At 41.1% G+C, this 141,611-nt stretch overlaps 1 protein-coding gene across 3 annotated transcripts; it reads right to left on the minus strand.

Moving 5' to 3' along the window:
* Window positions 1-16,132: 16,132 nt before the first annotated feature.
* LOC148029689 (uncharacterized) lies at window positions 16,133-102,027 on the minus strand. Of its 3 annotated transcripts, none has more exons than XM_087685976.1 (6): window positions 101,878-102,004; window positions 28,880-28,971; window positions 28,469-28,641; window positions 28,327-28,375; window positions 16,991-17,223; window positions 16,133-16,816 (listed from the first exon to the last, which is right to left on the minus strand). In XM_087685976.1, the coding sequence occupies exons 2-6, from the start codon at window positions 28,926-28,928 to the stop codon at window positions 16,523-16,525; spliced, it is 798 nt and encodes a 265-aa protein (XP_087542102.1). In that variant the 5' UTR covers window positions 28,929-28,971; window positions 101,878-102,004; the 3' UTR covers window positions 16,133-16,522. The 3 variants fall into 3 exon arrangements, with proteins under 3 accessions (XP_087542102.1, XP_087542099.1, XP_087542100.1); XM_087685973.1 differs by having other exon boundaries at window positions 28,880-29,009; window positions 101,878-101,991; XM_087685974.1 differs by lacking the exon at window positions 28,880-28,971 and having other exon boundaries at window positions 16,137-16,816; window positions 101,878-102,027.
* Between the last annotated feature and the right edge of the window lie 39,584 nt (window positions 102,028-141,611).

Here is a 141,611-nt window from a genome sequence, read left to right on the forward strand (position 1 = left end):
GGCACGTAGTGTCAAGGAAAGGCATTGCTACTGACTTTTCCAAAGTCAGAGTCATTGTTGACTTACCGCACCCGATAACTACAAGGGAGTTCAGTGCTTCTTGGGACACACTGGATATTATCGACACTTTGTACTAAATTACGCACTAATAGCTAGACCATTGTACAAGCTATTGATAGTGTTTGAGTGGATAGAGGAATGCCAACGCGCATATGAGGAGTTGAAAAAGGCTCTTACGACTGCACCAATCTTACGAGCCCCAGACTCGAACATAACATTTCATGTACACATAGACGCCTCTAAGTTCGCTATTGGAGCCGTGCTATGCCAGCCTGGTGAACATAACTTGGATTACCTGGTGAGTTTTGCCAGTAGGCAGCTCACAAAGATTGAGATGAACTATTCCACAATAGAAAGGGAGGGGTTGGCCATGGTATTTGCGGTAAAGAAATTTAGGCATTACTTGTGTTGGCCACTCCCTTTGTCTTCTTTGTTGACCATCAAGCCTTGCTGTATCTTGTGAACAAGCCTTGTGCTACGGGACGCATAGCTAGATGGTTACTCCTCTTATTGGAGTTTGACTTCTCTGTGGTTGTATGCAAAGGAAAACAGCATTACATGGCTGACCACATGTCCCGCATACCCACAAGAGAAGCCACTGGACAAGGCGTGCCTGACGATTTGCCGGATGCCCATCTCTTTAACCTGTCTAGTGAGAGAGAATTATTCAAAGCTGATATGATGCGGTATTGGGCCGATGACATTGTGCAAGTGCTAGAAAATGGACTACCTGAGTGACCCATTGAGAAGGCCAGGTTGAAAAGACTTATCTTGAAAATTCAGCCATACCAACTGATAGCTGGTCAACTCTACAGGTTGGGACAAGACGGTTTATTGCGCAGGTGCGTGTGTGAGCATGAGATGCACGATGCATTGAATGAAGCACATGGAGGAATCGCTGGAGGACACTTTAGCGGGGACACGACAACCCGAAAAGTGCTACAATCCCAGCTGGTGGCCCACCCTCTTCCGCGATGCAGCTAAATTCGTAAAGCACTGCGATGAGTGCCAAAGGACCAAAGTGCCTATGCGGAAGGACAAGATGGAGTTGACCCCTGTCATAGGCCGACAACCCTTTGAAAAATGGGGCATCGATTTTATTGGACCGATCAGTCCTGCGGCACAATATTCCCAAGCTCGCTACATCATAGTGGCAACGGATTATCTAACAAAGTGGGCATACAAAAAGAACCCTTACAAAGAATACCTACAAAGTCGTGCATTCTTATCACAATGCCTGCGACCACCCCGTGACTAAATAGGTGTCATATACCTTGGCAAATGTACTCTCTCTCTCATTCTTATTCCAAAAAAAAAAATGGAGAGCCTGACAAAAGCAAAACAGCAATGCTGAAAGATGAATTTACTACTAAACAAGTTGACAAGGAGGACACTTCACATGTGCTTGCAGTCTTCCTTCACTATTATTGTGCACCACACTCACTGCATCTAGGGTTCTCTCTAGCCCCTCCCCCACTTCACACTTAGGGCACATCAAGGGCAGGACTTTCAGACCTGTCACCCTAAGTTTTGCACCACACCTCCAACGACGCACGAATTGGGTCCTCAAGAGTGGGACATTACCAAGGGCTTGCCCAAGGTTAGAACCATTTCCCAGTTCCACTGGCATGAGCACCATGCACTACACAGTGAGACAGACACACCCCCTAGGAAGTGCACAACTTTTCTTGCAGGTTATGTTCGTGTTTCCAGAACTGGCTGCTTGGCTGAAGAAGATCGTCCACTACATCCTCCAATGACAAGGAATTTTTCCATCAGTCGGACATGACTCCATTCCCACAACTTTGAAGCTTCACTGCAAAGGTCTAAAGGGCTCCACACACTTTATGTTGCCAAACATCCGTCTACTGATGGCTGTCATGATTGAACCAAATCAAGCAGAAGAAAACCCCAGTGATGGATCTGCCATTGGCATAGATCTTGGAACCTCATCGTCTAACGATCCTTGCCCAACGCCTCAAGATCTACGGATCGCTTATTGATCCCACAAGCCTGAAGACCTTCAACTCAAAACTAAAGACCTTCTACTCAAAGACAAGGATCTTCAACCACAGCCATGGATTTTCAAGGCAAACAGCGTTTGGGGGGTTTTTCCAGAATAAATCCCTCCAATCCTCCTAAGGGATTGCTTATTGCTTCAAGCATTTCAGATACTCAAAGGACAACTGGCTACCTAAAGGAGCGCCACAACAGTGTGAAAGATGCCTAGGATCTTCATGGAGCCTAAAGCACGCCGGAATCTCTCCTAGTCATTGTCATCAAACCCCATCACTTCTCATTCACAAGCATCAGTGTCATCTACTCAACAGTTCCACTTCGCGACAGCATCATCTATCCCACTACCTCCCACCACCGTGCCATGGGACTGGCACTTGGCTAGGAGGGGGGTAATGTTTACCGCAGCACAGAGGAGCGGGAAATGGAAAAAAGAAAAGAAGAAAAAGGCGCCTTAACTGGCAACTAGACCCTGGAAAAAATTAAACGCATGGGCATGATCCTCAAGAAGTCTTAGAGTCGCCCAAGGAGAGTAAAAGAATAAAAAGCACACCATTAAGTGCGAAAATGCTTCCAAAACCTTGTAAGAGAGCGCCAGGCTCACTCCTGTGCAAATTGTATGCATTAGTTGGGGATAGGATAGACTAGAACGGTGGGAAATGAGAAATGGGCCTAGGATAATGGCCGGCCATGTAAAAAAGGGGGATGACCGCCCATGAAAAGTAGGGCATGTATATAAAGTTGAAAAGTGAATGGGAAGCTCATTCTTGTGTGTGGCCAAAGCTTCTTCTTCTTCTTCTCTTGTTTCTTGCCTTCTTGCCTGTGCTTGAGAGAGGGATTGAGAGAGTGTGAGGGAGTGATTGCGTGGGAGTGAGGGATCTTGGAGAAGAAGCTCTCCATCTCCTCTCTTCATCTTCCCCTCCTCTCTTCTCTTCTCTTGTCTCACGTGTGGCTATGGAGGATGAAGCTCATGGGAGAGGGATTGAGGTTGCTTGAGCTTGCCTCAAGGATCGTGGAGCTATCGGTGTGCGAGAAAGAGGAGGGTACTTGATCGAGCAACAAGGTAAGCTCACTACACCCGTAAGGTAGGCATTGCGCGTCGGCTATGTGAGAGGTAGCCATGGCCGCTTGGTTCGAAACACTTGAGCAATGAGTGGTCCGTAGGTCTCGGGGTAGAGCTTGAAGCTCCCCTCCAGTGTTAAAGACCATATTGTAACTATTGCATTGAACAACCATTATTTCTTGATGGCATCACCATTTGGGGCACATGTCAGTAAAGCCTCTAATTTTCTAATCTTGATTTTAATGAGCATTGTCTTTTGGAAATCAAAATAAAATGTTATATAAGATAGGTAGTTGGAGTAGAAGATCAGAATATCTTGATTTGATTCATGGTGATTTGTGTGGACCAATGTCCATGGTTTCATTAGGAGGAGCATTATATACTTTGTCACTTTTATAGATGATGCCATTAGAAAGGTTTGGGCTTATCCTCTTCCACAAGAAGAGTGATCTATTAGATGCACTTCAAAAGTTCTTAGCATTTATAGAAAATTAGTTAGGCAAGAAGCTTAGGTGCTTGAGAACTAATAATTGTGAAGAGGGTAAACCTTGTATGCCTTTACAAACTTGTATGCAAGTCATCGTATCAAGAGAGTCGATAGATCCTAAGAATCATGCTCAAAATGGTGTGGTTGAGAAGATGAACATGATCATTCAAGAAAGGGTTTGTAGTCTGCTATCTAATACTAGGCTCACTAATGGATTTTAAGTTGAGGTTATAAAGAAAACAATGCATTCAATCAATAGATCTCTTAGCAAATTATTGAATGGCAAGATACTAGAGAAGTTATAGTCTTACAAGAGACCTAGTTATGATTACTTAAGTGTTGTTGGGGGGGAGGCATTTATACATATACCTAGGGACAAGGGGAGTGAGCTTTATTATCTTGGTGCTTTATATTGATGATATATTGATTGCTGGGAGAGCTCATGATGAGCTAGATGCTTTGAAGACTTGGCTCAAGAAGAGCTTTGAGATGAAGGAGGTGGGGTGGGCCTCACATATTCTTAGTATGCACATCACACGTAATCACTCTTAGTGCCTCCTTTACCTATTACGTATGATAGCTTGACAATACTTTTGTACTTTTGGCCATAACTTTTGCATACAATATCAAATTCAAGTATTTTATAGCTAAAAACAAAGACTGCGATGAGAGCTACAAATCTAAGCACTCAAAGAGTTGAATTTGTGCAGTTTTCAATTCTTTCATTGTATAGAATAGAATGGTTCTAGTTGTGATTGGTTTATGCTCTACTACTAATGCTTATGGAAAATGTCTACAATGCTTGGATAATGCATTGTTGCTTTAGAAAGGCTTTGGTTATGACTTGATTAGCTTAGTCATTGAAATGTTTATTCATATAATAATAGTTTGAGTAGCAAGCAATACAATAGTGAGCTTCATGCTTTGAATGCCTATTGTACCTATATGCGGTTTGGGTGGTATACTACATGTCTATAGTAATATCAGCATTAATGTATGATCCATTTGATGTACTTGGGGTTTGGTCAGTTTCTTTTAGCTTTTGTGCTTACTCACTTATGGGTATTGAAGCTTCGTTGGACACTTATGCTTTCAAATGTATTTGTAATGCACTTGGGCTTTTCCTAAATGCTTTGACGTATATATCTTGAGCTTTGCTAGGTCACTTTGCATCTCAAATTCTCTTCCAATGGGAGACGCTTGTTCTTGGCAAGGCTTAGTTCTTTGAGATAGTGAGACTCTTGGTTCATGTTATGCTCTCTTGTATGCTATTGGATGTGGTTACCCCCACTTGTGGGCTGATTCGATTTCATATGCTTTGGACACCGACACATACCTCTATGAGCAATTTGTTAGTGATGTATATGCTTATGGTATTTATGGTTTACTCACACTTTGAATTCATAACATTCTTTGGTACCGATGGTTTATGGTTAGTCACTACTAGTTGCATTCTTTGTATTGTGGTTGCTACTTGGATATCCATAGTAGTGGGAGTTTTCTTTCTTGGCTATTTGCCCACTGTTAGATTCATATATATCACTGTCCTTATTTCAACATTGTTGTAAGTATAGTTTTCAATATTATCGTGGAAAGCAAGCATTGTACTTTGGCAGTCTATTGCTTGCAATTGGTGGACCAACTCTATATTTTGGTATTACCTTCTATTGCCCTCGTTTAGGCTAAGTTTTGGAGCTAATTAGAAGTCATTTACAATAGCCCATCTCTTGGAATTTTCATTGGTATATATTACCATTATGCTTGGTTCTTCGAATGATAATCTTATTTTCAATATTGAAAAACTTGATGGCACAATTTTTTCCTATTAGAAGATGCAGATATGGTAGTTACTAGTTCAAAATAAGTAGGTTATTGAAGAGTAAGAATATAAAGCCCGAATGAGTGGATCAAGACGATTGGGATGAGTTGGATGAGCTATGCAAATTCACCCTTATACTGTCAATTGTATAAATAGGTCTACTTCAATGTTGTTGTACCTAAGGATAATGCCTAGCACTTATCAAAAAAGATATGCAATCTTTATGACAAGCAAAGGCATGCATCATAGATGTATTGGTTGAAACAACTTATGGACCTTTGCACAAAGGCATGGACTCATGTGTCCATGCATTTGAATGGATTTCATTCAATTTTCAATCAATTGACTTCACAAGGTACTAAGTTCAAGGATAACCTACCTCCATTGTTCTTGCTTGTGACACTTTTTGAGTTATGGAACACTTTCCATATTTCTCATGCATTGACTATTAAGGGCTGGCATCATGGTAAGAGTGGTAATGACTATTGTAGTAGAGACTCATAGAGGTCTCGGTCTCTTAGGCAATCTTATAGTAAGTCATGTTGTTGCAATTCCTTTATGGCATGTCACCATTGTGAAAAGAAGGGTCATATTAAGCCATGATGCCATAAGATGCATGATGATAAGCACAAAGAGAAAGCAAGGGAAAAGTGCAAGAAAAGTCTAATGATTGCAGCATTGTCTTAAGTAGAAATTGAATGTCTTATCTATCTTTTAGCATTAGCTTGTGCTTGTTGAGAACCAATCTAGGTATGGACTAAAATGCCTAAGGTCTAACAATGGGAGTGAGTATGTTGTAAAGCACTTGAGCAATTTTGTGATGAGAGGGATATCAAGTATCAACTGACTATCCCATACACTCGAGAATGGTATTGCAGAGCGCATGAATAGAATCATTCAGGAACGAGTCTATAGTATGCTTAGCCAAGTAATCCTAGCATAGGATATTTGGGCTAAGGCACTTACTACTACCATACATTTGATAAATAGATCCCCGATCACTACTCTTGGTCATCAGGTTATATAGGAGATATGGTCTGTAAAACATTTGTCGTCATATGCTCATTTACAAGTCTTTGGATGTGAGGCTTTTTGTTATATTCCTAAAGATAAGCGCAATAAGTTGGACCTAAATTCTTTCGAATGCATCTCTCTTGGATATGGGGATGCAAGTGAGATGGGCTATCGTCTTTGGGATCCACAGGCTTGGAAGGTTATCTGTAGCCCATGAAATTTTTTCCATCACGAGAAGATGCATAAGCAACATAAGCAAGTAGTTGAGGTATGCAGGGTGATCTTTTAGGAGAAGCCTCCTATTATCGTAGAGATAGCTAGATTTCCTACAACAGCTAATGTTTCGATGTCCCATAATCATGATGTTGGACAGGATGTACATGCCCCATAGCCCAGTCTACTAGAGATAGATGTCAACTTGATCAATTTATGCCCTCCATAGACTACATTATGGTGATAGATTCTAGTGAACCTCTTACTTATTATGAAGAGGCCTTGCACAAAGATAATAGTCACTCTTGGGAGAGGGCCATGCAATCTGAGTTTGATTCACTATGGAAAAACTGCACATGGAATTTGGTTCCTTTGCCGAGTGGCAAACATGCATTTTCATGTAAGTGGATATACAAGTTGAAGTGTACCCTCAGATGGCCCAAGCCAACATATAAGGCTAGATTGGTTGCTAAGGGTCTTAAGACTTTGATGAATTATTTTGTATTGTACCCAAGATGAATACCCTATGCTTGGTTTTGGCCTCAATTGCATAGTTAGATCTAGACCTTTATTAGATGGGTGTGAAAATCGCTTTTCTACATGAAGACTTAGATAAGGATATCTATATGTAGTAGTCTAAGGGCTTTATGGAATAGGGAAATGAACAACTAGTGTGTAAGTTGAGATAGAGCCTTTATGGCCTTAAGAAAGCACCTAGGGAATACTACCATAAGTTCAATGCTTTTATGCATTTACAAGAATATACTCACAGTGATATGGATTTGTATTATACAAAAAGAAGGCCCGTGATGGTAGCCTTATTATCTTGGTGCTTTATATTGATAAGATGTGGATTGTTAGAAGAGCTTATGAAGAGCTGAATGCTTTGAAGAGTAACCTCAAAAAGATCTTTGAGATGAAGGACATGGGGCAAGCCTCATATATTCTTGGTATGTATATCATATATGATTGCTTTAAGGGAGTCTTTACCTATCATATCAAACATACATTCAAAAGGTTCTTGAGCAATTCCATATGCAGGATGTTAAGCTTATTGGTTGTTCTTTACCTTCCCATGTGAAGGTCAATTAGGAGGATTGTCCCCAGTCAGATAGGCAAAAGGCCAAGATGGATATGATCCCTTATGCATCCACAGTAGGTAGTTTGATGTATGCCATGATAGCCACTCACCCTCCTAACATAGCATTTATGGTTGGAGTTGTGGCATGTTATGTGGCTACACTTGGTCGGTGACATTGTTACACTATAAAGGGTATCATGAGGTACCAAAAAGACGCTACAAATATGTATATTTGCTATAGTGTCCATGATACTACAATCATGGATTACACTAACTCCAACTATGCAAGACATACAAATAGTAGAAAGTCCACCTCTAGGTATATCTTCACTTTTGGTGAAGGCCTTGTTTCTTGGATGTCCAAGGTGCAGAAATGCACCGCCATATCTACTACCTAAGGTAAAGTATGTTATAGCCAATGAGGCTTCCAAGGAGGTCCTATGGTTAGGCTGTCTGGTGGTGGACCTTGATATTATTGTTACTCCTACAATGAATTCAAATTTTATGAGTATTATTCAATTGGCCAAGAATGTAGCCTTCCATGCAAAGACAAAGCACATTGAGGTGTGCTATTACTTTATCAGGGAGATAGTAGAGAACAAGTCTATTGAGCTTATCAAGATCTCGACTAACAAGAATCTTGTACATTTGCTTACTAAAAGTCTCTCAGTGGAAAGTTTTGCCTTTCTTGAGAAGATGATGGATATAGGATGAGATGATGTCTACTCCTCATTTTGCTTTACTTTAAGTGCATTTGTAGTTTGTCACTTTTTTCTTATTCTCTCCTCACTCGAGGTACATTTTTGCTTCAATGAAATGTTGTTGCGGGTAAAGGTGCATGTGCCTACATTGGCCTATATCTACTACATACACCATGACCACACACTTGTACATTGTATGTGGTAGTCACCCATCACTATCACTTTATTCTTATTCTTTCGTTGATTATTGAATAAAGGAGAGTCGATCACATTTTGTGATTGTTGAAGTTCCCACATCTTGTATATGGCTCTCTTGCTCTCTTGCTCCATCTACCATAGCTTGCATCTATCTTTATTTTCCTTGCTCGTGTTTCCACTCAAGCTCCATCTTTCACTATCATCATTAGCCTTCCTAGTATGTATAGAGAGTAGTAAATCTCACTTCTAGTGTATCCCTAATACCTCACAAAGGCATCAAATTTATAATATCATTCACCCCTAAGAGTTTATTTCAAACTTGAACTTGTTCCATATCCTCTTTGGTAATCAATGCAAGTATTGCACGAAGGGTGGTCATCTTGACTACTAATGAGAATATCTCATCAAATTTGATCCTCTTCTCCTACTTGAATCTATTAGTCATTAATCTTACTTTGTACTTAAGTAGTGCATCCAAATGGAGATACCTTCAACTTGAAGATCCATTTGTATGGTAATGCATGTTTACCCTTAGGTGAAGGCACTAACTCCCAAATAACTTTTTTCATTAGAGAGTCCATCTTTGACTACATAGCTCTCTTGCATTTATGACTATCATCCCTAATCATCGCATTAGCATAGCAAAAATGCTCACCACAATCCATAACCATGACATAGTCTAAAGAGGAGTATACTTATTTGACAGTCTAAAAACCATCGTAGATCGCCATCGTAAAACTAGCTCAACAAGAGCCTTTGGTTGTCCCACCTATCTACCCTATAAAACACAATGCTATCCCCTTACTTGTCAAGCTCACACCTCAACATTAGTTGGTTATCCAAACCTTGCATCGTTTGGGATAGGCCGTACATACTACTCATGTGATGGTTGTCCATCCTCTTGGAACACTACTCTACAAATCTCAAAATTTTTAATAGGATACCTATGCATCTTATCCTTACTGAAAATGACATCATGGCTACATGCTATCTTCTTAGACTCAAGACCATGTAAGCAATAGACCATTTCTCTTAACTCCCCATATCTAAGAAAGATAGATTTATTGGGCTTAGAATCAAGCTTACTCTACTTGTCCCTAGATACATGCATAAATGCCAAAGAATGTGGTCATAACTAGGCCTCTTTCCAAACCGTAATGCATCTAGAATTCTACCATCCAATGGCTTACTAGGAGACCTATTGATCGAGTGCACTGCTACCTTTATAGCTTCAACCCAAAACCTATTGGTGAGACTAGCATTAGAAAGCATACTATGGATCCTTTCTTGAGTGGTCCTCTTTATCTTCTCAATCACACCATTTTGAGTAGAATTTTTAGAATCTTTCAACTCTCTTTTGATATCATGGCTAGCATAAAAGTATGTAAAGGCATGAGATGTGTATCCACCACCATTGTCAATTCTTAAACACTTAATATTTTTGTCTAACTCTACAAATGCAAATAACTTTTGAAATACATCTAGAATATCACTCTTCTTGCAAAGAGGGTAAGCCCAAACATTTCATATGGCATCATATATGAAAGTGACACAATATGAAGCTCTATCCAACGAGACCATGGACATAGTCTACACAAATTAGTATGAACTAAAAACAAGCACTTTGATCTTCTAGTACCATCACCTCTCTTATGTAACTAGTTTGTTTACCAAAACGATAATGCTCACAAAAATCAAGATTAGAGAAGTTCAAACATAGGAGATAATTCAAATAGCAAAAGGTTTTGTAGCAATACTTGACATATGCCTTGAATGGTGATGCCATAAAGAAACTGATGGCTATTTAGTGACAACTACAACATGGTCTTGAACCCCAAAAACATACAAATGACAAAAGTATCACATTTAGGTCATTTTCCAACAATAAGAGACCATTTGCAATGTTTCCATACATGATCTCCATAAGTCACCTTATAACCATAGTCATCAAGCTCTCATGACTAATTAGACTCTTAGTCAAGTTTGGAATAAGTTGTACATTCTACAAGACAAAGAAAGACCCATTAAAGCAGTAGTGACAAATGTATATACCCAATATCAACAACGTTGCATACATAGTTATTACCAAGACAAATGCATCCTTGTTTCCTAGTATTATAAGTATTGAACCACTCTCTATGTAGAGTAACATAAACTGATGCTCCAAAATCCGAAATTCAATTCTCTGATGACATGCCATTATCCATGGCAATCAATGATGCATCACAAAAAGAGGATACATACAAAACATCTTCATCATCACTACTACATGCATTAGTCTCCTCTAACTTTGCTTTTCTCTTCTCTTTCTTTTTGCCATCAACTTCATTTTGCTTTTTGCCTTTTTCATGTTCTTCTACTTGTAGTAATCCTTCATTATATGTCCCTTTTTATTATAGAAGAAGCATTTTACATTATTCTTGCTAAGATACTTACTCCTTGACGTGTCTCTCTCACGAGAGTTTCCCTTGGCATTTGACCTTCCTCTCACAATGAGTGCATTAGAGCTCTTTGACCTTGCATTGTTCTTTCTATTCACCTTATCACTAGGGAAATTGTTCTTAACATTAGTACTTATAAGACCACTTGTAGGTGTGGAGTTGCTAACGATTATCTTGAAAGTATCCTAACTCTTAAGCAAAGTGACCAATAAGAACGTAGCCTTAGGTGATCCTCTAGGATGTCAACAAGCTGGACTCATTGAGATGGTTGGACATAGAAGCCCCCTTCTCCATGTGGAAGATTAATGATTTTTTTCAACCAATAAATCTATGAAGTTGCACTTTCTTTTTCATACAGGTCACCAAACTTTTTCCATACACCAAATCCACCACCTTCTATATCTTTTACATTAAAATACATGGAGATGATAGTGGAATGTGTCAACTCATCTATTTTTTCCCATGCATCAATATTCATGCCCTCAAGCTTAACAACCCTACTTGTAATTAGCTTTACATGATTCTTCAAACTTAATACATTACAATTTTGGTTTTTCGATAAGAAAATTTGGTACCATCCAACTTCTCAATATTAAATAATGTATTCTTTGAATTAGATAAAGAGGCCATTATGGCTACAATATGTATTGCAAAACCAATACCCAAGATGTGCAACCACAAGTTTAAAATGACCAACTACAATTTGAGCAGCTTCTTGCAAATTCAAACAATGGCTAAAACAGCATCAATAGGTCAAAATGAGACAAATGCATACCAAGCAACTAGGAAGCATATCAAATCCTACTTGTTGTATTGTTACTATATATGAAAACATCCAAAGTATCACAATTTGTAGCTTCCTTGCTCAACAAGAGCTAAGAGCATGCACTTTATGTATATTGTGTACAATTGGTAAATGATGTTGTTTATTTATACATTTACAAAATTTTCAAATCTGATATAGAAAAACACCCTATTTGTTTATTCTTTGCTAAATAATCATTAAAAAATGCCCTAATCACATCAAATGATTAGGTAATCCATTTGCAACAACCAGATTTTGGGTTATTGCCCAAATTTGTTATCCAAAACTAAAAGAATTATGTTCTATGTAAAACAAAGAATTGAAAACTATATAGAATCAATTCTATGATTATATAGATCTACAACTCTCATTGCGCTCTTTATTTTAAGCTATAGATCACCTCAATTATTTACTTGAAGAAAAAGTTATGGCCAAAATACCAAAGTAATGTCAAACTACCACAACTATCCACGAGTCCTACAGGATGCTCTATATTCACTCAAAATGGATATAATGGCTCCCAAAGTGAATGCTTGAAAGGTCTTCTGACTTTTCCCTCTGCTACACATCATTTGAGAGGAGCGAAGTAGAAGAGAATGTTGATTCCTCTTCTTTTGGAAAGCTTCAATGCTACTAAATCTCTTTGAGTATCCAAAACCAAGTCGTTTGACTTGAAAACTAGCCACCAATGACTACCCAAATGCATCCAAATTGGGCAAAGCCCTCAAAACAAACCTCAATGGATCCTCAAGCTAGAACACATGTTTGACTTAGATGTAGAGCTTAGTATTGAGAATAGTACATTTTTCGAGTTGTGAACAATATGCATGAGTGTTCTAAGAAGAGCTCAAATCCTTGATCTTCGTGCCAAAGCTTCATTCATCACATTCATTGCTCCTAGCACAAGCTCCCACAACCTTTGATCTAATACCAATTGCCAAGAAAGAAATAGTGGGATACGAGTAGAAGCTATGAAGTGCAATAGGGTTGAGAGAGAGAAAAACACATAAGAGACTTTAATAGGTATAATGAATGGTATATTGGTGGTTTTGGAAATGGGTGGCTTGTCTCTATTTATGCAACCTAAACACATATAACACATGGCTTAGTCTTGCCATCCTTATATTGTAGACATTAACTCTAGGTAGCTATCCCTTTGTAGCACTACTTTCTTACAATAGCTCCTCATGCCAAGAGGAGGCACATGATGCTTGCATGCATGCTTATATGTGGTTGAGAGACCATGGGCTCCATATGCATGCATTACCACTGTTATAGTACAACCCAAACACACATACCATGCAACCCATAGACATTGAGGTAAACCAATTGAGATCCCTCCACACCATAACCCTATGATGTATTTGATAGGCTGATGTAGTCCCAAAGTTTATGATCCTTCAATGCCCTAAAGTCCTCTTGGAAGAAGAGAGAGTGGAAAAGGTGATGCTCTATGATACCCTCATTTTCTCTATCTCTATCCTCAATTGTACAAATTTGGCCAAATATAAGGCCACATGAGATAATCATGTAGGCTAGGTATGTGATAAAACCATCCTTTATGAGATGCAAGAAGTCTATTTCATATTGAGTCATCTTCGTCTCTAGATGCCATGTAGGACTCACCCATGTCTTCTCCATATCCGATCTCACGATGTCCATTTTCATCACTTGGAGGAAAATTGAGCTCGAAGGAAGGGCAATCAAGGTTGTAGTCAAATGGAGGGAGCCTATCAATCCTCATCTCGTGTAATTCAACTAGCTACATATCGAGGGTACTAGTAGGGGTGTCACTAATTGCCTGAAAGACATGATTGGTGCCAAGTTACATATCTCTATTATCGACATAGCATCTAAAAGAAACTCGCTCACTTGAAGAGAGACTATGTGGTTGAAAGTCTCATACCTAGCTCAGTTTATGATGATTTCACAGTGTGTAGACGTCTTCCTCTAGCTCAAATGTGTTATCATCATAACCAATGGCCTCTCCATGGGTATCTCAACCATCATACAACTCACACACACACATACACACACACACACACACACACACTCTCTCTCTCTCTCTCTCTCTCTCTCTCTCTCTCTCTCTCTCTCTCTCTCTCTCTCTCTCTCTCTCTCTCTCGTTCATCATGTCTTGCTAGTGGCTCTCTTCTCATGTAGTGCAAGTTGGGTCCCTAAATATTTGCTCCATAAAGAAGTGTTAATGCTACCAAACTATAAGAAAGGCATAGGAATGTAGCCCTTGGCACTATACACGGTCATAATTTATTTCAAGTGCACCAAGTGCTTGGAGGCCTCATGCAAACTTGCCCTCTACTATCTCTTACACATAGAATTGTGGCCCTTTGAAGGCTATGCCCAAACATACACATGTTTTTATAGTCTCTATGGGTTCTCTACCAATTGCTACCTTGATATGGATAACAAAATATATATTTGGTCTAGGAGCTTCCATGGGGTCCTAACAAAGGTGAATTGTTGATTTGATATTGTTATCCATACATGTAGCCTTTTGAAGATCACAATTGGTAAAGATCCATGGTGTTGATTGTTGAGTATATTATTTCATCAAATAAATTGGCATGGCATATGGATAGAAAGCATGCACACGCACAACTCAAGGCCAAAATGATAGATGATACCAAAGTAATGTGAGTACGACTATCTATTATTTATCTCAATATGGATAAAGAAAGAAGAAAAAATGTAACATTAGTAATGATATCAACACATATAAGACAATAGAGGTTGCTCATAGATTTCACCACAACTACCACCAAAGAGTCATGTTGCCGTAGTAGCTAATCCTTTTCAATCATCGATACACCATACTTATAAGGAGTTTCCCTGCCTTGACCTACTTACAATAGGTGAGGTGCTTATGATACATAGGGAGATAAACTTAACACCCTTATCATTGCCACATCTAAGCCATCATCACCTACCATAGGAGACATTCACCTCAACGCAAGACGTGAATGATCGTGAGCAATAGAGATAGCATTGTACAATAGATTTGATTTACATCATAATGGCAACATGATGGCAATCCTTTGCAAGAGTAGACTTGGCTAGATCTTGCCAAACTTTAGTCAAAACTTCAACCAAATCTAGTTACTAGACATAAGTTGACTTTTCTAAAGCTCTTATTACCCCCATACCCCCCCCCCCTCCCCGACTTGTTTTATCAACCCGCTGACCCATATTCCAATCTCCCTTTTTCTATACCTATACTAAATGACCATACGAAATGGAAGAGTTGAATCCAAGACCTTTTGATCACAACACGTTCAACTTAAACGAACTAAGCTACACTGATTTTGTCCTCCTCTCTCTCTCAAAAAAAACACACACATAAAAGTACTTTCACATTCTTTCATCAAATTCCTCAAGTATCAATTCCTTTTGACCTATCTCCATTAAATTCCCTAATGAAAGGTATGATGTACTTATTTCTTATCTCTTGACATTGTGCACTTCCAAGGTACAATCTCTTGATCTAAGTTGATTATGAAAATAAGGAGTTTAAAATGGTGAAGAATTGGTTAAGCCATGGAATATTTCTTAAGTGTTAAGTGTTAAGCTAAGCACTTATGCTAAAATTGGAAGACTAGAAAGAAACAAGGCTAATATTATTGTCGAGTTACATAACATCGAACACCTCTACTTCCTTTTCATAGTTCAACTTAGGCCACTTGGAGTTTCCTCTCGTAAATGTTGGTATCATTTTTATTCATGTAGCTTCTTCCATATACATTAACTTTATGTGAGCCCATATTTCTACAAAACTCTAAATCTTTAAAACAACAAAGTTTATTAAACAAAATGATGCAATACACACAACAAAGTTCTTGCCTTTAACTCTAATTTTGCACACATTAGACAAATACACAAAGTCACTGAGCTAGCAATATTTCACGAGTTCATTGCATACAACCTCTTGATGGAAAGTTGTCACTCCAATTGTTTAATGTGCCCCCTCACACTCATATCCCCCCCCCCCCCAAAAAAAAAAAAGATCTCAAACCTTTAAAATATTGAGTTTCTATCACCTACCTATTTCTTTGCCCAATTCAACATTACCTCATGAAGCATCAATGGTGTTATATTAGGTTTCTCTTTGAAAGTTCCACCTTTTGACCTATACCTATTAACTTCAATGATGTGTAATTACAATGCTTACATTTTTCCCCCCTCAAAGTAGCTTTCCTTGCACCAGCATCCTACATATAGAGAGAGGCAAAACAAAACGCTTGTTGAAATATGTACTAAACGTTTTACAGAACCAAAAAGGGATGCAAAAGTCCTAGTAAAGAGCATAAGAATTGGAGGTTGAACACCACTCGATGAGCCCACTAGATGAGCAACAACTTACAAGAAAAGTTCAAGGGCAACAACTTTTTGGCTTATCCTCCAACGAGCTATTCTTGTCGGCTGAACGAAACGTGCCAAGGGGACATACCAGCCTTCATATATAATCAAATTGTCGTTTGTTAACATAATCAATGTAAGGATTAATTTTCCGTCTGTTTGGACTTCCTTTTGAGAGCCAGTATATCACAAATTCTTGTCCAAGCCATAATTTGCAACTGCATTACACATGGCATTTACACGTGCTGATCTAATGTGTAGTCAGCAATGAGCTGAAAAATGCATATAGCTGCTCTGCTACAACAGTTTTTACTGCAACTAGCTCTTCTGGTTCATCAACATACTTAGGCATCTGAATTGGGGCATCGTCCAGCTCATTTAGCTCTGGGTATAACTCCAAGATTCTCGATCTTGCCTGAGCCATAGAAATCTGTGCAGCCCTTCCTCTCAAACAGCTCTGCAGTAGGACAGCCGCATTTGCTCTTTCCATCCTTCCCACCAAAAGGGGATCGCATCTTGGAGTAAGTATTCTCCTATGTTTTCCCTGAACAGTTTAAACTAGCATTACAAGAGCTATTCTATGAATGGTGAATGCGGTATAATCCAAGGAATTAAGCATGTCGCAAAGCTCTCTAAGCAAGCAACAAGCAGCAATGCAGTTCTTGCAATTCAATTCAACCGCTGTTCATGATCTTTTGTTCGTCCTTCGGATGTTTACCAGGTATGTTGCATAGAACCTCCGATTTGATTTTGAACTAGGTGCATTCTGAGTTTGCTCGGTCAATGAAGATCGGCTCTCTGCAGTTGCACTGCGCTTCTGTAGTCCTTGAGAAAGCCTAGCAAGCCAGTTGAAACCCAAGGAAGTGGCTTCATCTGTCACATTTTTAGTTGAAGAGAAAAGACTTCCTACTTTTGACTTGAAGGCAACACAAGGATACAGATCTTGCAGACCTGACAGATAATTTGAAAACAAGAACAATATTTGAGACTGTAAATGCGAGTAGCTACTATTTACAATATTGAATAGCTTCGTAGTGTGAAAATGTTCTTATCAAGAAACTATTATCAGATAGAGACACTGGGTCAGGCTGGACTGATTTACCGGTATCCATCAGACACTAAAGCAGAGAGTCAGGGCAATATAACTATAGATTTCTAATACTGATGCTCCTCCGTGATTATATTCTTCTCACAAGATCGTTCAAATGAATTCCTCATATACAAGTTCACACTTAGCTCCATTGTTAGCTTTAGCAAAGTACCAAAATCACAATATGAAATAACTGGTATACACGTTTTGGTTTCTCTTCGAGTACTTACATGTTGGGTTTTGTATTTCAGCTAAGGACTAACATTGCAAGTTTCTACTGGTCTTGATTGGCCTTAAGACATAGCTTATTAATCCATGCCTCGGTGAGTATTGCCTCCACATCCTTGATCAACACATGGAGATGAAGATAGTTTCTTCTCTTCCAAGATCAATTCTCGGGCATCATTTCACTTATCATGGCAGCAATCTTTCTGCATTGCTCTTTCAGCTAAAGTATTTTTATTATTTGACATCAATTCCCACTCCACTAGCTCGTATGTTTTCATGTCAAATGGATTGCTACTTTGGTGGTTGTGCCTTTGCATTCTTGAATCACACAAGAACCATCTCCCAAGGTCAGGTTCAGGCATGCCTGTAACACTTGGTCAACATTAGAGCCATCTCTTGAGATCAAGAACGAGCACATCCCATGCCTGGGTGGCTAATTCTCCCTGCAGCTCTATCAGCAACAGGGGAGTGCCATGCCTTCCTTTTTCATCCATTGGGTTCATTTTCAAGGTGGACTACTATCTTGGTGATTCTTGATTTGCATAGGATCCATCTCTCAAGATCAAGTTTCAGACTTGCCTATGCCACTTGGTCGGCACAGGAGCCATTTGGGCATGTTCCAAGTGCCCAAATAGCTGATTCTCCTTCCAACTCTTCTAGCTGACTAGTGTTAGATGCTACCATAGGCTTTATCATTTCATTAGGTTCTCAATACCACAAAAACAACATCAATATCTCCTCTATCTCTGAAACCGGCCTTCCTCCTCGGATAGGGAAGTAAATAACCTAATTTAACACTAATTACAGCAAGCATTAAATTCACATAAACCGAATATGCATACTTTATCACTTTAATCTTGGACATCGGACAACCTGTTGGTCCCAAAATTGGTGTCCCTCGTGGTATTTCTTTATCTTATATTGCAAATGGAGGAGTACAACTGAGATCCTCTAATCTCCTCCGCTATTCCAAGTACCTCTTGCTATCAAAACTAATCGGCAAGCCTCCAAACCAATTTGCCACTTGGTTTGCTTAGGGATTGGCATTCACCTGCTCCTTGAAAGACAAATTAGGTCCGAAATGTGATATTGGCTAGCTAGCCTCTTCAATCTCCTTGAAATTTCTCAATTTGAGCTATTGGAATTCAAGTTCTAGACCCTCAATTTTGACCATGCATCCCGAGGCAACTATCAAAACTCTAATTTCTATTGTAAATTGGGATTTACAGCAAAGATTGATTCAAATCTCTTTCTCAGATGGTTCAAAACTATTGGAATATGTTTACGTAACTTGAGAGATGGTTGGAGGATAAGAGAGAATGTTATAGAGAGAGAGAGAAATTTTAGAGTTTCATCACGAGAAACAATGAAAATTTTCTATTGCCCTACTCAAATAGCCATAGAAGCTATCACCTACAACTTAAAACCACCAAACAGACTACTGTCCCATCCTATTTACTACATCCGTACCAAAAGGACCTTGGATTGTTGTCACCTACTCTTTGAGGACTCCAAACTGCTATCACATGCTATAGGACTAATCCCCTGGTGGTTGCAAATCACATCAGCAACCTCTCCTTGCTCTCTAACAATCTTCTTTCTCTCACAATGGTTAGAATAGACTTTCACCAGCCCCTAAAAACGTTCTTCCTACTTGCATGGGCAAGTTTTGCTAAGTAGTAGCTTTCTAATTCCATTTTTTAACATTATCCAACTTATTAAATTAATTTTTAGAATATTAATTATAAAAATTAATTTAATAATAACTTTAGTACTCAAAAAACTAATTTCACCAACCAATAATTAAATTGGCTATCCCAATTTGTCTTCCAAGAATCCCTAAGCAGTTATTAGCCCTTAGATCGGTATTAATTAATTAATTAATGCCTAGTCTCTAATGCAACCACTGACATTAGTGGCCAATAAATTGGTCTACGTCAAAACCTGACACCAAGTACCACCTAGTTCTTGTTAGGCATAACTTTTACCTTTGACACCCACTGCATCCTCGAGATCCTTAGTCTGTTACCATGAAATAACTGTTGTCATGTGCATCACATGTGCTAAACAACCTTGCACATTTGATTAGTAACTTGATCAAATGTTATCGGCAATATTAAAGCATCTTAAAATTTTACATCCTCATGACAATCTCTAACATTGATATTCTATGGTTTGAGAGAGAGTTGCATACTCAGCATGGTACAAGCAGCTTTCGATTTGTCATCTTTAACTATTGTTACGTATTGATCCTTATGAAAGGGTGCGTACAGATGTACAGGTGTTTGGATACACAGATGCAGATTGGGCTGGTAGTATGTCTGATAGAATATCATAGACAATTGAACAACCCATATAAGGACACTATTTAAGAGGCACCTTGTTACAGAAGCATGTCCCTTAATATCTTACTTCTTTGCATGAGCATTGTGTGCATATGTTAAGCACTTGGCGTAGATAAAAACGTATGAAATTAAGCATCCGTCTGATGGGAAATCCCTATGCATTGTGTAGCATGATCCCTCTTAACTCTTCGAGTGGAGCATATGTGAGCACTCGATTGCTTCCTAGGATCTTGGATTAACTACCACATATCACATTTATCCTTTTCCTCTTCTATACTGCTACAATGATACCCTCGATTGTGAGTTGTATATCATGGGTCTTACTTTTGTATGAACTAAGGAGTCAATAAAAATTTGAATTCACTTGGGGTGACCCAAAAGAAGATATCCATCGCTTTTGTGATCATGGTAGGTCCTTGGATAGTCTAGAGTCACACAATTGGCCAGATGCCTCGACCTCTTTGGGATGGGACCTTTGGGTTAGGAATGAGCTGTCTCCTTTCTCTGGAGTCTCTTTGGTCTACTTCTTTGGGCTTGAGAGGGGGTGTTGAGCAACCAAAACTTGCCTCCAATTTATCCTATTGTCCTAGCCTTTTTTGGCTCATTAAAACTTCCCCACAAAGGCATTTTAGCCAACAGACAGATGTACAATACCCTAGACTTCTAAACACCATCCTAAGGTGCTGCCCTTGCTGCCAGCCATCTACATCAACACTTGGCTGCTATCAGCATGTTTGTGGACACTCTCCTTGCTGTTGCCAACTGCCACATGGGATTCATCTAATGCGTTTGATTGTTGCCAACTTCCTCAACACCACCTAATGCAGTTGGAAGGCTCTACAACCCTATTGCAACCACCATGACCTCATCTACAGCATCGTCTACTTCTTAGACAGCAGGTGGCCTGATTCCCAGCCTTGCTGACCTGTTTCCTACCTTGACGGCCTGATTTTCAGCTGCGCAACCATTTTTTGAACTGTGTTTTTGGCTGGAGTTGCTGTGTTTGCTGTCTACACCACTCCCAGCTCTACGTTTTGCTGATTCCAGTAGTCCATGATCAGATTTTGTATCTTCTTCAGATTTTCAGTTATATTTCTCACCCACTCATCCTTGGCTGCTGCATGACATCACCCTTCAGATTTGGTGGTATGGCTGCACTCAGGATCCATTCTTGGAGGACAACACTATGTGGTACTCTCCCTTGGTCCACTCCCACAAGAGATAATGACTATTGGACATCTCTGCTCCTTGAGCTCCATTTATATCATATTCTCTCCATTCATTCATCCATTCGTTCATTCTTGTTCCTTTTTTTGTGTTCTTGCCTATGTGCACTCTATTTTAGTCATGTTCGTATGATTGTTGGTGTTTTCTCTGTGCAAACCTTAGCATATCTTCATAGGCCTACCAACAAACTATGGCTCCTACAGGTGGCTTCAAGAAGCACATGTCAAGAGTGCCCATCTCTTGAGGGACCAAGGACACATAATAGGCCTAAGGACCAAAGTGCAAAGAAGGTCTAGCAAACCATTCACTCTGCTTTTTGGCATCCTAAAAGGTGTTGGCTCAAGAGGTTGACCATGTACCATATTTCTAGTGGGCCTCTAGCATTGTGAATTTGGGCAACAGGAGGAAAAGATAGGGTAGGACAATGTGTAGGGGAAAAAACTTCTCTCGGCTGCCGAGGAGGATTAGCCTTGCTGCAGCATAGTGTGCTCAAGATCTAGTCAATAGTGGAATTTGAGTTACCAAATGATTGCCTTTGTACAAAATTCATCATCAACATGGTTGGACTTCTAGCAACGCATGCAAAATCTATTCTTTATGGATGTAATGCCAAATAGAACCAGAAGAAATTGTAATTGTGAGTGAAGCTCAAGCATAATGCCCTACATTGAATCAACATTTTTCGTAGCATTGCAATGTTTGTGATTTTTAGACTAACTCAGGATGGGTCTGAACAAGATCATGCTATGGCTCTAATCCTTAGACAAGTTACTCAACACCTTAAGACTATAGTACTTGCTACATAAGATTTGACCAGTGGTGGCAAGACACATTGAAGCAAGTCATATCACAAAATGCATTCTTGGCTCTAGCAATTGGAATATGAGAGCTAGGTGAAGGATAAGATGGGGAAATGAAGTACATTAGGGGATTGACCTCAAACTGCCCAGCATGTGAAAGAGGGATTCCTTAAACATTGGATCCATGTGTAATGGAAAGGGAAGGATGACAAATAGGAGTGCTGCATGAACAAATGTAAATAAATCTCTGCGAGATGTAATATGCCTAGAAGCACCACTGTCAAAAAACCAAATGCCTGCATCCTCAGTAGAGCTGAATGCTCAATTTGCCCAAGAGGTGTCATAACTGCATGTGTAAAAACAATAGTCCCTATCTGCAACAAAGGACATGGACCCAGTAGCAATGGAAGGAGCATCAGAAACAGACCTTCCTAACTCCTTTTTCTTCTCTTTGGCAATGCACTTTCTGCACTCAGTGATGTAGTGGCCTGGCTTCTTGCAATAATGGCATTTGCCATTTTTGGATTGCATGCCCCCTTGTTTTTTGTTTGCCTGTGATGTGCCGGAAGTTCCAGAACTCTGCGGAGCATTCTTCACTTGGCTGCCTTTGCCCTTTTGTCTAGCCATAAAAGCCTGCTCAGAGGCTATAGCATCCACACCACTATTCCTCCGTGTTTGCTCCTCCTCTAGAAGCAAACTGACTAACTGAAGAAAAGTGATTGGCTTCTCGTGAAGAAGCTGTTGAACGAATGTGGGGGATGATTGATCGCTGAACTACCAATGCAATCAGCGACGAAGCCTGTGCATCCCATGCATCCCATGCTTTTTGAGCTACTGTTCTTTAGGGAAGTGGCTGAAGTGGAGCAGGCTGAGGTGCCCGTGGTGCACGTCCTCCTGGAGGAGGAGTAGCTAGAGCCACAACTCTAGGTCGAGCTTCTTCTCCATTGACATAATCCCAAAGATTTTTGGCCATAAGTACATTCTTCATCATGAAGGACCAAAGTGAATAGTTATTTCCATCCAATCTGTCCTCCTTGGATACATAGGTGAAAACATCTCCTCCCTGATTTGCCATGATTTTCAATTACCAAAAAATGCAAAAGAGCAATGTCAAAGCAGGACTATACTGGAAATCTGAACATTTCTAGAAATTGCAAGAAATAACTTTCTGCAATTAGCGTACAGAGGTGCACTCTGTCAAAACTGTCTGTTATGGACGCAGTCCAACGTGCAATCAGTGTTCAGCAACACTGTACCAGCAAAATCCCCAAAATTTCTTGCCTTGGGGTTTGTCAAAACAGTCTGTCAGTGACTTTAACTGCAGTGCGTATGCCAATGTTCCCAGAAAACATAAAAGCCTCAAAAAAATTTTATGAATGTGTCCCAAACACGTTTTCTGAATTCTGTGGTTGTGGCATGGGAACCCTTGCTTCCAGAAATTTATGCTGGAATTAAAATTTTAATTATAAAAAACCAAAAAAATTACGGGTTGACTGGCGGCAGGTGTCAAGCAGGTTGACTGGTGCTTCAAATGGGCTGTCTGCTGACGTGGCGAGGCAGTTTGACAGGCAGCCGTGTCAGCCAGATGTCAGGCGGCGTGACTGATGGGCGGAGCGTGCAGCAGCTGGCAGGACGTCGGGCAAGCGGACGAGCAGGGACGAAACAGCGCAAGGCAAAGGCACAGACGACGGGCGAACAGGAGGCGTCAGGTGGGGGCGCCTGTGGCAGAGTCCAAGCGGGTGGGCGCTGGTCCAGGCGAGGTGACTGCTGACGGGACAGCTATTGATTGTTGACAAGCGCAGTGATTGACGTACGTCTGACGAGTGGGGGGCAGATTGAACTATTGTGGCAGATGGCGAACAGACGGCTCAGGGGCTGTGTTTGCCACAAACGCAGGCAGCTGAAGATTGTTGGGGCACTGGTCAAGCTGCTGCAGGTCGTGCTGAAAGAGCCAGAAGCTCCCAGAGGCTGAGCAGAACCAAGCCTCAGCTGAACAGAGCCAATGCAGAGTTGGACTGTGCAAGAAGCTCCCGGAGGCTGAGCGGAGCTGGGCAGAACCTGAGCTGAGCAGAGCAGAGCCAATGCTCTGATACCAAATGTGAGGGAGGATAGGATCGAAGCCCAACATAGAAAACCACTAGACATTAGAGAGTGAAGCACAACACCCAATGGAATAGACTGAATGAGTGTAAACTGAAAGTACAAGGTAACCCTTAAACCTTAGGGTTTTAGGGGGGTGTTCACACCTAAACACTGTAAGTGCCCGTAAGTGTGTGTCATAAGCACACACGAAATAATACCATAAGTCTGGGGGAAAAAAACCTCTCCTACCGAGAGTAAAAAGTGCCCCAGTGTCCTGCTGATCATCAACACTCCTATGTGAGCGTAGGCATAAGTGAGGCGTGAGTGAAATACCCAACACATATCTACTGTCTCAAGATTGTTGAGTGACTCTAGTACACTTAGCACTAGTTCACTCATCTATATTCTATGTGCACGCGTGTGTGTGCGTACATACACACACGTACAAACACGTATACACATACACAATATCTCTGTATATCATTATATTTTCCAAAACTCCATTTCCACAAAATTTTCGGATGGCCAAAGCTCTGTTTCTTCCTGTTTCCGAAACTTCCATTTTCCAAGGCTCATGGAAGCTAAGATTGCATTCCAGGGTTTTGCCACAACTGCAATAAATCCATCGATGACTACATTTACTGCTGGAAACAGCAGAAATGGCTGCATTTAATCCAGGAAACAGCAGTGAATTTATCAAGATCATCTGGGACAGTGCACAGTCATTCAGCACTGAAAACCTGTCCAGTAAATTAGCAATCATGTCCTCCAGTATAGCAGCAGTCACCTCACCGTTTCTGGTCTCAGCAGTCATGAGATAGCAATGATTTTCTTTTGAAGCAAACCAGCAAAGAAATTGGACAAACTTGGACAAACTTATAATACAACCAGTAGCGAACAGTAGCAAAAGTTTATTTCAGCAAAGCATCAACAAAGGAGATCAATCTATGTGGCCTTTGTTGGGGAACAAACCAGCCAGCTAAATTCAGATTTCCAGCAACAATAAATCAGGGAAGTATGTCTTTGTGCATTCATTGGTCACCTTTGAATATATTCTGTCTTTCTTTTTTTTCGTTTAGTGAGTTATGATTAGAAGAAAGATAATATGCAAGGAAGTGCACACATTGAGTGTAACACAGAGAGTGATCAGCCTATGGCTAATAATGAATTGGGAATGGGAGAGGCTGAATTTAATTGGGAGGATGAACTAGCTAACTGTGTGCGGACAGTTTGCTCTTAATTTTGGTAGCAAGCTACCTTCCTGATGTGAGCTGTCAGCTGCTTCTCAGCATTCTGTTCTCTCTTATTTTAGATAAATTTCAATTTCAACAGCTGCTGTAAATGCAATGATAGAGATTACACATGATGATAAATACACCTACCTTGTGTCTTTCAAACTGTGTCATTTCAATGATGCTGTCCCAAAATTGAGTCCAAAGCAGTCTAACAGGTGCCAAAATGCAACACAAAACAGCACACCTCTACCAGTGATTGCATGACCTGTAGATCCAGCATCCTTGATGCTATTCTCAAATGAACCTCCCGTCCAAAATACATACAAATAATTTACGATTGGTTATTCAAGCTTCAGATTTGATGAATGCTACTGGCTCCCATGTCTTCTCTAAAAATCCAAATAGCATTTCTCCCAAGTCTCCTTATAAACCCTCAATACACAGCTCAACTCAAGTCTTCTCTGACAATCCAAAAAGCATTTCCCCCAAAGACAAATGGCATTCCCCCAAATCTCCCTGCAAACCCTAAATACACAGCTGCAGACAAGTCACTCCTCTTACCCCAAATTCACTGAGCAAGCTAATACCGATCAGTCCAAATTTGTCTTAATGCATTTATCCATTATTGCTCTCACCAATGGTGACTCTCTTTGTGACAAACTAACCCGATTGCACTCTTAACATGTGCACACATATATCACAATGATGTCCTCAGACCAAGCAGTGAGTGCATGTCCAAGAAACAGTGCATGCATGCCCAGTTACTGCTGTGAATCAACAAGCGATGTCAATTTCTGCATACATCAGCAAAAACCCTAACAATTCTGATCAAAAACCCTAATTAGCACTAATCAACAAGTTTGATGACCAAGAAGAAAGAATTCCACCCTTGATCTGACACAAGACATCGAAAACACATGCCACCATGGGCTCCAAATACAAGCACTGCTAGAGTTAACAGCCAACGCAGTGATCCAACCCCTCCCACTGTCAAAAGTGACCTCTCTTCGACGATTTAAAAAATCGGACTTTTCTCAGCAGTCATGGGTTCTCCCAAGCTTGCATGCCCAAAATGAGAGAAATGAGCAGAGAAAATGGCAAGTTTTTCTTGCCCAAAAGCCATACAAATCATCCACATTTTTCAAAATTAAATTAAATAATAATGACCCTACCCAATGTTCCAAAAAGGCTGCTCAAAATTAAAATTTAACTGGCCCTCCCAAAATTTAAAATTTAAGTGGTCCTCTCCAAACATTGGCCCAATTCTAAATTTTTTACATGGATATACTTAACTTTGATTACCAAAACCCGATGTCGTAGGTTCGAATCCTACAGGGTTGGAAAGACCAATTTCCATAACCTTTCAAATTAAGGTTAAAAACCACTCCTTTTGGCCTTTAATTCTTGAAAGTTTGACATTTAAGCTTAGGAAATTCACAATTTTCAAGATCATGCCCTTGTTCAGCACTAATGCAAATGTCCATTATTGGCCAGGGCTGAGAGTAACTCTGCATGACACCTCCCATTTATTGCCATTAACAAGGCTCTAGCATAGAATAGGTGGTGGAGAGCTATGCTAGAGGAGATTGATTTCACTAATCAAAATCAAATTTATGAGCAGACTCAGTAAGGGGAGCTAGTTCCTAGCCCTCTATGTAGGCAGGTCAATGAAGTGAGATGGGTCTCTTAAGTCCAAGTAGTAAGGCTGATGGGACTTTAATCACAAAGCCATGCTTGTTGCCAAGGGTTCTGTCCAGAATATTGGGCTAGGCTATGCACAACTGAGTGCCCCTTGATCAGAAAAGTGTTAGTACTTGCCAATGACAGTTGGTTAACTAATTTATGATGCTGGCTTATAGTTTAGTTTTTCATGTAGCGGATGCAAGACGTAATCCTGCATGCTGGTGACACCATAGAACAGCCTTACAAAACGCACACTCATCATTGCCAAGGAAATTGCAGCAAAATAGGAACTTGAGTTCTCCACTGCTTAAACCATTAGCAGAAAACAGGCATAGCTGTAGCTGTATGACTCTTAAACAGAAATTAGCATGCTCAAACAGGGGCTGTTGAACGCAGAGTTTATATACCACAGTCATTATGATATTAACACCAGATAAACAGGTGCACTTAGAACAAAATATGTGGTATCAGATGTCTCAATCTATACAATCTGAGCCTACTTTGTTGGTGACATGACTGAAATGCAGCATATGAAAGACAAATAGACGCTTGAATTACTTCCTATAATAATAGAACTGCTTGTATCGCTATATGTACAATCTTAGAAAAGCTGACAAGATGGACACACTTGGCAAGACAGCTGTGGTTAGACACAAGCAAAGTCCATCAGGATAAAGACTCAAAAGCCAGAAATTGCATCACAGTTACCCTAAAGGAACACTCTCCCAACAATCTTGTCTGACACTTAAATTAAGACAGAAAAATGTTTATCATACTTTGAATTTCCTTTTGCCTGAAATTTGGCCCAAACAGCATCACGAAAAAACTTAGAATTTGTGAATTTTCAAACACAAACTTTGTTGACCAAAAATATCTATATGATCCAAAATTTTGGTGTTTGAACTCCTAGATAAGAGAAAAGTGGAGAAAAGGCGCTATCTTTAAAGGTCACAAGTTTGCTTTTGACATGCAAGAACATCCTGCACAGTACACACTTTCAGTGCTCCACTTGACCTGATTTTCAAAACCTCAAATGAAGCAATGGCTGGAAATTTAAGGGTGTGAGGATTTTAAAAATGGACTTCAACTTGGACTAATGCTTAATGGGGCATGTTTGTGCAGATGTTTTCAACATTTGCAATCAAAGTAAACAACCGAGATGTATGTGCTGTTTTTGCCCAGAAAAAAGTTAATAAAATGAAAAAATGGCATGCATAAGTAAGCTAGCGTCACACATACAGACTAAAAGCTCTAACAATACAGATCACTTTCTCTGTTATCTAAACTACAAAGTTTTTCACTTTTGAGGTTTACATATTTCAATTACAAATGGATAGGATTTCTTATGAGTAGATCCAACATACCATCCAAAGATAATGATATGAAAGGTTCCAGAACCATGTGATGCTTGTCCTGGAAAAACCAACATCCCATGTAGTCTCAATACATAGGTTTTAAGTTCTCAATTCTTTTTGTTTGGTTTCATTTTGTCCATTAAGTTATTACCAAAAATTCACTGGTGAGAATGTCTGGATCTTTGCCGGTTGTTGAATGTATGAAAGATGCCATCTTAACAGAAACTTTTTCCTTTCCTCTTGCAAATAAAAGGTCTGGCACATATCTTTGGGTCTGTTCTGGTGCCACTGTATCATCTTTCTCATTGAAACCTACAACACAGCCTAGAGACAAACAAAAACACATTGTCAGAGCCTTGTGCAGAGATCGTTGCCTCCTCCCATGCCCTCCCTCAACTCTCCTCTCTACAACACACCCCCCCCCCCCCCAAAAAGCACCCACTGGGGGTATGCACACGACTGGGTCCCTTTATCCTTTCTTCAATTAATTAATGTAGCAAGGCAAAGCTAAACAATAAATCACACACCATAAATTGATTGAAAACTTCTCAGATATTCTCACCATAAGCAGGTTGCACAACTTCTTTTATTTTGTCAGAGCATGGTTGCATTCTCTCAAATTGTCTGTCAGCGCTCCTCTCAACCCCCCCCTTCCTGCACACGTGCAGGACAGGGTCCCTTTCTCCAATTAACTAACATTGAAGAATATATCTGTGTTATTAGAACCAAAAAGCAACATAAAGCTAAGGAATAGATTACAGACCATAGAATTGACTGAACACCTCTCAGGTGTCCTTCCAACTCCTCACAATAAGCAGGTTGCACAGCATGGTGCAAGCTTAAACCAAAAAGCCAAGAAAATTAAGTGTTGGGCACTAGACCGATGGAAGATGGGATCATGGCAATATTACTAAACATACGATTTGCATCCCAATTTCCAAACTTAGATAGATTGGGCCTTGCATACACATGCATAGGTGGCTACATACCAAGTACATTTGGTCCTTGCATCCCCATGGTTGAAGCATTACCAGATATTGCTTGGAAAACCAAACCACCACCAAAGTACCCCAGGACCTACATTAGCATACATACCTTGCTGTTCAAAAAACATTGGATTGGCACTTCCAAGTTGGCCTTGCATATGCATCAAATGCCCCACTGGCATCATTTTCTTATCACATTTGGAACATCATGCTTCTGCATTAGCCCTTCGTTTGGTACACATTGCTGTCCCAAAGCTCTTGAAGATGATTTCCTCTTCTTGCTTTTACTGCCCTCCTTTCAAGAGTTCAAATAGTGCAGCCAATTGCGCAAACATTTAATCATTGTCCTCTGTTGATCCTTAAACTAGTCATCAAATTCCTCGTCCTCTTCTTGGTCATCAACTTCAAGAGGCCTAGAAGGAACCGCATTCTGGTCTAAACGAACATTAACTGCTCGCTGCCCATGCTGAGTGCCTTGTCCAAGATTAGGCATTGCATTTCCCCCAATGCTTTGTGAATTTTCAGACTAAGTGGCATCATCACTACTTGATCCCATCTCATTATATGAAGACATTCTTGCTGTAATGCTCAAATGATTACAATTCCAGTACTAAAGCAATGCTTCTAGCTTCCAATTAGGTGCCACAAGGGTGTTGATGGTGTCTTGACAATTGAACCATGAAACCAGACTTTTTTTTCAAAAGGGTGGTAAATGACCTAATTAAGCACTAATTACCGCAAGCATGCTAGAGTGAAACAACTGTTGCCATTGCGTTGCCTGCTACCCCTGCCTCCGGATTGTTCCCTCATGCCCGCCCCTGCCCATCGCCTTCGGACGCCGGTGCATTCTGCGAGCGCCCCCCAGTCAAACACCTTGCACATCATCCTCTCTGAGGAAGAGCTCTTAGCCGTCCGTGCTACAGAGCTGGAGTTGAAAAAAACAGCAATCTTTGGTCAGGTCCTTGGACACTCCTCATCGAGGGCCCAGCTACGGGACTGGGTCCTCTCCACGTTGCGCATTGGCATAGCACAGATCACGGAGGCAGTCCTCATGGGCCAAGGAATATTCATGGTTTGACTCACCTCTGTGGATGCAACTCATGAGCTAGTGGAGAGCACACCCTATGCCTCCACGAAGGGGGTCATTTACATGGTTCCTTGGTATAGCGGCTTCACGGTGGAGACATTTGTGCTCCATAACAGATTTCTCAAACATCCAGTCACCTTACTTTTCCCCAGACTAGCGGTAGAGTACCACCAATTAGTGGAGGACTTTGGACAGCTCTTCGGCACAGTTCTTCCTGCCTCCTTCACGGATGCAGTGGCAACTGCAGGAGTCCCAAAGGTACAAGTGGCCGTGAAAGACACAAAGAGCATACCAAAGTTCCTAGAGATTGAGGCAAGAGGTCACTCCTTTAGGCAGCAGGTCATTGTGACTAGGCAACCAGGGCAGTGCCTGGGCCTTATGCTGCCACAACTTTGGGCATCAGGCAACAGATTATATGCGTTTCGGAGCCAAGGTGGCTTCGCCGATAGGCCCACAGGTGGACACTGACAGCTTCACACGTGTCCAAAGACGACAAAGAGGGAGACGGCAGGGGGGGCCACGGCCAGCTCCTTAGACGCAGCCTCAACAGCAAGGAGCAGGAGGGCGAGCGATGCCCCCTCGGCAGAGCACTCTACAGCTCCACCTGGCAGGACCACAGTCCCCCACATCCACCACCCGCGCCACAAACTACCTCACTTGAGATCCCATAGCCCCCACATCCACTTCCCCCATCCCATGCCCCCCCCACTAACCCTAGCCCACACGTCCCCCCCCTTCCAGGGCCACCAGCCCCGCCCCACACATGCTACGTACCTCTGTCCATCCCACCATCCCTCAATCCTCTTCCCCCCCACCACCTCCCTTGCCAAGCACCACCCCCCCTAATCCGCACCCGGTTTAGGTGATCCCCCCCAGACCCACCCCCCCTCCTCCCATAGAAGGTGATGAGCCACACATGCCTACATCCTCCTCGCACCAACAGTCTTCCCCCTCCCACACAGCCACCAGCTCATCTGCCCCTGCCGCCCATCACACTTTCCCAAGATAGGCACAGTTGTTGCCACAGGAGTTCTTCCGCAGTGGCCCATGGTCCTACCTGAGAGTTGCGGAGCGCGGAGAGTTCCCACTATCTCTAGAGGTGGGGATCTTCATGGTTCGTAAGTCAAGGAGCGGCAAGGTCTATCTACTAGCACCACCAAATGGACCAAACTATGCTTTTTTCTTTCAATCCTCTCACTCAGGGGATTAGACGACAACACAGATAGAGGAGGAGTTGAAGAGTCAGGTGGCGGACCACACCTCCCAGTGGATGAGAGAAGGACTAGCACTGTTTACACAACAGTGGCCTGGTCGCATGATGAACATTAACTGGTGGGTTGGTGCCGAGGTCCCACACTTGAGCATTATCTTTCTTTCAAGCCCCTCAATGGAGAGCTCCGAAGAATGTGATCGAGTGGCTCCTGGCACAAGCAGCCCGTTTCTACCAATGTATAGAGTCATGACTCTCAGCATGGCTAATAAATGCATTAATAGTACCACCTAGAGCATCTATCATCCCTATGGTCCAGCCGAGGGCCACCATGGGGGACTGGAGTTCGCCGTCCAGACCTGCGGCAAAGTGTACTTGCATGCCCCATAGTTTTTCCTCCTCATCAACAGCCTCCACACCGAAAAAATGCCTGTTCGGTCACTCACAGGTTTTCCCATGAGCTTACACCTTGCATCTTGGAATGCGAATATTGTCCACTACAGTGGGGCACGTGGTTCCAAGAAGTCGATTGTTCGGTAGGAGCAGCAGCTTGCCCTTGCCAAATGGATCGGCATCTTACTTCTACAGGAGCACAAGCTCGCTACCACCCAGGTCCAACAAGTAGGGAAGGTACTCGCGAGCAGCTCGGACACTTATTGGGAGCACGCCATAGGTGCCCACGGCAGGAGTGGAGGCGTATGCATCTCTATTGGCCCGAGTCTCACCGCCTGTGTACGAGACCATGGGACAATAGTGGCAAGGAGGGTTCTATGGATCAAATTGAATATTGGGGCCTCGTGCCTTGGAGTCTTCAATGTCTATGCCCCTATAGAGGTTAGGACACGCAGCAGGTTCTGGGTGGAGATCGCGGATGGACTCCTAGAGGTGGACTCCTCGATTGTTGGAGGAGACTTCAAAAACCTGGAGGCTTTGGAGGACCAGCAGGGTAGAGGCAGAAACTATGAGGGCATAGCTGGGGAGGAGTAGGAGGCATAGGAGATCTTTCTACTAGCAGTAGGAGCACGCAATGCTTGGAGAGACCCTACCTTCCACAGGAAGGAGAGGTCGTTGGACTTCTCTTGGGAATACAGGCGGCTAGGTGGAGTCCTGGAAGAGCGGTTGGACAGGTTTTATGTGGGAGAGTGGAGAAGCTCTCATGGAGGCCAGATGGGCACCACGTTGCCCAGTTCTCCTGACACTTCATCCCCCAGCATCTATCCTAGACACATGATCCTATCGGATCCCTAACTCGATCTATAGGAGGGAGGAGGTGACAAGACAGATAGAGCAGATCTAAACCAGGGAGTGGGGCAGGAGAGACCGGATCGAAAAGGAGGTTGCAAAGGTCCTAGCCGAGTCGAGCAGTATGTGCATAGAGACAGCCATACAAGCCAAGTAGCAGAGCTGGGAGGAGAGAGCACTCCAGCGAGACCTTGCAGCCACGCAAAGATTATTACAGGAGGCATCAAGGGATCCCACCCTCCACACACAGAAAGTGCACGCATGAGCAGTCATCGCCTGCCTAGAGGACAAGCATTCGGAGTCCTCATTCCGCACCTTGGCAACCTTCTGGGCGCAGAAGGGGGACACAATGTGCAGGGAGTTCTTTCAGGCACACCATCCCCACACCTCAGGAGAGCAAATACGTAGCCTTCGCGATCAGTATGGGAGGATTTGCTCTAGCCCAGACTAGGTGATGGAGATTACCACTGACTATTACAGACGCCTTTTCCAGCAGGAGACAGCCTCAGCCATAGGACAGCATTGCACACAATAGGTCTGGGATCACATCTCATCCCTCGTCACAAAGGATGGGATGCTCCCTCCTAGTCCCCCTTCACAGGGAAGGAACTGGAGGAGGCTTTCCATACATAGGATGGGCAGAAATGCTCGAGAGAGGATGGCCTCTCTAAGGCCTTCTTCACTACCTACAGGAAAATGGTGAAGGACCCCCTACTGATGGCCTTTCAGGAGATTTTCACTTCAAGACAGATGCCAAGGAGTCTTTCAACAGGCCTTATCAGTCTTCTCCCCAAAGGGGGAGACCGATTGGAGCTTTCCCAGTGGAGACCGATCACCTTACTGTCAGTGGCCTATGAGGCACTTGCAAAGATGATTGGTAGGAGACTATGCCCCGTGCTTCTAGACATCATCCATGACACACACAGACAAGCTTTGTCTAGGATAGGAGCATCCTAGACAATGTATTCACCTTCTTTGAGGTGACAGAATGGGCTCAGCACAGTGGGCAGAGATTGGTTGTACTTCTCTTGGATTTTGAGAAAGCTTATGACAGGGTGGACTGGGATTTCCTAGAGGGCACCATGGTGAGGTTGGGTTTCCCCCAGGCTTGGATTCGCAGGGTCTCCCCACTTTATAGATCGGCCACCAGCAGGATTCTCATAGGTGGTAGGCGAGGGGAGGAGTTTCGGCTGGAGAGATCAGTCTGGCAAGGCTGCCCCCTGGCCCCGTACCTGTTCCTACTCTTTGCAAAGGCGATGTCTCACTTCCTCACGTCACGTATGAGCGGATTACGCGGCCTCCAGCTTCCAATGAGAGAGGAGTCTGAGTTGTTAGACTTAGAGTATGCAAATGATACAACACTCTACATAGAGGACGATGAGTTGATGTTGCAAAGAGTGAGGCTGGCTCTTGAGGTGTTTTGTTCTGCAGCGGGAGCGAAAATCCACTAGCGAAAGTCGGTTGGTTTTCTCACAGACCCGGACTTTAGTACGGAGTAGGGCATTTACCTGGGATTTAGATGGGTGAGCAGAGGGCAAACCGTCCGGTACCTAGGGTTCTAGGTGGGACTCGACATCATTCCCGCCCAGCAGTTTCTTTCAGTCCTCGATTCTATTAGGAGGAAGTTGACCTACTGGAGTGCCTCTCACTAGCCGGTTGAGCCCTGGTGGTTAACCAAGTCCTCCTAGCGACGGCCTAGTACATCGCCTCGTATTGGTGCTTCTCCTCATCCTGTGTAGTGCAGCTTCGTCACGTAGTGCCGAATTTCTTTGGTCCAGGTCAGATGGCTCCAGGGATTCCAGGGCCAAGGTGGCGTGGGCGACCATCATACAGCATCCGTCAAAGGGAGGACTTGGGATCAGACCCAGAGTATCAGAGTATGGCCCTCTTGGGCAAGCTAGTTGTCTGCGGCCTCACACCGGGAGGACGGACCTAGAAGGTCCTATTGCAGGAGGGTCTTTAGGATTGTAGACCGAGGCTTGGCGGTGAGTGGATGCCATCCTTGAGATGGATCTTCACGTCAACCCAGATCATCCCCCCCCAGATCACCTTTCCTAAGAAGCTTACTCCGCGTGTGGTAGGGCCTCCATAAGGCCCTAATCCAAAGCCCCCCAGGTTGGCAGGAGGAGATAGACCGTCAACCGGTGATTTGGAACCCCCAGGTCAGAGATCAAAAAGGGGCACAGAATGGCGAGCGCCCCCACATCTAATGGGCTGGTTGGGAGGCTCGCCCAGCTTGTACCATCAGGACATGGCAGGAGGTGTACAGGATGGTGGATAAGGAGGTGCTGCAGCGAGGATTAGGCTGCCAGAGAGGAGTGGAGTTAAGGAGAAGGGAGATAGACGCAATAGTACCTCAAGAGTGGCTTGCTCCATCGATATGAGAGCCGATAGAGCCCGAAGAGGTATGGACCGCTAGGTTTTCACAAGCAGGCATTCCCTTATAGGTGGCAGGTAGAGTGGGCGGCGCTCCACCTAGGACTTTCTTCACCGTACAGGAGGGGGGGGGGGGGCGTTTGGCTCTTGACGGAGGGCAGTAGGATGAGGGGATAGCTGTCCTTTCATGGAAGAGGATCTGGGTGAATGGCCTTCAGGGGAAGACATGGCGGCTGGACCCTTTTGTCTTTTGGCAAGAGATCAAGGAGTGGCACCTTTGGATCTGGGAGGATAGGCCACTTGATGAGCTGGAGTGGGATCCAGGAGAGTGGATATGGCCCGCCACTATGGTTGCCAAGAAGCCACCAAGGTTCCTGGAGTACACTGCTAGGATTGGCAGACACGTATTGATGCAAGAGGATATGGAATGGGCGTCGTCACATAACAGGTACTAGGCGGAGCACAGCATCACAGAGCCTTTCCAATGGACCTTCTCGCAGCACCTATGGGATAGTTGGAGGCCAGGGAGGGTATTGTATTTTTCATGGCTGGTGGCACATGGAGACTTGGCGGTGGGAAGCTGGCTTGCCCAGATGCAAGAGGAGGGAAGTTACAAATGCTGCACACAGCAGTCTCTGGAAACCCCAAAGCACTACCTTTGGTCGTGTGAGGCAACGCAGCTTCTGTGGAAAGGAGCATGCCACATCCTTCGCCGTATAGCACCCCAGTCTTGGATGTATCTCATGGGGAGCTTTCTGCTAGCAGGCGGTCAGCCAAGGCCGTCAACTTCTGTATGAGGCCGGGATACAGAACACAATATTCATTGAGGCAGGGTCATGCGCAATGGTCAGTTTGGAGGCTCTAGCCATCCACCAGGTACTGGAGCCCACAACAGACCACTCTAAGGTATGGGAGATCATAGGGAGTCTTACTTGTTGGCATATCTGGAAGGTGCGGTGTCAAGAGGCTTTCGGCGGAGAGAGACTTTCAGTACAGGCGACCTTAACAGAGCTCTGGACCTGCATCATCCACTCCCTCTGCGGTCTATGGGATCAGGTGCAGGGCGAGTCCAGGGCTCATCAGGAGCTCCGATGTCATTTCATGCGCACTTGGGGCGGTCAGGACCTGTTTTTCATGATGCAAGCAAGCGATGGCAATACACCCCCCCCTCCATGGCTTTTTGCCCCCATCCCCCCCATACCACCTTGAGAGGCTTGTATACATGATGTATTTGTGACCTTCATCAGCTCCAGCATGTCTGTTGAGCATGAGTACGCCGTTGTAATCAGTTTTTTTGAGCAATATAATCAGCCACATTTTACTTGCAAAACAAAAAAATTACCACAAGCATTAAACTCACATAAACTGAAAATACAAATAGTGCCAATTAATCTTGGATAGTAGACTTCCGGTTGGCCCTAGAACTGGCACCCCTCGTGGTATTTCTTTAGCTTCTAATACCTCTTGTTGTCAACAATGACCAGCAAGCCTTCAGTCTACTTTGCCCCTTGATCTAATAGGGAATTGGCCTCCAATTGACCTTTGATTGGTCAAAATGAGTCTCAAATCCAATTGAGATGGCTAGCCTCCTGAAATCTCTGACAATCCCTCAAATTCCAACTGTTGATTTAAAGTACAAAGCCTTTCATTTCCTGTCATAGGAGCCAAGGTGGCTGGTAAACCCTAATCTCTATTGTATATTAGCATTTACGGCAGCAAAAACAGAGCTGCCCTTCACCACGGCTTGAAAATAGCTGAAAACTACCAAGGGATATCTTGTAGAGAAGCGAGAAAGATGAGAAGAGAAATTTTCTGATTTTTGTCGCAAGAAAGTGCCAAATCAGCTGTAGCCTAATTCTTGACAGCAAAAAACATTGTCACCATCAGCTGCTCCAATTTACAAGTGCTTTTTGAGGAGATTATCCAAAAGTTGAAGCTTTCACAATGAATATTGAAACTAGTCTTCATTGTCAAAGTGGGTGGTAATGTCTTGATTAATCAACAATTACAACAAGCATAAATTTCATATAGACTAAAAGTGCGTAGTTTACCACTTTAATCTTGGACAATGAACATGTTGATCCCAAAACTAGTGCCCATTGTGATATTTCTTTAGCTTTTATTGCAAATAGATGGAGTACAACTGAGATTCTCTTATCTCCTCCACTAATCCAAGTGCCTCTTGCCATCAAACCTAACCAACAAGCCTTCAAACCCATTTGCCCCTTAGTTTGCATAGGGATTATTCTTTACCCTACTCCTTAAAAGAAAAAATAAGCCCCAAATCTGATATAGAATGGCCGGCCTCTTAAATCTCCCTAAATTTCTTTAATTTCAGTTACTAGAATTCAAAGTCCTAGACTCTCAATTCTAAGCACACATCCGAATGTAGTTGTCAAATTCTAAGTTTTGTTGTGAATTAGGATTTACAACAAAGATTTTCCAATATCTTCACCTATGATGACTCAAATGGCTGGTTTTTGCTTGAGAGATGACTATAGACAAGAGAGAATGCTATAGAGAGAGAAATTTCAAAGTTTCATCGCGAGAAAGGCTAAAAAACTACTACTGCCTTGCTCAAATATGCATTAATTAATTAATTAATGCCTAGTCTCTAATATCACTACGAACATTAGTGGCTTATTAATTAGTCTAGGCCCAAAATCTAACACTGGATACCACCTAGTACCTATCAAGCATAACTTATTACAACTTTTGCATCTGGTATCAACTAATATTTCCAAGTCCTAGGTCCCACATGATGTCATAATTAGCTTACATCTCGCATTTACAAGTCACATTACCGCATTTGATTAGCTTTTAATTAAATACTATGCAAAGCAATAAAATTTCACGTCCTTATGACGTTAAGAAGCATTTCTATTTGCATACTTTGGACTATTGCAATGTGATTGTCTATGGAAATTTGCATACTCTCAACCACACCAAGATCATTTTCTCATACATTGCCTGCATTAATAGCTGCATTTCCTTCATGACGAACACTATACGGATCATTTGCATGACCAGTATTAATACCATGATTCCCAAACACAATGGGTGCATATATGCATTGCCAAACTTGGCACTATGTACTACAGCATCATGGCGACATTGCTATACACGGGGTTATGCATATTACTAGCCATACCGAGATATATAGGGCCTTGCACATCATGCATTGGTTGTTCCATACCATAAGGAGTTATGCTATACATCCCCATATGCTATCCTTAACCCACCATAGCATGGAAACTAGTGCCATCACCAAAGTACCCTAGTTGCACCATCATTGCATGCATGTCCTACTATCCAAAAAGCATTGGCTTGGTACTTCAAAATTGGTCTTGCATATGCATCAATTGCCCCACTAGCATCATTTGCTTATGCTCATTACCCACATTTAGATCATTCCAGTTTGCAAGCTTTGATGATTTAAAGGATGAGTATTCTCATCGTCCCTCTGAAAGACGGCGAGATTATCGCGATGATTCTCATGAAGACCGAGAAGAACAGAGGTCACCAAGTCCATTTGTACAGCAGCCCTCTCCCACTCCCCCTCCCCCCTCCTCCATGTTTCCCAAAACACCCATCACCATGGTCTTAAGGTGCCTCCTATGGCACCCTCTGTGCAAGTACCCATACTTCCTTTTTTGCCCAAGAAGGGCCGCTTGGGCGGTTCCAACTATTCATTGTGGTCATATAAGGTGAAGTATATTCTCGACACCTTCAATCTTTGGGAGTTTGTTTCCCATCCTGTATCCCATCTCATGGAGCATCCCAGAGTGGGATCAACAATGGACTATGCTGCCCTATGAGATTGGCACAACTCTCGAGCTAGATCTTTTCTTTTCATGACCTTAACGGATTATGTCCTAATGCATGTTCACAAGTCGAAGAATGCCATGGAGATATGGAAGAAGCTAGTGTCTCTCTATCATGAGAAGACGTTTGCCCACCGCATATCCCTTGAGAAGAAGTTTGGATACTCAATGTTGATGATTCTTCTTCCATGAAGGACCACATCAACAAATTGGAGGACATAAGAGATGAGCTTGCATCTCTTGGATGGACTATATCTTCCAAGGGCATGGCCATGATTCTTTTAACACAACTGTCATCTCCGAAGTTCGATATATTCTATACCAGTCTTTTAACTTCAAGGACCCGAGATACTCTTCTTTGGGAGGACCTTGCCCCACTAGTCTTGGAGCATGACAAGTGGCTCAGAGATATAGGTACTAGTGGATCCAACTCCATGAAGACTTTTACAGCAAATTCGAAGGAGGGAAGAAGAAGAGGAAGCCCAAAGCCAAGAAAGAAGGGGACAAAAAGGATGATTCAAAGGATTCTAAGAAGAAGCCTAAGTGTCCCCATTGCGGCAAGGACACTCACCCAAAGGAGAAGTATTGCCAAAAGTACCCCCATTTGAAGACCAAGGAGGGTCTAAGGATTCAAAGGCTACACACACTACCACTGAGTCTACCCTCGTATACTTGTTCAAGGTGGCGGATATAGCACTTGCTTCTTCTTCTTCTGAGAAGCCTTGGTTTGATGAATAGTGGACCTCTTCCCACATGACTTACCACCAAGATTGGCTTCAAGACATGAGATCCAAAGAAAGATCCGTCACCAAGGCTGACAACTCTTTAATCCTCCTTTGAGGAGTGGGGACCATTCCCCTATTGCCAAATCGGCATACTTCCTCGGCCAAAGTCCTTTATGTATTAGATTTGAGCTTTAACCTCTTGTTTGTTTATGGTCTTACACAACTAGTCTTATAGAATCCGAGATACACGCTCGACTTTCTTATATGCTTAAAATATATAAGGCGAATATTATGTTGGCACAAAGAGAGAATAGATGAGAGAAAAGAAAGATGTAGAGAGAGAGGTAAAGAAATTGGCAACACACTAGGAACTGGAAGATGGGCCCGTCCCCCCCCCTTGTGGAGTTATATTATTGACAAGGAGCAAGCTCCTCCGTTACACATAAGCTAGTTCTTACTTGTAGATTTTGGAAACAAGATCACGGTTCCTTGCACAGTATACAACCGGCTAACACTTGCACAACTTGGAAGTTGGCACCTTTTGATTCTTCTTGAGTCTCCTTCTCTCCTACACAATATATGTAGGGCTCTCCTCTTGGCGCTTGATTTCAGCAAAGCTTCCGCAGCACTTGTACCTTCTCTTCTCCTCTTGGAACTTGATTTTAGCAGGGCTTCCGCAGCACTTGATTTCAGCAGCTTTCAGCAAAGCTTCCGCAGCACTTGCACCTTCTCTTCTCCTCTTGGATACATGCAAAGTGATGCTTCCTTCATCTCTCTCTTACACCCAAGGAGAGTGATACGATGGGTAGAAATGAAAACAAGCTTAGTTAGATTCGACTTCACTCAGTGAGAACATCTCACGAGTCGAACTTGAAGACAGAGGCACGAGACTCGTTTCTCCTCCCAACCTTGCCTAGATAGTTGTTGGCAACTCCCATTGTGATCCAATTGCCAGCCGTCAACTCTTGGTGAGTCCTACTATTCTTGGACTCTCTTTCATTCTAGGCTCCCGTAAACCCCGTTCGGGTGCCCAAGGTCCCCGGACGGTCGTCCCTTGCGCCTATTTCCCGTAATTTACCTTATTAATGTAACATTTCCTTCCCCTTAAGAATCGGTTTCGTCCTCGAAAACGATACTTGGAAGGTCTAACTGTAAATTGGGAAATATTTTCCTTAAGGTACTTACTCGCTCCCATGTTGAGCTTTCTTCTGAACAATCTTTCCATTTGACCAAACATTCTTGATAAATAGTATTCCTTGTTCGTCTATTTTACGAACATTTAATATTCATTCTGGTTCATGTGGATTAGATTGGTCGTCTAATAGCTCCTCAATGTTATCATTTAAGATTAGATTATCCAAATCACCTAGCTTCTTCCTTAGCTTACTCACATGAAAAATTGGATGTATTTTACTACCAGCAGGTAGTTGGAGCTTATAAGCCTGTTCTCCCACCTTTTTAAGTATTGTGAAAGGACCACAATACCTGGGTGAAAGCTTTGGACATTGTCCCGTTTTCATGGTTTTAGTTTGTTCAGGCACTTTAAGATAGACCAATTCTCCTTTTTCAAAGGAGATGTCTCTTCGGTGAGGATCTGCATAAGCTCTAGCTCGATTTTGAGCTTTCTTAATATTTTCTTGAGCAAATTTTAACATACTATTCATATCCTCCAAAAAATCCTTGGCTGCCTGAACCTTTTCCTTATGCAGTCCTACTGCATGAGAAGCTCTGGGCTGAAACCCATACATTAACATAAATGGACTATATCCAGTGGAAGAGTGCTTGGCACTATTATATGCAAACTCTGCTATCGGTAGATACTCTTCCCAATTAGTTTGCCTTTTACTTACATATGCCCTGAGCATATCTTTAAGGATTTGGTTAACCCTTTCAGTTTGCCCATCTGTTTGCGGGTGGTCCACCGTACTCATGCTAAGTTTAGTATCCAACTTCCTAAATACCGCACACCAAAATTGACTATCAAATTTTCTATCCCGATCAGAAACTATATTTGCCGGAAGGCCATACAATCGGTATATGTTCTCTACGAACAATCTAGCCAATTCTGGTGTTTTTACATCAGTTGAAGTTGGAATAAACCTAGCCATTTTGGTTAACCTATCCACAATTACCCACACAGAGTCGTGCCCCCTCTGTGTTCTGGGTAATGCAACAATAAAATCCATGGAGATACTCTCTCATTTTCCAGAAGGAATCTCTAATGGATGGAGAAGTCCTCCCACTTTCAATCGTTTAGCTTTATTAACCTGGAATTTATTACATTTGACCACATAGTCAAGGACGTCCTTATTCATTCCAGGCCAATAGAACTGCCTTTTAATAAGACTATAAGTCTTATTAACTCTTGGATGTCCCGCGCTAGGGATATCATGATACTCAAAGAGTATCTGGCACCTTATTTCTTTATCTACCCTACCCTTGTAGAGTAAATAACCATTATCAATGTTAAAATTCTTCCACTTGCATCCGGTTTGAGCAACCCTTGTTGCTCCATTTCCTTGTTGAACATCCTCAGATATTCCTTCCTCAGTGAAGGCCCTTCCATTTGGATCCCCCATTTTCTATTGCTTCCCATATGTTGGAATATGCCGGATCAACCTAGCATTTCTCTTTTAAGGATTCAAGAAAATCGGAAGTGAACTAAGTAAAACTAAATTCATTTATGATGGGCATTCTGCTGCGTGCATCAGCCACTATATTATACTTTCCTTTTCTATACCTTATCTCATAGTCGAATTCTTGGAGGAGTTCGGCCCATTTGGCTTTACGCCCTTGTAGATCCGGCTAGTCATTAAGCCACTTAATACTTTCATGATCCAACAAGATCAAAAGTTTGGCATTGTACAGATAGTGCCTCCATTTCTTCATTGCATGTACTATTGCATACAGCTCCCTCTCATAAACAGAATAATTCTGTTTTGCACGGTCTAATTTCTTGCTTTCAAAAGCAACCGGTCGACCTTCTTGTAATAAGACCACGCCTATCGCCTTATCACTGGTATCGGCTTCAACCACAAATGGTTTATTGGGATCCACAATTAATAGTACTGGAGCTGTAGCAATAGCTACCTTAAGTTTTTGAAAACTTTCATTTTGGTCTGTTCCCCAATTAAATCTCTTCCCTTTCCCTTTAAGTTGGTCTGTCATTGGAACAACTATTTTGGCATAATCTCGAATGAATCTACGATAAAATCCAGATAAACCTAGGAAGACCTACAGCTCTTCCAAGTTCCTTGGAGATGGCCATTCAATAATTGCCCTTACTTTTTCTGGATCCATCTTAATTCCCTCTTTCGAGATAATATGCTCCAAATATTTGACCTCTTGTGAGAAGAATTCACATTTACTTTTCTTCGCATAGAGGGAATGTATTCTTAACAGTTGGAATACCAGTTGTAAGTGTTCCAAATGTTCTTATCTCGATTTACTAAAGATCAAGATATCATCCAAGAAGACCACTACAAAATGTCCTAGATAGGGCCGTAACACACTATTCATTAGCTTCATAAACGTAGCTGGTGCATTAATGAGACCAAAAGGCATCACCAAAAAATCATAATACCCGTATCTAGTACGAAATGCTATCTTAGGAACATTTTGTGCCTTAATTCTTACTTGGTGATAGCCTGATCTTAAATCTATCTTTGTGAAGAATTTTGCCCCTTGTAATTGATCAAAAAGATCTTCCATTCTGGGCATAGGAAATTTATTCTTCACCGTTATCTTATTAAGTGCTCTATAATTAACACAAAGTCGCATAGAACCATCTTTTTTCTTTACTAATAAAATTGGCGAAGCCCAAGGTGAATTACTAGGTTGTATAAATCCTTTATCAAGGTAATCCTTAATTTGTCTTTCAACTTCTTGGTGCTGTGTTTCACTTAACTTATACGGTGGTTTAGAAATAGGGTGTGTATCCTTATTTGTGTCAATTGGGTGATTTATATCACCCCTATCTGGTGGAAGGCCACTAGGTAAATCAGAAGGAAACACATCTTTAAATTCATCTAACAAACTACTTAATTCATTATTTACATTCAACTCACAAACATAAGAAAATTGTTGCTTTATATTACAGAAAGTAAAAGTGTTTTGTACAGGAAGAGACCATAACATGTATACCTCACAAACTTCCTTCTTTATCAGCTTCTGAACCTCAATGGAACACAACAAAGGATTATCAGATACTTCATGTTTACCTTGAATGACAAAAGTCTTACCATCCCTTTCAAATTTCAATGTATTATGATGATAACTACGTTTTAAGGATGGTTCCAATCCCCATAGCCACTCCCTTCCTAGAGCAATATCGGCTCTTTCCATGTTCATAATTTGAAAATCAAGTTTATCTTTATATCCTTGAATCTCAATTTCCAAATTGGATACCATTGTATCCCATATTTTATTATCTTGACCTTGCATCATACGAACAACATATTGATGCCCACTCTTTTGTTGGGGAAGTTTCAATTTTTCGACAAGTGCATAATTTATAAAATTATGTGTAGCAAAGTCATCAATCATGACTCTAACCCTCTTTCCAGCTATCAATCCATGCACTCTAACTAAATCATGTGGGCTAAAGGTAGGCTGTCACATAGAAGTTGTCATACAACACTTGTGTTGTACATCCATGTGCAAGACCTCTAAAGATTTATACCTTTCATGCCCCTTTAATTCTAAGGTCTGCACTACATGGATTTGTTTTTCTTTTCCCTTGCCCTTGTCCTTATCCTTTCCTTTGTCTTCCCCCTTTTTCCTTTGAGGGAAATTCCAAGCAGCATGGTTAGGGGATAGGCAATTGAAACACAACTTTTCTTTTTTGGCCTTATCAAAGTCGTCTGAACTTAACTTTGGCCTTACATATTGTTTCTTTTCAAAAGGTTGTTTCTTGCCCTTAAAAAATGGCATTTTCCTTTTAAATTTGCCTACAAATTTTGAGGTTTCCAATTCCTTAGTCTTGGACTTCGTATCAGTGAGACTAGTGAGTGTACCTGGATGCGTACTATCTTCATTGATTAATGCAAATTTAATTGCCTCTTCAAGCGTCTTAGGTGAACTCCTTTTTACTTCCTTTTTACAGGCCTTATCTAGTCCCCTAATGAATCCTCTTGTCTTTTGAAATTCATCTATTCCTTCCAATTTGAGGATTATCTCACGATATTCCTCCAGATATGTCAGCAGGGGTCTTTCCTTTTGTCTGACATAATCCCAATCTTCCCAATTTTGGAGAAAATTAAAGATAGTGTCTTTATTTCTGTCTTTTTTCTCCCCGTGAAACTGAGGGGGTTTCATATCTTTTAAAACTAGATTATCCCTCAACTTGTGGTGGGGTTCCTTAGGATCTCGCATAGTCACATCCAAATCTTTCGATGAAGATGGGATATCCGAGGTTTCTATCTTATTTTTATCCCTTTCTAGTAATAAAGTTAATTGAGATTTTATTCCGGTGAGTGTTTGAGTTAAAAATTCCATTTGAACCTCGTGTGCCTAGACACGAGCAGTTAGATCATCAAATTGTTCTCCTGTGGCAAAAAATTCTTCCCACTGTTCTTCTTGTATCTCCGTTTCATGGGGATCTACCATAGGGTGGTCCCTAGAACTAGAACCCTCAATTACTCCCTCTTTCCCTTTCTCTTCCATTAATACACTGGAATTGGAAAGCAAATATAAGAAATTTGTGTACAAAGTAAAGTACTTCCCTGGTTATAGTGATAGGGCAACTATTGCTGGCTTTTAATAATAACCCTGAAGAGTGAGGAATAATTTGTCTTTCCCGAACTGAGCCGGTCACACTGGAAATAAAGCTTATTGGCAGAAACAACTAGTAAGGAGGGGACTAAATACACCCCTTCCTAATGGTCACGTGAACCATCTGTACACCTTCTACATGTGAAACTGGTCCGACTGGCTTCGTCCGGCTGGTGACGCCTTCCCGGAATTCGTACCCTGCCAATCTGTACTTGTCACACGGCTAATTTGGAATCATCAGACAGTAGCCTGCAGCCGGAGTTGGTCATAGAAGCGCCAGACGATATAGTGCCGTTTTTTAATTATTGCGCCTCACAAAGTCAATCGTGTCCAGGACACAGGCCAATGTGACGTAAAGCGTGTGGGGCACCATCTTCACGCTGTATGACTCACTGCAGCCAATATGACAGATGACGAGTGACATATCGGGTATCGTCTTCATGCCAGATCCATATGACGTGTCGTATAGGCGCTGGAAAAAGAACTTCGCGCGAAAACAAACGAAAGCGGGACCCGATGGCTCTGAAGGAGGACCCAACAGCTCTGAAGGAGGACCCGACGCCTGCTCTGATACCAGTGATACGATGGGCAGAAATGAAAACAAGCTCAGTTAGATTCGACATCACTCAGTGAGAACGTCTCACGAGTCGAACTTCAAGATAGAGGCACGAGACTCGTTTCTCCTTCCAACCTTGCCTAGATAGTTGCTGACAACTCCCATCATGATCCAATTGCCAGCCGTCAACTCTTGGTGAGTCCTACTATTCTTAGACTCTCTTTCATTCTAGGCTCCCCTAAACCCCGTTCGAGTGCCCAAGGTCCCCGGACGGTCGTCCCTTGCGCCTGTTTCCCGTAATTTACCTAATATAACAAGCTCAGTTAGATTCGACTTCACTCAGTGAGAACATCTCACGAGTCGAACTTAAAGACAGAGGCACGAGACTCATTTCTCCTCCCAACCTTGCCTAGATAGTTGCTGGCAACTCCCATCATGATCCAATTGCCAGCTGTCAACTCTTAGTCAGTCCTACTATTCTTGGACTCTCTTTCATTCTGGGCTCCCCTAAATCCCGTTCGGGTGCCCAAGGTCCCCGAACGGTCATCCCTCGCGCCTGTTTTCCGTAATTTACCTTATTAATGTAACAAAGAGCCTCCTCTTTTATAGGCTTTCAAGAGCTTCTCTTCTTGGAGAGAGAATTGAGTTGATCTTCGCGCAAGATGTGGTTGTTCCACTCTGCAACACTAATTTCGAGATATCTTTTTGTGCGTTATTTGGATGAAAAAACGTCCAACACAAAAGTTGTAGATCTCGCTATTTCCGATAACCCACGCGGCCCGTTTTTAGAGATCATTTTTCTATTGCTAGATATTTTCAAAATGGATTTTCCAAAAAAACAGCTTTTTAAACTGTACTCTTAACTTGTGGTCCATGCAACCACCTTGGGTCATAGATAAGGAGAGTTCATTAGATTGCCTTGGGCCTCAACCTTAAGATTGAATTCCACACAAAAGCTTGTGTCATTTTAGACCTTAGAAAGAGAAAATCATTTCTCTCCTCACTTCCAGAGGATTACGTCTCTTGTCTTTCTTAGTGAGAGAACTCCATCTCTCGTCTTTCTTAATGAAAGAAAAGACCTTAAACCTTGACTTGTAGGGGAGAGGATAACCCCAAATGAATGCAATGCTCATTACACACAAGTAAACATTCCCAGGCATCCCTGGATGCACACATAAATACATATACACAATGCTAATGCATTTTCTCCTCTTAGAACTCAATCCATCTTCATTTATGTGTAACTCCTTGGTTCTTGTGTACACTCTTATACTTGGTAGACACTTTTTTTCCCCTTCATAACTTGTACTGCATGTACGAGATATCCCTATCACAGTGCTCTAATCACCCCATTAAGTGATGCACTAGAAATGCTGGTCTCTAAATGGCCTCATGGCCATGCTAGATCATCATCAACACTTAAAGAAAAGTGGGTCATTAATTTATTGATATGTTTACTTGTGTGTAATGAGCATTGCATTCATTTGGGGTCATCCTCTCCCCTCTAAGTCAAGGTTTAAAGTTTTTTCTTTCATTAAGAAAGACGAGAGAGGGAATTCTCTCACTAAGAAAGACGAGAGGCGTGATCCTCTAGAAGTGAGGAGAGAAGTGATTTTCTCTTTCTAAGGTCTAAAATGACACAAGCTTTTGTAAGAAATTCAATCTTAAGGTTGAGGCCCAAGGCAATCTAATGAACTCTCATTATCTATGACTCAAGGTGGTTGCATGGACCACAAGTTAAAAGTACATTTTAAAAAGCTTTTTTTTTTGAAAATCCATTTTCAAAATATCTCGCAATAGAAAAAGGATCTCTAAAAAGAGCCGCGAGGATTATCGGAAACAGCAAGATCTACAACTTTCGTGTTGAATGTTTTTTTACCCAAATAAGGCACAAAGAGATATCTCGAAATTAGTGCTGCAGAGTGAAACAACCACATCTTGCATGAAGATCAACTCAACTCTCTCTCCAAGAAGAGAAGCTCTTGAAAGCCTATGAAAGAAAAGGCTCTCCTTGGGTGTAAGAGAGAGGTGAAGGAAGTATCACTTTGTATGTATCCAAGAGAAGAAGAGAAGATGCAAGTGCTGCGGAAGCCCTGCTAAAAGCTACTGAAATCAAGTGATGCGGAAGCCCTGCTGAAATCAAGTGTTACAGAAGCTCTACTGAAATCAAGTTCCAAAGGAGAAGAGAAGATGCAAGTGCTGTGGAAGCTCTGCTAAAATCAAGCGTCAAGAGGAGAGCCCTACACATTGTGTAGGAGAGAAGAAGACTCGAGAAGGATCAAAAGGTGCCAACTTCCAAGTTGTGCAAGTGTTAGCCGGTTGTATATTATGCAAGGAACCGTGATCTTGTTTCCAAGATCTACAAGTAAGAACTGGCTTATATGTAACGGAGGAGCTTGCTCCTTGTCAATAATATAACTCCACAAGGGAGGGGACGGGCCCATCTTCCAATCCCTAGTGTGTTACGAATTTCTCTACCTCTCTCTCTACATCTTTCTTTTCTCTCATCTATTCTCTCTCTGTGCCAACATAATATTTACCATATATATTTTAAGTATATAAGAAAGTCGAGCGTGTATCTCAGATTCTATAGCAGTGGTATCAAAGCAAGTCTCTTTGCTTTTCTCAAAGGAAAGGCAATCCTTGCAAGAAGAAGGTAAAGATGGCAACCGATGAAGCACCTACAAGTGAGCAATTATAGCCTCAATTGACAGAGTATCGTAGCTTGTTGAAGATTCCCGAAGTACGTCAATTGATTGACAGCTTAAGGACAAGGAAAGAAGCTACTTATGAAGGACCAAATCCTCCAAAAGATAGTGATACTAGAGGAGACACCATTGCACCAATTGATGGCGAAGATGCAAAGCATCCAATTGTTGAGAAGCTTCCTAGAAGGAAGAAGGATTCTCGGGTCAAGAAAAGTAAAAAGACCTCACCTCGAGTGAGGCAGATAAGGAGGGAGTCATCCCCCTCAGCAACCAGCTACTCCCCTAATTACTCAAGTTCCTCTTCCTCCAACTCATCTTCTAGTTTCTACTCTCTTGATTCTAAGTCTCGTGCAATCCGCAAACGGACAAAGAGGAACCATAAGAGGAGCAAGTTTAAGAAAACTAAGACTTTCAAGTCTAGGGATAAGGATATAAAGTTTGACTCACTCTCCGGTAAGAGAGATCCTACTAAGGCGTTAGCCTTTGTCAGGCAATTTAAAGTTGCTTTTTCCGATGGTAATTTCTCAGAAAAGTCCAAGCAAAGGCATGTAAGCACGCACTTAAAAGACACTACTAGCAATTGGTGGTTGACTCTCATTTTGGGGGGAAGGAAACCTACAACTTGGGAAAAGTTCAAGAAGAAGTTTTATGCTCAGTTCTTACCTCCTAATTTTGAGAATGATATCAAGAAGGAGTGGGATTGGCTAGGCCAGAAAGAGCATGAAAAGATCACTAGTTATGTGGACAAGTTTTGGTCTACTCTTCTCAAGGTTACTCCTTTCATGGAGATCAGCGATGAAGAGAAGAAAAGGAAGTTTGAAGCTGGCCTACTGCCTCTTTTACACAGAACCATGAAGGTGTATCCACATGAAACCTTATCTCGCATGATGGAGTCTGCCATCATAGCTGAAAGTTTGCATACACCTGGTACATCTCGAAAGTTGGAGATGAGTTCTTATAGAGCTAGACAAGAGCAGCTCTATGATCAACCAAGAGACAGGACTAATCGAAGAAGACCTACCTTTACCCATGACCAATATTCAAAGCCAGAGGTAAACAAGAAGAAGCGCAAGTATCTCTCACCCTCTGAGATACAAAAGTACAAAGAGGAAGGAAGGTGCTTTCTTTGTGGTGAGTTAGGACATATAAAGCTTGATTGTCCTCACAAAAGGAAAGAAGCAAATGTGGTTAAAGATCCTCCTCCGCCATCCTCAAATTCTGTTCCGGATGTGCAAGCTAACACTCATTCAAATGAGAAGAAAAGACAACTCTTAAAGGGTTGGGGGACACTCAACAATCAACGAGTTTTGATACTCTTTGATCCAGCGTCCACATATAATTTTGTATCAGCAAATACTGTTGAAAGGCTACAAATTCCACCGGATCGATTGGGAACACCAATTGGATCAGGTTCGGCATTTGAAGGACTTACAACCAATTCTACTCCTATTCAAGGGAAGTTGAATCTTAAAATTGGGGATTACTGCGACCAAGAATCTTTTCTACTTGCACCCATAGGTAACTGTGATGTTATCTTAAGCATGCCTTGGCATTACAAAATTAGACCTCTTCCCGATTTTGTTAAGAAAACCCTTGCATTTCAATTCAAAGGTCGGAACATAGTATACATTGCTGATGCTGGAGATTGGACTGTGCCAATGGTTAGTCACGTTAGCATTTCTAAAGAAATGAAAAAAGCAATTTCTGCGTACATGATTTTTATGAGAGAGTCAAAAGAAGCTAATGACTCAAGGGCACTTGATGCCTCTAATAAACACACAATACCAACTAATGCTTCTGAGTCTCAGACTCTAAAAGAACCCCTCTTTAATTGATCAAGCTAGACATTATTTTGTTAAACAATATGAAGATTGTTTTAGTGATTCACTCCTAGGAGAGTTACCTCCTAAGCACCCGAAAGATCACAAAATTGATCTTATCCCAGGCAGTTCACCACCTAACCAACCGCCTTACCGAGTAAGTGCAAGTCAGCAAGAGGAGATCCTAACACAAGTAAAAGAATTGTTGAAAAAAGGGTTAGTTCAACCTAGCGCTTCTCCATACTGCTCTCCAATCTTACTTGTTCAAAAGAAAAACGGTTCTTTCCGTACGTGCATAGACTACAGATCTTTGAATAAGATCACAATCAAGAATCATTTTCCTATCCCAAGGATAGATGATATCTTAGATAAGTTGCAAGGGGCTAGTATCTTTAGTCGCATTGATCTCAAGAGCAGCTATCACCAGATACGGATAGCACCTGAAGATATTCATAAAACAACTTTTTAAACTATACTCTTAACTTGTGGTCCATGCAACCACCTTGAGTCATAGATAAGGAGAGTTTATTAGATTGCCTTGGGCCTCAATCTTAAGATTGAATTCCACACAAAAGCTTGTGTCATTTTAGACCTTAGAAAGAGAAAATCACTTCTTCCCTCACTTCCAGAGGATCACGTCTCTCGTCTTTCTTAGTGAGAAAATTATCTCTCTCGTCTTTCTTAATGAAAGAAAAGACCTTAAACCTTGACTTGTAGGGGAGAGGATAACCCCAAATGAATGCAATGCTCATTACACACAAGTAAACATTCTCAGGCGTCCCTGGATGCACACATAAATACATATACACAATGCTAATGCATTTCCTCCTCTTAGAACTCAATCCATCTTCATTTATGTGTAACTCCTTGGTTCTTGTGTACACCCTTACACTTGGCAAACACTTCTTTCCCCCTTCATAACTTGTACTGCCTGTACCAGATATCCCCGTCACAGTACTCTGATCACCCCATTAAGTGATGCACTAGGAATACTGGTCTCTAAATGGTCTCATGGCCATGCTAGATCATCATCAACACTTAAAGAAAAGTGAGCCATTAATTTATTGACATGAATTTATTAAATAGAAAATGCATAATAAGCAATCAATTTAGTGACAAGTCATTTTCACCCAAGATGCAGTCACCGTGAAGGACGCATCTATCGGAGTTACTCTTTGGATATGTACACAGGAGGGTGGACTTTACACACTCACAGCTTCTTGATACACGGTCTTCACATGAACTTGGACTACTTTGGTATGCTCGTTATGGGCATTTAAACCTTTATGCTATTAGACAAGCTTCTTGGAAGAAGGTGGTGGAGGGACTCCTAGGTTTCCCTCCCACTCGTATGCTCTGTTCTAACTGCTTGAGGGGCAAGCAGCATAGATAGCCTCATCTATAAGTTGCTACTTGAAGGGATTCGATACTGTTGAGCTAAAACACGCTTTATAGCTGATTAGCATTTTTAAACAGTCCCAAAACACGCTTAATTAATGACAAACGCAAATTTGGTACACGGTTTGAGAGAGTTTTAGTAGTCCCCCAAAACCCTAATTTTTTGAGGCACTTCAACATCTATAAATAGACAATCTACCCACCATTCAACCTCATCCTTTGGTGCAGGTGTCATAAGGACATTTATTTTTGAAACCTCACTTAACATGTGGATTTATTTTTAATCACATGGTTAAGTAAATATTATACATGTGAGGTGCATTTGGGTTTAGAGTAAATTTACAAGCCCGGGACCCGAGAAAATCACGGGATGTCAGGCAAAAGTTGCTATAAGCTATGTTGCGTAGATACTTGGTGGTATCTGGTGCCAATTGTTCGCCTAGGTCATTCATTTGGCCATAAGTGTTAGTTGGTGACAGTAGAGAAGTGGCATTTAATGGTACCTAACACCAATCTAAAAGTCAAAGATGGCACAGAGACACAAGTTGCCTGGCCAGTATAATTATTGGCTAGTCATATTATTTTTATGGGCACTGAAATAATTGTTAGATTAATTTTCAGAATTTAAAGACTAAAAATTAATATTTAATTATGGATAATGCTTCAAAAAACCATTTGCGAAGGCTGCCAGTTAGCAAAAATGCCCATGCAAGACTGAAAAAAGTCTTTAGAGGCTTGAGAGAGCCATTTTAGTACATTCAACCTGCAAGAGAGAGGGAGGAGATGTACTGGTTTGATCTGCAGCCATTGGAGGACCTTCTGAGGCAGCCAGGGTAGGAAAAGACCAATCAACAACAAGTAATAGCATCTACAGGCTATTGAGACAAGACAACAATAGTAAATGACTGATTTTCTTCAATTCTTCGCGAAGAAAGTCTGAATTTTCTCTCTCCTCAGCATCCTCTCTCATCTCCCAGCCTTGCTCCGAAGATTACAGCATTGAGATCAACAAAGGCTGAGAAATTTCAGATTTCTGTGCTGTAAATACTAATATGCAGCAAAAATTGGGGCTTACTAGTAACCTCGAGAAGCGTGACAGAAATTGGAAGCTCCAAGACTTGGATTCAACAGGGCTGAAGCTGTATTCAATCAAATTCAAGTGGAGGGACTAGCAAATCAATGAATTTGGGGCATTTTCCATCATCTCCATCAAAGCGGGTGAAGGTCAATTGACTGCTCAAATCAAGGGGCAAATCAGTTTGAAGACTTGCTGGTCATTTTGGACAGCAAGGAAAGTCGAAACACCCAAAGGGATTGGGAAAATCCTAGTGTACATCAACTTCTTTTTCAATTGAGTTAAAGAAATACCAAAACAAACGTCATTTCTGGAGCCAACAAGGTGTCCATTGTCCAAGATTATGAGTTAATTTGCATTTCTCAATTTTGTAATAAATGTTCCTACTGTAACTAAGTTGTAATCAAGGAATTACCACCCATCCACGAAAGGAAGGTTGAATTCAATAGATTTCTCACCCTACCGTGTAGATTTCAACCATTAGCAACCTACCGTCAGCCATCACCGATTGCAGCCCATCACTATCAAGCCCTAGGCGGCTTGTTTTCAGCCAATCGGCGTGTTGTTTGGAAGTCTCCATCTGCTACATCATCATAGCACATGATCATCCTGCGTTTTCAAGATCTAGTGACAAGCGATAGACTGCTGCCATCTCTCCCATCGCATGACTGCTGCAGTACTTGCGTTTTTGCTGTCCAGCAAGTCATCTATATTAGCAAACACCTCTATTGTGGTTGCCTCAATTCCTTGACAATCTAGTGATCACTGTTTGGTGTTTCCTGCTCTCCAACACTCCAACTAATGGTCACAACACTTAGGATCCATTTCGGATGGATGTCACCTTCCGACACTGCATTGTTCTACCCTTGGGCATTCTATACACTCTTATATTCATTTACAACATACATTCACTTTAGAGTTTCTTCCCTTTGTGTTTGTCTCTGTGTTTGAGTTTTGAGTTTTGCTTGTCTCTATCTAAGTCTTTGTGTTTTAGTATTGGTCGTACATGCTATGTTTCCTCAGAGCAAACCCTAGCATATGTTCGTATGGTATCACAGCCCGTACTCTTTTAAAGAGTATTCTACAGTGATTGTGGATGCTAGTTTTTGTGCAAGACTCACATGCAACTCAATTCTCACTCATAATGTCTCATGCACCTTCTTCTTCAGATCCTATGATGCCCTATCAGGCTTCTCCATCATTGGAGGCACTAAGAAGGCATTATGGTCGCACACACCACTCAATTCTGACTCCTAATGTCTCATGCACCTTCTTCTTCGGATCCTATGATGCCCTATCAGGCTTCTCCATCATTGGAGGCTCTAAAAAGGCATTATGGTCTTGAGGAGGAGGTAGACACACCTTCACCATTACCATCTTCTTCTTCTCATTTTGGTCACCTTACAGATGAAAAGTTTAAGGAGTACTCGTGCATCACATATAGTTTGGTTTACACTCCTCCAATGAGTGCTGCTACTCCATCTCGACCGATTGGTGAGACTGGCCATCTCTCTAATCTTGGAGGGATTATGACATTTGACACATCTGGTAATCCATCTGCCCTTTTGAGTCATATGAGACAAAACTCTCTCCTCTTTCTTCTCTTGTTGTGCAAGATCCGGATGATTTTCAATATGTTCACTTTAATAGAGGAGACTCTCAAAGCAGACGCTGAAACCAGCCTTCCTCCTCGGATAGGGTGGTAAATCTCTGATTGCAACTTAATTACAGCAGCAAACAATAAATGCAAATCTGAAAATACAAATTTACCTACTGATCTTGGACAATGCATATCCGATTGGCCCCAAAATTGGCACCCCTTTCAGTATTTCTTTAGCTTTATTGAAGAAAAAGTTGACTTACAATGGGATTCTCGCAATCACTTTCGGTATTTCAACTCCCTTTGCTGTCCAAAGTGACCAGCAAGTCTTCAATCTATTTTGTCCCTTGATTCGGGTACTCAATTGGCTTTCACCCACTTCATAGACGATGGAAATGCCCCAAATTCAATGGCTGGCTAGTCCTCCATCTGAACTCACCTGAAATTCACCCAGCCCTAGGCGGCTTGTTTTCAGCCAATCGGCATGTTGTTTGGAAGTCTCCATCTGCTACATCATCATAGCACATGATCATCCTGCGTTTTCGAGATCTGGTGACAAGCGACAGGCTGCTGCCATCTCTCCCATCGGGTGACTGCTACACTACTTGCGTTTTTGTTGTCCAGCAAGTCATCTATATCAGCAACACCTCTATTGTTGTCGCCTCAGTTCCTTGTCAATCTGGTGATCACTATCTGGTGTTTCCTGCTCTCCAACAATCCAACTAATGGTCACAACACTTAGGATCCATTTCGGATGGATGTCACCCTCCGACACTGCATCGCTCTACCCTTGGGCTATACACTCTTATATTCATTTACAACATATATTCACTTTAGAGTTTCTTCTCTTTCTGTTTGTCTCTGTGTTTGAGTTTTGAGTTTTGTTTGTCTCTATCTAAGTCTTTGTGTTTTAGTATTGGTCGTACATGCTATGTTTTCTTAGAGCAAACCCTAGCATATGTTCGTATAGTATCATAGTCGGTACTCTTCTAAAGACAATTCTACGGTGATTGTGGATGCTAGTCTTTGTGCGAGACTCACATGCGACTCAATTCTGACTCATAATGTCTCATGCACCTTCTTTTTCAGATCCTATGATGCCTTATCAGGCTTCTCCATCATTGGAGGCACTAAGAAGGCATTATGGTCGCACACACCACTCAATTCTGACTCCTAATGTCTCATGCACCTTCTTCTTCGGATCCTATGATGCCCTATCAGGCTTCTCCATCATTGGAGGCTCTAAGAAGGCATTATGGTCTTGAGGAGGAGGTAGACGCACCTTCACCATTACCATATTCTTCTTCTCATTTTGGTCACCTTATAGATGAAAAGTTTAAGGAGTACTCTTGCATCACATATAGTTCGGTTTACACTCCTCCAATGAGTGCTACTACTCCATCTAGACCGATTGGTGAGACTGGCCATCTCTCTAATCTTGGAGGAATTATGACATTTGGCACATCTGGTAATCCATCTGCCCTTTTGAGTCATATGAGACAAAACTCTCTCCTCTTTCTTTTCTTGTTGTGCAGGATCCGGATAATTTTCAATATGTTCACTTTAATAGAGGAGACTCTCAAAGCAGACACTGAAACCAGCCTTCCTCCTCGGATAGGGTGGTAAATCACTAATTGCAACTTAATTACAACACCAAACAATAAATGCAAATCTGAAAATACAAATTTACCTACTGATCTTGGACAATGCATACCCGATTGGCCCCAAAATTGGCACCACTTTCGGTATTGCTTTAGCTTTATTGAAGAAAAAGTTGACTTACAACGGGATTCTCCCAAACACTTTCGGTATTTCAACTCCCTTTGCTGTCCAAAGTGACCAGCAAGTCTTCAATCTATTTTGCCCCTTGATTAGGATACTCAATTGGCCTTCACCCACTTTATAGGCAATGGAAATGCCCCAAATTCAATGGCTAGCTAGTCCTCCACCTGAACTCACCTGAAATTCACCCAGCCCTAGGCAGCTTGTTTTCAGCCAATCAGCGTGTTGTTTGGAAGTCTCCATCTGCTACATTATCATAGCACATGATCATCCTATGTTTTCAAGATCTAGTGACAAACGATAGACTGCTGCCATCTCTCCCATCGCATGACTGCTGCAGTACTTGCATTTTTGCTGTCCAGCAAGTCATCTATATCAGCAAACACCTCTATTGTTGTCGCCTCAGTTCCTTGTCAATCTGGTGATCACTGTTTGGTGTTTCCTGCTCTCCAACACTCCAACTAATGGTCACAACACTTAGGATCCATTTCGGATGGATGTCACCCTTCGACACTGCATTGCTCTACCCTTGGGCATTCTATACACTCTTATATTCATTTACAACATACATTCACTTTAGAGTTTCTTCTCTTTGTGTTTGTCTCTATGTTTGAGTTTTGAGTTTTGCTTGTCTCTATCTAAGTCTTTGTGTTTTAGTATTGGTCGTACATGCTATGTTTCCTCAGAGCAAACCCTAGCATATGTTCGTATAGTATCATAGCCGGTACTCTTCTAAAGAGTATTCGACGGTGATTGTGGATGCTAGTTTTTGTGCGAGACTCACATGCGACTCAATTCTGACTCATAATGTCTCATGCACCTTCTTCTTCAGATCCTATGATGCCCTATCAGGCTTCTCCATCATTGGAGGCACTAAGAAGGCATTATGGTCGCACACACCACTCAATTCTGACTCCTAATGTCTCATGCACCTTCTTCTTCGGATCCTATGATGCCCTATCAGGCTTCTCCATCATTGGAGGCTCTAAGAAGGCATTATGGTCTTGAGGAGGAGGTAGACACACCTTCACCATTACCATCTTCTTCTTCTCATTTTGGTCACCTTACACGCATCACATATAGTTTGGTTTACACTCCTCCAATGAGTGCTACTACTCCATCTGGACCGATTGGTGAGACTGGCCATCTCTCTAATCTTGGAGGGATTATGACATTTGGCACATCTGGTAATCCATTTACCCTTTTGAGTCATATGAGACAAAACTCTCTCCTCTTTCTTCTCTTGTTGTGCAGGATCCAGATGATTTTCAATATGTTCACTTTAATAGAGGAGACTCTCAAAGCAGACACTGAAACCAGCCTTCCTCCTCGGATAGGGTGGTAAATCCCTGATTGCAACTTAATTACAGCAGCAAACAATAAATGCAAATCTGAAAATACAAATTTACCTACTGATCTTGGACAATGCATACCCGATTGGCCCCAAAATTGGCACCCCTTTCGGCATTTCTTTAGCTTTATTGAAGAAAAAGTTGACTTACAATGGGATTCTCCCAATCACTTTCGGTATTTCAACTCCCTTTGCTGTCCAAAGTGACCAGCAAGTCTTCAATCTATTTTGCCCCTTGATTCGAGTACTCAATTGGCCTTCACCCACTTCATAGACGATGGAAATGCCCCAAATTCAAGGCTGACTAGTCCTCCACCTGAACTCACCTGAAATTCACCCAGCCCTAGGCGCCTTGTTTTCAGCCAATCGGCGTGTTGTTTGGAAGTCTCCATCTGCTACATCATCATAGCACGTGATCATCATGCGTTTTCAAGATCTAGTGACAAGCGCCAGGCTGTTGCCATCTCTCTCATCGGATGACTGCTACAGTACTTGCGTTTTTGTTGTCCAGCAAGTCATCTATATCAGCAAACACCTCTATTGTTGTCGCCTCAGTTCCTTGACAATCTGGTGATCACTGTTTGGTGTTTCCTGCTCTCCAACACTCCAACTAATGGTCACAACACTTAGGACCCATTTCGGATGGATGTCACCCTCCAACACTACATTGCTCTACCCTTGGGCATTCTATACACTCTTATATTCATTTACAACATACATTCACTTTAGAGTTTCTTCTCTTTGTGTTTGTCTCTGTGTTTGAGTTTTGAGTTTTACTTGTCTCTATCTAAGTCTTTGTGTTTTAGTATTGGTCGTACATGCTATGTTTCCTCAGAGCAAACCCTACCATATGTTCGTATAGTATCACAGCCGGTACTCTTCTAAATGGTATTCTACAGTGATTGTGGATGCTAGTCTTTGTGCGAGACTCAAATGCGACTCAATTCTGACTCATAATGTCTCATGCACCTTCTTCTTCAAATCCTATGATGCCCTATCAGGCTTCTCCATCATTGGAGGCACTAAGAAGGCATTATGGTCGCACACACCACTCAATTCTGACTCCTAATGTCTCATGCACCTTCTTCTTCGGATCCTATGATGCCCTATCAGGCTTCTCCATCATTGGAGGCTCTAAAAAGGCATTATGGTCTTGAGAAGGAGATAGACACACCTTCACCATTACCATCTTCTTCTTCTCATTTTGGTCACCTTACAGATGAAAAGTTTAAGGAGTACTCATACATCACATATAGTTCGGTTTACATTCCTCCAATGAGTGCTACTACTCCATCTCGACCGGTTGGTGAGACTGGCCATCTCTCTAATCTTGGAGGGATTATGACATTTGGCACATCTGGTAATCCATCTGCCCTTTTGAGTCATATGAGACAAAACTCTCTCCTCTTTCTTCTCTTGTTGTGCAAGATCCGGATGATTTTCAATATGTTCACTTTAATAGAGGAGACTCTCAAAGCAGACACTGAAACCAGCCTTCCTCCTCGGATAGGGTGGTAAATCTCTGATTGCAACTTAATTACAACACCAAACAATAAATGCAAATCTGAAAATACAAATTTACCTACTGATCTTGGACAATGCATACCCGATTGGCCCCAAAATTGGTGCCCCTTTCGGTATTTCTTTAGCTTTATTGAAGAAAAAGTTGACTTACAATGGGATTCTCGCAATCACTTTCGGTATTTCAACTCCCTTTGCTGTCCAAAGTGACCAGCAAGTCTTCAATCTATTTTGCCCCTTGATTCGGGTACTCAATTGGCCTTCACCCACTTCATAGACGATGGAAATGCCCCAAATTCAATGGCTGGCTAGTCCTCCACCTGAACTCACCTGAAATTCACCCAGCCCTAGGCGGCTTGTTTTCAGCCAATCGGCATGTTGTTTGGAAGTCTCCATCTGCTACATCATCATAGCACATGATCATCCTGCGTTTTCGAGATCTGGTGACAAGCGACAGGCTACTGCCATCTCTCCCATCGGGTGACTGCTGCAGTACTTGCGTTTTTGCTGTCCAGCAAGTCATCTATATCAGCAAACACCTCTATTGTTGTCGCCTCAGTTCCTTGTCAATCTGGTAATTACTGTTTCGTGTTTCTTGCTCTCCAACACTCCAACTAATGGTCACAACGCTTAGGATCCATTTCGGATGGATGTCACCCTCCGACACTGCATTGCTCTACCCTTGGGCATTCTATACACTCTTATATTCATTTACAACATACATTCACTTTAGAGTTTCTTCTCTTTGTGTTTGTCTCTATGTTTGAGTTTTGAGTTTTGCTTGTCTCTATCTAAGTCTTTGTGTTTTAGTATTGGTCGTACATGCTATGTTTCCTCAGAGCAAACCCTAGCATATGTTCGTATAGTATCATAGCCGGTACTCTTCTAAAGAGTATTCGACGGTGATTGTGGATGCTAGTTTTTGTGCGAGACTCACATGCGACTCAATTCTGACTCATAATGTCTCATGCACCTTCTTCTTCAGATCCTATGATGCCCTATCAGGCTTCTCCATCATTGGAGGCACTAAGAAGGCATTATGGTCGCACACACCACTCAATTCTGACTCCTAATGTCTCATGCACCTTCTTCTTCGGATCCTATGATGCCCTATCAGGCTTCTCCATCATTGGAGGCTCTAAGAAGGCATTATGGTCTTGAGGAGGAGGTAGACACACCTTCACCATTACCATCTTCTTCTTCTCATTTTGGTCACCTTACAGATGAAAAGTTTAAGGAGTACTCGTGCATCACATATAGTTTGGTTTACACTCCTCCAATGAGTGCTACTACTCCATCTGGACCGATTGGTGAGACTGTCCATCTCTCTAATCTTGGAGGGATTATGACATTTGGCACATCTGGTAATCCATCTGCCCTTTTGAGTCATATGAGACAAAACTCTCTCCTCTTTCTTCTCTTGTTGTGCAGGATCCGGATGATTTTCAATATGTTCACTTTAATAGAGGAGACTCTCAAAGCAGACACTGAAACCAGCCTTCCTCCTCGGATAGGGTGATAAATCCCTGATTGCAACTTAATTACAGCAGCAAACAATAAATGCAAATCTAAAAATACAAATTTACCTATTGATCTTGGACAATGCGTACTCGATTGGCCCCAAAATTGGCGCCCCTTTCGGTATTTCTTTAGCTTTATTGAAGAAAAAGTTGACTTACAATGGGATTCTCGCAATCAGTTTCGGTATTTCAACTCCCTTTGCTGTCCAAAGTGACCAGCAAGTCTTCAATCTATTTTGCCCCTTGATTCGGGTACTCAATTGGCCTTCACCCACTTCATGGATGATGGAAATGCCCCAAATTCAATGGCTGGCTAGTCCTCCACCTGAACTCACATGAAATTCACCTTTAGCCTTGTTGAATCCAAGTCTTGGAGCTTCCAATTTCTAGCACGCTTCCTAAGATTGCTGCTAAACCCTAATTTCTGCTCTAAATTAGGGTTTACAGCAAAGAAATTTGCAATTTCTCAGCCTCCAAGGGTCCAAATGCTGAGATCTTCAGAGCAAGGCTGTGAAACGGCTGGGGGATGAGAGGGAAAGCTGTAGACAGAGAAAATTCAGAGTTTTGTCACGAAGAATGACTGAAAATTAGTCAAGTGCAGTTGCTACCTTGCATAATAGCATGTAGATGCAAAGAACTGAAGAAAATCAATCATTTACTGCTGCTGCCCTGCCTCAACGTCCTGTAGATGCTGTCTCCTACTGTTGATTGGTCTTCTTTTGCCCCTGGCTGCCTCAAAAGGTCCTCCAATGGCTGCAAATCAAACCAAAAGCCTCCCCGCCCCCCCCCCCCCCCGCCCCCTCTACACTTATGGTCAAATGGATGACCTAGGCCAACAACTGGCACTAGATACCACCAAGTACCCGTGCGGCATAACTGATCTACTCATATCCTCATTCCAAAATCTTGGATTACATTCCACTTTCACTCAAAGCACACTATGGGATGGATCTTCCATCTTCGCTCTTAACACTTTCTCTTTCTCCATCCCACCATCTACCTACCGTCCATTCACTCCACCTCTTGGTACATCGTTAGGGGAAACGACACCCTTCAACATTGAATCTTCCATATATCCCCATTTTACCACATCCTTCTAATCTAGAACAGTTGTGATGGGAATTTCCCTCACTACCCTCGAATACTCACAACCCCCCCACACAACCTTTCAAACATAAGAATATCCATCCTCTGCTTATGGACTGTCGTCACACATCCCTTGGGTCACTTCTATGCAGGGACTTCCATCATCTGCTCCCCCTGTCTCTATTCCTCTACCTTGGGATCCACAAGTGATTACCATGCCTAGTCTGCCCTTGCCCACATTTGGATCCACTATGTACACTTCTCGTGTATATGGTGGGCACTCTAGGATTTCTTTCCAAGTGTACTCCACTCCCCTACCCTATCCCCCCTATTCACCCTACCCCGATTACACACCTTCATCTCCTAGCACTACCACTCCTATTGCAACAGCCAAGAATGCCTTCATAGATAAGACTTGTCTTAACAAATTGAATTTCACCACTTGGTCAAACTTCATGTAACAAGTGCTTGAATCTCACGAACTTTGGGACCTCGTCATTAATATTGAGCCTATGCCGTGCCGCACACCCTTGATTAGCTCACCTTGCTCACATCCATCAATGGAGAGCCCGCATGCCACAACAAATGTTGAGGTAATGCACGGGTTCCTTCCTGAGTTCCACTCTCACTTACAACATTTTTCCCTCGCATCTGAGCATTGGAGTCATCTCATTGACCGCTATGCATCTTGAGATCGCACTCGATGTATCAATCTCCATTTTGAGCTTCAGGAGTTTTCCATTAAGAAAGGGGATAATCTAAAAGTCAAGTTTTCCAAGTATCGGCATTTACTCACCAAGTTTGCCACTACTGGCTCCCCAAGTCAAATGACAATCAGGTTAGGTTCTTCTTGAATAAGTTGCCTGACAAATACTTCAATTTTTATCCAACACATTATCTCACTCCCTAGATTTACAACCTTCTATGAGTTTGAGTACATGTTCTTGCATTACGCGAAGCTACACAATCAAGTCCACACACCCATCCATTCAAAGGAGCGAGGGTTGGTTGCCTCTTCTTCAAGAGGGAAAACCAACAATGGCAAGAACTCACAAGCTGTGAAGGCAAGCCAAAACAAGGGTGACATCACTTCCTCTGATGGAACCAAAGAAACACGACCCCTTTGGCAGCAAATTTCTAAGAAAAATAGATTTTGCACACAATGCCAAAGATCGGGCCATGTGGACAGGGAGCGTTGTACCAAGGCCCAAGGTCTTCCTCCTAGAAAACCACCGCAAGCTACTGCGACTGCCTCCACTTCGGTTGGCCAGTCCAACTGAGCTACACCTCTTGCAACTGCACCATCTGTAACCTATTCCATCTACCCCGGTAGCTACTGGATATGTGGCACATGGATAGTCTCAATAGCCTATCTCATTCACTACTCCTGAAGGATTGGCTGATTGGTCTGCTACTAGCGGCTCACCTATTGCACTTTACACATCCATTCCTAGGACATCCACTGCACCTTCTAGGACTACTACTCCACCTCGCTGTACATGATGGTGGCCACACTGTTAGCCTTTCCCTTGTAGACTTCCACTGTATATTTACATACTCATTGCATTGCAATTGGCTTTGCTTTCTTTTATTTTTAGTTTTTTTTTTGGGAGCATCTCACTACTCACCTTTGTGCTTGCAGATTTTTTTTCTCTTTTGTAGGGTTTTGTCTTTCAATGTAGGGCTAACATGCAGACTTGCACCAGTCCTTCCTGAGCTGGAGACAAGAGATGCACACCATTCCTTTCATGGTTCCATCTACTTGGAGTTTTGCTCTTCTACCAAGATGGAGGCTTACTCTCCCACAACGGATTGTGTAGCATCTCTCTAGATGCTATCATAGCGATGACTTCTATCCTTGCTCTTCCAGTAGGGATGCTTCATCATCTTCATTCACGTGGTTCTCGGCACTATCTAAAGACTAACAACCTCAAGCTCCTCTTCCTTCTTCGGCATTGACATCTAGGTTGAGAGGGGATTTCCTACCCTCCTTTGTATTCTACAGGCACTTATCTTCGATATTGGCCTTTTCCCCCCCTGTTATACTTTCCCCTATGCATTGCATGATTTCATTATCTTTGTATTAGAGCGCTTGGGCAAGTAAACAATTTTCCCACGAGAAACACTGTCCAAGTGGCACCTACTGCATGAGTATTCTTTAGCATGTAGCATACTATGCATCCCATTATACAGAGCACCACTGGACGGGATCCTAAGTTGTTTCCACCAACGGATTACACCACCATCCTTCTTCCCATGATACTTCATCACCTTTTCCTCATCATCGACATCCTCAAGTGGTTAGGTCAACTTATACTGTTTTGTGATACCTTGGGCGTACCATCCCTACTCTTGTTTTTTGGGTCACTATTACTTAAATGGCCGCTACCCCCCTAAAATTGACTTCCTACCAAGATAAAAAAAATTCAATGTGATTCCATCTGCCTTTCTAGGGCTTGGTAGGCCACTCGGCAACCAACAAGCACCCTTTATCTAATGTCTTGCCCTCTTTAGGGTGACTACTTAGACTCCCTAGTAAAATAACCATCGAAGCTTATGCTCAACCACTAAGACCCACGAACTACTTATTATTTCAAGCATTTCAAGCCAAGTGCAATGGTTACCTCTCACATAGCCGTACGCACTCTCACGCCTACAAGTATAGTGAGCTTACATTCATACTCGATCGAGTTGCCTCCTCGCTCAAGCACTCCGGTAGCTCCATGATCCAAGGCGCAAGCTCAAGCAAGCTCGATCCTCGATCTCCAAGCTCCATACTTCATTGCCACGCGCACGAGACAAGAAAAGAGAGAAAAAGAGAGGAGAAAATGGAGAGCTTCTCCATCACGGTCCCTCACCCTTACACACTCACTCCCTCACACTCCCTCTCTCACACACAAGCAGAAGCAAGCAAGAACAAGAAGGAGAAGAAGAAGAAAAGAGCTAGTTTTGGCTAGACACAAGAATGAGATTCTTCATTCACTTGTTGCATTTTATACAAGCCCTAATCCCCTTTAGGCACCCATCCCTTTTTTACATAACTGGCCATTTTAGCCTAGATGCTCTTTTCCTATTTCCTTCCTATTTACATTGTGCCTTCACCCATGCCTGTCTATATTTACAAATTGCACTAAAGGGATCCTGGCACTCTCTTAAAAAATTTAGGGTGTGTTTTTTCTCTTTTGTGCTTGCTTTGAACTTTGTCTTCCAAAAGACTCATGCAAAACACTGGCAAGAGATCAACCCTTAACATCAAGAAGGTCATTGCCTAGCTATCTATCCCTGTACTGATGTCAAAATAGAGGGGTGGCAAACGCTCTTCTTAGGATACAAGTTTTTGTTTTAGTAGGATTTGCAAGAGGCGGAGATAGTTACAAGTGATAAGGAAGGCGGGGTCAAGGCATGCCATGAATTCATCCAAGAAGTGAGTGATGGAGGGTCGGCGATCTTGTGCCCCAATAGTCAGGCATTCTTCAGGATTGGCGGCATTGACGTTGTAGATCAAAGGGAAGTCGTACATGCCATGCTTTTCCCGGTCAAAGTCCACACCATGGCTCCTCGAGTAAGCTATGTAGATGGGGTCATTCCTTTCGTATGGTAGCGCGTTACAAAAAGCCATCCATGCTACAAAATTGTTATCCAAGATCTTTTCGCACCATTTAGGTTGGGATTTATAGCCTTTGACTTTCTTGGCTCTTCCATGGCCTTATTCTCCCAGTTCTTTACAGGTTCTCTTCTCCATCATGTGGAATTTTTAACCCTCTCGTCTAGCCACCGCTTCCCTAGCCTCTTCGAGACTTGGATGGCTCCTTCAACCACTTGTGAAGATAGCACTCGATTTAAGGTAGAAGGGTAGAAGAATCCAAATTCAAATGGCCTACACCCATTCTCCCACTCCTCCCGATGATTCAATTCCAGTGCCCAATTGATAGGCAGTTGTTCCTCATTTTGCGGCATCTAGATATTGGGCACTTCTCATGGTCTAGCATTAAACTTCCTCCTCGTGAATTCAGCCAACTCCCTGCGTTTTCTTTTGGCCTCAATCATTCTTTCTATTGTGGTAGGATCTTTCTCTTCTTGGCCTTCTGCTTCTGTTGATGAAGGTGAGGGCGGGCTTTATTCATCGGGTTGTGCCTCGTTGTCATCAAGTTGCTTAAAATTGGGCCCTTCTTCCCTTGCTAGTTCTACTTGGGCCATTGTGGTTCGCTGCTCTTGGTACTCTTGCTCTCCAATTCTAAGCTGCTCTAACTCTTATAAAGAAAATACCCTAACACAGAAGCATAAACAGAAACCGTACGACAAAGCACAGACTAATAAAAGAACACAGTTAGGGTTAGGGTTAGGGTAACTCAAAGACAATGAACACAGTTAATAGATAAAATGATATGACTACTAATAATACGATGCTCATGCAGCAAACACACTATACAGTGAATGAATACTGAACCTCGAACTCCTGTATCTCAAGGATCAGGGCAAGGGTAATGAGCTGGAGAGTGTGTCGTACTCCGAATGGATCCCGAATCGCAACAAGGCAACCTCCGGATGTCGAACATCAGTTAACGCAGCAATGAGAAGCTGGATCTAATGTAGACAGTAGTGAGGAGAGAGAAAGACTAAAAACGCAAGCAGCAGGTGAGAGAAAGACTAAGAACACAGGCATGACAACCTACAGGAGAGAAAAACTGCAGCAACTGCAACAGGAGAGAGAAAACTGTCAGGGCGGTAGCTGGGGCCTGCAAACGCAGCAGTTTGATAACGTGAACGGATTCCGAATCGCAGCAAGGCAGCCTCTAATTGTCAAACGCCAGCAAACCCAGCAGTGAGAAGCTGAATCTGATACAGATAGCAGTGAGGAGAGAGAGAAAGACTAAAAACGCAAGCAACAGGTGAGAGAAAGACTAAAAACACAGACAGCATGTGAGAGAAAGACTAAAAACACAGACAACATGTGAGAGAAAGACTAAAAACGCAGGCAAGACAGCCTGCAGGTGAGAGAAAGACTAAAAACGCAGGCAGGACAGCCTATACGAGAGAGAAACTATAGCGACTGCAGTAGGGGAGAGAAAACTGTCAAGGTGGCAGCTAGGGCCTGCAAACGCAGCAGTTTGCTGACGTGGCAGGCTGTATGACAGCAGTGCAGATGATCAGCAGTCAGTTGCCAAGCAGAAACAGCAGCAATCAGCGTGTGGAGGGCTGGAAACAGGCGCCAAACTGTAGGGAACAGTGATGGACAGCAAGGGCTGAGATGTCCTCTGCGAACGGGGTGTAGGCAGGAAGTTGATAACCCCTGAAACCTGTAAAAACAAGATTCGAGGGAAGAGTGGAGGGCTGGCTGCCAATTTATAGAAAATTAGGATTCTAGATCCTCTCCCACTTAACTCTCTTGATCTGCTTCTCGTTTTAGGGTTTTGGCTAAAATAAGCCTAAAATAAGCATGTTTTGGAGCTGTTTAAGTAGCTAAGAGCAATTCTTAGCACTGAGGGATATGATATACATTGTCCAGCGAAGCCAGATCCCGACCCTTGTCAGTGGCAAAACTGACGCAACCTTGAGCCTGAATCTTGACCGAGGAGTTGTTTCCTACACGAATGCACCCGCTGTAGAGGCTCGGGTACAGAAAATGTCCTCTATAGAAGTCATGTGATATGTAGCTCCACTGTCCACAATCCAAACTGGAGCTGAAGTGCTCGGCTCTGACGAGTGGGCCTCTGCAGTAACCTCGTCAGGAGACAACTCATAGATATGAACGAGACTCACATCAGATGTCTCTATGGAGACGATGTGGGCCTCTGCAGACCAGTCAGACAAGCCCTCTAGAGTTGAGAACGTTGTCAACTGAGATGGCTGTGCGGTGGCAATGTGAGTGAAAGGCGATTGAGAAGATGAAGAAGAAATCTAGAGGAATACAGTCTGAAACTCAAAGGGCACGAGAGATCCTTTTTTCCTCCTAGCCTTGTCTAGTTATTGCTAGCAACTCTCTTCGTAATCCGATTGCCAGCAGTCATTTGTTGGTGAGTCCTTCTATTCCTGGACTCTTTAATGCTAGGCTCCCCTAAACCCCGTTCAGGCGCCCAAGGCCCTGAACGGTCATGCCTCGTGCCTGTTTCCCGTAATTTATCTTATAAATATAACATTTCCTTCCCCTTAAGAATCGGTTTCATCCTCGAAAACGATACTTGGAAGGTCTAACTGTAAATTGGGAAACCTTTTCTTTAAGGTACTTACTCGCTCCCATGTTGAGCTTTCTTCTGAACAATCTTTCCACTTAACCAAACATTCTTGATAAATAGTATTCCTTGTTCGTCTGTTACGAACATTTAATATTCTTTCTGGTTCATGTGTATTAGATTGGTCATCTAATAGCTCCTCAATGTTATCATTTAAGATTAGATTATCTAAATCACCCAGCTTCTTCCTTAACTTACTTACATGAAAAACTGGATGTATTTTACTACCAGCAGGTAGTTGGAGCTTGTAAGCCAGTTCTCCCACCTTTTGAAGTATTGTGAAAGGACCGCAACACCTGGGTGAAAGCTTTGGACAATGTCCCGTTTTCATGGTTTTGGTTTGTTCAGGCACCTTAAGATAGACCAATTCTCCTTCTTCAAAGGAGATGTCTCTTCGGTGAGTATCTGCATATGCTCTAGCTCGATTTTGAGCCTTTTTAATATTTTCTTGAGCAAATTTTAACATACTATTCATATCCTCCAAAAAATCCTTAGCTGCCTGAACCTTTTCCTGCATAAGGTGCTCTGGGCTGAAACCCATACATTAACATAAATGGACTATATCCAGTGGAAGAGTGCTTGGCACTATTATATGCAAACTCTGCTATCGGTAGATACTCTTCCCAATTAGTTTGCCTTTTACTTACATATGCCCTGAGCATATCTTCAAGGATTTGGTTAACCCTTTCAGTTTGCCCATCTGTTTGCGGATGGTCCACCGTACTCATGCTAAGTTTAGTATCCAACTTCCTAAATACCGCACACCAAAATTGACTATCAAATTTTCTATCCCGATCAGAAACTATATTTGCCGGAAGGCCATACAATCGGCATATGTTCTCTACGAACAATCTAGCCAATTCTGGTGTTTTTACATCAGTTGAAGTTGGAATAAACCTAGCCATTTTGGTTAACCTATCCACAATTACCCACACAGAGTCGTGCCCCCTCTGTGTTCTGGGTAATGCAACAATAAAATCCATGGAGATACTCTCCCATTTTCCCGAAGGAATCTCTAATGGATGAAGAAGTCCTCCCATTTTCAATCTTTCAGCTTTATTAACCTGGCATTTATTACATTTGACCACATAGTCAAGGACGTCCTTATTCATTCCAAGCCAATAGAACTACCTTTTAATAAGACTATAAGTCTTATTAACTCTTGGATGTGCCGTGCTAGGGGTATCATGACACTCAAAGAGTATCTGGTGCCTAATTTCTGTATCTTTCGGGACACATACCCTACCATTGTAGAGTAAATAACCATTATCAATGGTAAAATTCTTCCACTTGAATCCGGTTTGAGCAACCCCTGATGCTCCATTTCCTTGTTGAACATCCTCAGATATTCCTTCCTCTGTAGAAGCACTTTCATTTGGATCCCCATTTCTTATTGCTTCCCATATATTGGAATATGCCAGATGAACCTGGCATTTCCCTTTTAAAGATTCAAGCAAGTCGGAAGAGAACTGAGGTAAACTCAATTCATTTATGATGGGCATTCTGATGAGTGCATCAACTACTATATTATACTTTTCTTTTCTATATCTTATCTCATCTTGGAGGAGTTCGGCCCATCTGGCTTTACGCCCGTGTAAATCCGGTTGATCATTAAGCCACTTAATGCTTTCATGATCCGATAAAATCAAAAGTTTGGCACCGTACAGATAGTGCCTCCATTTCTTCATTGCATGTACTATTGCATACAGCTCCCTCTCATAAACAGAATAATTCTGTTTTGCACGGTCTAATTTCTTGCTTTCAAAAGCAACTGGTCGACCTTCTTGTAATAAGACTGCACCTATCGCCTTATCACTGGCATCGGCTTCAACCACAAATGCTTTATTGGGATCCACTATTAATAATACTGGAGCTGTAGCAATAGCTACTTTAAGTTTTTGAAAACTTTCATTTTGGTCTGTTCCCAAATTAAAGCTCTTTCCTTTTCCTTTAAGTTAGTCTGTCATTGGAACAACTATTTTGGCATAATCTCGAATGAATCTACGATAAAATCCAGATAAACCTAGGAAGATCTGCAGCTCTTCCAAGTTCCTTGGAGATGGCCATTCAATATTTGCCCTAACTTTTTCTGGATCCATCTTGATTTCCTCTTTCGAGATAATATGCCCCAAATATTTGACCTCTTGTGCAAAGAATTCACATTTAGTTTTCTTCGCATAAAGGGAAAGTGTTCTTAACAGTTGGAATATTAATTGTAAGTGTTCCAAATGTTCTTCTCTTGATTTACTAAAGATCAAGATATCATCCAAGAAGACTACTACAAAATGTCCTAGATATGGCCATAAGACACTATTCATCAGCTTCATAAAGGTAGTTGGTGCATTAGTGAGGCCAAAAGGCATCACCAAAAAATTATAATGCCCATATCTAGTACGAAATGCTGTCTTAGGAACATCTTGTGCCTTAATTCTTACTTGGTGATAGCCTGATCTTAAATCTATCTTTGTGAAGAATTTTGCCCCTTGTAATTGATCAAAAAGATCTTCCATTCTGGGCATAGGAAATTTATTCTTCGCCGTTATTTTATTAAGTGCTCTATAATCAACACAAAGTCGCATAGAACCATCTTTTTTCTTTACTAATAAAATTGGCGAAGCCCAAGGTGAATTACTAGGTTGTATAAATCCTTTATCAAGGTAATCCTTAATTTGTCTTTCAACTTCTTGGTGCTGTGTTTCACTTAACTTATACGGTGGTTTAGAAATAGGGTGTGTATCCTTATTTGTGTCAATTGGGTGATTTATATCACCCCTATCTGGTGGAAGGCCACTAGGTAAATCAGAAGGAAACATATCTTTAAATTCATCTAACAAACTACTTAATTCATTATTTACATTCAACTCACAAACATAAGAAAATTGTTGCTTTATATTACAGAAAGTAAAAGTGTTTTGTACAGGAAGAGACCATAACATGTATACCTCACAAACTTCCTTCTTTATCAGCTTCTGAACCTCAATGGAACACAACAAAGGATTATCAGATACTTCATGTTTACCTTGAATGACAAAAGTCTTACCATCCCTTTCAAATTCCAGTGTATTATGATGATAACTACGTTTTAAGGATGGTTCCAATCCCCATAGCCACTCCCTCCCTAGAGCAATATCGGCTCTTTCCATGTTCATAATTTGAAAATCAAGTTTATCTTTATATCCTTGAATCTCAATTTCCAAATTGGATACCATTGTATCCCATATTTTATTATCTTGACCTTGCATCATACGAACAACATATTGATGCCCACTCTTTTGTTGGGGAAGTTTCAATTTTTCGACAAGTGCATAATTTATAAAATTATGTGTAGCAAAGTCATCAATCATGACTCTAACCCTCTTTCCAGCTATCAATCCATGCACTCTAACTAAATCATGTGGGCTAAAGGTAGGCTGCCACATAGAAGTTGTCATACAACACTTGTGTTGTACATCCATGTGCAAGACCTCTAAAGATTTATACCTTTCATGCCCCTTTAATTCTAAGGTCTGCACTACATGGATTTGTTTTTCTTTTCCCTTGCCCTTGTCCTTATCATTTCCTTTGTCTTCCCCCTTTTTCCTTTGAGGGAAATTCCAAGCAGCATGGTTAGGGGATAGGCAATTGAAACACAACTTTTCTTTTTTGGCCTTATCAAAGTCGTCTGAACTTAACTTTGGCCTTACATATTGTTTCTTTTCAAAAGGTTGTTTTTTACCCTTTAAAAATGGCATTTTCCTTTTAAATTTGCTCACAAATTTTGAGGTTTCCAATTCCTTAGACTTGGGCTCCGTATCAGTAGACTAGTGAGTGTACCTGGACGCATACTATCTTCATTAATTAATGCAAATTTAATTGCCTCTTCCAGCGTCTTAGGTGAACTCCTTTTTACTTCCTTTTTACAGGCCTTATCTAGTCCCCTAATGAATCCTCTTGTCTTTTGAAATTCATCTATTCCTTCCAATTTGAGAATTATCTCACGATATTCCTCCAGATATGTCAGCAGGGGTCTTCCCTTTTGTCTGACATAATCCCAATCTTCCCAATTTCTTTCCATTTCATTTTCAGGAATGAATTTTTTCAAAAAGACGGATTCAAATTGAGCCCAAGTTTCAGGTATTTTATTTGCCTCCTTTAAAGTTCGCCACCATTTATACGCTTTGGGCCCCAAAGTTAAACTAGCCTCCAGTGCTTGGAGATGTGGTGGAGTATTTTTAAGTTTATGTAAATCTTCCCATTTTTGGAGAAAATTAAAGATTATATCTTTATTTCTATCTTTTTCCTCCCCGGGAAACTGAAGGGGTTTCATATCTTTTAGAACTGGATTAACCCTCAACTTGTGGTGGGGTTCTTTAGGATCTCGCATAGTCACATCTAAATCTTTCGATGAAGATGGGACATCCGAGGTTTCTATCTTATTTTTATCCCTTTCTAACAATAAAGTTAATTGAGATTTTATTTCAGTGAGTGTTTGAGTTTAAAATTCCATTTGAACCCCCTGAGCCTGCACACGAGCAGTAAGATCATCGAATTGTTCTCGTGTAGCAAAGAATTCTTCCCACTGTTCTTCTTGCATCTCCGTTTCATGGGGATCTACCATAGGGTGGTCCCCAGAACTAGAACTTTCCATTACTCCCTCTTTCCTTTTTTCTGCCATTAATACACTGGAATTGGAAAGCAAAGATAAGAAATTTGCATACAAAGTAAAGTACTTCCCTGGTTATAATGGCAGGTTAACTGTTGCTAGTTTTATTAATAAGCCCGAAGAGTAAGGAACAATTTTTGTCTTCCCGAACTAAACCAGTCACGCTAGAAATAAAGTTCTTCGGCAGAAAACGGGACTATCACCTGAACCACCAATATGTCTTTTATGTGTAGGACGAGTCTGACTGATTTCAGTCAGCTAATAACGGATTTGGCTCCTAACTTCAGTCAGCTGGTGACGAAGCGTTGAATGATTGCTCTTCACTTCCAAGACGATTAGTATGATGTGAGGCACGTGAAACTGCTCTCCCAAGACGTTTGGTGTGACGTGAGGCACGTGAACTCTGTCTCACGCTTTTATCTTCCTGCGGAGTCTCACACGAAGAGACGTCTCCTTGCGGCGTCTCACGCTCCTTGCGGCGTCTCACAGTCCTTGGCACATCTCACGCTTTTCACCTTCCCTTACGGCGTCTCATGCTTTTCTGTCTCCCTTGCGGCCAGTATTAACTTATGACGGGTGACGTGTCTGTGAAATCACCTGGCCTCGTCTGTAATCGCCTGAAAAGACTTCACGAATGACTAAAAAAAACAAGACCTGACGGCTCCAACAAGATACGATGGCTGCTCTGATACCAATGAAAGGCGACTGAGAAGATAAAGAAGAATTCTAGAGGAATACAATCCGAAACTCAAAGGGCACGAGAGATCCTTTTTTCCTCCCAGCCTTGCCTAGTTATTGCTAGCAACTCTTCGTAATCCGATTGCCAGCCGTTATTTGTTGGTGAGTCCTACTATTCCTGGACTCTCTTTAATTCTAGGCTCCCCTAAACCCCGTTCGAGCGCCCAAGGCCCCGGACGGTCATGCCTCGTGCCTGTTTCCCGTAATTTACCTTATAAATATAACAGTGAGTCTGACCTTTAAACTGCCCCTTCCCATCACCTTGCCTTCCCTGCTGGGGATTGCCCGACTGAGAGGCGGGGGTCTGAGACTTAGGTTTTGGTGTTATGCCTCGTGCCTTTGATCAACACTCGTTGTCAAAATGGCCAGCCTTTTGACAATGTTGACAATACCTATTCTTTTTTTGTACATTCTGCCACCCTGGTTTAAGTTGTGACTGGGAGTTTCCTTGAGAATCCCCAGATTGATTTAGCTTTTGAGTTTGATTTTGATTTTAAGTGGAGGTTTGGTTTGGTTTGGTTTGCCCTTCCCTTGTTGCCCTTTCTGAGAATGAGCAAGAAGAGCCCCCTCTGAAGAGGAATTCATATGAAACTAATCGAACAACCATGCATAACGCAACAGTTGATACTCAAATTCATAGAATGTAGGCATGGTAAGCTTTGAAACTATTCCTTATACAAAATTGAAGTATTTATTGGGGAGTTTATTTAGGAACAATGTGACCTGATCGTCAGATGACTTGGGAGTCCCTGTAGTGGAGAATTCAGCAAGGAGACGCTGATACTCTGCCAACTGGACTTTCAAGTCATCCCAGTCAGTGATTTTGAAAAGCTGAAACTCATGGTCTAATACGACGGGTCCTATCCCAAGCCGCATAGCGGTTAGTCAAGTGTGCCCATCGCTCTGACACTAAGTCAAAATACTGAAGCTGAGAATGAAACTCAAGCAATAAGCCCTGCATCAGCTCGACAATAGTGGAGGCATTCCTAGCCTTCCATGAGCGAACAACCTCGTATGGAACAAATGCGGGATCGGGTTGGGGTTCCAACCCCTGCACAAGATCCCATAGGTTCTGTAAGTCAAGGACATGTCTCATCAAATTCGACCAAGTAGTAAAATTTGACCCGTTAAAACAAGTCTTGTCATTAAATGCATTCTTGGCAGAAGATAAGCTAGAGCCATGAGGTGTCGGGTAGGTGGTGTAAGATGATGATGGAAAGATAATGGAGGTGGGTGTATTTGATAAGAGAAAGAGGGAGGGGGAAGAGATGGGTAGACAGAAGTAGGCTGAGTGTCCAATGAGTGCCAATTGATGCGGAGGCACTCGAACATGAATGTTTCCATAAGGTGCCGTATAGGTGGAGACACTGAGACATGGTAGCCTTGTCCAAAGTGAGGCTGGGACACAGCAGGATGACCAAAAGGTCCACTAGGCAATGCCATGGAGGCAAACTATGGAGGCAACCGATCCACACTAAAGAGAGACTGAGTGGGATACCCAGGCTGCAATGATCCTGAAAGTGTGTATGAGGTAGGTGGAACACCACCCGGCTGAGGGAAGAATGAGGTCCTAAAGGATGTGCCTATGTTTCCATAACCGCCCGGTGTGATGTGCGGTGTGACATGAGGTGTCTGAAATAGAAATGTAAATGGTGTAAATGGAAGTGGTGAAACAACGGCAGAATGTGATAGGATGGATGGGTTTTGAAAGTGAGGTGTATGAGATGCTGATTCTTTTTGTTCATTTTTATCATTTAAAGACTGAAAATGAAACTATGAAGATAATGATACACCATGTAATGAAGTGAAAGGAACACCAAATTCATTCTGATTATGTGAAGTAGACGGAAAAAAAGGAAGAGCAGAAGAAGAGTTACCTGGCTTTTTCTTATAATCCCCTCCACGTGTGTTAACATACAAGAATTGATCCTCAAGAAGACCTTTTCCGTAGTCAACAGACTGGACTCTTTCTTCCACATGATCTCTACCAATATATTGCAAAACAGAAGAGGTAAAAGAAGAAGGCACAAAAGACGAATCAAAAGTACCTTGCACCGAAGAGAACGGAAGAGTTTGAAAAAATGGAAAATACTCCGGATCTTGCTCTCCAAGAGGGGGGCTATCCCTGATGGAGGTCTCGACGGCCTTGCAACATCATCAGACTTACGTGCAACATCTGAAGAGTGAAAATCATGCATACCTTCATTCAGAAGCTTTTCTTGAAGGGCAATCCTTCGGTCGAGCTCCTCAATCTTCTTTCGTCGATAGGCTATGATCAATTTATATTCTTCAGAGGTCAGCTTGCCTATCTTTTCTTCCATGTACTCAGATGTGTCTTCCACCATGTCGGAACTTTGTGGAGCAAGCTGATCAGCCCACTCTCGCTCGGTTCTCGACATAAGCTGTTCTAGAGACAGAATCGGTATTGATGTGTTCGAAGTCATTTGAACCTACTATTGTTCTTGCTTCTTGCGAAGAGCTCTTAGATCAAAGGCCTAGGTTTCTTAGAGAGTAACAGACTTTGATACCATGTAAAGAAAATATCCTAACACAAAAGCATAAACAGAAACCGTACGACAAAGCACAGACTAATAAAAGAACACAGTTAGGGTTAGGGCTAGGGTAACTCAGAGACAATGAACACAGTTAATAAATGAAATGATATGACTACTAATAATACGATGCTCATGTAACAAACACACTATGCAGTGAATGAATAGTGAACCTCGAACTCCTGTATCTCAAGGATCAAGACAGGGGTAATGAGCTAGAGAGTGTGTCGTACTCCGAATAGATCCCGAATCGCAGCAAGGCAGCCTTCGGATATGTCAAACACCAGCAAATGCAGTAGTGAGAAGCTGGATCTGATGCAGACAGCAGTGAGGAGAGAGAAAGACTAAAAACGCAGGCAGCAAGTGAAAGAAAGACTAAAAACGCAGACAATACAGCCTGCAAAAGAGAGAAAGACTAAAAACATAGCCTGCAGGAGAGAGAGAAATACTAAAAACGCGGGCAGGACAGCCTGCAAGAGAGAGAAAAACTATAGCAGCTGCAGCAGGAGAGAAAACTGTCAGGGCTGCGGCTAGGGCTTGCAAACGCAACAGTTTGCTGACGTGGCAGGCTGTACGACAGCAATGCAGATGATCAGCAGTCAGTCGCCAAGCACAAACAGCAGCAATTAGTGTGTGGAGGGCTGGAAACAGGCGCCAGACTGTAGGGAACAGTGATGGAGAGCAAGGGCGAGATGTCCTCCGCGAACGGGGTGTGGGCAGCAAGTGGATAACACCTGAAACTTGCAAAAACGAGATTGGGGGAAGAGTGGAGGGTTGGCTGCCAATTTATAGAAAATTAGGGTTCTAGATCCTCTCCCACTTAACTCTCTCGATCCACTCCCTGTTTTAGGATTTTGGCTAAAATAAGCCTAAAATAAGCATATTTTAGGGCTGTTTAAGTGGCTAAGAGCAATTCTTAGCACAACTACTCTTCCTTCGAGAGCCCTCTTTGCATCAGAAGTTGCCTTTGTTCCATCAAGCTTGGGCTAGTGCTAGTTCTAGGGGTCTGCTCTTGGAGCCGATACCTTATGGCTCTCCTTGAGATCTTCAACTACCTCTTTGGCCCTTCCATGGAGTCCTCATCTCCAGTCTGAGTTACATGAAGCACTATGTTCAGGAAGGCATGTTGCTAGACTTCAAGCCCTGCTTCCTCTACTTCGGCCATTGCTTCCGCCATGATTCTCCTGCTCTCTACTAGGACAAGGCATTTGACAAGGTGTCTGACCCTTCCAAGATTCCTCTCTTCCCAAGCCTCGGCCTTCTCCTCCATCTTTCCTTGACTCTAAGTCAGCTCTTGTGATAGTGTTGTCACTACTTCCTCTTGTTCTCTCCAGATTACCAGCATCTTCTCATTGTCTTGTTCGTGACAATTCAGCTCTTCTTTCAATCGTTCTTGCTCTTAGAGAGTCCCAAGGAGTCGGTTTTCCACCTCTAGCAGCTTTTTAGTTGACTCCTTGTCCTTCTATGCCCTAGCCTCTTGCAGTTCCTTCAATAGTCGTCCCTTTTGCCATCTCTCCTTATGGAACTCTGCATGGGCATGTGTCTTCACCCTTTTCAACTCCTCAGTGAGCTCTTCTCCAAGGTTCTTTAGTTGTTCGAATTGCTCTTCCATGTCCTTTTGCCCCTGTATGAGGCTTGAAAAGTCCATTTCCAGTCCCATTTCTCCCTCTACCTTCTCCACTACCTCCATTTTCTTCCTTGCTTCTAGTTCCTTCTTTAGGTCATTCACCTACCTCTGATAGATGGTTATCTACTTTGTCTTCTCTAGCTGGTAGACAATGAACGGATCCTTCTCAATCTCTAACTTTGCCATAGCGGCCTTCCTGTTTTCCTTCATCTTTTTGAGTTGGCCTAGGAGCATTAATTAATTAATTAATACCAACTAAGGGTTAACAAAGGTTGGGGACCACTCCAAGTTACAAATGGCCTAGCCAATTGAATTATGGAAAGGCACATTTAATTTTGGGCGGGTTAAAATTAATTTTTAGGATTATTTAATTCTATAAATTAATTAAATGGCTAGATAATGCTAAAAAATGGGTCTAGAAGATTGCCACTTGGCAAAAATGCCCATGCAAACTAAGAAAACGTTTTTGGAGGCTGGGATCGCAGCCATTCAATTTGTTTTAGAGTCCAAGAGAGAGAGGGAGGGAGCTGCTGGTCAAAGTGCCAAGTAGTAGATGATTGCATTAAATGCAAGCTGGAGCAGGCAGCAGGCAGATTTTAGGGTTTTCTCGTGAAGAAAATCAGATTTCTCTCTCATCTTGGCTCTCTCTCACCTTCTCCAACCCATTCTCAAAAGATTTTAGCATTTCTCAGCCATTTTGAGCAAATCTCAGCCAAATTTGGTGGACAGTAGAGAGGTCTCTACTGTAAATTAAATTTCTACATAAATTAGGGTTTAGCATCCACCTTGGGATCCATGCCAATATGATAAGGCATCGTACACTGAAATCAGCACGTGCAATTTGTTATATTGTTAGGAATTTCAAATGCCCAGCTATCCATTGTAAATTTGGGGGAGCATTTAGCCAGCCGGGGTCCAGTTAGAGCAAGTCTTGGGTGAAAATCAAGGGGCAAATTGCCCAATTTATATACTGATTGCTTGTACAACAAGGGGCTTTTGGATTAGCCAAGGAGATCAGAGAATCTTGGCTTGTAATTGATCCATTGGCAATTAAGTTAAAGAAATACCGAAAGGGGTGCCAATTTTGAGGGCCAATAAGGTGTCTATTATCCAAGATTGTTAAGTAATGTGTGCATTTCAATTTATGCTAAATTATTAATTGATTTAATTAAGTGCTTAATTAGGTTTTACCATTCTATCCGAGAAGGAAGACTGGTTTCACCCACCATCAACCGCAGACCCCCCTCCCTCCCCTCCTTCCTTTCAGGCTACCACTTGGCACCCCTTCTTTGTCTGTGACTCCTTCCCCTACACCCTCCCCTTCCACCCTTGACAACTCCGTCTATCGCTTCGTCATCGAGTATTCCTACCCCTTCTCCATCTCATTAGGTTTCCTACGGGATCCTCCACAGGACAAGGAATGGTGGTAGTAACAAAGGCCCAAAGATCAAACATGTCAAGGATACACTCCACTTGGCATAACCAAAGGGAGTAATTAGAATTATCCAACCGATCTTCTTTTGGTAGGGAAGAGAGAACGTGCACTTGAACAAATGGTGCCATCATAGGCATCCTAGGGCTGAAAGGACAGGCCCTATGTAACACATTGAGAGAGGGGGGAGGAGAAGGCTGTTCTGATCTTCGAGACCTATCAGAAGATGATGCCTATTCAAAACAGACTCTAACTTCCGATCTTCACAGTGATCACAACACCTATATGAGGGAATATGAAGAGACTCCTCATCGGAGTCATCAAACATGTTGAACCAGTGGAACTCATCTCTGTAGACCTGGAAACACACTAAATTTGCTGCATTTTGCTATAGAAGAGCCCAAACGGAGCAAAAGGGCGGTGGTAGATGTTCCACTTTTGTCCAAAGCACCCATGCAATGCAGAAAAACTATGTTTTTTGCAGTAGACAGCAGCCTGAAATCTGTGTTTTTAGCAGCAGTGTGGACTCCTCTGGCTGGATCCTCCGTGACCTCACTTAGGTGATGATACCATGTGCAAGTGTGCAACAAAGCAGAAACACAAACATGGAGAAGAAAGGAAGAGAGAGATAGCAGGAAGAGAAGAGAATGAAGGAATAATCTACATTGGACCTAAACGAATGCTGAATACAATGGAAGGATCATCAATCCCTACATGTAGCCCAATGTGTCAGTGAGGGCATTGGATCAACTCATGACAATGGCAACATTGGAGATAGAGTAGAAGACTGATGTCGGAGTGTGCAACCTACAAGACAGAAAGTGACTGATCTGCCCCAACAGTGAGGTAGCTATATCGCCAACAAATACCAAAACTGTGAGAACAGAGGATCAAGGTACAGCTGGGATTCAGTAGACAGTGTGAGAGTGAGAGACAGAGTTGAAGCACGACACCCAAGAGAATAGACTGCATGAGTGTAATCTGAAAGTACAAAGTACAACCCTTAAACCTTAGGGTTGTAGGGGGGTGTTCACACCCGACACACACTAAGTGCCTAAATATGTGTAACATAAACACATAAGTACATACGATAATAAGACCATAAGTCTGGGGGAAAAAACCTCTCCTACCGAGAGTAAAAAGTGCCCCAATGTCCTACTGATCACCGACACTCCCATATGAGCATAGGCGTAAGTAAGGCGTGAGTAGTAAAATACCCAACAAACCCCCCTGGAGTGAAGAGTGATCAAGAGTACAAGGATCATCCGCCACCAAAGGATATCAAATTTAAAGCATCGCGAAATGCTTCAAATTTGTCACGAGGAAGAGCTTTGGTGAAGATGTCTGCCACATTACTGGTGGTAGGACAATAGACAAGGCTGATATCACCTGCATGTAGCCTCTCTCTGACAAAGTGATAGTGAATCTCAATGTGTTTCGTGCGAGCATGAAACACTGGGTTCCGTGCCACTGCAATGGCACTCTGACTGTCAGTGAACAAAGTAGTAGGCTCAGTAACAAATACATCCAAATCAGCTAGCAAGCGTCTAAGCCATACGCATTCAACTGTGGTGGTGAAAGCTGCCTTGTATTCAGCTTCACATGACGATGTAGCAACAGTGGATTGTTTCTTGCTAAGCCAAGAAATGCAAGAAGTGCCAAGAAAGAAACAATTGCCACTAGTAGAGTGACGTGTATCAAAATCACCAGCCCAATCAGAATCACTGTAAGCATGTAAATGCAGTGGTCCCCCCTTGGCATAAAGCAACCCAAGAGAACGAGTACCCTGCAAGTAGCGGAAAACACGCTTGACAGCTTGCCAATGTGACATACATGGCTGATGCATATACCTACTCAAGGCTGAAACTGCAAACTGTATGTCCGGCCTAGTATTGCATAGATAGATAAGGCATCCAACTGTAGGAGCATATGTATGTATATCAAACAAATCACTGTCATCATGTAATGACAGTTTCAGTCCAGGTTCCATGGGAGTACAAACTGGCTTGCAATCCTGTAAGCCAAATTTCTCATGAAGCTACCCAATATACCTTGACTGTGATAACCCAATACCTCGAGCAGTATGTATGAACCGGATGCCCAAGTAGTAATGCAAAACTCCCAAGTCAGACATGTCAAAAGTTTGCTGCAAATTTTGTTTGAATGCTGAAATCTGATCAGCATGTGTTCCAGTGAGCAAAAGGTCATCAACATAAAGACATAAAATCAGCATAGATCCCCCTTCTTTACATACGTAAAGGGTAGACTCAGATGAACTGTTTAGAAACCCCTGACCAAGCAAGAAAGCATCTATCTTTTCATACCAAGCTCTAGGAGCTTGTTTTAAACCATATAGTGCCTTTTTTAGCTTGCATACCAAATGTTCTGAGCCTTCAACTGCAAAACCAATGGGCTGCTGTACATAAACTTCCTCCTGAAGTTCCCCATGCAAAAATGCAGTCTTGATATCTAGCTGATGAACTGTCCAACCATAATGTGCAGCCAAAGCAATCATAGACCTGATGGTCGTCATACGGGAAGTAGGAGCAAATGTCTCCTCATAATCAATGCCCTTTTTCTGTGCGTAGCCTTTAGCTACCAGCCATGCCTTGTATTTATCTATGGATCCATCTGCTTTTCTTTTCAATTTGTAGACCCATTTTGTTCCAATGGCTTTCTTCCCAAATGGCAAGGACACCAAATCCCAAGTGTGATTCTTAGTAATAGAATCTAATTCAGCTTGCATGGCTGCCTTCCAATGCACACTGTGTTGTGCATCCTCATAACATTCAGGCTCTTCATTATCAAAAGTACTTGCTGCCATAATAAACTCCATAGTATGTGCTGAATCATGCAAACGAGTTTGCCTTCTAGTACGACCAGCTATGGGTGCATCCAAAGGACTATCTTGCATAGTCTGCAAATACCATCTAGGTAGCTGTCTAGCATCCTGGCTGTGTGCAAGCTCTTGCTGAATTTCTGTTTCAGCATTATGCTGAGTATTCCGATCAGCCAATGGCTGAATTTCTGCACTTTCCATAGGAGCAGCTGGCTGAACATTAGGTTCATTTTGTGAACCTCCAGCTGAGTCACCAAAAGTAATGGGCAGCAGCCCTTCAAAAACATCACGGGCAGCCTGATATGTGTCCAAACCAGCCAAGGATAATTCTGATTTTTCATCAAAAACAACATCCCTGCTGACAAAAACCTTCTTAGTAACGGGATCATAGATTCTGTAGCCTTTGCTCTTATTGCTATATCCCATAAAAATGCACTTAACAGCCTTGTTGTCCAATTTTCTTCTAAGTACCTGTGGAATATGGGCATAGGCAAGACACCCAAAGGTACGAAAGTGACCAACAGAAGGTTTACGGCTGTTCCAAGCCTCAAATGGTGTGATGGTCTTCAAGGCTTTGGTAGGGCATCTGTTCAAAATATGGCAAGCACACATGACTGCTTCCATCCAAAAACTATGAGGCAAGCTCTTTGCCTTCAGCATACATCTGGCCATCTCCATGAGTGACCGATTTTTCCTCTCTGCTACCCCATTCTGCTGTGGAGTATAAGCTGTAGTATACTGATGTACTATGCCCTTCTGCTGCAAAAAAGAATTCAGCATAGAGGACATGTATTCCCCCCCTCGGTCCGAACGGAGAGTCTTAATGTGGCATCCAGATTGGTTTTCAACAAGTGCACTGAAAGCCAAAAATGCATCATACACTTCTGACTTCTTTTTCAAACAATAGACCCAGCAAAAACGTGTGAAGTCATCAATGAATGTCACAAAATAATAACAACCACCCAATGACATGGTCTGCATAGGCCCACAAACATCTGAATGCACCAACTCCAATCTGGTTGTTGCTCTGAAAGCAACATCACGAGGAAATGAGAAACGATGCATTTTCCCCAAAATGCATCCCTCGCATAAGTGCTCAGGAGGTCTCTCCAAGAGAGGTAAGCCATCCAGCATCTGAGTACGCTGTAAAAGCATCAAGCTGCCAAAGTTTACATGCCCTAAACGAGCATGCCATAACTCCGCCTGTATCATAGCAGGAGTAAGAGTGGATGTCAAGTATGCTAGACTGATCTACTGAAAGAGCATCCAACTCATATAAACCATGACACAAAGATCCTGTCAAGACCAATGTCATGCATTCTTTTTCTCGAACCATGCAACGGTCATCATCAAAAGTGACCTGCATACCACAACGTGCCAAAGAAGAAATAGAAAGCAAATTCTTCTTTATTCCAGGCACAAACAAAGCATCCTGCAGGCGGAGAATAGAGCCATCAATGGCTGTGAGTTGAATCTCCCCAATACCACGAACAGGGTATGATGCATTATTGGCACACTGTACCGATTTCCCAACGGGAGATGCACTAACTGAAGCAAACATATCTCTGCGAGATGTGATATGTCTAGAAGCACCACTGTCAAAGAACCAAGTGTCAGCATCCTCTGTAGAGCTAAGTGCTCTATCGGCCCAAGAGATATCATAACTGCAAGTGTAAAAACAATAGTCCCTGTCCACAACAAAGGACGCGGACTCACTAGCAGTGGAAGGAGTAGTAGAAACAGACATTCCTGACTCCTTCTTCTTCTCTTTGGCAATGCGCTTTCTGCACTCAGTGATATAGTGGCCGGGCTTCTTACAATAATGACATTTTCCTTTCTTTGCTTGTGTCCCCCCTTGTGACTGATTCTGCGATGTGCCCGAAGTGCCAGAACTCTGTGGAGCATTTTTCACCTTGCTGTTCTTGCCTTTCTGTCTTGCCACAAAAGCCTGCTCAGAGACTATAGCATCCACACCACTATTTTTCCGTGTTTGCTCCTCCTCTAGAAGCAAGCTAACCAGCTGAAAAAAGTGAGTGGGTGCTCAGCAATCCTCATTGTGAGGTTCAATGCAGTATGAAAAGACAAGTACGAAGGAGGTAGGGAATTCAAGGTGGTGGATATCAACTGTGCATCCGAAAAATACTCATCTACATTCATGAGCTGCTCCCTCAAGTCCTGAATCTTGTTTAAGTGATCCTGCATAGAATCACCTTCATGCATCTTCAGAGTTTCCAACTCTTTCTTCAAGAAAGAGATTCGTGTCTCATTTTTTCCTGCAAACATATGCTCCAAAGTCAACCATGCATCTCGTGAAGAAGATGCCGAACGGATATGAGGTATGATGGACCGCTGAACTACCAAAGCAATCAGCGACAAGGCCTGTGCATCACGGGTATCCCAAGCTTTTTGAGCTGCAGTTCTTGGAGGAAGTGGCTGAGGTGGAGCGGGCTGAGGTCCCCGTTGTCCACATGCGCCATGGGGAGGAGGAGTAGCGGGAGCTACAACTCCCGGCCGAGTTTCCTCTCCACTGACATAATCCCATAAATTCTTGGCCACTAATACATTTTTCATCATAAATGACCAAAGGGAATAGTTGTTTCCGTCCAGTCTGTCCTCTTTGGATACATACGTAAAAACATCACCTCCCTGATTTGCCATGATGACAAATTTCCAAAGACAATATGAGCAATGTCAAAGCAGTTTGAACTGGAAATCTGCAAATTTCCAGAAATTGCAGCAAATACTTTTCTGCAATTGATGTGCAAGGGCGTACTCTATCAGAAAACTGTCCTTTACTGCACGCTTCCCAAGGTGCAAACAGTGCAGTGCAACACTGTTATGAATAAATCCCCAAAATTTTTGCCAAAATCTCTGTCAAAAACAGTCGTTCTGTGACTGTATCAGCAGTTTAAATGCATTTGTCCTCCAAATACACAAAAGCCCCAAAATTTCTGACCATTCAGTCCAGAAATTTGCATGAAATTTACTTTTCCAGTAGATCTGTGCCAACCGTGTGTGAACCGCCGCTTCCAGAATTTTATTCTGGGCTGGAATAATAATAATTTTGAAAATTTTACCTGGGCGTGAAGCACGTCACGAGCTGCTGACGTGACGTAGACAGGCGGGCAGGCGGGAGCAGATCGTCAGACGGGCTGACCAGTCGTGATGGGCAGACGGGCTGCGCGTGGACAGGGCAGGTCGCGAATCTGACGCGTGTAGGCGGGCTGCGACTCTGACGCAGGTCGGAGAGCAGTTCGTGGTCACGAGCGCAGGGCTAGCTCGTTTGCAGGAAACCGGCCCTGGCGGATTGCTGGTGCTGTTCGCGAGCTGACGAGCGACTGCTGACTGACGATTGCTGACGTGGACGACTGCTGACGGGCAGGGTACTGGTGGAGGCTGACGACGAGCTGTACTGTGCTGAGGCAGCGCTGAGGAACAGCGCCTGACTGCTGACAGGACTGACAACAGGCTGTACCTGTGCTGACGTGACGTCTGACGCTGGAGCAGGACTGGCGTGTGCTGCAGAAGCTGAGTTCAGAGCTGAGCTCTGATACCAAATGTGAGAACAGAGGATCAAGGTACAGCTGGGATTCAGTAGACAGTGTGAGAGTGAGAGACAGAGTTGAAGCACGACACCCAAGAGAATAGACTGCATGAGTGTAATCTGAAAGTACAAAGTACAACCCTTAAACCTTAGGGTTGTAGGGGGGTGTTCACACCCGACACACACTAAGTGCCTAAATGTGTGTAACATAAGAACATAAGTACATACGATAATAAGACCATAAGTCTGGGGGAAAAAACCTCTCCTACCGAGAGTAAAAAGTGCCCCAGTGTCCTACTGATCACCGACACTCCCATATGAGCGTAGGCGTAAGTAAGGCGTGAGTAGTAAAATACCCAACAAAAACTGGCTGACCTGCAAATAAAGGCCAAATTACTGCAGTCAACCAGTCGAAAACTGGCGGACCAGCCTGTCCTTGAGGTAAAAATACTGACATTGGCATCATAAAATGCCGACCTGATCAAAATCACAAATATGCAGCTGTCTAGCCACTAACAAAGCTGGATAACTAGTTGCATGCACAATGTGAATACACTTGACGCTCACTGAAAAAGAAATGCATACAAAATGAATGATCCATAACAGTCAAAGATCAAATATCTCCATCAAACTCTAACAAAGCTCACAACCAAAAGATAATTGACTAACAAAATGGTAGGCTAACAATTAGATAGGTGATGTCACGAGAACGTGTATTTTAAATGCTTGGTTTTGGCATTATGAAGTTGTCCACATGTGATGTGCAAGTCATTTAAGTCACAATGACGGCCTAAGTAACCCAAGTGAACAATAAGTAACATTGGCAAAAGTTGTACATGCCAAGTATGTACTTGTGGGCACTTGGTGTCAATTTGGGTCTAGGCCATTAATTGGACCATTAAATCTCTAGTGGCGACATTATGGAACTAGGCATTAATTAAAAAATTAATGCTAGTCCAAGGCCAATTAATGCTAGGACCATTTGGAGGCCCATGGGGGTTATCACATTAATTGTGAATGGGCACTAGCCACTTACTGGGTAGGGTCAAACGAATAAATTCATTTCAGATATTAAATTCTAAAAATCAATTAATTAAAGCTTACAATTAGAATTAGAAGACTGCCAAGTGGCAAAACAGGTTGCCATTGTCAAAATTATCCATTCAAAGTTGGTGAGAGCTACTTGGGGGCTAGCTGAGGGTCATTCCAGCCATTCTGAGAAGTGTGTAGGCACACGCACACGACACACATAGAGAATGCATGTGCCACTATGATTGCCTAGAGCCATCTTGCATCTTGTAATCATGTAATCTTGTACTTTTTTGTAACTAATACAATTACCTATTACATAAAAGAAAAAAAAGAATGTGTGTGTTGCTATAGCAAGTGCCAGCAGCCCTAGGGCATTTCCACCTAGTCCAAAGGTAATTCCACCTTGCTACAGTCATCAAGAGGCAAAGGAGCAGCAAGTGACAACTTGATTGGTCTCCCCAATTACTCACAACAACAAGAAAAGCAAGGCAACAGCTATTTGGGGCCCATAGATCAACATGCAATGGTGTCGGAGGGGTTTTTGTCGAAAGGTCGTATCCGTCGAGGATCAAAGGGTAGAAGGAAGTAGAGATAGGAGATGGAAGAGAAGAAAAAGAATAGACGAGGTAAACACGATGAAGACAAAGCACAATGAATTGAATCAATATGTATTGACAAAACCGAAAATCCCTTGTTTGGCACTACTTAGAAGCAATCTCCAAGCATTAGATCTCCTGGAGCTCCCTCGTAGACCAAAAACGTGGATCAAAATAACAGCTTCCTCTCTGCTGCTTGGAACCCAAATCTGATGGCTCCATTGGCTTCGAAAGGGGGGTAAAACCCTACGACACCAAGACACCTGATCCAAGATCTCCCAGTTCACTCCTTCCAATTCAAAGTGTTGTTTTATGGCTGTCAACTGCGATCGTGACGCACGCAATTTCGCCCATCTTTCTTTTTTATGAAAAATCCCATAACTGGCTGGAAAAGCAACTTGCTTTTTGCATGCCACCCTAATCTAGAAGTTTTTCTAGCTTTTTCGGATATTTACAATAAATAATATCCAACATATTTAAAATAGGCTAAAATTGTCCAAAAATCTAGTATTTTTGAACCATCCATGCCACTCACACTAGCACTAATGACTCAAATGTCATTGACTCTCTTGATCAATGAGAAAGTCAAATGATGATGCACTCCAAAGTTTTTTACATCGTGTCCGCATAGTGGCACGACATCCACCCCCTCTGAATCTGCACATCCTCAGGTATGTCCAAAATCCTAGTTGTCATCAAATTTTGAGTCCTCCTCATCCTCTGTAACCATATCCTTTGCTTCTTCATCTTCCATATCTTCCTAGCTATCCCCTATATTATGGCCACTATTTTCTTCCAATTCTGGCAAATCATAGGCATTAGATTCCTCCCTCTTGAATAATTTTATTCTTTTCCCTGCTACCAGAAGTTTTATAGCTGTACCATCCAACTCATTTAATTCATAAGTAGCATTATCAAACACCTGTCTTACCACATAGGGTCCAAACCATCTTTTGGAAACTTTACACATGGCACTATGCTGATTGTCTAAACTGCTATCATAAACCAATACCTAATCCCCATCTTGTATGGTTCTTGGCCTCAATCTATGTCTTTTGTTAAATGTTTCTTGTTCTGTATCCTTGCTGCCCTTAACTTTGCAATTGCTGCCTGTATGTCTTCTGACTTTCTTTCCAACTGTCTAATACGTAAGGCCAACAACTCCTCTTGATTCAACTCCTCCTCCCAAGGTAGCACACTCCATGTGGCTATCATCTCTTCTATCAGCATGATAGATTTTTGACCATACATCAATTCTGTAAGCATATATTCTGTAATAGCACTATGAGTTGTTCTGTCAGCCCACAAGGCATAAGGGAGCAATCGTGGCCACTCTTTTACCTTCTCTCCACATGCTTTGCCAATGACTTCACAATAGATGAATAACCTCTTTCACTTTTGCCATTTCCTTCAGGGTTATAGACTGAAGTTAAAGCAAGCTTTATTTCCAACCGTGCCAAGAAATCATGAGCTTCATTTGCATCTAGCTCACCCCTATCTGCAGTAATTTTTCCCACACAACCATACCGACAAAAAATCTCTTCTATTTTCACAATGTGAGCAACATCTTTATACATACCCTGCCACTTGATTAGTACGTAAAGCTTTATGAACACATTTGATATGTCATACATGTTTTCACAATGTGAGCAACATCTTTATACATACCCTGCCACCAATATCTTTCTTTGATCTTTGTAAAAGTACCCCAAACACCTCTATGGCTAACCCACAAGCTTTCATGAAATTCCTACATAACATTTACTTATCAAGCTCTATCACCCAAAACTCGCAATGGCATACCCTGTTTCTTTTTAGCATGTTTCCATAAGTATCTATCTTTTAAGAAAATCCCATAGGCTTATCTCTTGATCTTCTTAAACTCCTCATCTGACCATTCATCTCTCTTTGTTAATGTACTGAGGTATTGACCAATTCTCAGCCACCTCCTGCATACTTGTCTTCCAGAAACACTTCTACACAAGATGCAAAACATCTAAAGTGTCTTCTCTTTGTTATCCAAGCTTCTATTAATGTTATAGCAACACCTTGCATTGCTAAATTCACTCTTACAATATCATTTTCAGCCGCAAGAAAGTCGTCTTCTTCCTCCTCATCCATCATTCCATCTTCATTCTCATAGCGTGCTCGAGATAACATGTCTGGCACTGGGTTATCTCTTTCTACAATATGCCGAAATTCAGGGTTCAAAGATTTGATATATGCAATCCACCGGAGCATAGCAATGTCCAGGGTAGCACAATTAGTAATCATACCCAATACTGGCAAACAATCGGTCTCAATGACTACACGAGAATCCATAAAATACTCTTTATCACATTTAAGGGCTGTCACAATTCCCCATAATTCTTTTTTTACCTGTGGATACCTTCTCTATCGTTCAGTCAATACTTTGGCACCAAAGCGTATTGCATATCTTTGCCCTTCCTCATCATCTTGCCCAATTGCCCATCCAATTCCAATTGGGCTTGTATCAACAGTAATAATGATAGGCTTTCCATGTGAATAGTCAGCCTTTCTCAATGTAGGAGCAGATTTTAAGAGCTGCTTTAATTTCTTCATTGCTTTCTGATACTTTCTTTCCTAATGAAATCTCTGACCTTTCTTTAGAAGCTGATATAGAGCATCAGCTACATGTGCAAAGTGAGGAATCCATATCAAATAAAACACACATGCACCCAAGAATCTACGCACCTTTGATACGTTCGTGCATACATCTTGCATTCTATCAATCCCATCTATTTTTGTTGGTGATGGTCTTCGCCCATAGGGCCCACACATATATCCAACAATCAAAACCTCTTCAACTCCAAAGACAGACTTTTGTCCAGAAAGTTAAATGCACCTCTTCTAGATACGTTAAAATCCTCTCACAATCCACAATATGGTCTGCAACAAACTGCCTATACCCATGAGCATCCATCTCTTCATTCTTGTCATGATTGGAACATCATCCAAGAAGGGCATTGTCAATTGTGGTATAAAATCCTTGAGTACCCTATTCATAGCATTTGTCATGTGTGCCACTGAGTTTGTTGCACCCTGTGGGAGAGTACACATCCGTACTAACCCCAAGGGATTCTTCATGGTTATGATATCCCTGCTTTCAACTGTAAGCTGAAATTGATCATACCCCTAGTAAATATCACCCAAAGAATAGATCGCTCTGCTTGCAAAAGCCTCTGCAAATTCATCAACCACAGGACCTGCACCCACATTTCTTATGGTCACTTTATTGACCGGTTGCATGTCTTGAATAAATCTCAAAGCCCCATTCCTTTTTGGCACAATAAACCAACCATTTGAGTACAAGGCTGAAGAGGGCTCCAAGATCTTCAAGTAAATCTTTTCATTTAGCAAATCCATCAACTTTAGCAAGCAAGATTTAGGCACTGGAATAGGCCTCAAGTTCCATGGTATATATGGCACAGTAAATATTACCATAGGAGAGACAACATTTAAATCCACACAACCTATTTCAGTTGACTGAAAAGCAAATGTCTTTCCATGCCTAGCCAACATCCGCATAAGACAGTCTCTTTCAGCAAGCAAAAGAAACCCTTTTGCACCAACCTTCAATTCCTATAATGTTTCAGATGTAAACTAATGACCTATATCTTTAGGATCCCGTAAGCTTGGCTACCTTAACACTTTTTCATACAAACCCTCTCTTTCTGGTGGAAGTGGCAAAGCAATTGGTTTCACCTTTTTGTCAACTGCCTTATACTTTGTCTCCACAAGTGCTTCAGTCCATTGTAATCCTTCCTACTGAGTAAACAATGCTATAATATCATACATGTCCAAAGAACATACTGACAACACTCTGTTATCAACCTCATTTTCTGCATGTATAGTTGTTGAAATTTTAGCCATAGTATCATTAATATTCAGCCCATAAAAGATGCCTAAAATGCCTTCATTTTCAGCTAATACTCCCAATGCTCTCAGTTCCTTAGTAGCCCGTTTCATAGATATGCGTTTAGCCTTGCACATAGCTTCCATAGGCTTAAACCAACATGAAGTGTTTACTGTAAACTAAGGATAACCAATAGTAAATACATGCTTCATTCCATTAAGAGACGAGTACATCCTCTAGTCAGCACTACTATAGCCCCGCATTATAGCAGTGCTTAATGAAAATCCAGGTCTTTGAATTCCCTTGCATTTGGAGCCAAAGGAGACTCTCGAAGCCTATCCCGATTTCTAGGATGATTAACACAAATAGTAAGAAATTGGACTACTTTCCTCCCATCCTTGCTTCTGACTCTTGCATAAGCAAAACCATCATCAAGCACCTTTGTTTTCATACGCACTCCTGTAATATAGGGCTATCCCAAAATTACCACATATGAGGAATTATCTTGCACAAAGAAGTATCGCTCTTCTTGTACATCACCAATCGTCACTTTTACATTAGGACATGCAGCATAGAGCTCCCCGAAGAATTATTTGCAGCCCTCATATGCCAACCATGATCAGTGTCCCACAAGCCATGCACCATTTTCACACAATCCGCACTCAATGGCATTTATCTCAGACCCATGGTCAAGTAAATTAACACAAGGAGCTTCAAGTTCCCCTATTTTCACTACCGTTTCAATGGTAGTCCTAGCCCAATGATTTCTTGTGTAATGACTTTGAGAAATAAATCCTAGAGCCTCTTCCCCATATTATTGTTGCATCTGTCTTACTCCACCATGCATATTGCTACAAGACAATGCATTTTCAGCCACTTTCTTCTCTTTTCAACATGCTGTCCACTGATTAGTAACATCCTGTATAGATAATCCAATACTTATTTCATGCTCATATTCAGCCCAAATACCCAACAAACCAGTTTCCTCTTCAAATTGTAGCAATGCACTAGTGGTATCACCAAGAAACTGACGCTTCCTCTTAATTATGTCAATGATCTCATCATGAAATTCTCACTTAGCGATGCCAAGCACCTCTCCCAAGGTGAATTTCACCCGACTGTTTAAGATCCGTTCTTCAAAAACTTTCTTAAGATCTGTGGCTGTCTCAATGTCAGACTGCAACTTATATCCTGGCTGCTTGCCCTTATTTTTGTCTTTTTGTTTGTTATCCTATTTTTGCTCCTGACTAACCTCTTCCATAACATGCTCGAGAGGTGGCTGATTTGTAGCTTTAGGCTGATCCACACTTCTTGTCACTCTTTTAGATATCCCTACATTATCTTCATCTCTCTTTCGTTTCTCTTCCACAAGTACATCCGTGTTTTGTACCTTTGCTAAATATGCATACATTGAATATGCATCTACCGGTGATTCCCAACCAGTTACGTCACGAATATCTTGCCTTGCATGAAACATTTCACTATCAGTAACTTTTTTCTTTTCAACTGCACCCAAAGCATGTGTCCATATTGCAGCCTTTGGACCAACCATCACTTGGCCATGTATTCTATCCAACTGTAGACCAAAAGTAGAAGCATGTACCGTCGCATAAGCATTTCGGACAGCCAAGTCTTCCAACAACTTTTGCATACCTCCCTTTCCAAAATTCAAAGCAAGAGGCAATCCCATTTCTTGTGCATGGATCTTGCCATCTTTCCAAAAGATGAGCTATCATGGCAAGGCCTCTTGATAGGCAACACGATCCTTTCTCTCATATTGCAAACTATCACACAACATACATCTTTTTCCTGGCTTAGGAGCTGCAATCCGTCCCCTTTTCTCTTGTCCTTTTTCATCCAATTTTGCAACCTTCAATTGAAGATCATGCATGCCTTTGACCAATTCATCTAATACATCTTCCCTAACAACAGAAACAGCAGGTACAACCATAGGTTTAGCTACAAAAGTGGGCGGCTTGCTAGATACATCAACTATTTTGTCCGTAACAGTGGCAAGCTAGAGACATGCAATCTTTCTCTTATTCTATGCTTTTTCACAAGTGCAGTAATAGCTTCCTTGACACGTCTCCACTCTATTTTAAGACCTCCCTTTGTAGTGTAGTTTGTAGTGACCGGGAGGCACAAAGATCGAGACAATCAGTGTTTATTTGCAGCAATGAGAAAGAGAGTGAAAAAGAGTAGAGTAGAGAGTATGCACGATTTGTGGGTACAATGACAAGTGTACCACTTTAGGTTTTTAGATAGATATATATATATATGAAAGTACAAGTGCTAAGGGTGTGTTTACACCCGAGCACATTTAAAGGCACGAGAGCCTTTATTCCCAACAACCTCCCACCTAAAGGCAATGTGCCTTGAGAGGAGAAAAGAATCAGCTAAGTCTAGGTATGTACAAAAATAAAATACATATATCTATCCAACTCCCATCATCTGTCAACAATGAGCAAACCGCTCTGTTGGAAGGCCCTTCGTAAGAAGGTCTGCATGATTATCATCTATGTGCACTTTGACAAGCTCAATGCTCTTGCTATCAAGTACATCTCTAATGAAGTGGTACTTCACCTGTATGTGCTTCGTCTTTACATGAAAGATGGGATTCCGTGCTAGCATGATAGCACTCTGACTATCACAATGAAGAACAGGTAACTCTATAATACCAAGCTCTCCCACCAGACGTGAAAGCCATAAAGCCTCCTTGCATGCCTCAGTGGCAGCCACATACTCTGCCTCTGTAGTAGACAATGCAACACACTTTTGTAGCCTCGAGATCCAAGAGACTGCTCCTCTTGTGAAGGTAAACACATACCCAGAAGTGGACTTTATGTAATCTGCATGACCAGCATAGTCTACATCCGTAAAGCCAACAACAGAAGCCTTCTGCTTTGCAAAGCAAATGCACAACTCCTTTGTGCCTTTGAGGTATCTCATAATACCTTTCATTGCTTCCCAATGCTTTTTACCAGGGTTTGCCATGTATCTGCTAACCACTCCCATTGCAAAGGCAATGTTAGGACGTGTAGCAACCATAGCATACATCAAACTGCCAACAACTGAAGCATATGGTATCTTGGCCATTTCAGCCTTCTCATCATCAGATGTAGAGTTGTTCTCTGCACTAAGTTTCACATATGGAGGCAATGAAACCCCAATTGTTTTCCCTCCCTCCATATTGAAACGCTGCAAAACCTTGGAGATATACTCATGTTGAGATAGATAGAGTAATCTTTTTGACCTATCTCTGAGTATTCGCATACCAAGAATATGATTTGCATCGCCAAGATCCTTCATGCCAAAGCTGCCATAAAGACTTTGCTTTAGTGAGCCCAAGGCATGAGTATCCCTGCCAGCAATCAACATGTCATCAACATATAAAACCAAGATAATCAGACTGCCATCTGCTGCCTTTTTGGTGTACAAGCAGTGATCCACTTGACTTCTATGAAAACCTTGAGACTGCATAAATGTATCAAACTTATGATACCATTCTCTCGGTGCTTGTTTCAGCCCATATAAACTCCTTTTTGAGTTTACATACCATCTTCTCTTTCCCTTTTGTCCACAAACCCTTCAGGTTGTTGCATATATATGTCTTCCTAAAGATCACCATGTAAAAATGCAGTCTTTACATCCATCTATATGAGCTCCATATCTTTAGCTGCAACCAAGCCCAAAATAGTTCTCAAGTTAGTCATCTTGACTACAGGAGAGAAGATCTCATCAAAGTCAATTACATATTCCTGCTTGGCCTTCATCTTGTAAACCCATTTATATGGAAGTGTTTTTTGCCCCTTAGACAACTGCACCAAGTCCCAAGTGCTATTTTTCTCAAGAGATTCCATTTCTGACACCATGGCTTTATACCATTTCTTGTTGTCCTGTCTGTCCATTGCTTCCTTGAAGCAAGACGGTTCACCACAGTCTGTCAACGTGACATAATCAGCCACATTGTTTGCACCAAGAACAAATCTATCAGGTTATCTAGTAGCCCTAGACAATCTCCTAACCCAATGATCATTGTTTGATGGCTGTTCCTGCAAATTTCCATTTTCAGCATGCTGTCTTGGCATTCCAGCCAGCAAATCAGTATTAACAGCTTACTGTCCTGGCTGTTCTTGCATATGTAGTGGCTCATTATCATGGGCAATAGCTGGCTGATCATTTCCAGCATTATTTTCTGTATTTACACGTTCATTTACAGCAAGTATTTGCTGCTGAATAGCGGGCACATTTTGCTATCCAAAAGGTATTTCTTCTCGGAATACAACCCTACGGACCTCCGCAATCCTTTCGGGCTGTTTATGCATGCGATCTTCCCGGAAGATAACATCATTGCTACGTACTACTTTCCTTTTCTCGGGATCCCATAATCTATACCCCATTTCACCCTCGTTACCATACTCTAGGAAAATGCATTTACAGGACTTTGGCTCAAGTTTGCTGCATTTTTCTTTACGAATATGCACAAAAGCCTCGTAACCAAGCACTTTCGGGTGAGCATATGAAGGTGGCTTGCCTGACCACGCTTCTTGGGGAACTCTCCCCCCCCCCCTTCCCCAAAGACCTGTTTGGTGACCAATTAAATAAGTGTACGGCTATCATAACAGCCTTTGTTCGAAAACCATGGGGTAATGCAGCATCAGACAACATCGTACGGACCTTATCCTGTATGGTCCGATTCATACGCTCTGCAACTCCATTTTGGGGTGGATTATGAGGGGTAGTGAGCTTCCTCTTTATTCCTTTGCTATCACAAAATGCCTAAAAGGCCTTGGACACATATTTTCCACCATTGTCAGAGCGAAGACACTTAAGTGTCTTATCACTCTGATTTTCAACCAATGCCAAGAATTTTTTAAATTTTTCAAGCACTTCATCCTTGCTACGAATAGGATAAACCCATACCTTTCGTATAGCATCATCGACAAAGGTGACAAAATATTTATTTCCCCCTAAAGATAATCCTAGCATCTGACATACATCTAAATATACTAACTCTAGAGGAGAAGATTTCAACGAAAGAGACTTTTTATGAGACGTCTATGCATGTTTACCATAAACACAATGATCACAATGCTCAAAATCAGCATAACAAAGACAAGGTAAGTAACCCAACCGAGAAAGCACTTTCATTCATGTTTGACTCATGTGTCCCAACCGGCCATACCACAAAGAAACACTTGGCTACTCGGTCACAGCAACAACACGATCACTCACACTAGATATATGGAGAGGATACAAGGTATCACTTTTACAACCTCTCACAATCACTCTAGATCCCTTACAGATCTTCCATTTCCCATCACCAAAGGTGTTATGAAATCTATCATCATCTAGCTCCCCTGTGCTAATCAAGCTCTTTTTGAGCTAAGGTACATGCCATACATACTGAAGCATGAAGATAGAGCCATGCTGAAACTGCAACTGCATACACACTGCCAATACCTACAATGTCACATACATAGTTGTTCCCAAGATGGACAACACCATGTCGACCCCTTGTATAGGCAAAGAACCACGGTGACATGAAAGAAAGCACTTGAATCGAGAATCCAGGTATGCATGTCATCATCTGTATCTGCAAGTAAAGCATGTGCACCAAAGTGTGAAGAGACCAAGAATACGTCATTCCCACTGTCACTGCCATGAGTGACTATATTCACTTCAATTTTGACACTCCTCTACTTAGGTTGACCCTCTTTCTTCTCTTCCTTGCTATCATCTGTCTTCTTGCCCTTTCCTTTCTCTTTCTTCCACTTGTAGCAGTCACGTTTAAAGTGACCCTTATTGCCACAATGATGGCATTCAACATCCTTACTCTGCAATTTACTGCGTCCCTTGCTATCAAATTTGCCTTTCTGTTGTGATCTGTCCCTAGTATGCAAAGCACTAGAAGACTTACTAGATACATTGTTCTGCCGATTCATTTCTTCCATGAGTAGAGCACTCTCTACATCAGCATACAAAAGAATCGAATTAGAATTGCTCATAGAAGTTCTGAATGTATCCCAACTCTCTGGAAGAGTGCAAAGCAAGAACGTAGCCTTAAATTCTTCATCAATCAAGAACTTCAAGGCAACCAGCTGGCTGAAAATGGAGTTAAACTCACTCAAGTGAGGAGACGTTGTTGTACCCTCTTTCATAGGCAAATCCATAAGCTTTATCAGCCAATACACTTTGCTTGCAGCACACTTCTGTGCATACAGTCCTTCCAGTCGAGTCCAAATAGCATATGCAGAATCCAAACCTTCAATGTTAAACAGCAAGGCATCAAAAATTGATAGCTCAATGGTTGAGCGTGCAAGCTCATTTAACTCATCCCAATCTTCCTGTTCCATACCTGCGGGTTTTGCCCCTTTTGTCTTAATCGGCTTTGCCTGCTTCTTTTGCAACAGGATAGCACTATTTTTGTCAAGCTGCAAAGTTATGTGCTCCTTCAAGCTTCTTTATGTACATGAGATTACTGCTGCCAGCCATGATTTTCAGCCCATATGTGACCAAAAAATTCAGCAAATGCAGGCCCAAACTGTCACACAAGTGACCAAGGTACAAACAAGTACCAACCAGCAATAAATGACCACGTAGAAGCAGAAATTTCAGATCTGTAAGTAAATTTTCAAAAGCATCAAACCATGTGCTACAGCATTCCACAACTCATTACAACTATTCCAAGGGCAAATGCATCACATTACAAGAGAAGTCCCAAATGTTAGCTACAATTTCTATTGTACATGTACCCACAGGAATAAAATTTGACACGCACGGTCAAAAGCCCCAAAATTTTTGTGCTCAAAGCATTAACCATACACCTAAACTATCTCTGACATGCATAGAATAGGCCAATTTTGCCAAAATAGAGCAATTTCAGCAAAATCCCCAAATTTTAATGACCGATCTGTCCCAATTGCATTAATACATGTTCCCGAAAGCATAAAACGGGCAATTTTAGCAAAATTTCACAAAAGTTTGCAAAAGCCCTAAATTTCTCAGGTCAAATGTGTACTAATGTCAGCCAATCTGACTCAGCCGAACAAAATTTCACCAATACAGTGAAAGCCCCAAATTTCTGGGCCAATATTGCACAAATCTGACCTTCTTTGCGTGCACGTGCAAAACCCCGTCAAGTAAGAGCGGTAGAAGCCGATTTTCCCTTTTTGTTTTTTTGAAAAAAAAACAGTAACGTGACTAGTCCAGTCATTTCGTTAGCTGCAGTCTCGTCCGGTCGACTGCCACACTTGCGCCTGGTCGTTGTCCACCAACTGGTTGTCACACAGTCCTATCCACCTGGCAACGTGTCAACTGTCTAACCTGTCACGCAAGTCACCCGTTCTCCAGCAGCGACTCTGGCAATCACGACTGTTGCCCCGTCGACCTGCAGCAACTGTCAGTTTGTCGCACTCTCCTACATCTATCGACTATCTCTCCTACACACGAGCCTACCTTTGACTTGTCTCGCCTACCTGCTCGCAACATGGAACTGTCACCTTGGCAGTCGGCTCCTCACCCAACTCACGCCTGGCGTCTTGAGAAGAGTGCAAAACCTGATGGCTCTAATACCAGTTTGTAGTGACCGGAAGACACAAAGATCGAGACAGTCAGTGTTCGTTTGCAGCAACGAGACAGAGGGTGAAAGAGAGCAGAGTAGAGAGTGTGTACGATTTATGGGTACAATGATGAGTGTACCACTTTAGGTTTTTAGATAGATATATATATATAAAAGTACAAGTGCTGAGGGTATGTTCACACCCGAGCACATTTAAAGGCACGAGGGTCTTTATTCCCAACATGTAGTCTGATCCTCTAGCAAATCATCAAGCTTCTCCTAAAGCTCAGAATCAGTTGCTTGTAGAAACAATTCAATTTTCTGACTTGCAAGAGCTTGTTGTTCTGCAAGATCTAACTGCTCAAATCGACTTTCCAATTCTCTTAACAATTCTGTAGCCACAAGACCCTTATTGGGTTGTAAAACCCACTCTTGAAAAGTCTTGCACGTAATCAAAATGGTATCTTAAATGTAAAATTCTTCCCTGAGTGTCTTCTTGAAAGCTACCCAGTCAACATCCTACATATACAATTCAGTAATTCGCGCTTTCAATTCATGTACAATGATCCAAACAAAATATAGGCTTCATGCAAATTCAGCACTCCAAAGAATTCCATCTTTTGAGTATAGGTATGTTCATATGCAGATACATTCCTGCCATTGAACAACTTCATCTCACGCTCAACTGCTTGCAGAGCATTCATCACAATACTTTCTGTTTGAGCAGAAGCATTGCATCACCTGTTGTTGTTATTGTACCTGCATAAGCATATTCATGTTCTGCACCAACTGTTGCAAAACATCACTGGAAATTGTGCTCGAAGGTTCTCCCATCTTGTCTTTCCTTTTGACGATCTTTCACGTCGGGTTCACCAATGTCGAAGGGGTTTTAGTTAAAAGGTCGTATACATCAAGGATCAGAGATAGAAGGAAGTAGAGATTGGAGATGGAAGAGAAAAAAAAAAGAATAGACAAGAGGTAACCATGATAAAGACAAAGCACAATGAATCAAATCAATATATATTGACAGAACTTAAAATCCCTTGTCTGGCACTACTCAGAAGCAATCTCCAAGCGTTAGATCTCTTGAAGCTCCCTCGTAGACAAAAAACGTGGATCAAAATAACAGCTTCCTCTCTGCTGCTCGGAACCTAAATCTGATGGCTCCATTGGCTCTGAAAGGGGGATAAAACCCTAGGACACCTAATCAGGGATCTCCCAGATCAGTCCCTCTTCTTCTTCCAGTTCAAAGTGTTGTTTTCTTACTGTCAACTACGATCGTGACGCGTGCGATTTCGCCAATCTTTCTTTTTTATGAAAAATCCCAAAACTGACTGAAAAAGCCGCTTGCTTTTTATGTGTCATCCTAATCTAAAGCTCTCCTAGCTTTTTAGGATATTTACAACAAATAATATCCAACATATTAAAAATAGACTAAAATTGTCCAAAAATCTAATATTTTTGGACCATCCATGCCACTCACACTAGCACTAATGACTCAGATGACATTGACTCTCTTGATCGATAAGAAAGTCGGATGATGATACACTCCAGAGTTTTTCACACCGTGTCCGCGTAGTGGCATGACAACGGTATCTTTTCTTGTCCCAAATTAGGGCAACAACTGGTATCAACACTTGTTGGTAACAGAATTGTGAAATCTCTCTCTACAGTTTCCTCATCCTTTGATAATCCCTCAATAGTTCTCATCCATTTCTAGTTTGAGGTGAAGAGCAATTGAAGAAATTGCTTCTAAAACCTTGATTTGCAACGGAAATTAGGGTTTCCACAACCACCCTGGGATCCATGCTCAATTACTAAAGGCCTAGGTACTAAGTATAGCAACTAAAGGCACTAATTTGCAGCTGATCCAAGGGCTAGCCCATTCTCAAATTATCATGGCCCATATGCTAGAGATTAGAGACCCAAACTGAGCTCAAATTGTTGTACAATCAAGGGAAAATTTGTACTCAAGCAGAACTGGTCATTTATGACAGCGATTGTATTGAAGATTGAAGAAGATCAACCCATATCTCAATGTACTTCAACCTTATATCAATACAAGATAAAGAAATACCACAAGGGACGCCAATAGTTGGGGCCAATTGCATGTCAATTGTCCATGATTAAGTGGTAAAGTGTCTATATCCAGATTTGTGAATTTAATGCTTGCTGTAATTTGAGTTAAATCAGGTTATCACCACCCTTGCTGAGAAGGAAGGCTGGCTTTAGGCAAGCTCCTATGAAGCCATGAGTAGTCAATAGCCAATGTCTCATGGAGGAACACATTGTAGAGATGAGTGTCCAAAAACCACCAACTCTCAATGGAGTGGACTACAGAGCAGTAATTTGTAGAAGCTATTAAACCTAAAAATAGGTACAGGAAACCTCCATAGCTGGTCGTGTTGGTCTCCAAAAGGGCTTATTGGCTGATGGGGTTTCACGGCCTCCAAGTGCTCCGAAAAAAGGACTCAGCATATATAGTAGGCATCTTATTGCCTTGAGCATGCCTTTACTGAAAATGTCGGCTATTCAGGTTTTGCATACCTTTCTCTCACAGACCCTTGAGATATGAGATTTACATAAATGGATGAATCCAGACAACTAAATACATAAAACAACCCAATCCAACATCCAATTAGGCCTAACTGAATGCTTTGAGGTTTCATTCACAGCATCCTTGCACATGCATCTACACTCGTCCCACAAGCCATGATCTTGTTCGTAGAATAATTAAATAGCACATGCCACACCTATCAATAAAAGATGTCAATCCACGCAGTCACTAGGATTCATATGCTGACATGCTTGATTCCTCGATCTAGACTTATGTAAGTCTACATGTGGCTTTGTCTCCATGTCAGAGTTATTGGCCTAGATATTCAATTAAGTCGAGGTTTGAGACTCTGCATGCTCCTTTATAATTTGCTAAAAGAAGCCAAGTTCCAAAGTCTGCCCATACATTATCCAACTTGACCTTCTCATGCCATGTTGCATTCTTACACAAACACTGGACACCACATAAGGTGCTGTTTGCAGGTCAAAGAACACACACACACACACACACACACACACACACTCTCTCTCTCTCTCTCTCTCTCTCTCTCTCTCTCTCTCTCTCTCTCTGTGGAGAGAGAAGAAAGACACAAAGCACCAAGGAATGAAAAAAGTGAATGTATGAGACAACAGTCAAATTGAAGACAGCGAGTCTGCAAATGTATAGAACGACGCATGTTACAAGGGAGGAATACCATCAAGTATCCAAGGGTTAGGAGTGGCTAATTGCCATGGCTCTGGGACGAGCAAGTCGAAGGAGGATGTCTGAGTCTCGCCGTCTCGATAGTCTGTTTGCGTCTCTACGTCCATCATCGATCCACGTAAATTCCAACCTGAGCGTTACCTTTTATATCTAAACGTGTATAATGATAGTATAAAAGCATAAATAAGGACTATGTCTATCTAACTTGTAGTAATTATTTTCTTTGAATGAAGAAACGCTAATTGTATTAAAAGAAAGGTAAAATTTAGGTCACATATACAGGGGTTAAATATTCAAAGAGACATTGTCTAAGGTGCAAGAGTATCTATGTTTACAATTACCATATCTAAAGCAATTCGGAGAGGCATTAGAGAGCTCAACTTCACGGATGAGTTGGCCTTCATCTCTAGTAGATACCTCATGCTTTATTCATTACTAGTATCAAAATCCATTAGGGGGTTACGATCTTAATTTTGACATGTTGCTTCGTAGCCTTTTCTACCACAACATTAGATTTATCCTTTTGTCCTAATACCTGAAAAAGAAAATTCCAAATTAAGTTTGAAAAAAGATTAGAATATGATTATTGATTTAAAAACTGCCTATTTTATCAAAGATTCCATAGCTATATTCCTTTCAACCAGTTCTAAAGCACAGGTGGGATAGGTTTATCTTATCCAAATAGAAGTTCTTTCCATAATATTTAGTGTGGATGCCATTTATATATGAGTTTGTATAGGAGGTTCCATGTAGGCTTATTGGTTATAGTGTTCATGAAAATATGGGATAGTGTTTCCATATGTTGATTTACATCTTTAGCAAACTCCATTTCTTACGTTTAGCTTAAAAGCTATTTAGTTTGTCCTGAGGCCTTTGTGGAAGATTAGCCAAAGCAAAAATGAGATTTTGGGGAGAATTATTGGAATCCAATATATATATATATATATATATATATCATTAGACACTAGGCTACTAGTTTGTGATTGGGCTTTCCTAGGGTTGACTATGTCTCTCTACTAAGGTGATAATTTAAAGGCTCTATTAAGATCCTCCAAGAACCAACAATTATGTTGTTCCATAAGTCAAATCAACAATTGACAGCTTTTTTGATGATTTGCTTAGCAATGTGATACAAGGTGGGTGGAATATGGGGGAGAAATATGCCTATCTAAATATTTTCCTAATGAACCCAAGGAAGAGTCAACTTTGAGTTCAAAGAGATGGTTAGATGTGATTCGAATTTAGACCATGAACTCCAAAATCCCTAGACAAGTTTGGAACAATTGACACAATTAAATTTACTTTTGGAAACCTTTCCACTTTTTAGATCCAACTAGAGTGAAGTTGAAAGGTTGATTCAATAGGAGTATTAGCAAGAAAAAAGAAGGCTCTAAGGATCCATTTGGCTACCAATTTGTTAGCCATTCCCCAGTTTGGGAGTCCAAGACCTCCCTAATTTTTAGACAAGGTACACTTATATCTTTGGCAAGTTTGTAACAATTGTTGTCCCCACTCCTCCATGAGTAATTTACATAATGAAATCAAGTGCTAATAGCACTTTCAGGGGGGTCTCCAACAAGCCAAGAAGCAGATAGCATAAGCAATTTAGGATGTGTCCAATACTAGTAGATCTACCATCTATATTGAGTAGTAGACTATTTAATATGTCCATTTTAGACTTGAACTTCCCTATTACCCACATCCATATTTGTTTTTAGAGAGAAATTATATCCCATTGGGATATCGAGTAACCTAAACATCTATCCATATGGGATTATTTGGCAACAATGGTCAATTGGCCGTCTAAAAACCTCTTGACTAACACCTATTGACCCTTGATTAGGTGTGATTAACTGGGGAACTGGAGTCTAAACAAAAGTTATTAAGAAAGTCCCAAAAATCCATTAAGCATGAGCCACCATTATTAATGGTGACATTGGTATCATCAACAAATTAGCAAAGGATCCTCCCAAGGCATCCAAAAGGCATGTCCTTGATAATGATATTTTTCATCTCCTTTTTCTTGCATTCAATACACTAATGTGACTCTTTGAAAAGTGGGCTTCTTTTAAGTTGCCTCAAAATTAGAAAATCTAAAATTTATATCTCAATCTAAGAGATATTCCAAAGGTTTTTGTAGTTCACACTCTTTTTGCATACATTTATCTTGTACATCTCATTAGCACCTCTTTTCTAGCCTCATTTCTTGTCAATACCCTTGATTTCTTCCATGATATCTTTTGGGAGAACATTTAACTCCATGTAGGTGTGTGCATGCTACAATACAAGAGAGGATGATATGTGGTATCTCTATGGTATCCAATGACCTACCAACTCCAAGGTTGGATAACAATGCTTCCTTCTTGTAAAGTCCTCATAAGATCATCAAATGGAAAAGATAAATGGTAAGCTTTCCCTCGAAAGGAAGAATTTTAGGGTTTAGGTTGCATGATTAAAAATGATATGCAAATATTCAACATGTGTATCTTGTAAAGGATCTTCACTTAACACCTCCTATGTAGCAATAGTTTCTACCTCACTATAAGGCAAAAAAGTTTTGCCTTTCAAGGAAGTTTCACATTTAATATGTATTGCTATTTAGTTTTTAATATTCCACTAAGTTTGTAGACTAACTTTGAGAACTTTATGCATGTGTTTCCACCATCATCAAGTGTGGAATGGTAGCCACTAGAGTCACTCACAAGTACGTTCACGTTGTGCTTGCATATTGAATTTGGAAACCTTATTACCCTAACCATCCTTCCTCCTTCTTCATTCAAAAGAATTTACATTTTTACTTGCAACTTATACTGTTCTGTCAAATGTGTAGGCATTTGGAAGGTTGGAAGAGTTTCCTGCACTTAATCTCAATTCACTGATAATTTGCAATACTCCAAATATTGGAACTATTTATGACTTCATCTTAAAGTTCATGGAAGACATTGAAAGTTCTATGAAGTTTGGGAGAATATCAAGGAAAGTCAATTTATCATTGTTTATCTCTATTCATGTCTTTGGATCAATCTTTCAAGGAAGTGGTTTGCAAAGAGCAAAAGGGATGTGGTTGGATAAGAAATTATCATCCATCTCACTAGTCAAAATCATTGGATCAAACTAGAAGTCCATGGAGAAAGTACACAAGGGTGATTTCTTTCTCTACAAATATTTAAAGAACCTCATTTGGTAGGAAATTCTCATCCACCACATTAGTTTATATTTGGGTCGGACTGGAAGTCCATGAAGAAAATACCTAAGGGTGATTACTTTCTCTACAAATACTCAAAGGACCTCATTATCTTATCATACAACCTTCCAACACAAACACTATAACTACCTTTCAAGTACAAAATATAAAAGAAGACTAAGGGTACATGGGCACCTTTGGACTTTAAGGAAAGTAATAATCACTTTGCATGACTATCCATTTGGAGGATGAGGATCCATAGTATCTAATATAGTAAATGATAAATAGACATTGGCAAATGTAAGAGAAGCCCTCCAATGTCTATCCACAACCATGGATATAAGATCCTAATTGTATATTAATAGTGAATTGACCACATGAAGGGTAGAAAAAGCTTATAGATGTCATGAGCTACCCCAACAAACATTATAAAATTTTAAAAGCCTTAAACTTACTAGTGTTGTTAATTTTCATGTGCCTTTTTAGTGCCTTAGTTCATTTAATATTAGAATCCTTAGAACAAGATGCTTTCAATTGTACATAACTAATTTCATAACCTAAAAGTGCCTTGTAGAATAGATACAGATATAAGACTTTCAAAACTCACAATTCGCAAGGATATGAGAGAACGAGTGAATAAAATATCTAAAATTATCAAAATTGTATTCATTTTTCTTGAATATAAGTAGTTATGTATACATAAGGACTTCTTTTACATTTTCTTTCCCTCAAACATCCCCAACTAGGATCTTATGTATCCTAGCCTTGGCCTTCTTCCTACATGTCCTTCTAAGGGATACATTGGGTTCTCTCTCCTTTTGAGGGTTTCTTTCTTGGGTCTTATGTGGGATATTTTATTAGGCCTTCTATAATGCCCTTTTTGGGGGCTTTTATGGGGTGTTTTCTAGGGCCTTCCACGTGGTCTTTTCAAGGGCCTTTTGTGAGGTCTTCCTTAGGCTCTACCTTTGGGATTCCCTCTCTGGAGTCTTTTGGGTTTTTCTTTTCTCTCTTGACCTTTAACCTGTGCATGCTTTGAGCCCTCTTCTTCATCTATTTTTCTACTTTTGTTGCCTATAAATAAAATTGCACCCTTCTTTTCTCCCATGGTCCTCTTTCCCTTGCCCTGTTAAGGCCCCTTCTTTGTTTTGGCTGCAGCTAGCTTCTCACCTATACTTGGCTTCTTAGTTGTTGCAGCTAGATTCTTACCTACAACAATAGTTGGTTTCTAACCTATTGCTAGCTTCTTAGCTATAGCTTTCCTTTCAAGTTTTGGAGAATCTGGGTCTAGATGCAAGGAAACGTGCTTGGCAATATGGACTTTGATTGCTTTTTCTAGCCAAACATAGTCTTCTTTGTAGGAATCTTCTATAAGTTGCAAAAATGAGAGTATGGATGTTATTAGAGACAATTGAATATATTTTCTTATGGTAAGAAATTATAAGTCACTTACTATCATTCTCTTGTCTCTTCAAGCATGAACTGTGCCCCCACAAATCTTCAATTATTGGCAATGACCCTCCAACCATAAGAGGAGCTATATAGCTAGTGAGGAACTGTAGGTTGTAAACAAATAAATATTTTTCCCTCTCGAGTGTGAGAGATACTTCTCCTCTAGTGCAGCAAAAACCCTTTTTGGAAATCTATTGGAAAATTTGTCACAAACTACTTCAAGTATACTCCAAACTCTTTCATTAGCTTAGACAAATTTACATTTACAATCTGACACCTCCATGGAGGAATTTATTAGGTAGATTTTCCTAAACCTAAGGTCCAATATGGAGCTACTCTAAGTTATCTACATTATTCAAATTATAGTAATTAACTAGCATATTTCTAACCATTTTCCAATTTTGAACTCTTGGCCTAGCAACAATTGAAAGAGTTTATGTACAAAAAGGATTACATACATGACTTCCTCAAGGCTTCAACCTTTGCAAAATGGCCATAGAATTTGTATTTCCCTTTGTAGATTAGAGGATCCACTACATATACTTTTTTTTTCTTCTCATATGAAAGCATGAGCATAAGATACCTTCAAAAAAAAATTTGCAAGATAAAGTCAAATGGGACTTAAGACATGCAAAATATCATCAAAAATGCATCTTGTTCATTAGTGAAATCCCAGAACTATTGCAAACACAATACAAAGGCATTATGTACACAAAAGAGACCAATAAGGATTTTGAACTCTATGGTGCATAGGGAGGCAATTTGACAATGGGATTGCCTCCCTATGCACTAGAGAGTCTCAAATCTATATTGCACTCTTATATATGCACGTTATACCTTTGCATTGAGTTTGCACTAGTTTTGGGACATGTATGAGTAAAAATGCCACGTAAGGATAACTTGAAATTTTTTTAGCAAGGCATTATTAAGTTACCCACAAGGATAACTTCAAATAGTTTGAGCAAGGCATCACCCTTCAACATAAGTTGAAAATTTTGAGCAAGGCATTACATACAACCCAAAATTTTTGAGCAAGGCATTACTTATAACTTGAAAATTTTTTAGCAAGGCATTATTGAAAACTTACAAATTTTTTACCATAGTATAACTAAATGAATTTGAGCAAGTCACCCCTTAAGAGGACTAAAATCGTTGTGTCATTGATCTCACTATCCTTTCTATAGAGGAATATGGTGTCATATAAAGCTATGTAGAGGTACTGTGACTGGCCCTTAGCCCCAACATCCACCACCCCACCTAACCTAGAATCTCATTAAGATGCTTAGAAGTTTCTTTCTCCAAGTCTCCCACCTATTTTTTAAGTTTCTTATTTCTCTTTAAGCCTTTCATGTTGTCTTTTTTTGGCCTCCTCCTCTTTCATCACACACACACACACACACACACACACACACACACACACACACACACACACACACACACACACACACACACACACACACACACACACACACACACACACACACACACACACACACACACACACACACACACACACACACACACACACACACACACACACACACACACACACACACACACACACACACACACACACACACACACACACACACACACACACACACACACACACACACACACACACACACACACACACACACACACACACACACACACACACACACACACACACACACACACACACACACACACACAAACAAAGAATCATCTTCCTTCTTTTTGCCCTTTGCCCCTATGTCTCTATTAACTTATTGTCTGTTGATTTCTTCAATATGGATTATGGACTGCTTAGACTCCTTTAGCCTTCTCGTAGGATCAAAATTTCATAGGCCTTCTTATTATGTGTGGTGGCATTGAGAAAGTGCATGTCATAGATGTCCTTGACTAGCCTAAGGAAGGGAGCTTTGGATATTAGAAAAGTGGAAGACTTTTGTGCCTTTCTGATCTCCCTAAGGGCATTTAGCCATCTATGATTAACCCTCCTTAGTCATCATCACATAGTCAAGTAAGGTTGAGATAAAAAGAGAAACCACCACAGAAGAGAAACCCTAAATCTACAAGACACCACATCACTATGAGTGGCTACAAGGCCGTCTTATTGATACTTGGCCATTAAGTCATGCCACAAGGGCCATTCAAACACACAAACCACCACTACAAGTGGCTCCAAGGTCACTTGCAAAAGGGGCATAAGACTATCTGCATGCCTCCCCCATCCCATAATCATGAGTACCCATACTCACAAGCTCTCTACCCTCACTTCGTAGCCATAATAGTACCAATTGCAATCAGGTTAGTCACCTCACAAACAACCACAACTTAAAAAGTAACCATGACTTTTGGACCTTTGCATATGCACTACTAGAAGGCACCTTGAAAGAACTTGTGAATTTTTTCCTTACCCTCAAAAGCAACAGTGGTGGACCATGGAGGTTGTGTCTCCTTGATAGCCATATAATGAACCACAACTCCCACTGCAAATGCTATGCTAGCTCTAGTAGCAATCATGGCAAACATAAAGTTGCCCACTATGGATGCATACAGGATCTTGGCCATCTCAGCCCTCTCATCAAAGCATTTTTAGCATGATGATACATAAATAGAGCTTCTTTTTCGTCACCTAAAGCTTCAATGACAATCATACTATTCGCTCTAGCCTTCTCGCGATGCAATTTGCTGCATAGTTGAGCATGTACATCTCCCCACACTTAAATCACAAACCCTTTTTCTTGAAAAGTTTTGTTGCTATGAACTTTTGGTTGCAATAATTTAAAGAAAATTATAGTCTATTTTCAACTTGCTTATTCTTTGAGTTAAGGTTGACTGCTAGCTTGAAATTGATTTATTGCTTGGATATACCAAATGGAGGGTAAGTTGCCACTCTTGGACTACTACTAGGGATATTGAAACCTACAAAATTTGTCCCATATTATCCCTCCTTTAAAAGAGTCTTTTGATATCCATAAGGCTAGTAAAAATTTGTATCCCTTCTATACTTTCTTGTGAGCATATCTCCCAGCAAGCTTAACTACATTGACAAGAGTAGTGGGGTTTTGTGCCATAATATCTTCTAAGAAGCATTAGATCCAAACCATAAATCTATTTGTGGAACTTTGAATCATGACATCCACTTTCCATCTAGATTGTTAGATTCAAAAATTGACTTGTATACTCCCTAACCATGGGACTTCTTCGTTCAAGGCCATACTACTTTCTTTCCAAAATAACTTCCCAATGACTGATACAAAAATATGAATCATTTGTGCTTTGAAGCCTTTCCACCACTTATGGGTTCATTCTCTCTTTTTACATGTCTCCACCAAGTGTGAGTGTAATTGGGTGGACTGCTATCATACTTAGAGTTGACATAGGTGGACATTGGCATCCTACCCTACATTCAATGTTTGAAGTGCAAAAATTGACATAGTCACAACAATGAAAGAACATATGCTAAATGTACTCAACAATTGAATAATATGAATGTATTACTATTTGAAACAATATAACTATCTCAACAAAGATGGAAGTGTTATCGACACAGTATTGGGGACAGTTGATGAGGGATCACAAGACCTTCATGAACTCAACATAACCAATGATTACTAGACAATGTCAATACTACTGTCAGATGTTGTGATTGATGATAGTACAAGTGTCAGCTCGGCTACTACAATATAGCACTCAAGTTGCTAGTCAAAAGACTTGTGGAAGGGACACACAAAAGATCTAACAGTTGAGCATGGGAGCCCTTTACCATTGAATCTTATTTCCCTTGGATACTCGATCACTCGATCTCCTAGACTATGCAACCCTTGATCTCCTTGCTCCCTTCCTTATTTAGCCTATCGCCTACTATGACATTCTCTCCACCCATGTTCCATGCCAAATAGTCTTCACAACTCTTGCACCCATCGGCTCATTAATGTGCCATTGGTAGCTCCTAGCTTTCAAGGCTGCTAACTATCCATGCCTTTAACACTAGTATGCACGATTGACTCATATCCACAAAATTACTCATTAATTTCTCATTCATCCTTTGAGTCGAGTGCATTGTCCTAATAGATGATCTAGTCCAAGGGTAGAGCTAGGGGGATGAGGGCCAAAGATGGGATGGGATGCAATAAGGGGTGAGGAGAGTTGGGGTTTGGTGGAGGCCAGAGGTAGGGTGTTGTGTCGGGCCGAGAGATCGGTGTCGAAGTGGGGGAGTGGATTATATTGGAGGTGGTGATATTGTAGCCAAAGATCCATGCAAGTCAAGAGGGGAGGCTACATGACACTGTGGTAAATGAGCTCAATCAAAAGCTTCTCTAAGTAGGTGGCTCTAAGCCAAATTTGTTGGCTGCAGAGGGGTCTTCGGAGAGTGGATCATCAGGATTGGGATCTCTGCACCTCCCTGATCCTTGCTTAGATCATCAGGATTCAGGGATCCTTCTCCTTGATCTAGGTATAATTCCTTCTTGACTCCAACATTGGGCTGGAGGTAGTGGGCACTTTGGTGGTGCTTTGGTGCAAGGCATGGGTCCCCTGAATCTTGGCTTGAATAGGGAATACTAGCCTTCTTCATATCTCGAGCTACTCTTGCCCCTTGTTCCTCTCAAATGTGCTACAAAGAAGGTCAGATTCTGCCTTCCTAATTCAAGTCTAGCACTGCCTCTTGTAGCACATGGATCCTCTTCTTTGGTTCAACATTCCACTGCTCTAGTGCTTGGCAATGCTCCAACCCATGATCTAGCACTTCAAATCAATGGAATTGGTATTGACAAAAAATCCAATTAAGTTCAAAATCGGGGTTGCAAGGACACATCCTTCTTGCTCAGGGTACTAAAATAGGCTCCTCCATGGTAGCCGATTTGCCTTTGCTGATGGGCAAGGGGCACTTGGTTGTGGTGGCTACTTGTTCCCTAGGTAGCTAGTTTGCAAGGATCTAGAGTGTGGGCAGTCCAATCCAAAGCTAGGGCGAGAAGTTTGAACTTGGTCACGATGCTCAATGCAAAGTGGGAGTGAGAGGGAGTGGAGTTGGTAGGAGCACTTTTACCCTACTATGGTGGATGGGGTGGAATTGTGGTGGATTGAGGGTGGGCAAGTGGAGCAAACTTGGCATTGGAGTCCTACTCATCCAATCTATCAAGTAAAGGTAGGAGATTGGAGCAGAAGTTAGCCATAGCAACCGGAAGTTCTCATTTGAGCTTTTCCCTCAATTGAGAGCCACTATATTTTGTAGTCACCCTAGGGTTTTTCAATTATCTCTAGGTAGAACAGAGTTGCACCATTTGGGTTCTCTACTCAAGCCACGTGCACTTGTAGAAAAACATTTTCGTGCTCCAAATACTAGGCTCTACTCTTGACATCATTGCCAAAGGCTAACTGCACCTATTGGCATGCCTCCAGTCTTTGTCGTTGTTCTCGGAGAGTGACGTCCTTCTATGCGAGAGTTGCTCGGAGAGGGCAGTGTTGACTTGCTTGAGGCGGTCCACTTGGGTAGCGATGTCTTATTGTCGCATGGTCAAGAACCCATTGATGAAGTTCAATGAATGGTGAGTCATCTCCCACCTAAACTCTAGGAGGATTGACACCAATTACATGAACAAGCTTGCAGGGAGGGGCGTGGCAGTAGAGTTGTTTTTGTGATTGGGAAGGATAGGAGAAGTGAGGCCACCGAGGGGGGGGGGGCTGAAGAGCATTGGTAGGTCGACTTCACCATGGTTAGGCAAGCACAACTTCTCTTCCACTCTCTTTGCAAACATGGTATATTTGTAGCTCTAAATGTGGATTATGGAGCTTGTGAGGAGCTACTCCTAGATGGATTGGGTGTTAAGGTGGACTAGGGTAGTGCTCCATGGGAGGTTCACAAAATTGGTGAGCTGCTACAAGGAGATCTATGGTTGAGTCTGCAAGGGACTCAAGGTTTGGGGGGGGGGGGGGAGGGACCTCCTCGGTGGTGAGTTAGAAGGTTGCCATGGTAGCAAGATGAAAGAAGGGCAAGACATATAGAAAGCAATAGAAATGAAAGTATGTTTGTGCACAAGTATTGGGCAACAAATAAGGGTGTTGAAAATGAGAATCTTTCTTAAACAATTGTGCGGTTAATGCAAAAGGCCTATGGCCAATGGATGTGCACCATGTCACCAAAATAGACCATAACATGACATGATTAGAATGGATTTTTTGAGATACCATGGCACCGTCTATCAAAAGACATGGATCTAGAGCATGGCATGAGCTATGGAGGATGGAAGATGTAGACAGAATTCATAGACACAAACAAGATCAACTGTCACAAAAGTGAATTAGGTTCCAAGATTGAGACTTGGACTCATAAAAACAATCTTGTGTGTTTGACAATGACACATACACTTGATTGAAGGACAAAAGTACTATGACATTGCATTGAAAAGTGAACCAAATACAGCATTATATAGTCTCTGACCTTTCTCCACTCTCCTCACTATGCATGTGGGATTCAAGACATCTCTTCCTGGAGGATACATCATTTGTCATTTCTCAACACCCCCCTCAAATGATGAGTTCCTACACTTGCTAGCTTTTGCCCCCCCTACATGATGACATGGCTTGCCGGGAGACTAGCTCATAGGCAACCTAGTCAAGTCAAAGCTTGAAACTTTACATCTTTGGCAAGGGTTTTGTTTTTCAAAGAAAATCCACTAAGGGAAACTAAAATCCACTATGGGAAAGATAATTTCTTCAAAACAATATGTCATAGTTGTTGTTGATGGCGGAAGCATCTTCTTCTTCTTCTCTTTCATTCATGAACTGATTCTAACGATTACCATTCTGTACATGTTGTGCTCTTTTACAGTGAAAACATTCATTGGCTATATGGCTAGTCTTACCACAATAATGACATGTCATCGAATCTTTGTTGTCGGAGTTGAATCCTCGGTATCGGCCTCTTGCTCCAGCAGCTCCTTTGGTGTATAAGAGATATTCCCTAGATGATGGGACAATGTCTTTTGCATTCTTGTTATTCTGTTTATTCTCTTCATCAAGAAGAGTGTGCCCAATATCTTTATGTGACAATTTAGGTACATTGCTACTAAGAGTAGAGAGATAAGATTTTCATAAGGTTCTTGGTTTACACTAGCAAGGAGTATAACAATGGCTTCATCTTCATCTATTGTTTTCTTCAGTGTGGTAGGTTGAGTTTTTAGACTTTTGAATTTGTTAATATTCATAGTCATTGAAGTGTTGTTTTTTATATCAAGCTTATAGAACGACGTTAACAACTTGACCTTAGAGTTTTTGGCTTGACTTCCTAATATCCTGTCAAGCTCATCCCAATCCTTTTTAGCATCTTTGATGTTGGAGATATGGTGCAATACATCATCAGATAGTCCCCACGCAATGATGCCTAGAGCCTTGTTGTTCATATTTTTCCACTCCTTTGTCTTGAGTTGGTCTTCTTCAATGACATGTCTTCATCATCTTCCTTCCTGCTATCTGCATCTCCTGCATCATCCTCAAACAGGTCCCACAAGTCCTTCTGCATAAGGAGGTACATGGTCCTCCTTCCAGGCATGAAAGCCTTCTCCATTGAACTTGGCTATTTGCTCAAGTTCTGCCATGTTGATCAACTTCAAATAGCTAAGATAATACTAGAAAGTGAGTTGCCCAAGAACTCAAGTAGATTAGTGCCAAATAACACTAGTTGAGTATCAATAGATACTATGCTTGAAGATTTGAAGATCTTTATGTTAAGCTTGATGTTGTTGATGATTTCTCCCCTTCTTTTTAATTTGGTGAGAAGGAACTTGCTAAAAACTGAGTGAATCACCAAATCAGAGTTGCAGGAACTTCCTTGAGCTAAGAGAAGTATGAAAATGAAGTGAAAAGAGAGCTTGAGGTGAAATGGGTATGGAGTCTTGGTGTTCTCTTGAATCTTTCTGGATGACTTCTAAGCTTACTTGGGCACTTCCAGATATGTAGTGAGCTCCAAATAGTGTAGCTCAGTGATTAAAATCACTGTTGATAGCTTCAGTGAGAAGAAATAGTGAAAATGTCAAGCTTTCAAGCTTTTGCTATGGCTTCCATAGTTAAGATTGCAAATAGGCGATTGATTTTTCTTCTGGTAGTGCAACTTGTAGGAGAAAAATTTCTTGGAGATATTTTATGGGGAGAGAGCTTATATAGTGAGCTTTCAAAGCCCTATGCTCACAAGATACATCCCGCAGTAGCACAGGAGACGATTTGTCAGTACGAATCAGCAACATGCACAGAATTATAGCAAGCTGAGATTTTTCAAAATGCCGAGTCCTGTAGGGCACAATTGTAGAGGGGTCTCACGCTCAACTGCCAAGACCCACGGACTGCTTATTGCTTCAAGCATTTCAAGCTGAGTACTAATGGCTACCTCTCACATAGCCGCGCAATATCCATCTCTACGGGTGTAGTGAGCTTACCTCCATGGCCAATCGAGTTATCTCCTCTCCCGCACACTCCAGTAGCTCCACGATCCAAGTGTAAGCTTCAAGCAAGATCCATCCTCAAGCTCCATTGTCATGAGCAAGAGAAGAGAAGAGAAGAAGAGAGGAGAAGACTGAGAGCTTCTCCACCTCGGTTCCTCACCCTCACACACTCACTCCCTCACACTCTCACACACCCTCTCTCAAGCACAAGCTCAAGTAAGCAAGAAGAAGAAGAAGAAGAAGAAGAAGAAGAAGAAGAAGAAGAAGAGGCGAGCCACTTTTGGCCACACACAAGAATGAGCTTCTCATTCACTTTTCAAATTTATATACAAAACCCTAAATCCCTTTTTGGGCGATCATCCCCTTATCCCCTTTTTTACATGGCCGACCGTGATCTAGGCCCTTTTTTCCATTGTCCTCCTAGCTTCCTTCCTACAGCCCATCTACCTTTATAAATTGCACGAGTGAGAGCCCGGCACTCTTCAAATAAATGATGGTGTGCCTTTTGTGCTTTTTTACAAAATTATAGACACACTTTTTCGTGTGCGTCTTTTTCCTTGATTTAGGACTTTTTTGCACTTCTTGTGTTTCCAAATTCTTCTTGGCACGCCTTCGTCTTCTGTTTCACTTTTGCCTTGGCCTTGTCGTCTGCTTTAGATTTTATGGCTTTTCCACCTTGTTAGTTTGAGGGTTAACATTACCCCCCTCCTAGAGGAGTGCTAGTCCCATGGCACTCACCATTGTAGGTAGCAGGCTTTAGCATGCATCGAAGACGTGGGTGGCCCGGATGTCTATGGTTGCCTTGGAAGAGTTCTGGTGGTGGGGCAGATGAAGGTCATTGGGGCCATGTTGTTGGCATTGGTGGCTAGTGGTAGGGTGGTTGGAGTTGGGGGTAGGGCTATTCATTGTTGGGAATTGCACTGGGAGCTGGCACATGTGGTGGTTTGTGGGGATTCTGCACTGGACAATTCTTTGGTGGGCTTGCATGATGACAAGAGGTCAAAATTGACTGATGATGAAGAGCTGATGATGCTGTTAATGGAGTCTTCAGTACCTACGACTGAAAACCTCGCATATGTGGTCTCTCCCTAGGGGTAGTGCTAGTCTTTTATTGTGCACAAGACGTAGTTTGATTAGTTTGGGAGACATGTGGAACTCTAAGCAAGCTGAGAGTAATGTCCTATACTTGATGACCCGAACTATGTATAGGTTGTGGTTCAGATATTATCTGTGTGCATGTGCATACTTAGATATTACGTAGTTAGAAGGCTACTGGTTTGGTGCCTCGTAGCAACGTGTGGATGAAGCAAGGATTCAGTTGGGTGGACAAAGTTATGACTTTTGAGGAACATTATACATGAAGGAGTTTGAGACTGTATTTGTGCTATGAAAATACAATGCAGCATGATTGAGCCCATCGACACCTTGCTTTTGGTAGCTGGTAGCTACTTGGTGCTTGACGAGTGTGGGGTACTTTCCATGGCCGTTCGCAAGTTGCTTACCATGAGCGATTGCAATGCGATTGCAATGGTGCTGAGGTGGAGTGCAAAAAAGGAATCGTGCAAATGGATCAGGGTGATAGGTCTAACCATAGGCGAGACAAACTCGCTAGATATGTCATGCCCTTGATGTGCCCTGAACGATTGTGTGTGTAAAAAAAGGCTAGGAGACTAGGGACGACGAAGCCAGTCGACCAAGGTCACTGGACGTATCTTATTTGAGGACCCCAATGTGTTGTGCTCTGATTATGAATGCTTTTTTTCTTCTTCTTCTTTTCTTTCTTTTCTTTTCTCTTCTTTTCTTGTCCAAGTCTACTCGAAACATGTAGTTCCTCCTCAGTGAGAACCTTATCAGACAGAGAGTTCTCTTGGCTAGTTCTGGCTAAGTCCATACCCCAAATAGCAGTTAGTACTGAGAAGGAAGTTGGTGCCATATACGTTGGGTCTCTTTGAGACTGCCATTTGGACAATCGCTCCTCCTAAGACCGTCATAATATGGGCTCCTAGTTCGGCCATTGTAACATGGTTTTCGAACCAAGGTTCTTCAAATTGACTTCGACCCTTTGATTGTTGCTTAAGTTGCTCTATCTCTAAGAGATTTGGTTGGCAAAGCACTTTGTTGAATGTCACAGTTAAGCGTAGTTTGTCGACCTCCTCATTAGAGATGAGTTGCATACGTTCATGTAGGAGGTTGTCATAGTGCTCATTAAGATTTTCCTGCTCTTCCCAAGATAGAGGAAATGGCAAGTATTCCTCAAGCTGCTCCTTAGGGAATGCACCCATGACTACAAGGATGTATACAAGTGCGAATAATTTGAGTTTAGCATCCAAATCAGTTAAGCACTCTCTAACACTTCTATGTTCTATGAAGGCTTTCTCGGTAGCCATCTCTTGCAAGGTTCTAGGGGTTTCTCTAGGCTTTAGCATAGCTAGGGAGTTGGGTCTAGATGACCAAGTTTGGTCAATGCTAGGATTGCTTATGTCCTCGGGGTTTTCATGTTTCTCATGAGGCTTTGTTGCTATTGTGTCATGGTTTCCTTGGATCTGACTGGTGTAGTTCTGTCAACCTGTTGTGATAGTGTTGTATCCACTAGGTCTTACCACTGTTAGGAGAGATGGTCATGGGTTCCTTAGTGAGTGGACTCAATGCTTTATTCCCAAGCCCTTCCGTGCTCTTGGTCTCTGTCTTCTTGGTGTCCCCAACCACTTGTAATTGTCGTTGTTTTCGCGATTTTTTCCTCTTTTTCTTGGTGAATGAAGGTGTATCCCTTAAAGACTCAGGACCTTGAACTAGGAGCTGTTAATATGATTGGCTGGGGCCTCAGCTTTCTCTTTCTCTAGTGTGTAAGCAAGAAAGAACAAGAAGAAGAAGAAGAGGAGGAGGAGAGCCACTTTTGGCCACACACAAGAATGAGCTCCTCATTCACTTTTCAACTTTATATACAAAACCCTAAATCCCTTTTTGGGCGATCATCCCCTTATCCCCTTTTTTACATGGCCGGCCGCGAGGCCAGTTTTCCCATTGTCCTCCTATCTTCCTAGCTTCCTTCCTACTACCCATTTACCTTTACAAATTGCACGGGTGAGAGCCCAACACTCTTAAAATAAATCATGGCGCACCTTGTGCTTCTTTACAAAAGTGTAGACTCATGCTTTTTCTCGTGCGTCTTTTTCCTTGATTTAGGACTTTTCTACACTTCTTGTGTTTCCAAATTCTTCTTAGTGCGGCTTCATCTTTTGTTTCACTTTTGCCTTGGCCTTGTCTTCTCCTTTAGATTTTTCGGCTTTTCCACCTTGTTCGTTTGAGGGTTAACAACAATGTTGAGCTTTGATGTAGCAAGAAGGAGCGCCTCAAGCTGGGAAATGACACTCTCTTGATGAGAGCATGAAGAGATATGCTCTCATTTGAGAGATCCAAGTGCTCAAATAGAGGTGGGTGTAGGCCAGCTATGGCAAACACAAGGTCAAGATAAAGGTGAAGTTGAAAAATGGAGTCATGAGCTCGAGCTGGACAGAGATGACCAAAGGTGAAGAGAGACTAGAGAAACAGTGTATGGAGCTATGCCATGCTTAGGTGATCTCTCATACCATGTCAAAAGACATGGATCTAGAGCATGGCATTAGCTATGGAGGATGGAAGATGTAGACAGAGCTCATAGACACAGACAAGATCAACTGTCATACAAGTGAATTAGGTTCCAAGATTGAGACTTGGACTCATAAACACAATCTTGTGTGTTTGAAAATGACATAGACACTTGATTGAAGGACAAAATTACTATGACATTGCATTGAAAAGTGAACCAAGTACATCATTATATAGTCTCTGACCTTTCTCCACTCTCCTCACTATGCATGTGGGATTCAGGACATCTCTTCCTAGAGCATACATTATTTTTCATTTCTCAACACCATCGAGAGTATGAGCTAATGAGTGGGATTCATAAATGAACGCCACATCAGCAAGACTAGTGACTTCTAGTAGTTAATCAATCTACAAGTGACAACCAATGGGGGACAAAGTCTAGAATTCGATTGCGAGAAAGTGCTAAGGTATTCTGGTTTAATAGGAAATGGACATTGAAAGCCTTCTGTATGTTAGTGATGCAACTGAAATCCATTAATAGGCTTTAGAATAGCAGCTTACCCTATAAATCGATCAAATGGAAGGAATTAGTGGTGGAATAATGAAAGACCCAGAAAGGACCACTCCATTCAATTTTGAGCTTGCTTAAAAGCTTGGCCTTCTGAGTCTCAAAGACTAAGACGAGTTAGTCCTTCCAAAAAAGTGGTTCCTTGGGCAATCTGTCCACTTTATAATGGACCTTGAAGAAATTTGAAGCTTAATGTTAAGCTTTAATTGGCTACCCTATTATTAGGGTCTTAAGAGAGAAGAAAATTACTAAAATATGAAGAAATAGAGCTCAAATACTCAACAATAAGATTACCATGATGAAGTGTCGTAGATGGAGCAATGTCATTTATGAGGATTAGAAGGAGATAAGGAGCAATAATCAACCTTGAAATTTGTGTCAAAAAATGCAAGGTGTTCTCTAGATCACTTTCTAACTAGTAGAAAGGCCATGGAAGCTTTATGCAAGAAGAGAGAAGAAGGAAGAGACTTTGTATTGTGTTGAATGATGAAAAAATGAAGTTTCTTATATCTTATATACCTACACTAGTGTGGCTAGTATATTTCACTTATTTATTAAGATAATATTTTATTTTTCTTTTATTACAAAATTATTTCTTGATTTTTCAAAAATAGAAGTTCCATTACAAAGTTGTTGCTCCTATTGGTATATAGCACTACATCCTAAAAGGCAGATTTGAGACCTCAAAACTCCCCTTATGCAATTTTCCATTAGGGAAAATAGTAACAAGAAGAAAATTAAGAGGTAAATTGTCGCTAAATTAGTCTTTAGAGTGATAATGCAACAACATTAACCCAAGGCAAGCTTGTCATAAATATATTAGTTGCTACATTAACACCAATAAATGAGAAACCAAAAAGCGTGAGCATAGGGGAGCACCTTGACTAGAAGCATAAATCCAAGATAATTGGAATAGTCAAGGATTGGCCAAGGATACCCATGCATGATTCTAGGATCATGATGTTGCATGTAAACATAGTGCTCATGGAGTGTCAAACACATTAACTCATCTAAATGCAATAGGAAGAAGTATCTTTGGGAGATCAATACATTTGATCCACTTAGAGTGGGAGAAGAATTGATGGCAATGTCCTGTAATGGACAAAGTTAAGTTTCTAGGAGAGACAAAAATTATAGCTTCAAAAAGATAAACTCCAAAAATATTACAATTTTGGGTTTGCCAATGTCACAATACCCTTAGCACCACTATAAGCAAAATCCATGAATATGGACAGCCCTTTAGGCTTGGGTAGAAGGACCATAGGAAGTAGCAATAAAAGTTAACTTGCAAGTTCTAAGTCCTAACATACATTTATCTATTTTGACAACTAGCCAAATTCCTAAACTGTGATAATTCTAAGAAAGAGCCAAGAGGCACCTTTTTGCTAGTTCTTGCCTTAAGAGAGAATACAAGAGATAGGCTAGTGTCAACATAGTAAATTTTGGTCTATTTCATGCATGAGAGGGAATCCATGCATCAACAATATATACTCATACAAAGATTTGAAAAGAGTATATTGTGATAAAGATTTTTATAAGGATTTAAAAGCTCTACCATAATGACATAGCAATTGAGATATTATAATATAGTACCTGAGATATTCCTACATAAGAGGGAAATTCGAGCTAGATCATTTGCATCCCCATAGGTGGTTCACCACTTTTCCATCGTATATTCTTGTACATGTACACTTTTTATGCAATATAACAAGAACTTCTTCCATTGAATATATATTTCTCTTACTGTTTTGCATTTTTTATTACACAATCACAACATCATATCAAAGCACTAGCTCTATGGCCATCATCTCACTTGCTTCAACTATAGCTTCTCATCTTCCACTAACCATGTTAGCAAAAGAATATAGCTCTAAAGCTATACTTACACTCTTAGATTTCTCAATTACTCTAAAGTTATTAATCTACAAATCATTAGTTTGTGATTCATTACATCTGCATTCAAGATCATAACCAAATGTTGTCGCTGCAAATGGACTTAAGTTCAAGCGTCTCAAGGCTCAAGAAAAGGATGAAAGAATCTCAATATTGAGTGCATATATCAAGGACTGTTGCAGCACATACAATATTAGAAGATCATGAATCTCATCATCAAGTGCAAGCAATATCAAACTCTACATCGAGTTTATACATTTCAAGTGCTTTCATTTAGTTCAATCAATGCCTAGCAAAGTACACTTGCAAAAGGACATATCTCTACATGATCTCACTATCAAAATAAGGGGGCATTTGTGACAAGACCCATAAACTTTGCAAGTGTCCCTTATGCAATGAACATTAAAAGCATCGAATATACAATATGACTTACTATGCCATAAATGATGTTTTTTGAACATCATTTAAGCGACACTTCTTTTGTGACAAATTCTATGATAGATGCAAACTAAATTTCAATGCTTAAGCAATGTCCATGAAATTGTCCAATAAAGTGACATTTCTGATAACAAATTCCCTACAAACCAAAGGCTTCTCACAAATTCATTTCTCTCTTCATAGGATAGCAAACTCCATCATGTGAAGCAAGCATCATCATCATGAGGAGTGTGGTAGCTAGCAAGAAGTATTTCTCTTTCTTGGATCCCTCATAGCTTGTATGCTTGATTGAGTCGGGGACTTTTGTTTTGATTGGTCTTGCTCTTGACTCAAAGGTTTCACATGGGTTTTGATTTATGTTTTATGTTCTTTACTTATTGTTTACCTAGAATCAATAGAGATAACATCAAGTGTTCTTTCTTAATACAAAGGAAAGGAGGCAAGTTGTAGTTTATCACCACAACTAGCTGCTTTGACCATTTGCTTGAGCATATGGAGAATGGGTTGACACCACCCAATGTTACACCCATCTTGATGTTGCATCTCCAATTCAAAATCTAGACATGTGCTATCAATGTGCTTGAAGGTGGGTCAATCTATCAGGATCTGTATGATCTTGTCTTTGATTGCATTTTTTTGCCTTCTAATCCATAAGTTTTGATAATGCATGACTTGAAAAATATGCTTTATATGTGGAGAGTGGAAAATATCCTTGGTAATTTTTTAGCACTTTGATTGTAATATCTCTACACTGAGGAGCAAAGCACTTTGCACAAGTGGTCAAATGCTTGTATTTCCCTCAAAACAAGATGTAATCATTGATACATGCATGAATCATGTTTTAGAATAGACCAAGTTGTGTCATCATATTTTTTATCTCATCTCTAGACTTTGGGATTATATTCTTCATGGGGAGAAACTTAGTTGAGAGATGCCTGCAAAGAAGGGAGAATAAAAAGTACATGGCAATCATCATAAGTAGGAAAGTTGACCATGTTACTTTAGTAACATAGTTATAGATACATTGCTCCAACAATAACAATTTTGGAGATTAAGGAACAATAAACTTGCACTTGGTCGTGTCAAATTTAAAATAGGATAGATAGGGTAGAGGGCCTTGTTTCAAATGTAAGCTTCACTGCCTTCCTGGCAATATTCACTATTTACAAACCACTCATCTAGGAAATTTTTCGTACCATCATCAATGTCACAATCATCGACATCTTCATCAAATGATTGTGCAAATTGATTTTTGAGCCTTTCATACATGCTTGGGTCATTCTTACATACAATTCTCATACACTCTAATGAGAGTTGAGAAACACCTTCTACTAACAAGTCCACATCATTCTCCAAATTGTAATTTGGAACATGTGCCAATAATAGTTGCATTGTTAGTTTTAAATTAATATATATGTAATACATCTATCAAATACATGGTTTGCTAGTGTACATTTATAGCTTTTCTTTGAGTCTATCTAGATAATGCAATGCATACATGGCATGAAGTAGTTTTACCCTAAACCACAATTTTTGTGTGGCATTTTCTATTGTGTACATTGCACAAGCTTCATAATTAGATACAAGTAAAGCACATTTTCTTTGCATAGTGATTGCTCAATCATGTAGTCTCCTAACTTTATGAATGTCATGCTAACACTTCAAGTATAGAAGAAACATGAAGGTTATCCAAATGATTTGCAACCATGCTTTTCTTAGATGAACTTAGAAAGCTAAGAAAATGTGTAAACTACACTTTGTAAGTTTAGCCATATCATGATACACATGTTTTACATACTTTCTACATTGTTTCAAGAGAAATACTTATTAAGCATTTGCTTATTAAGTGCAGCTAATCATACTCATTATCATTTACAAGAGCCTTTTTTCAATTGACAAAAAGGAGCATTTTTTAAGATAACATAATGAGTTAAAATATCATCTTTCATTTACAATTGCTCAACCCATAGGAGCTCTTAAAGGTCTTTGCCACCCATAGTGGACTAGTAACTCATCCCCAACATGATGTGATGGCCTAAATGACTATGTAAGTAGGGACGTCTCAAGACATATATCTAGAATCATAACCAATTGCACACTTAACAAAAGTACCATTCATTGTTGCACTTCTTCCTCAACTTCTACTATTAATTAAGCTTGCTATGTTCTCATGGGAAAAAGGCCTACCATCAATAAATGAATGTTCTTCCTCATGATGCCTAAGACTGCGTTCAAAGAGAGAGACCACATTAGCACAAAGGCCATAAGTACTCATTCTTTGAATGTACCTAGAAAGCTATTGCCCATGAACCCCAATGATATATAGGACCACAAAAAGATATCAATGCGACCGTTGAATTATGTGGGATATGTAGATCCTACCATCTCTAATAAAAAGAGCCCATTCCATATAGTCTACTATCATAGGTCTACACCAAAGATTGCAAATGAAGAGGCAAAGGATAATCTCCCAAACTCTCACACTGTAAATAAAAAAGCACCTTGTTATACTATGCATAAGGGAAATCTGCATCAATGACAATATCATCATCCTCCATGTGGGATAGATGTACCTACATTACCTTGTATGGTCAACTTTCCCAAACATAATCGCAAAATTTTCAAACATAATAGACTTTTGAGACATGGAACCTTACCCTAGGTTGATCTCGCTTTTGTGGTGGAGGTGCATAAACTGGATCACTCCTTAGGACTGTGACATATCGATTATGCCCATCAACACACTCCACAAAAACTATTACACCAATATGGTATGCACTCCTCATATCCATCATGTTCAGTGGGAGGGGTTGGTATCAAGGATGATGTTCCTCCATGTTATACCATAGAAGTCTCTATACCAGATGGATGTGGAGGTATGCTAGAGGTTCAATCTAAATCTACATATCCACCATGAAAAACAAATATTGTAAGCTTACAAATTATGTTTTAATTAGAAATTTCACTTTTTTATACACACACGCATACAACACATAGAATTATTTCCAAAAAACCCATTACATAAGGTCAACTTCACTTTTTTCAAACCCACGCGTTTCAGAAACCTATGAAACACCTTTCTTAAATTTTCAAAGAAAGCCTTGTCCTAAAAAATGTGTTTGAACTTTTGTAGTCAATATTTTTCATGGATTCATTTGACACAAACATGGATATTAATTGATTGCAATAATATTTCTTGAATTTTTGTCTATTTTTCATTTATATATTGATATCTTATTCTATATTTAAAGCCCATTTTGTAATGGATAATGGACCATTATGCATATACATATCGAGGGCATATCTCCATTTCAACAATGATAAATGAATTCTTTTTTCACCTTGATCATTGTATATTTTTTATTTGAATATTTGAAACAAAGCATATCCAATGATTAAGGAGAATCAGAGACCAACATCCCTTTTTGTAGGAGTCATGGAGCCACTTTCAATGAGAGATGCACTTACGGACAAAATTTCCTCAACAAAAGATATGATGCTTTTCCTTGTTTAAAGGGTTTAGGTTTAAAAATTGAGCACTTTACCTTTTTTTTTTGAAACATGACATATGACAAGACATGTCAAGCTACGAGTAGGCCACATATCCCATCTAGAATGAACAGGCAAAAAGGAGTTTATTGCCACTATCATATATTCAAATGTTTAATTTTATTTGTATTTGGATTTTTAAAATTGTAACTGAACAAAATATTGTCCACCTAGTCCTACAGAGATAGAGATGGCCACAATGCTAAGGCTATCCAGCTTTACAAGGGATGGTGCTTCAACATAACCTTTTCTAAGTACCTAACTATATATTTATGTCCAATAAATTTTCCAACTAACAGTTCATTACTAATAGATTAGGAATCACTTCATTAATAATAGACATCTCATTCTATGTAGAAGACCTACTTCCCTCAATCTCTATCATCTCCATAACTTCTTCTCCACCACTTCAATAGTCCCAAGTTACAACCCATTATCTTTTAATGTGGCCATGTTCTACCTTTTTCTTCGCTCACTTACCTCTGCTTGTTACCTCTTCCTGACCCCTTAATTCTTGTGCATCCTCCTCACCAATTTTCTATCATCTCTATCATCTAGTCTACTACCATCATTAGCCTCAAACATCTTCATGCATGCTACCAACCATAGACAACAACAAAATCCCTCCTCACCATCAAAGCTCAAGTTGCTACTTTGCCAGCTCTACATCATGTAATTTCCTTCGACATGACTTATCACATTCTTGTACTCAAAACTAGCTATGCCAACTTCCATCCCAAATTTCGATATGTGCTTCCCTCTAATTACAATTTCTTAACCACTTTTTATCCATTGTTATGTATCAAATGCCTATAGCCTCAACATTGACATAGCAATAATCAATGTCTCTAACCTACATCCATCAACATCTCCAACACAAACTCTACCATTGCCACTGGGCCTTATCCAACAACTTACTACCATGTGTATGTGTACCTAGTACTCTTGCATCTTTGTACCTCCTACCAATTCAACAGCCATAGGCCACCAAGAACACCCCATCTAGGGTGACGATATCTCTCAAAAGGTCTCATGATGAACCCACCCCACTCGCTAGGGGTTGATCATAAGGGCTAGTAGGGTAGCCTCTTTTTCAAGGTTGAAAGAATAAGGCCCAATACACACTAGTCTAGACTGACTAGATGCACAATTTGAAAAAGGTATCCCAACATCTCACACCATGCAAATAGTTGGATTATATATTTTTTCTCTTAATGCAAATAGTTTTGAATGAATTTGGGTGGCACAACTTTTAGTACACCTCATATTGTGACACATTAGGATACGGCCCATACGGGGGAGTTGTCCAAATGAATGTGAAACTTGCCTAAGTTCCAATGCACACTAGTCTGAATGGACTAGATACACATTTAGAAAATATATCCTAGCATTTCACACCATCAAGACTATTTAATTATGATTTTTTCTCTAAAAGAGTGAGCAAGAGTGAGACAGAAGAGCAAAAGTAGAAGCTAGAGCAAGAGATATAAAGTTTTGAACTCAAGAGAGCAAGATTGGTGTGTGGAAACTCCAATCGTCGCAATGTGTTACCTACCTTCCCTTTATTATTTGTCATAGTAAAGAATAAGGAATAAAGATGATAGTGATTGGCAACTGCCACCTACAGTGTACAAGTATGCAAACATTGAGTACAAGATAAATATAGGTAGCTAGGCATAGGTTGCCTTTAACCCCCAACAACCTCCAACTTAAAGGAAAATGTGCTTGGAGAAAGAAGAAAAAGTACAACATTGTACATATGAGACTGAATGAGGAAAAACATAATCTTGTCCTATGCTCATCACCTAAAGAAGGCATAGTGTTCCATTGGGAGACTTTTAGTGAGTAGATCAACAGATTTCCTATTTATAAAGAATTTGATGAGCTCAACGTGTTTGCCTTTAATAACCTCTATGTATGCTTAGTCCATAGAGACTCTTCTCCTCAACTTGCACACTAGGTGTTCCCTAGTGTTTTCCACAAAGCTGATAGGCTACTACATATAAGTATCTTCATGTAGGTTCCCATGTAGAAAAGTTGTCTTAACATTCATCTGATACAAGTCCAAATCTAGTTATGCAACCATGGCCAAAACCAAGCAAAGGGTGGTCATTTTGACGAGATGAGATAATATCTCATCAAAATAAATACCCTTTTCTTGTTTACAATCCTTTGCAACCAAACGGGTCTTATATGTTAGCTTAGGGTGACTAGGGGTGCTCTTTAGCTTATACATCCACTTTGGCAATGGATGTTTTCCACTATGCAATGAAACCAAATCCCACATATGATTTTTTTTTTTAATGGGTCAAACTTAGATCGCATATCTCTCTCCCAAGAAAAACTATGACCTCTATGCATAGCCTCCTTAAAAGTAAGAGACTCGTCAGAATCTGCCACCATGACATAATCCATTGAGGGATCATAACAATCAGGAATATGTGTGGCTCTAGTAGAGCATCACTAAATTGGTTGTGGAGCCAATACATCCTATCCTCTCTATCCAACATCAATATGATCCTACAAAATAGGTGGATCCTTAGCCACTAGAGTATAGATAACAATTGCAAGCTGTCTAACAGGAGTTGGTTGTACAATAATAGGAGGTTTCTCCTAAAAGATCACCTTGTGTTCCTCAATCATGTACTCAGATTTTTATGCATCTTATCATCAGGGAATACAACATTATGACTATAGATAACTTTCCTACCATGCAAATTGTAAAGATGATAACCCATCTCACCTACATCACTATATCCAAGAAAGATGCATTTGATAGACTTTAGATCCAACCTTTTGTGCTTATCTTTGGGAATATGGTAGGATGATCCAAAGACTCTCATGTATGCATATGAAAGAGGTTTACAAGACCATGCCTCCTCTATGACTCTGTCATCACCAAGGGCTTTATAGGATAGGCCTAGACTTTATGTGAAAAATTATCACTAAACATGACAAAATAATTTGCACCTTCCAAAGAATGATAGAGCATGGAACCACAAATATTAATATAAACAAGAGCCAACATCTCACCCATTCATTTAGAACCAAACTTGTTATGAGCATTATGAGTATACCTACTATATAAGCAATGATCACATGAATCAAAACAAGAATATTCCAAGCTTTAATTGACAAGTTCCCAAGGGGACAATGCCACAAAGATACATGAGGAAGATCACTAACATAGCTAATACATGATCAATAGATCCAAGAATAAGCAAAGGATAAATACTACCAACTTTGTTGCCTCTAGCAAAAGAGACATGATAACAAGCATCATCTAACCATCCAATAGAGATAAGGATTTTCGTCAAAGTTGTTGCATAATGTACATCATGCAAAACAAAACAAGTACCTGTAGTAGGAAATTGCAAACGAATATCATTAGTGCCAATAATGTCACATACATGATCCCAATCAAATAGAGCTTGAAATGGTATGATAGAGGTAAAACCAATTGTGATGTAGGGTCACTTGAAAGGAATCCCCCAAATTAACCAACACTAAGAGAATAAAAACTATCCATCAATCAATTGTGGGGCCACAAGTAAAGAAGCAACCAATACATAGTCATTTTAGTTGTACTCCAAGGCATTAACCAAGGAGGATACATCTGCAGGACATAGGCTCATGTGTCATATGTACAGATGCCTGGCAGCCAAACATCCTCAAGTAATCATAGGAGGGCTGCATGCCACTCCATGCCTCATGGGGTGTAATACCATCCAAGGTCAAGCACGACGTCCTGTTAACCAAATAGACTGCCATCATAAGGGCCTCAGCCCAAAAGCCATAAGACAACCCAACTGTGGTAAGCATAGAAGCAACCTTTGCCTGTAAGGTCAGGCACATGCCATGAGCAATCCCATAATACTCCCATAATACCGTGGGCACAAGAAATCAATGCCATACTGCTAACAAGAGGTCCGAAAGCTGGGAGAGAGAGTATGACTCTCATAATCCATCTACAAATACCTAGGCCTGCTACCATTAGAATCCATAAACATGTCAAGCATAACTGCAACATCCTCAATCTGCACCAAGGGAAAAGCCCAAACACAATGGGTAGCATGATCAACAAAGGTCACAAAGTACGACACTCCACCAAGTGACTCAGAAGGCATAGCCATATACTACACAATGGACAAGATCTAGAGGAGCATGCCTCGTACGATTGCCATAGGCCAAGGGGGCTCTGCAAGGACCAAGAGTACAATCAGACAAGCATCAAGATCTGTAAGTTACATAGGAGGCAACAATGAGTCTGAATGAGACAAGATCTCCATCTCTCTGTGGTGCATATGGCCCAGGCGATAATGCCATAACAATGCATGTGGTATCCGGATAACTGCAACCATAGAATCTCCCACATGAGAGACATGCACTAGGTAATGAGAACCAACTCGAGAACCTCTGGCCAAAACCAAGCAACCATGATAGATCTTCCATGACCTATCCTGAAGAGAAATAGAGTAACCTGCATCATGCAACTGACTGATTGAAATCAAGCTCTTACTAAGCATGGGAACATGTAACACATCCCTAAGCATAAGAGAAGTCCCATCAGGCAAAGCTAGGTATATGTTCCCTAGACCAAGAATAGTATAAGTCTGCTCAAGGCCCAAAGAAATGCATCCATCAAACTCCCTGTAAGTAGAGAACCATGCTCTACGTAGAGTAACATGACAAGATGCCATAGAATCCAATAGCCAATCTGAGGCGTAGGCCATATCACTAAGCAAGAAAGTTGTAGGGAAACAAGATGACAGGAGTACATGCTCAACTGCATCATCATGGGTAATTGCATGTACCTCACAACTAGTAAGAGTGGTAACACTTGCTGCATCTGTTGTATCTCTCTCTACTCATGTCAAGTCCATCTCTGTCTCTGTTGCTCTCTAATCCATCTGAAGCATTTTCTTTGAACATGCCGAAGCTTCCCACAATGGAAGCAAACAACATTTGAAGTAGAAGAACCTATAGAAGACAACAAGGAATCCAAGTCATCATGAATAGGGCTATCCATAGCATCCACCAAGCTCAAGCAGTCGAGGGCTATCCCAATGGAGGGAACCTGCTCATAAAGACAAACATCTGCAAGTACATCAGTGGTAGAAGCATGCTGCAAAGGCTCATGAAACCTCAACAAACGAGAGGACATAAAGGCATCAACCAAGGTTGCAAAAGCTCCCACATGAAGAAGAGTTGTAACCAATTGCATGACATAACCAACCACAGTATGGTAAAGCATAAGACATCTGTCATAAGAGCATATGGTATTCAACCATGAAATCAGCCCATAACCATAATGGCAAACATGACTTTGCAATACATCAGACCACATAGTAGCATCCAAGTCAATGCAAGACCAATAAAGTGGCATAAGATCCTGCAATGGTCAAGCTCGAGGAGAAGCCCAAGTATCTATACAACAACATCCAAATAAGTGGCTCTGTAAAGTACATGACAATAGACAAAGTTCATATCTGGGTAAGCATCAAGAGCAACTGCTCTTTGACCTGTATGGGCAAAAGCAACCCAACTAGCATAGAAGCTAGGCAACACAGAAGCAACAAAGCCATAACTGCTAAACCCAAGCACTGTCAAGAAGTCTAGTGATCAAGGAGTAACCTGCAAAGAACCAAGCATCAATGAGCAATGAAATCTCAATAACCAACTGCCAAGACAATGGAGCAAGCACTACTCAAAACATGTATCTGCATCCAAGTAAATCCAAGATCCATAATCGGGTCATTAAGGTCCAAATAGCATCCAAGCTGCATAAGTGATAAGCCAACCAAATGCAAACTGCTCCACAAAATTCTCAAATGCAAGTCGATTCAAGCCCAAACATCTACCATACTGCAGCCGAACCCAAAAGCATCCACATCAGACATCAATCCCATAATGGGTAGCATGGGGCATAAACCTTGTCAAGTGAAATGCCAATTGCAAAGAAAATGATAGTGAATCAAGAATTGAGCTTTGCTCTTTGCTCAAGAAGCATTCAGGAGCATAAACATCAAAGTGGCATCATCCAATTACATCAGCATATCATCCCGAGTAGCCGGGAGCACCCATAGACCATAGGCATAACCAAACCGGAGGCAAAATAACTTGTCAACCAAGGTAGCATAAATCCCAACCAACAACGAAGTGTCCACATCCAAATCAAGGCTCAATAGCTCTTAAATAGCATATCCAAGCATAAACCATGATGACCAAGCATCAATACATCCAACAGGACACCTGAATGTCAACAAAGAGCATTATGCATAAGCCATCCCTGATAAAACCTTGCTGCCTAAACAAAGTACAGTAGTAAATCCCTACATAAATCAAGCTATGGAAGCTCAAACCAAGTCCCAAAGCATCTCAAAACATTGGGCAAATATCCCCAAAGAATCTGGGCATCAAATATCAAGCCTTGGGAGCATCACATAAGCTAAGAGCATGACATTTTCTTGCTGTAAATCAACCCAAATCTCAAGAGGAAGAAGCCATGGCTGGCATTGAAGCTCCAAGCTCTAGGTCTTCAATCCGAGCTAAAGTAATGTTGGGCCAAGCTCCATGATCAAGATCTGATCCAATGCTCTAATACCAATTGAAGGGGTCAAAAGGTCCTAAAATAAGCCAAGAAATACAAACTTAAAAACAAAAAGGAAGTAAAAGGCCAAAAATATTGTCGTTATGCTAGCTAGAGTAAAGATAGTTAGACTAATACCAAAGGTGGTTCCACAGTCACTAGCTCATATCCTTGACTCGGAATTTTTTGAAATAGATATTTTAGACACAATTGACAGCCTAGCCAATGGTAAAAACCCAAGGCTAGATGGGTTGCCCAACCAATGAGTTTTACAAATCATTCAAACACCTCCTCATCCCCCCACTAATCAGAGTATAGACAAAATCTGTTAGATTTGGAGTCCTTCTAGTTGATCTTAACCAACAAGTCATCAAGTCGATACACAAAAGGGATGATAAAAGTAACTTGTCCAACTAGAGACCCATTACTTGCTTATCACATTAGCCTATAAAGTGTTTGCCAAGACTTTCGCAAGAAGGCTTAGCCCACACTTGGATGGCTAGCTAAGAAAAGAGCAAAAGGGATTCATAAAAGGAAGTTTTGTCCTAGACTCTATCATCAAGAGTCTATGGGAGGGCTTCGAGTATGCTAGAAAAGAAAGCTAGGACTTTCCCTTCTTTTAAATTGACTTTGATAAGGCCTATGATAGGCTGGATTGGTGTTTTATACTACAATCCCTACAAGACATGGGGCTAGAAAAAAGTTCATTAGATTTATCAGTACTTTATTTGGTAATGTCAGTACTAGAATTGCATGCAATGGAGAAGTCTCACATCCCTTTCCCCTCTTTAGGTCAATAAGACAAGGATGCTCCCTAAACCCGCTTCTCTTTGCCATAGCCTCTGATACTTTGGGTAGGCTGGTAGAGGAGGAAATCAAAGAAGGGAGATTTTAAATGGCATCATACTCCCTAACAATAAAGACATGTTCCTAAACCTCTTTGCTAATGATACTAATGGGACTATAAACAATAACCCTAGCTTTATCAAAGCCTTCTGGGAGTTCATTAAAAGCTTCTTCCTTGCCTCAGGATCCATAGTTAATCCATCCAAAACAGGGATTAAGCCACTGATCAAATCACCTTCCCATTGGTTTATAGATGAAGGCTATAAAGAGATTGAAGAGGGCAATGTATTCAAGTTGCTAGGGATACCAATAGGGTTTTCAATATCTCTAAAAGAGAGGTGGGACTTGGTAAATCCAATGCTCCTTTGCAAGGAGGGTGGTGGTGCTCAAGCACATCCTCATCCCATCAACCATTTATTTCTTGTCTTGCTAGATGCCATCAAAAGTAGGACTAAAATTTTTGAAGGTGTTGGCAAGAAATTTCATTTGGTCTAGTAATGGAGAAACATTCAAACCCCCTAAAGTGGCATGGGAGGATTGTACCAAGCCTAAAGAGGAAGCGAGACTCGAGCTACCCAACCTGATTGATGTAGCAAAAAAGATGGCTACTAAGTGGATAATTAGAGCCTTCATTTTTCCTCCATTTTTCCTTTAAGCATGTGTCCCAGATGAAAAGGACATTCAGCCCTCTTGGTAGCATTGAGCTAGGGACAATTTGGTAGCAAAGGGTGCTTTGACCTAATCAAAAGCCTATGGAGTGCATGGTTCCCCTACAAAGGGCTAGTCATGCTCTCAACCCACAAGAACTTTACCTTGCCTTGAAGCTCAATAATAGGGTCAATATGGTTCAATTTGTTCTTAGGATCTATAAGTAATGAGGTCAATCCCTTGGCTCATAAAATGAGCAAGAAAGGAATTACTCAATGGTCATACCTTTGGGATTACAATTCAAGGGAATGGAAGTCTTAAGAAACACTTACCTAGCAATTTTGAGTTACGCATAAAGAACTCTAGGTACTCATGTATAGGCAAAATATTTGGGATACCAATGTTTGCAAAACTATCCAACTCCAAATGAGTTAACTTCAACCATAGAGGCCTCTAATAGGAAGATTCAAAACTCTTTTTCCCATCAGAAATCTCAAACTAGACAAAAACCAACTTTTCACTAAGATCAACAAAAGATGGCTTCTTAATTGGAATGAGAACCAATGGAAGTATAGGTTCCAGATGCTATGGAACCCATGCATACAACCTAAATCTCTTGTCTACTATGGCGTATCATCCTTAAGGCTATTTGGACCAATCACAACGCACTAAGGATAGGGATAGGTAATGGGTTGTGCTCACGTTGTAACAGGAACTAGAAACACGAACACACCTCTTTTTGAATTGTGGGTCTAATGCTAAGGTGTTCCATTTTTTGCAAATCATCATTGCTCCATTCCACCCTACTAAATTGACATGGAAAGAGCTCGTTCTTGGAGAAATAGTTGGCCTTCTACCGGTCATTTGGAACTAGCTAAGAGGACTATTTATGTGGCAAATTTGGATTTGTAGAAATAAAAATGATCTTTGAAAAAATTGAAGAGGACCCTCTCCATATGCTAAAATCTAAGTTTTTGTGGCAAGTTGTCTCAAAAGGAAAGCAGATCAGTAGAGCTTGCCTCAAATATAAGCAAGAGAAAGGCAACTCGATTGAAGATGAAGATATGGGTAGAAAAGGAAAACTATCCCAAGACAAGAAGATGAAGAAGGAAATCCTCCAGCAAGTGTTTGAGGCGAAGGATGAAGAAATATTGGACACCTTGCACAAGCATGCTCTCTCGCATAACTAGTCTCCCACACTTAGGCTACATCGGCCTTGTACTAGCCTTATACTAGCATGTTTAGGCTTGAAATGTGAAGCTTTGAAAAATTATCTAAGGTTGGAATCCTACTAAAAAGTCTAAATTTTGTACATCTCTTTTTCACCTTAATTTAATATATCTTAATGTTCTCTATTTTTTAAAAAAAAGAGAAAGGCTCGTCAAGAATGGTGGGATCCATGCCAAGGGGTTGGTTAGGATTTCAGACATTACTGGCAACCAATTGCAGGTAGCCAATAAATGGGAAGGGCTCATCATGAATAATCGGTCCCATCCCAAGATCAATCCAAACCCCCCACATGAGTAACCACACATCATTTAGGCCACCTTCATACTCATCCAAACAAAGGAGGATTACAGTCTATAGGGGTATCATGTTGATGTGGCAAGCCCTTGTGCTTCAAAAAAAAAATCGTGGATGGAAAATCTTGAATGGCCTAAACATGCCACCCATGATGTGGCCAATGAACATTGCATGTGAACTGAGATTCAAACCAATGGACTCATGTGACTCACACAATACTCCTTCCAACACACCAATAAGCAAATGGCAAATGTAAAAGTGATGTTTTATATTTGATACCATCCGTCGGCTATGTATGGACTCTAGATGGCCAATTTCTTTCAATGTTCCATGTGAACTAGTCTAAATCCGGTCTTATTCACTTCCACCTAGCCCTCAATCATCGACATTCCATCACAATCAATAGACACTTTGTCATCTTTATAAAGTAGTTTCCTCATCATGATAATATCTATATTGATCAACCTAAGCCACTTTACCACCAACACATTCTCGAAAATCCACCACTCAACTATCTCTAATCATATTTTTCCCTCCACTCAGCATCCTCCTTCCTTTCTTGTTTACTCTTTCCTTCACCTTTCCTATCAACTATCTCTAATCATATTTTTCCCTCCACTCAGCATCCTCCTTCCTTTCTTGTTTACTCTTTCCTTTTATACACTACCCATCTCAATCAATCCTATGATGTACCTCCACTCAGAATCCTCCTTCCTTTCTTGTTTACTTTCTCCTTTTATACACTACCCATCTCAATCAATCCTATGATATACCTACTCTCTTATGTGTATATTATTTGGGTCCTCTCTATCTCTCACTATCTTATATTCCCATATCACCCATATTAATGACATACTTCTCCTTTCATCCATCTACATCCTTAAGTCTTCTACAAGCACCATTCTTTCATTAAACCAACACACTTTACATCAATCCCTTTCTTAATGGCTCTTGCCAATAATGTTCTCATGCTATTACCTCACCACATCCAAACATATGTGCCCTCTTATCCAACCATTTCTCAACACATATTGGTTGCAATTTATACGTGGATTTCATCCTACTAATGCAGCTGGGAATTACACAAGTTTATCTATTTGCCAACAACCCAAATGAAGAAGGGGACATCCTTCAAAACAAGGGACTCTTATGTCTTCTCTAGCCTAGAGATATATCTATTGGATCAAATGCTCAATGCATTATGCTTTAGTAATGGAGGCAAATCAAGATCTAGTCAAAGGATTGTTTACATCAATGGAAAGGGACCTTCCCTAAGTTGATTGCCTTATAAAACAAGATACCATCTGCATTGGTCATTCTCACTCAAATAAGAATTATTATGTTTTCACTAGCATCAATTCATATAGAGTGAAGAAAGGAGTATGCCTTCCTACTTGACAACTTATGGTCTCATAAGTAAACCATTCACAAGTGGTAATACTCAAAAGGAGTTCACTAGTGTATATCAACATGTTGTTGCTACCACAAATCTCAAGCAACAAGGCTCTCTCTCTCTCTATCAAGTAACCACATTGATTGCCTCCCTTCTGTCACATCTTGGGCTCTTCACAACTTCTCTTGATCCTACATTCTTCTTAAGCTCCACAAATTATATCAAGATCTCCTATCACAAGGTCATAGTTTGAGTATCACCACACACTTGGTCTTTCTATTCTCATATGTGAAGTGCATTACAAAGACACATCATGCTCTCTACTCAACATATTATTTTACCCCAACATTTTTCTCTTTCTTGACTTCACATCTTTACCTCATTGTCGCATTAGAAGAAAGAATAACACATCAATCTTAATTGATGCCCCTTGAATTCATGTTGCTATAAGTATTGTATCTCAACAAAGACAAATCACTAGTATCCAAAAATTTTATCTCCTTCTCATGAATTCAAACATATATACACGCACATGTGTGATTGTACATTAATGAATTTCCCTTCCACCGTATGCAAACCACTTTTGAATCTTGTCCAGCATTCCCTTCACTTTCATATTTACATCCTAAAGCATCATCAATCATCTTTTTTTCAAAGAGCCTCTAATGTCTCATCTCTACAATATCTTCAATAGTAACATGGTTTTCTCCCTTCTCTTGCCATATCCCAACTTCCTTACAACTTTACACTTTTCTTTGAGAGGGGGAAGTAATCTATGGATTCTACTTGCAACCACATGCCCTAAAATGTTCATAAAGATTATACCTCTAGTGCAAGAATTAAAAATTTCCAACACTGAAGCATATCCTCGCCTTCTTGAATCTAGTGCTACAACTTTCGCATGATTGTGCACATATGTAACTTTAGCTAGTCCACATCATGGAGTTATTGTTGACATCTAAATACATTCTTGCTCTCCTCCACTCATTTTTCAAAGTAAATATTATATCTGTTTCTCACATTTATTTCCAAAATTCTCTCGATTCTTGATCCATCGTCTACCTCTTACTCCACCACAAAAGTGTCTCATCTTATCTAATTTAATATCTCTCTCCACTATCTATTTCTTTACCCTCTGTTGGCTCAAACCTATATCACTTATGATAAAGTTCTTGTGCTCGAATAACAACCTCCCAAACATTCTTGTGGAAATTATCTCTAATCCAAATTAAAATATCACAAGAAATAAGCATCTTTCCGTTGTCATCATGAGATCCCTTACCTCTTTACTTTACCTCTATTATAATGAAGATTACCGAAGAGTTGCTAATACTAATATATGTCTACTACAATAAAGAATACCAAAGTGTTGCTAATACTCCATTTGGACATAAGCTCTTCAAGACACAAAAGTGAGACTTATGCAAGTATTTCAATCACAACTACAGTTATCACTCCATTGCAATTTCTCCAAGTTCACTTACTCAAAAGAATATTGGTCACAAAGCAAATTATATACTTGAGAAGATGTATTCATTTCTTGAGCTTCGAAGGGGGGAATGTAGTGTATACTATGGTTGTATCATCTCATCAATGTAACCCATTCGCATATTCCATATACAAAATCTATTTGATGGATTCCCTTTTAGGAGGGATGTTGTGATAAGGATCTAAATAGGGACATTAAATACTCATCTATGATGACATAATGGTCAACATATTATGAAATAGTAGTTGAAATATTTCTAGATAGGAGACCTTGAGTTATCATTTGTATCCGCAAGTGGTTCAACTACCATAACTACTTTTGCCTCATCTATACTAAATGTTTTGGTTGTGGCAAAGAAAACTCATGGACTCTAGATTGATTCCCAAACCTTCAATATCCTTCCAAATCTACTAAGCCAAATTCAAAATTTGAAAGCCTTCTTTTCTCTCTCACCATTGGTCCAACTCTCTCTCTCTCTCTCTCTCTCTCTCTCTCTCTCTCTCTCTCTCTCTCTCTCTCTCTCTATGAGTCCCCAAGGCATGTGCCACAAGGGACACAATAATGGTATTAGACATATAAATTGTGGGTAGGTAGCAACCGTAAACAGAGGGGTAATAGTGGTGATAGGCAACATGGGGCAAAGGGCAAGTGGTGCATAGTAACAATAACATGTGCAATAGCATCAACTAGGCATACCAACAGGAATAAGCGCCACAATAGTAGGCACGCATGCAATCAAAACATGTATGGCTAGTTGACAGCAGAGAGAGAGAGAGAGAGAGGGAGGGAGTGGAGAAGCGAGGGAGGGAGGGAAGGAGAAATCAAAGCGCGCACACACACACACACACACACACACAGCACAACATAGCACAAAGCTTCCTTGAAGTGGCCTTGCATTCAAAGAACATTAGTATCTCGTTGTATATACGCATTTATATCAATGTAACAAAACAACAAGTCTTCCATTGTAATCTATCTCTTCCTCTCATACATTCTCTATCACACAATCACAACCAAATACACCCCAACATTGTTGGTCGCACCATTCCAATGGCTCTTAATATCAAGTTTATCAAATAGAGGCCACAACTAATGAGCCCTAGGTATATGCACGCAATCGTGAAGAAGCTTAACAAGTTTCTGAAAGCCAAGTTATCTACAAGATTCAGCACAACAATCGAGTGTCACTAATTGTGATGATGCTAAATAACTAGAAAAGGCCGGGCTATCTACAAGAGTGAGCACACCAATTGGGTGTCATTAATTGTGATGGTACTAGAAAACTCCAAAATTTGAGTGTGCATAAACTAAAAAGTGTATGCCACAAAATAGAGAAGTACCTACTTCCCTCTACAAAGTATATGCTTGAGCATGTGATAGCCAAGGATAGGTACGCCTTCCTTGACACATTCTTATGACACAATCAAGTGCAAGTCCACTAGGAGGGCAAGCACATGATAGTCTTTGCTACTGAGTGGAGAGTCTTCACATGCAAGGTCATGCCCTTCGGCGTATGCCACAAAATAGAGAAGTACCTACTTCCCTCTACAAAGTATATGCTTGAGCATGTGATAGCCAAGGATAGGTACGCCTTCCTTGACACATTCTTATGACACAATCAAGTGCAAGTCCACTAGGAGGGCAAGCACATGATAGTCTTTGCTACTGAGTGGAGAGTCTTCACATGCAAGGTCATGCCCTTCGGCTTGACCAATGCAACTATGACTTTCCGGTGCTTAACAAGGACATGTTCAAAAAGTTTCTCAAAGTATGTCAATGAACTTCATGTCAAATCTAGTTGAAAGGAATACCTAGATAGATTAAGCCAAGTCTTTGAATGATATAAACAATATAGGGTCCCTCTACCTCTTAAAATGCCAAATTTTTGTGGATAAAGATGATTGTATTCTAGGACACCTTGTGTTGAGGAGCAAATTTACTATGTGGTTATCTAAGGTGAATGTTGTTGTATAATGTTTGCCTCTTAAACAACCCTAAGGAATTTCAATGCTTTCTCAAATATATGCCTATATCAAGTTATTTTTGTAAATGATAGTATCATTACAAGACCTATATACAAATTATTTATAATCTTTCGATGGACTAAGGAACACCACTAAGCATGTGACACCTTAAAGAAGACTCTTGTATCATTACTAATTTTATGTGTCCAAATGGGACAAAGTATTCCATATTCATATTCATGTTTCAACAATTCTTATATGTAAGAGTATTTTCGTGTCAACTTGGTGAATACAATGTGAATTTCTCTGTGAGCCTTTTAAAACTTTGTTTTGAGCTTACAAGGCTCTCATTAGTGGAAAGAGTAGTCTTGGATTGGTTTCATAACTGTTGCATTCTTCAACGAACTAAAAAGATAGAGAAACTCAGAAGAATGGCATCAAAACAATGGCTAAGTTGAAATAAAGTTGTCTCCCAATTTGATTGCCCTATTGAGATCATGGTTGACTAAGAAACACACTTCCTTTATGAAGTGGCTAAGCATCTCTTATTCACATTCACATTCATTCATAAAAAGTCCTCCTTATCATCCTCATACAAATAGCCAAGCAAGATCAATCAACAAAATCCTTGTAAATATCCTAACCATAGTAGTTTCAACCTCTTAAAGTGATTGCAATAACAAGCTCATGTTAACCTTCTGGACCTATTACACAACCTAGAAGACTATAACATATCAAACTTCTTTTCAACTAACTTATGGCACTAATGTCACCATGCCTATTGAGTTCTTATTTTTGAGCTACATATGTTAAAATACATGTAGATCATGATGTAAGAATACTAGGAAAGCAATAGAGTGTAGACAAAGTATCTTATCAAGCCAAAATTATTATTAAAAACCCACATCTTGGCCATGCATGCTCTCATCTATAAAACAATTTGTTGAAAGGCCTAACTTGACAAGCATGTGAAGTAGCATGAGAACTTTAAGAAAGGCAACCTTCTGTTGTTTTATCTGACAAGAGAGAGAAAGCTCTAAGGCCTTGGAACCCTTTGTGTATTCTCCATTAGCTTAATGAGTAATGTGGAATTGGAAACTATAGGAGGACAAGGAATTTGCTACTTTAATAGCAACCATAGAAATATTATCCACCAAAGCATGATCCACCAATATCAATATTTATCATAAAGTCTAATTGAGTTGCTAAATGAGAGAAACACTCTGTGCTTTCATAAACAAAGAGTTTGACTTTAATTTATTAACATATGACACATGGACTAAAATCAAATGGTCCAAATTGATGTCTGACAACCACTTTCCACCCATATGTAGGTAGATCATGTTCATTGCTAGGTAAATGTGCAATTGCTTGAGACTACCCCCAGTATATCTATCCCTACCGGTTCGTGTCAATACCACGAGCCTCTTTTAACCATTCCCTTATGAATCAAATTGAAGAGATGGAAGAAAAAGCTTGTATTCAGTTGAAACAGAATCTATAATGAACTCCCCTTCCTTATTAAGCATTGGATCAAACAAGTGCTAAGATGCTTTATAAGAATACAAGGCTTACATTGAGATCCAAGATACTTTAGTGAGTAATAACAAAGGCTGATATTACATCACAAGTTTCTTGCTTGTTATACAAAGTTGTTTTCGTTTCACCAAAATCTAGCTTCACACAAATCATGCTTCATACATGCGTGCTACACAAAGTTGTTTCTGTTTCTCCAAAGTCTAGCTTCATACAAATCATGCTTTTTACATGCATTGCAAAACATAAGACAAACTCACAAAACTCACATACTTGTAGGTGTATCATTGTCCTTTGCTTATAGTGATTGGATTGCCAATACTCCTCCACATCATGTGGTCTCTCTTACAAAAGTGAATATATTTCACCAGGCATGAACCATTCTACCAAAGCATGCAAGGCCTATTTCATCTGCATTTAACTTTTCCAAATATGCACCTTAAAATTGCAACTTGAGAAGAGATGGGAAACACTGAACAGATCGACAATGTCACAGATTTTCTATGAGCATAGTTATCACCTTTATCCCACGTATCCACCAAAAAGTTGGAGAGAATGCTAGTATTTACACTCCATGCAATCGCCATTGAAATTCAACGAAAGGCAAGTGTCCCATTGTACACTCTTACATCAAATGACAACCTTACA

This window comes from Lygodium microphyllum, chromosome 10, assembly GCF_053477565.2.
Source record: "Lygodium microphyllum isolate KBCC chromosome 10, Lygodium_microphyllum_v1.1.10, whole genome shotgun sequence".
In the NCBI taxonomy this organism is placed as follows: Eukaryota; Viridiplantae; Streptophyta; class Polypodiopsida; order Schizaeales; family Lygodiaceae; genus Lygodium; species Lygodium microphyllum.

Coding starts and splice junctions, on each gene's coding strand:
- LOC148029689 (XM_087685973.1), bottom strand. Junction 28,642..28,879: donor AGTTGTGCAACCTGCTTATG/GTGAGAATATCT, acceptor GTTTGTCTCTAG/GCTGTGTTGTAGGTTTCAAT. Junction 16,817..16,990: donor GGTTCTATGCAACATACCTG/GTAAACATCCGA, acceptor TAAACTGTTCAG/GGAAAACATAGGAGAATACT.